The sequence below is a fragment of the Dermacentor andersoni genome, chromosome 6 (assembly GCF_023375885.2).
Source record: "Dermacentor andersoni chromosome 6, qqDerAnde1_hic_scaffold, whole genome shotgun sequence".
In the NCBI taxonomy this organism is placed as follows: domain Eukaryota; kingdom Metazoa; phylum Arthropoda; class Arachnida; order Ixodida; family Ixodidae; genus Dermacentor; species Dermacentor andersoni.
The window spans coordinates 52,871,837-53,016,015 of record NC_092819.1 but is presented as its reverse complement, the minus strand read 5'-3'; the positions used below and the strand labels follow the sequence as shown (position 1 = coordinate 53,016,015).

Sequence of the window (144,179 nt, the reverse complement as noted above, 5' to 3'; positions counted from 1 at the left end):
TCAACATGTCTAGAAACACTTGGTTTGATCAGAATTCTAAGAGCTCTGACTTATATCATATTGATCCATTTATTGAATTCAAATTTTCATTGTCATTAGATAGAACTATGGAAACGCTTATTCATCGATTAAGGATAGGCACTGCCTACACAAAGCATTTCTTACACAGAATTGGCCGAGCGGAAACCCCCGAATGTGATTGTGGATTTGTAGATGAAGATATATATCACCTCCTTCTAGATTGCCCACATCACGACACACCAAGATGCCGACTTAAATCAGCGCTAAGTAAATTAGACCGCAGACCTTTCAGTTTAAGGAAACTCTTGGGCCCTTGGCCAACAACGGCCTTGCAGAAGAGCGCTTTAAAAGCACTAAAGACTTTTCTTGAGGACAGCGGCATCGTTGGACGTTACTAGTGCTTTCATTGTTCTGTTCATTTCAATGTCACTCTATATATGCATCTGTTTGGGAATTATGTAATGTTGACTGTTCTCTTGTGACTGTATGTGCTAATATATTTACACGATGTATATACCACCCGCTGACTAGAAAATGTGTTATTAGGCGACAGTACCGTTTGTACTTTTGAGACTTTCGACTACATAAGTGTGGAGACATTTGCCATGTATACTGTATGCACCATGTGTTCCTTACGTCATAGTCTTCCTGTGGAAACGTTGCGTTATAAGTCCTGGTGCTTGTGTGAAAGGAGTATTTGATATGTAACCGTGAACCCTGAATGATGTATGACGGAACCACCCAGGAGATAAGGAGTAGCCGGCGCCTTAAATTGCGCGCCAACATCTCCTTATATCATATCAATAAAAAAAAAAAAAACGCTGAACTCAAGCTGCTCGGCCAGCCCACTCACTCTGAGCAGCGATCCCTTCGTATCATGGCGCTCCTGAGCCTCCCGCATGTTCCTATGCGAAGGATGGAGAGCACTCTGCGCAGCCACGGGAAGAAGTTGATGGCCGACATCTGTGGCGCCAACGGCGGGATCCCATCGGCGAGCTCGTCCAGCTCGACACGCTCGGGGCTGCCGTATTCGAACCTCCGGCCGTACACCAGCGCCGTGATGACGTTGGACGTGCTGGACATCAACAACGGGGAGATGGCCACGGGCTCGCTCTTGCGAGACGCCAGCTCACGAACCAAGTACGACTGTTCCTCCTGCATGCGGCAGTGGTCACGTCCGCGACGGTTCAGTAAAACAAAAGGTCCTGGTAAAACACGCAGTTCCCTGCTCGCGTCGCTTGCTTTCCTGATATGGTTGTGATATCAGCGTGTGCGTTCTTCGTGAATAGCAACGCGATGCTATCGCGATTTCGCCCGCGTTAGCGCAAGTTCCCCTTCAGTTAAGAACTTCTGCGCCCGCAATGGCAATGTAGCTACTTCGGACGGTTATGCAAAGTTCATGTGTCACGTATCGCACTCACCGATGGTACCGATGGCTCAGGACATTTCAGCGACGAGTGCAAGGTAAACGACGCTCTCTCTCTCTCTCTCACTTTTCTTTCTGATCAATTACTTTACAATCTCAGGCTACAGCACGGTTGCATTGTAGTTGCGCCACTGAATAATGTTCCATGAAGTGGCAGTGGGCTATGAGCACACGTCGACACTCACAACACTGATTCCCGCGTAACTATTCCGGACACTGTCAAATTCCACCATGCCATGTTTTAGGCCAATCGCAAAGGCCATAGCAGCTCCGTGGTCCAATCAGAGCTCACAAGATGGTGAATTCAACAACAGGGCGGAATTTCATTATGTCCACAATAACGCCTCAGAACAGCAGCCCCGGGTGAAATCACGAACAACTTCCTGCAGCTAAATGCCCTGACACTGATGAGCATATTATTAGAGCGAAAGCCGAGGTCAGTAAACGGATTGCCCGAACTAGGTAAATTCCGAAGAAGCGCTTTTAAAGGGATATCAGAAAAGAAACAGAGAATCCCTTGAGAATGATGCGGTGTTCTTTCAAAACGCTTTTTTCTTTATTTTGTGGTTATTTATTTTCGCGGATAAACGTACGCGTTAGTATAGGTCGGTGTGACGTCACGCATTTTAAGGAATTTTTCCCCGCGTTTGGACTGTTGTGGCCAACGCTCTTAAATTCTAACTTTGCTTGGCTCCTGAAACTAGCTAAGTTCGATATACAGCTGTTTTAAAGAAATAGAATGCGGTTAATTTCTACCGATAAAAAAATAATTAGACTCGAGTAGATCCCATCAAAATCTACGGAGCGCCGCCAACCGTCTTTCGTTCTTTTCCTTTTTCTTTTTTTTTTTCTTTCTCGCTGGCTTACTAAGCCTCTTATGACGTTAAGAGTGACTTTTTTGGTCCGTTATATCGGTGTGATACGTTCACTTTTGATCGTCATCGTGCTCGATCCGGATAGAATTTCTTAATCGCGATCGACAATGATCGCTGCTACACGGTCCAAAAATTCGGACCCGTTTGGGTGAACTCAAGCACACCAGCTGTTGTTGGCGGATTCAAAACAGTTATCAACTTTGTATAAACTTGTAACATAAAACTCCTTTCTCATTTTTTTTTCGCAAGAAAATATGATTTCGTTTGTCAATGTGGGTGAGCCTATTATCGCTATTATCGTCTGCTGGTCGTCTGCAACGCAGAAGTACATGGTCGTCAGTCTATACGACCACGATCAAGAGGCCTTTGTCTATGGTTTGGGCACATATATTTATGCGAAGCATACTAGCCGCACAACCACGCTCTTCCTTGCTGCGCCGCGCGCGGCCGCGTAGCTACCATATGACGTCATAACAGCTGCAAAAGCGTAGGCTCAACTCGTGCGCTCGCTTGCGGCCGCGTAGCTACATAGCCGGGTCTCGGCTCGAGCGCTCGCCTGCATGAGTTGTTTCTTCGTCTAGCCGAACCAAAAATGGCCAGGCTTAGCTTGGTTAAGCCAAGAATGCGTTGCATATTGCGCGAGTTGGGGCTGTCGTGACGTCACGTCACGTGGTTGCGCTAAAGGTCAATGGTGGCTGCCCGGCCGCGCCCAATGGCTAAACTGAATGATTGCAATATGCAACGCATAAAAATAGAAGCAACTTAATAACAAACATAGCAAACTTAAAAGAGAATAGACCCACATATGAGACGCGCAGCAATGAACAATGGCTCATACCCTCAATGGTGGCTGCCCGGCCGCGCCCAAGGGCTGAACTGAGTGATTGCAATATGCAACGCATAATATAGCCAAGCAACAGCAGTTCACCAGGCTAAACAGTGGTTCAACAACTAAAATAAAGGCTAGTATGCTTCGCATCCTGGGCTTAACCTTAGCTAAGCCACAGCCATTTTTTTCTTAGTAACAATAACATGACGCCCAGAGGATGTAGGCGAAGAGAAAGCCGTAGCCGTAGCTCACGTGTGCATGCCTCTGGAGAGCCTGCCTGGTACTGATCAGTGTCTTGAACGTCCTCATTGCGAACCGGCGCTGTTCCTTCCAACGCGGCCCGTTGGCAACAGTAATGCCTGCATGAGGAACACGCGGTTGAGTGCTTCGACATCACGCGATCGCAGCATCAAATAGAATCCGAGTACCAAAAAGAAAAAAAGAAAGAAAAAACTCAGTGCACTTCCACACTGTGAAGGATGATCAGCGAAGCTGTGTATGTGGGCCCCTTGATGGCGAACTGCACCTCCACCGCGGGTCGGCCCGGCATTGCGCTATCTTCAGGATAGACCCACGCATGGGGAGTGCTTAACGCCCGCTGCACCTCCGCCGCGGGTCGGCCCGGCATTACACTATCTCCGGGATGGGCCCACGTATGGGGAGTTTTTTGTTCATAAGTACACGAAAATTTCTTTGGACGGTAGAAGTATACAGCTTCACTGCAAAAGAACGACGCGATCTCCTGCCTCTGGTGCACGTTATACTGTACTCGCCCATGATCCTTTTCTTTTTTAATGATTAAGTTGGAATGCTGCTGGTGTCAAGTCTTACTTTTGTCGCATCAACCTCAGCTGCTTTAAATAGAGCTTCAATTTATGGATTGACTGAAGCATCTCCAGCACGGAATGCGAACGCACGACCTCGCAGTCAACAACAGAATGTTTACTATTGTTACGGAAGGATAAAAGAAGAGGAAGGAAGGAGAAGATCGCGAGATGCTGGCTGCTGCGTGTTGTTGCTGGTCAGCCATCTCAACTACTCTGAATCTGCTTGTATATGCATTGTAAAGGCAGTCTTTCTATACTCCTAACATCCCCGTAACATATTTGGTGGGAGGTGTGGGGTATACCACGGCTGGAAGCGGAACTCTGCAGTGGATGTCACATCACTGTCTCCACCATGAATGACGGTGAGCACGCGGGATCAACGTCATTGCCGCCTCCAATGTCACCGTCGCCAGCTACGTCGCTGTCCCCTTCTGTTGTGGTTGTGCAACCCAAGGATCGTGGAACTTTCTGCGAGGTCCACGGCACCGACGTTGAAGAGTGGGTGGCTATGTACGAACGCGTGAGTGGAATCAACTCTACGCTTATGCTAGCAAACCTGTTGTTCTACCTAAGAGGCACGGCAAAGATGTGGTACAAAAACCACGAAGAGGGGCTAACCAGCTGGGACAAATGCGAAGAGAAGTTGGCGGACTTGTTTGGCAAACCAGCCGGCTATAAAATCGCCGCAAAGCAGGAACTAGCCTCCCGTGCCCAATACCTCACGGAGTCCTATGTCTCGTACATCCAAGACGTGCTGGCGCTTTGTCGTAAAGCCTATCACGACATGACATAAGCTAAGAAGGTCGGGCACGTGTTGAAGGGAATTGCTGACGACGCCTTTAATCTGCTCAGGTGCAAACGCTTCTCTACAGTTGATGCTACCATCAAAGAGTGCCGAAAATTCGAAAATCCGACGCGTCCTGCAATCATTCGCCAGAATTCCCAATACTGCCGCAACCTATACGTGTGAAGATCAACCCGCACAGCAGCATGCATCGCCATCAGAGGACGAGGTGCGAATCGTTCGACGTGAACAGGATGCGATGGCACCCGCAGCTTTCTGTTCGCGTAGCCATGACGCTACCACTTTTTCAGTTCCCCTCGTACAAGCCATTGTTCGCCAGGAACGTGGAAACATTGGTGTACACTCTGTCTGTGCTGTCGCCAAGCCCGGAGCGAAGGAACGCCCTTCTACTGTTTTCGCTCCACCCCTACGCTTCTCTCCGCGTTATCGCAACCCGACTGAGTGGAGAACTGCGGACGACCAGCCGATGTGTTTCACCTGTCGCCACATTGGCTACGTCACCCAATACTTTCGCAACTCGTGGCCGTCAACACCTCGCACGCTGACCAACATGCGCCGTTTTGATGAAAATGGCCGCCATGTTTCACCCGCCACCGAGTCTAACAGCACCGACAACTCTTCTAGGAGCACGTGGTACAGTCGCTCACCATCGCCGTGCGGACACCTGTCTTGCTCACCGCAAACACGTCGCCTTTCGTCCCCTGTGACTTTTCGCCACACCCTTTCTGAAAACTAAGAAATGCAGCCCTCGGAGGTGGTGCAGCATTGCCTACTACTGCAGAAAATCCTCTGTCTCTGCCCACAAAGAGAAGTGTAATTGACATTAAAATAGACGGCGTACCTGTACAAGCACTCGTCGACGCAAAAGCCCACGTATATGTGATGAGTGCTAGCCTACGCAGATGTTTGAAAAAGGTTATTGCTTTTTCTCCCTCGTTCGGCAGCTACCTTACCAGAGTCGCTGCCATTCTTGCGGTCTTCCGAAAAGCCGGCCTCCAACTGAACTCCACGAAACGTCAGTTCGGGCGCCTTCAGATTACCGTGTCGGGAACCTCGTTGACGCATCCGGTGTACAACCTGATCCGGAAAAAGTTCGCGCCGTTCGCAATTTCCCTGTGCCACGTTCTGCTTCTGACGTGCGCTGCTTCGTCGGCTTGTATTGTTACTTTCGCCGTTCCATCAAAAACGTCGCCGACGTTGCTCGGCCTTTGACAGATCTTCTGAAGAACACGCCATTCTCATGGGGCCCGGAGCACGCTCACGCGTTCGCGGCTCTCATCGGGTTTCTGACCACCCCTCCCATACTTGCCCACTTTGATCCATCTGCACCGACCGAAGTCTACACTGACGCAAGCATCCACGACATCGGCGCTATTCTCGCCCAACAGCAGAATGGTACCCAGTGCGTGATAGCTTATGCCAGCCACCTGCTGTCCCCTCACGAGAGAAATTACTCACTCACCGAGCGGGAGTGCTTGGCTTTAGTTTGGGCTGTCTCCAATTTCCGGCCATATTTGTACGCCCGCACGTTTTCGCCCGTTACAGACCAGCACGCCCTCTGCTGGCTGTCTTCCCCCCGGGACCCGACAGGGTGGCTTGGTCGCTTGGCTTTGCGGCTCCAGGAATTTTCATTTATTGTCAACTATACAAGTCTGGACGTCTGCACAAGGACACTGACTGCCTCTCTCGTCACCCCGTGGATCTCCCTGATCCTGCTGCGCATGATCCGGTGACCTGCGTCATGGTTTCTACTGACATGACCGACATGCGCGCTGAGCAGGAACGCGACGAATCCTTACAGTCCATCATCGCCGGAGTGCAATCTGGCCGCACCGACGGCACGTGCCGCATGTTCGTGCGGCACGACGGCATCCTCTACCGTCGCAATATCAACCCTGACGGCCATGAATTGCTCCTTGTCCTTCCTCGTCATCTCCGATCCGTCGTACTCGAACAACTTCCCGATGAACGGATTGCGGGACACCTTGGAGTTTTGCGTACATATGACCACGTACGACGCTGGTTCTTCTGGCCAGGTCTCTACAGCTCCGTGCGTCGTTATGTCGCAACTTGTGAATTGTGTCAGCGCCGGAAGGAACCGCCCCTGCCACCTATCGGACGGCTCCATGCAATCGAAGTTCGCTCTGAGTCTTTCTTTCACGTAGGCTTTGACCTGCAGTGCTTGGCCCTTTCCCGGCGACGACTAGAGGTAATAAATGTATCGCCGTCGCTACTGATTACGCGACACGCTACGCGATAACACAGGCGTTGCCGACTTGTTGCGCAACTTACTTCGCAGCTTTTCTCCTCCACGACGTCATTCTCCACCACGGTGCACCTCGACAGTTACTTACAGACCGCGGCCGCTCGTTCTTGTCTCGAGTTGTCGACGACCTCCTGCGCTCTTGTGCCACTGAGCGCAAGCCGTCCACCGCCTACCACCCACAAACGAACGGTCTTAAGGAACGTCTCAACCGAACGCTCACAGAGACGCTGGCGATGTACGTCTCCAACGATCACCGCGACTGGGACGCCACGCTGGCCTACGTGACATTCGCGTATAACTCGTCCCGACATGACACCGCAGAATATTCAACCCTCTTATCTTTTGTATGGTCGCGACCACACATTGCCGTTTAACACCGTCCTCCCATCTGTGCCACGTGTTGCAACTGAGAATCGACGGTCATCGATCACGCCCACATGTCGCGCACCAAGTCGCCCGATCTCGTTTACTAGCCTTGCATTATATACAAAAAGAGCGTTACGACCGGTGCCGTCGCGATGTTTCCATGGGTGCTCCTTTGGTCACCATGTCGTCGGGTCGACCTCTCCCAGAAGCTTCTCTCTCGCTACACAGGGCCTTATGAAGTCCTACGTCAAGTTAACGACATCAATTACGAGATCTCTCCGTTACAGTTTGATCCATCCTCAAGTCCGAAGCCTGTTGACATCGTGCTCGTTTCGCGGCTGAAGCCATACTTCGCTAGCAATTCTTCACCTAACATGCGCCGGGACAGCGCTTCAGCACCCGGGGGGTGCTGTTACGGAAGGATAAGAGAAGAGGACGGAAGATCGCGAGACGCTGGCGGCTGCGTGTTGTTGCTGGTCAGCCATCTTAACTACTCTCGCACTGCTTCTATATATATATTGTAAACACAGCCTTCCTATACTCCCAACATCCCCGTAACAATATATCCATTAAGTCAACCAGCCGAGTGTGACACTGAACTGACGCGCGTGCAAAGTTTGTGCAGTGAGTTGTGTATTCTGCAGACCGTCTACCATTTGTACACACCCACATGGTTTTGTTCTTGAGAATTTCTCGAGGATATGTGCTCATGTACAGTATCTGACAGCGGATGCCTATAGCTCACGGTATGACTTCATCATCATTCATTATCCTTCCTTACTTTCCCCTTTCTCCCCTTTCTCTTTCCGCCCAGTAAAGAAAAGACGAAAGCCTCTCCCGTTCGACGTCCCCTCCTAAACTCGAATTACATCTCTTTCTCTCTCTATATCGCGTCCTGCGCTAATACCTCAACCTTGACCAAAAGGGGCCAGAAAGAGATAGATACTGGAAGCTAGCTTATTCACGGCTAAGCAGTTCCCATCATCAATTTTTCATTTATTTGACAAGAAACTGTTGACTATTAGCGGGGAAATGCGCTGCAAATGAAAAAGCAACACATTGCGGGGCCCTCCAAAGTGGAACTACAGTTGCACACGAACTGTGACAGCAGAATAGAAACATTAATCTCGTACATCTTAGGAAAATATACCCAATGAATAAGGGATAAAAATACAAACACGCATACATGTGAAAAACGCATACGCAATATGAACATAGAAGAGCACTCTACATATATACACGCAAAAAAAAATGCTCTAAACACTATATTCAAACAAAAACGATCGTTCTGCAGTAGATCTAGAAGTAACTGGACTTAATGACGGCTTTATTATTTTTCATATTTATGGTTAATTTCCTTCATATACTCATCGTTGTTTAAGCAACTTCTGATCTGGTGATCTTGTAAATTGTGAGCCACTGTCTGTTCTAGTTTTGTTACTTCTGTAGGTCAGGTGTCTATATATACGTGCACGGTAATCGCTGAAGGTGCTGCGATGTTAGAAGAAATATATAGATCATTATTAAGTCTAAACTTCGCGTTCAAACCACAGCTCTCTCATGGTACATAGTCAGACGTCACAGGTTTCAAAGTACCTTCGTAAGTTTCGGTCGTTTCTGATGAGAAAAAGGTTCCCGAACATTTGGTTCCTTTCATATTCAGTACCTAGTCAGGCGCATACACGTGGGGAAAACGCGTGACGTCACAAGCAGCCAGAGAGAGAACTTCAGTGTGGCGTCATCACCGTTGGTGTTCCAGTAGTGTTATTGATCAATCCGGCATAACTTCATATCGCTTTTCCGCGTCTGAAGAGTTATCTGCCAAGCTGCTCGTACTATCACTAGAAATATCGACTAAGCATCCGTAATGACCCCGAGAGGCTTCTAAGGTACATTATTCTTTGTAAACCGATTCGAGTGATCACGTTTCACAGCACGGAATGTGCTACGGAATTAAACGCTACAGGGAAACGTTAAAGCAGGGCCTGTTAGGAATGGCGAGCTGCAATGCAGGATTGCCACCCAATTACGACTGGGGAACAAGACACGCATCCCCCACTCTCCGTCGCTTCAGCTAGGATGCGTTCGATGAAGCGGGCTTTGTGCTCAAAACCGCCGCCATCCTCTAGCCCCATCGCCGTTGTGACGGAATGAGTTCGGCGGACGAACTATTGTGCCCGAGCTCCCCAGCGCGGACCTGATCTGCTACGCGTGCGCGAGCTGCCGCGGGAAAGCCGTTTTTTGTTGCTTCCCACGCGCCGACCGGGACGCAAGACAACGAGCTTCCCAGAATGGCTCCGAGCTACCCGGAACGGCTCCCCTCTGACGTCGGCTCCGTACATCGGAATGTGTGTGCCTTTGTGTGTGTAAACGGTCCTGCGGGGCGGCGGCTAGTTTTGCGATGAAACACGAACATTCGCCGACTTGTATCGCCGGTGGACCGAGTGTTTAAAAACTGCTGTTGTGCGGGTGCTCGGCACACTTCTCTTGAGCAGTCATGTTAGACTGATGCACTTTTCTCAAGCAGTCATGTTAGACTGATTTAAATACTGTAAATAAACCCATATTCCTCGTTCTCGATGAGAAGCAGTTCTTCCCTTCATCAACGTCCTCAGCGTGGATAAGTTGGACGACGGCATGGGCCAGCTACCTTCGAATTCATGCCGGACTCCAATCTTGACAACGGATCACGAGCGATGGGATTGAGCCCCCAATCCTGACAGGCCCGGGACACACGCAATTGTTTGAGAGTACGGTGTCAAGCCGCTACAAATCTGGGCCCGTATTCACGAAAAGTTTTTTACGATATATGGCAAAGTTCGAAGAACAAAAACCGTCCAACAGTGACCGCTCACATAATATTAGCGCAGTCTGAGACCAATCAGAAAGAAGTTCTTACGAACAAAAAGAAAAGCCTTTGTGAATTAGTACCCTGGTCGCTGGTTTGATCCCACGCCCTCGGGCTTATATAAGTAATGGTGGCGGCGCATTGCCAAAGCAACTACGCCACCACGGGGAGGGTTTCCTCACACGAGTGAAGAGCAGGTGTAGTTTTCCCTGAAAGGTCCACGGATAGTGCGCTAGGAGATGTGAGCACATCGTGCGCGACATTTCTGCGAAAGCCAGGAACTTACGGACTCACAGTGACACGCTTACAGAGCACGGATTGGGACGGTGAGGCGGAGCAATTGCCAGACTAGCCTTGCCTCTGGCAATGCCCCCAATACCACTGCCACGATCAATGTTCAGTGAGTGTTCATCGGATGTTGATGGGTGATTGGCAGATGATGCCGCGATATGCTGTGGATGTACTGCTTGCTGCTCATGAGGCGAGGGTGCTTGATTTGAAAAAAAAAAACGCTATTGATGTTTGTTACATGTTAGTGGGGGACAGTGACACTATACCACAGCCACACTGGCGTGCAAGGTACTATCTTCTACAACCGAGACAAACGTGCTTACTTTGAGATTTCTCGTGAACGTTGAGGGAGAATTCGGGGGCCCGGTAGAGCAGGGCGTCGTTCGAGAGGGCCTCCTTTATGGAGCCGAAGTCGCACAAGAAGACCACGTACCGCAAACCAAGCTGGAGTCTACAGAAAAACCACTTGCCGCTTTGACACACGTTACAGAAAGGGAGCGAAAAAGACAGACACCCAATACAACCAGTCAGAGTATCGTTATAACGAAACTTCATACAGTAAGCTCTCAGTTGTACGAACGTCGGTTTATCGAATATTCCAGTATAACGAACTTTTGGAAAATCCCCGGCAGTTTTCTTATAGATTCTATGCAAAAAATGTTTCACTTAAACGAATTTCGGAACAGTCAATATTTCAGTTTAACGAACTCGCTCAGAGGACCAAGGCGTATTTTTACGATCAGAACCGATGCCCGCCCTCATCATACCGCCGCTCCAGCGGCAATGTAACGTCGCTGGCGCTACAACGCCCCTGGGGCAAAGCGGCGGCGTGGAAAACCAACGGCAACAAGGCATGGCCTCCGAGATCATCCGCACAAGACGAGCAAACATGTAATCTCGGAGGCCATAAACAAAGTAACATCGCTGGCGCTTACAATGCCGCCAAAGCAAAGCGGCGATCTGTCACAACATTAACCACGTGGTGTGTGTTTCTATGTGTATGGTCGTCGTCTCCTTTTGAAGAGGCGAAGAAGAAGAAGAGGTAGCTGCCGAGCCAGTTTCAAGCCCTGTAACTCTAGCTGAGGCTGTTGGGTACATTGGAAAGTTGAGAGACTTTGTGTCTCAACAGCAAGCTGTGCCAGAAGAAGTGTACAAAAACATTGACTCTTTGAGCAGTTTTGCTACTTCCTGTGCTTTAAAAGTACAAGTGCAGAAGAAGGTTACAGATTTTTTTTTCTAAGTGATAAAGGCAGCATTATAACTGTTATGAACCTTGTACTTGTTGATATGCACAAATTCCATTTCACACATTTCTAACACTATGGATGCCATGTCCTTTCCTCCATGAATTGCAGTTCAAACTTTTGACTCTGTATGCCATGCCTTATGTTGGTCTAGTGACTGTTCAGTTTAGTGAACTTTCAGTTAAGTCAACTATTTCTTACGGTCCCTTGAAGTTCACTCAAGTGAAAGTTCACTGTATAACGAAATAAACGATATAACAAACTAAATGAAATTTACCTCGAAGTCCTCATAGAGGTACATAGTGCAGTAAGCGCAATAATAGATATAACGAAGGAATTTGTATCTCCTCCTTCAACTTCGTAGTAGCCAGGTTTTACTTACGGCGTGTTTTGTTACTGTTGTTGTTGCTTTTAGACTGTACAGCATTTTTAAAGATCGCCTGGGGCAGATAGCGTAATCCTAATCTTTGAGCGGTATTACTTAAACTGGCGGACATTACTCGTACCTTAAATAAAAACGTGCAATCGACCAGACTAGTAAAAAAATCCCTGATTATCTTTCCTAATTAATTACTTTGCGGGACACACTACAATTTACGAATTGTAGCAGGAGTTCTCATGGCACTGTAAACACTTCGTGATCCGAGTGTACTCACGAATGTGCTCTCGACGACCCGACGCGGTAGCCCTACAGCTAGATGGCAATGCGCAAATTGTGCTGGCGAGGACGAGGTCGCGGCTTCGGTACAGGTCGCAGTGGCTGCAAATCCGATAGGGGCGGAACGCAAGAACGTTCGCGCACCTGGTACTGCATGCTCATTAAGGAACCCCAGGTGGACAAAATTAATCCGGAGCCTAACCTCCACGGCGTAGTACAGGATCAGCTCGTTTTTTTTTTTTTTTTTGCACTTAGAACCTCAGAAGTTCATTATAATTTTAATTTTTTTGCGCTCTCCATGACCAGAGGTAAAGGTGATCAAGTTGTTCCAATTTTCTTTCGTGTAGGACGATGTTTCGGTTTCCTGTGGTAAATGATCTCTTAGAACTTAAAAAAAAAAGAAGTAGGAAAAGAAGAAACCGTACTTTGGCTACAGGAACATAATATTATATATACTTTTTATTCCCTCTTGATTGAATGACAGTCTACAGAATCGTTTTGAACTTTCCGCGCCTTCAATTTACTTTTCTTCCCCGCTTCAATTTATGCAACAAAATTAGATTTATAAGCTTATTACCTGAACACATATCTAAACTATGCCCGACTCTTTGTCAATCCCCGTGAGTGGGTATGCGCCATACTCATCAAGGTCATCATCATCATCATTATGACCATCATCATCATCAACCTACCCGAACACGTTGCCGTATTTCTGCTTGAGTGTCTCGATGTCGCGATGTCCGTACTCGGTCATGAACGGCAGGTAGCCGAGGAGAGGCAGGCCTCGCGGTCCAGGCGGCAGATCGGGTCGAAACATCATCCGCAGCGAGAACCACAGGTAATGCAGCAGCGGTGCCGCGAGTGCGACGATGAGCGCCGTGATCACGCCCTCCCACATCACCGCCTCCAGCATGATTGAAGCTGGAGCAACTCTTGGCGCAATGATTATAGCTGCAGGTTCGACGAGTCGTCGACTGCAAGGCACAAACCCCGCGAGCTACGCCGCTGCTAACTAGCTGAATTCCTATGTTATTATCAACGAGCTCAGCGGAGTGGGCGGTTTTCAACGCAGTGTAGAGAACAGATGGAAGGATATGTTTGGGAGCGAGAAGGGGGGGGGGGGGGGGCAGCACAGACGTTCTTTTGCGGGCGAGGGTAGAGTGCGGCACTGGATGCCAACGTTAGCCGGGTACGCGACCTGTATACGAGCGGATAGTTATTTCCACAATCGTTAGTAAAACTCGGCTCCGGCGTTCTGTGCGGCTTATAGATTTCCGTTTGTGATTCTCTCACAAAAATCACAGCTGTGTAGATAAGCGTCATGAAAAAGAAAAAAAGAAAGAAAGAGGCTGATCCCTCGAGTTCGCGCAGTGACTGCCCATGTTAGTGACAAGCCTCAATTCTAGCGCACTCCAACCCTTCGCATACGCTCGCTCGTTTCAAACAGATGCATGTACCCTTTCCCTTTGCGGGGGGTGTTCTGCCCGTGTAACGTGCAACGTTTCAACATATACCTCGCAATGACAGCTGCGGAGGTTAGTGATCACGCTCTGACGTGTGGCGTCCCAGATATTGCTGGAGCTTAAAGCCCTCTATGGAACTCGCAGTCGACCAAATACATGGCATATATTCGTGTCACGACGGCGTCTGAGATACAGCGACCGGTGGTAATTGTAACTGGTAATTAGTCGGGGGTAATTGGATATCGCTGGAAGAGGCCTTCGTCCTACAATTGACATAAATAAAACGACGACGACGATGACGACAACCTTGATGATGAAATACGAACATTAGGTTAGAAGAGAGAAGGCAAACCGAGGGCCTCCATTTTTTTTAATATTCGACCATATTAGAGAGTTTTAGAATAGGGGCCCCAATATTTTGGGGCCCCAAAGAGCTTTGCGGGTGTTAGCGTTGGGGCATGCAGGAGTGAAGAGGTTTAGAATAGGGCTTTGCGTTTGCAGATAGCGTCTTGCGCTGACAGCGCCACTACGGCGTCTAAGAAAAATGATTAAAAATAATCAAATAAAATATACCATCTTATGATATGAATAGTAATTTTGACTTGCGTGTATTCGCGTTTAATTACAATTTAGAGGTTATTCTTCAAGCAGCAAACAATTAGTTGTGCTTAGTTTGGAGCAACAAAACCAACTTCACGTGCCTTCACCAGCCAAGCTTAGCCGTGTTAGGCCTACGAGCCATAAATCCACACTCGAATTCGGAATCAGCGGCGTCTAATGAATCAATCTTCATAACACACGCTAGTTGAGACAAAGCGATAACGGCAGTCACTTCTCCTAGCTTGCGAACTTCACGCATTACCGCGAATCGAACCCAGTTTGGTGCTAGGTTAGAGCCGTCGCTTCGATGGGTGGCGCCATGTTTGTTGACGCAAAGCTTTTGGGAACGCTATTTGAGCTCCCGCTAAATCGGGGAAATAGCGTTCCCAACGCAAAACACAAACGCAGTTTGCGTCTCGCGCATGCGCAGTGGCTTCGACGCTATTTCTTTGGGGCCCCAAAACGTTTGGGGCCCCTATTCTAAAACTCTCTATTGACACGTGTACTTATCTTTACCGGGCGACCACGTTTCGCCGCTTAAGAAATGTAATCGCACAGCGCGGCACGCGCCTGCATGTATCCGAAGTTTCTGGAGAGTTATCGATGCTTCTACCCGGCTGTCTGTTGTCGCCGAACCTTGTGTTATCTGATTTCATCGCGTGACGCGAATGGTGCAGAACTTTGTGGAAGGCACGCGGGCCCGAACGACTAGTCTGGAACATTCGACGACTGCTGCATAAAAGCCGACGCGTTTGACCCGCTGATCAGATTTTCGACCATCGCCGACTGTGTTCACCGCTATCGTTGTGCTATTAGTGTAGCCTGTTATTGTGGGCACAGGTGCGCCCAATAAAAGTGAGTTTTGTCTTTCACAGTATTACTACTGTGTTCTTCAACGTCACCACCACGTGACAATATAAAGCCGACATGCAATGGGCTCATTGGCATTCTTTTGGGCTTCGTTGTCTATTGGCTTTATACTAGACAACATCGCTCCGTTAGCGACATTAAAAGATAGCTTTAGATAAAGGGGCCCCAACGCCTTGCGTCCATCTAAAAAAAAAAAACTCTCTTTCATGGGCGATCATGAGTGCGGCACTTGATGCCAAGGTCAGCCACGTGTGCGACCTTCCCAAGCCGAAGGATATTTGTACAGTTAAAACCGGCTCCGGCGTTCTGCTCGGCTAGCTGTTTCCGTTACCCTCTCTCCTTTAAACGCCACAGATGTGTAGCAGTACGTAGTTGAATGAGATGCAAAAAAAAAAAAAAAAAAAACAAGAGACAACAGGCTTGTCTCAGATCTGCGCAAACATTTAGCATACTGCACGTTTTAGTGAAAAGCCCTCCCTTGCCCATTACCTCCCTCGTGTGTTGGCATGTTTCAGATCGCTAATTTCTAAATGTCATCACTGAAGTAGCGGCAACACGACGGAGTCATTTGCATACGTTCGCAGATACGACTATCGGAGACCCAGCAGAACACCCGATTAGTAATGATTTTTTCCCGCGGATGGACCATCTTCTCCTTGCGGACGCTTAGCGAGTATTCCGCGCGTGAATGGCGAATTAGTTACCCGCCGTGGTTGCTCAGTGGCTGTGGTGTTGGGCTGCTGAGCACGAGGTCGCGGGATCGAATCCCAGCCACGGCGGCCGCATTTCGATGGGGGCGAAATGCGAAAACACCCGTGTACTTAGATTTAGGTGCACGTTAAAGAACCCCAGGTGGTCGAAATTTCCGGAGTCCTCCACCACGGCGTGCCTCATAATCAGAAAGTGGTTTTGGCACGTAAAACCCCATAATTATTTAATAGCGAATTAGTTAGGCTTAGAAGAACCCTACCTATTTATGTACACTGTGGCGAGGAGAGCATATATGTCGCCTTGAAGAAGACAAGCCTACTTGTGGCAACGTTGGCTCCCACTTTCACCTCGTTCTCGTTTTCCTCGTCGTCTAGAATTTTTTGTTTCCCCTAAATCACTTAGGTTGACATATAAGAGACTCGTGTGACAGGGAACGCTCCAGCATATCAGGAGGACAAATCGGTGGGCTAGTTGCTGCGGCATTATTTACGCAGTAGCGCAGAAGCACATGGACGACGAAAGGAAAAGACGGGACGCAGCGCTAACAACTGAGTGTTTATTGCAGGAGAGCAGGTGTATATATATCACAGCACGAAAGGAAGGGAGAAGAAAGACACAAAACAAATCAAACCGCCAAGATCAACTGACACAGGCGTTAGAAGCTCCAGAGGTTAGGAATAGGAATTGTGTTTGTTGCCCGTCAGTGTCCTTATCGTAGAGAGAAATGTCGTTTTTGCCGCGTTAGCCGCCTGTGTCAGTTGATCTTACTGGGTTGATTTTTTTATGTTCTCTCTCTCTCTTCTTTTGTACGGTTATATATATATGATCTCGGTTAATAAACACTCAGTTGTTAGTTAGCGCAGTGCCCCGTCTTTTTCTTTCGTCAACCATGTGCTTCTGCTCTACTGCGTAAATAACTACAGCATGTATCTCGCACAATAACTGGGCTCGTTATTAGTTGCGCTTTGGCGCGTGACGTCACAACCTTAGGGCTTGAAGCAAACTCGCACTCGACCAAACAGACGGCATTCGTGACACGACGGCGTCCAAATTACCCCGAAGCCCCCCCCCCCCCCCCTTCTCTTTCAAATGGTTATGCGCACTCTCCCATAGAACACGTGATTCGGCACGAATACACATATGCCATAAAACCTAAGTGCGAAGAAGCTTCAAGCAGAAAACTGTGTCACAATACGGATTTCAGGTCACACGGACGGCAACTGAGGCAAACAAAGTACTGACGCAGCAGGAGGGCACGTACTACCGTGCAGAATATGAGCGGGAACTGGCGAACGCGTGGCAAATAACCTCGAAACCGAGTTAACAGCTGGAACCGCATGGCGCGGCGAGCGCCCGCGTTGCCGCCGACGCGCGAGCACCCGCACGAAAAAAGGGAGCGGCGCTTTCGCGTCGCGTTTTGCGGATTGCCAGACAACTCCCAGCGACATGAATTGTCTCCTTTGTCGCATATATAATATGCCCTTAAACTTACAGAACACTACAGTAAAAATAATCTTAGTGTGATTAGACAGCGACATTTTTTTCCGAAGTGTACTTATCAAGCTTAATTTCAAGCAGCAAAACTGTTTGCGAAACTGCGACTATATATGTACCTTCCGCATGCTGAGGGGCCGCTGCTTGTTTACAACTTCACGTAGAAAATAGAGTGTCGGCCGCTTGCTACCGAGCAGAAGAGGCGATTGCTACTATTAAGGGGGATGCTAAGGGCATCTGCTATACCATCTACGCTGAGGGTATCTGCCATAGCTCGCCAAGCCTGGGCAGGTTTGATGTTCTTGTAATTGCGGTCGCGTACGTCCCACAGGACGAGACGCTTCTTTACTTCAGTTATTAGGGCCTAGTTGAAGGTTGCTTGGTCCATTTTAGGCGAACACGGTGCGCGAACCAACACGATGCACGAACGAAATCACGGTAGCACGTGCTTTCTTTGACGCACGCGCCAGTTCTGCCGAGAAAAAAAAAGAAATGCGCCTGAGAGGTTCCGTCGAGATGCGCCGAGAGCAGGGCCATCTGGTGGCGAAACCAAAAACCAAAATGCCACGTGACAAAATGCCACGTGACTTACCTGAGCTCTGATTGGCGGACACGCCGTGCGGCGCGTTTTTTTCTACTCCGAGCAGCAGCACGCGGCGGCGCGATTTCGTGACGGATCATGCTGGGCACGCGTCAAAATGAATGCGCGCGTCCCACCACCAGCGCGTCAATCGCGCCTGAAATCGCTCCATGCGGTTCCGCCTCGAGGAATAACGCGGTGCGCTCCTCATAGGCTTGCTTGGCGTACAGGGCTTAATAAAAACACCACACGGCACTCCTCCATGGACATTTCTGTAAGCACTCTCAAAACGAGGGAAGCTTTTTACTGCCAAAACAATAATCATGGGCAAACTGGAAGCACAGAATCGTTTACAGACGCTATCTCTTTACCGAATACGTACAGTGAACGCCACTGCGCGCGGTCGCCTCGATGGAGTCTCCCGACCCAGCTTCTTGCGTGAAAGGTAGGCAAACGTTGAGAGCAAACCGCGAAATATGTTCTTATAATGGACTGGTCTGTAGAACCAATGGAGCATAAAAGAAGGAAGCCTCAATGCAGCGATTGCATGGTTTCGCAGCGACCGACCGCGTGTGTGCATGCATGTCCACGCACAATGTATCGCTATCACTGCGAGCGCGTTTTCGCACCGTGCCGTGAGCTTTAGGGCGCAGCATATGAGCATCTGAATGTACACGAGCAACCATTGTTGCATGGACGCTATCAGATCTGTTCAAAAATAACTTCGTTAAAGAGATTTCGACGCCTACGGCGACTGTGATATGTGCCGTCGCGATATTGAATATTCTTTTTTTTTCCCCTAATTTCTTCAACGTTTCAATATTGTTTCTCAAGTTGCGTCGCACTGTATATTTATCGGTCTTCTCAACGTGCGATTTCCCTCTGCTTCTTTTTCGTAATCCAGTAGATTAATTCATAACACAAACATCACCATATCATCATCACCATCACCACATCCCGGAGATAGTGCAATGCCGGGCCGACCCGCGGCGGAAGTTCAGTTCGCCATTACCACATACACAACTTCGCTGGTCATCCTTCTTCACAGAGTGGAAGGGCACTGGGATTTTTTTAATGCACTTCTTACCGCTCCCTTTCCATTCCAGTGAACTTGCCAGTATCTGGCATCTACAAGTTCATAGACAAAAGCATCACGAAATTATTCGAGCAGCAAGCGCCGGCGATCGTCTCAGTGCGCGTTTTCTGCTACACTCACCGAACATCGCATTCCCGGCGCCGTGGCAGAAAGCTTCTCGCGTCTGTGCTTGCTGCATACCCGAGTTGTAGCCGATGGCTGTTTGCCAGTTCTAAGTTACGCGAGCCAAGCTTCACGCAGCTCCTTGTCCTGCGACTACCTGTCAATAAGACTGACACCGGGCTCCGTAGCGTAAGTCCGCCACTGCGGCACCGAGCAGTAGCCTACCATGCTGAACTCCTCCAAAGGCAGCGACTACCTATTATAGTGCTTTCAAATGTTGTCAAGCAGACACCCAAGGCGGGAAAGCTTCACCACTTAATCAGAACCGCAGCGCAGCTGGGACTTTACACTTTCGTTTTCAGCTCGCTCGACGCTTCCGAGGCAGCCGGCGTGACCGTTGTGTCCACGTGGTCCCTCATGCCACGTCACGCCGACGGTGGCGCCAGCTTTTCCAGTGGTGTAGCTCGCCCCCAATACCGCGATAGTACCTGATGTATATCTTATGGAGCGCATCGTATCACGCGTTCCAGACAGACGGACGGATTTCCCAGGGAAGTATCTCGCGAATATTTACGCTTCAAAACAGTGCTGCTATTGGCCGCGCCTCGGTGCACAAAGTTATCAGTAACCGCTATATCAAACAGCTTTATCAGTGTGCCCTGGCGATGCGAAGTTCCGCACTTTGTGTAGAGAGAAGCATGGTGGGAGTGGCAACAGTTATTAGAACAGCGTCCTCCTTTCCACTATGTTTCCGACGGCGGACGCCACGTATCGCACATAGCTGTTTGCGGGTCTATCTGACACGCGCTGCTATGTTCCCGCTCATATTGCTCACGATAGTACATCGTGAAGTGGGGTACAGACCAACTGCCGCTGACGAACCTGTGGTTACGGCTTCGCGGCAGCCGACCAGCCGCCTGTGGTGGAACAGACGTCATGGCTGACGTATTTCACCACAGAGTCCGTAATGGCGAATACAGTTGAAACTCGATTTAACGAAGTGTTGGCCGGCCTCGAATTATTTCCTTAGATCGGGAAGTTCGTAAAATCGAGAAAGGCATTCGTTGGTTCTTCGAAATCAAAACTTGTAACTTAGCAACACACAAAAGCCACGGCGGCAAATGTATTTGCCGTTAATCCAGCCATCTTTTCCATAAACAACGAAATAGCCAAAGCAGCCACCACCCTACCGAGGTGATGTTGAGTCCGCTGTTCCGTGCATGGGCGCGGAGTGTAGCCCCGTCAAAATAAAGCTAGGGCTGTGACTAGTGCGCCTAGATGTTTTAACGCAACAGCTTTAAAACTCACGCTCGACGAAAAACCTCTGTGTCAAAATTAGAAAGAAGTCGCCGTTTTTTTTTAGTCATTTATTTCAGGAAAAGCTTCGTTAAAACCCGTTCGGCCAAGTTTCGTAAATTCGGGGTTGATAGCAACATATGGGTTCAATGTTGTTCAATGCTGTTCAGATTTCTTCATTAGATCGGGAACTTCGTAAAATCGGGTTTCGTTAGATCGAGTTTTAACTGTAGTCAGTTTTTGCATCGTCATTTGTTGGCCAATGTCACTGGGGTGCACGTAACATAACGTTTGCGGCTTCACTGTTCGCTTTCGGCGCTCTGCCAGTGCCAGGTCACGACGGGTCACGAAGGGTCACGACGGGTGACTTCGCTCCCCTTGGCAGGAACCCTTCGCGTCAGGCCATGGTGGTGAAACATAGAAAAAAAAATATCTACTACAGAAGCCAAAGAAAAAAAATGATATAACAAGGCATAAATATTAATACGAGTCGCCGTATATAGGCTTCGCCAACTCGTCCCAGGCGACACTACGGCCTACAACCTTTTTTTTTTCTTTAGCACGGTAAACAAAAGCACTGCTTGATGTTGCCTCAAAAAAGGACGAAAGTGTCGTAATTAAAAAAAAAAGGTAATTGAACACGCGATTCGAACTGAGGACCTACCGGTTTCGAGCGCAATGCTCTGGTGGGACGCCACGGGAAAAAATAATTTATTGCAATATGTAATAAAACAGATTTAAAAATATAGTATGAGCACATCACCCACCCGCCTGTAGTGTAAGGCTGGTTACAATTGCTTGTGGATATTCAAGTGTAGCTGTCAAAGACATTCGAGATATAAAGCACTTCCTCTTCATCCCCTTAGTGTTTCAGCACATGTCTGGGTTTCTCGCGTTGTCAACAAAATGTGCGTTAACCAATCGTGCTTGGGGTTCATGTGTGTCGATTATCCATACACGACCTCCATATAGTATAAAGGGCGAGAAGCATAAAGACATTATACAAGGTACACTATATGATTGGACAGGTAGAAATCGTATGCCATGTACATCTATTGAAAGGTCCTTCTGCGGTGTTATTTGTAGGACAGCCCAATATAAGACAGCATCCCAATAGCCAACAAAAACCAGTTCTACAGTCTCTGGTTTCCTGCATAGATGACAATTTACTCCTCGCGGCACCATCATACCTCGCTGTTCCAGCCCTGCTTTCTCTTTTTTCTTTTTCCGGTAGCGTGTCAGTGTGTGACAAAAAGAAAAACGTTTTGACCTCTGAAGGCACTGACATACTTTGGAGGCGTATCAGGACAGCGGCTTCCTAGTTTTGTCTGATTGACGGGCCGAAAACATGGTCGTCTGCAGAAAGCTTTCCGCGGGGTGGGGGGGTGGGGAAGGGGCAACGTAATTGAGAACTCCTTCCCCCCTTCTTCCTCGATCGGAAAGGTGCTTGCCCGTATGAGTAAGCAAGTAAAGTAACTAAGGCTTTACTGCTTCTTAAAAAAGAGCAGAAGATTTTGGCTCCTAAATCTTGGCTCGTTTCGTCAAAGAAACATCAATTGTCAGCGTCCCCGCCGCCTTTACCCCTGTTTCGATCGCTATTGGAAGCAATTAAACTTTAGTAAAACAGAAGTGACCATGCCAGCAGGTGTTTCGTATATCAGACGATGAAAAGTGATCTGAAAGCACGCATGGAAAACGTTTGATAATTTTGGCGTTGTGCAAGGAGGTATAACGGAATGCATGCCGGCATGTAAGCGTTGTCGCGGCCCAAACGCAAAATTATGTAAAAGGATGGATATTTGGGATAGTTGGTAATGCATTATTATAAAAACGTGGAGCGCTATAAACACATAGGAAGTAGAGAAAAAAAACACGTGTAGTGTTTGTTGCTTCTCTACGTCCTGTGTGTTTACAGTGCTCTAAGTTTTTATAATAATGTAAAATTACGTCCCTGGATTAGGTAACAGAGTTATAGCAGACTGGTGTTATCCGTCCCGGTAAGTATAACCGGTGCATGGATGCCGCCATAACGCGCAGATGCGTCGTGAACGTTATAGTGCGCATGCGCAAAATAGCCGGCTTCATATGCACTCTAAAAACTAGGGAGAGTATCGCAGGAGTGAAGCGGCCGATTTACTCTTCAAAGCGTTGTTCTACTCTCACAAAATGTCGAGTGGAGTGAAATGCAGTGTTCATTCCGTCACCAAGGAGAGAGGGAAATGTGATTTTCACTCTGCCCTTCTGAGAGAGAGTAAAATGCCCGTTCTACTCTTGCGGCAATAGAGAACAAAACGTCTTCAACTGTAGGAGACTGGCCCCGTACATGGCAGTGTATCACTCACGCACGCTGAGCAAAGAAAACACCGTTTTGCTTCTAAGAGAACAGGCAGCCACAGTTCAAAGGAACGCGGAGCGAGTGCTGTACTTTTTCACCCGGAGTAGCTCCACCGCGCGCGCGCTCAACATCGCGGAACAGCAAAGCACCGGAGAAAGGTGATCCGTCCAGCGAGCAGCAACGAAGGCCATCCAAGGGAGATCGTGCGTCAGCCATCTCGCGTCGCCGCGAAAACGCGACAGTCGTTCGCGATTCGTTGGATATAACAACAAATCCTCCACGGTAAGTGGATTCTAACTTAGGTGCACATTCTGCGTATATGACATGCAATCGCCAGTAAGTCCTCGCGGCGCTTCGCCGACGCGATTGACAAAGGAATGGGCAAGCGCGCTGTGTCTCTCGATGTCAATGGAAAAAGCCAGTCGTCACGATAACTGCACGTGATTTTATCACTTGCTGCTCTCCGTAAGAACTTTGAAAATCCCAAACGCTGCCAGAACCATGGTATGTTGAATAAGACGTGAGGCGAGAGGACGCTTAAAATGGTTTGTTCACCAGCCCATGATTCCGAGCCTATGCGGAGCGTGCTTATCATGCGTTTTGTGTGTTTATATTTATTCACTTTGGCACTCTACTGTCTACGGAACGCTGTTGAAATAAGGAATCACGTAACAGAAGGCGTCAATTTGCTGGCGGCACGCTTTCGTTACAAATAAGCCGCGCACCTGACGGCGTCTCGCCCATGGGTAATCTGCGACCACTAAAGCTACGCTTAATTACGGCGTCCAGAGGGCATTGTCCACACGCGACGCGACGTAAATGTTGACAATTCTCGGGTCGTCTTTCCTTTGTGCCACACTCCTGTCATGTATTAAGGCGATAGCGTCAAGGGCCCCGCGTCGCAGAAAATCCGGTGTCGGCGCCGAGCGTCGCTTTCCGAATTCTGAACCACGACAGCGCAGGCCCTCCACGTCGCTCATACCTTGGCTTACATTCTTTACAAAGTTATTTCTAGGAATTTCGAGAATGGCATCCAAGAAACAAATGCCACCAAACAAAACACCGACAGAGCATGCATCTTCTTCTTGCGAGGTGGCCACTTCTCAACCACGTCCCAACGTGGCCGGCGTTAGCGGCGTGCAAAGCGGCGTGAAAAGCAGCAGCTCCGGTAATGCCAGCAGCAGCGGCTGCTGCTGTGGCTGCTGCTGCTGCTGCTCACGGGCAAATTTAAGCGGAAAGGGCGAGCCCGCCATTAACGGAGATCTCTTTGCAAAACAGAATGTGCCGGGGGGGCCGCCGACCGCGCTTCCCCCTCGCCGCGACATTTGCAGCCGTCGCTGGTATCCGGTTTCTATTGACGGCCAGCTGCGACAGGAACGCAGATATAAAGCGAGATATAACAAGGAAGAAGAGGCATGTGCGTACTGCGGTAAAGCGAGGGAGACGATGGAACATGTTTTACTAGAACGTGAAGATATCGGCCCAGCGGTAGATTTAGGAATCACTGGCCTCCTTGAAGCCCTTGGGTTCAACGAGAGCAGGGAGAAAGTAAACATGCCCACAATAGAGATTAGTAAGAGGCGATTCGAGGACTGGTGGAATAAAAGTAGGGAAGCGGCAAACAACGGAGGCGTATAGAAAACAAAGTTCACAATAGGGGTTCAGAAAGTTTGGCTATGGGAATTCATCTTGTTTATTCCCTTTTCTGTTAATTTCATTCTTTTTTAACATAGGTAGAACATTACCATAAAATAACAAGACACACACACGTCCGTCCGTCCGTCCGTCCGTCCGTCCGTCCGTCCGTCCATCCATCCATCCATGCTGCAGCAAAACTCCGGAGACCACTCAGCACATCCTTATGGAATGCGAAGAGATTCACCCAGAGAGAACCGTAGGTAACGTACACTTTCCAGGACCACTTGGATTTGAAGTGGGCGGAAGCATCGTCCGGTCAGCAGTCAGTAAGAAAGAGACGGTTAGAGTATTGGTGGGAAAAAAGCAGGGAAGAGATCGATACAGCCGGGTCTCTTATATTCAGTCATGGTCAGCGGTACAAGGTATATATATATATTCAAAGGGGAAAAAATATTAAGGCGATGTACACAAAAATGCTAGGTAAAGAACATGTATTGGCGACCTGATTAAATCAAGCAGCCTAGGTGACTATTTTTCACCGCCCCATTTCAAAGGGGATGCCACTGAAACATCATCATCATCATAACCACAGAGCGGTAACGGAGGGTTCGCAGGAATTCCAAGCGGCGTCTCGGAGCGCGTATGATTCGAGTACTCTGCAAAACCACTTGCTGCAGCATCTATTAGTCAAGCGCGCATTTGTCGCGCGCGGAAAACTAATTCCTGCGATCGGGGCCTAAGCGATATGGTCAACACCTCCTCGAAAGCGAGGGCCGGACCACTGGGAGGCACCTCGATGATGAAGTGCTGCAGGATGGTGGTAAGAAAGATGAACGTCTCCATGTTGGCGATCATCTCCCCGGGGCAAGAACGCTTGCCTGTAAGCAAGCGACGTTTTCGATAAGAACGTTTTGTTTCTCTGGCTTCAAGAGCACGAGGTATGCAGTTGCATTCTATATTTTTTTGTGTGTGAGTGTCAAGCAATACGATGAACATGAACACCTGATAATGGAGCTTTACCACACCAGAGATGCACTAGCTGATACGTGTGGCGCAGTATACCAGAATACGTATCCGGCAACGGCAGCACTCGTAGCGACACCTGATAACATTGTGATCAACATACCGCGGTGAGAACACTCATGTGCTCCGCACAGCTCTTTGCTTCGAGAGCAAAGATGCAAATTAAGTGTTGATTATGGCGCTGCAAATGCGTATCAGCCAGCCGGTAATCGCTGCGCCGTTGATGACTGTAACGAAAGTTCTGTTTCGGTTTAGCTTGGGTTGACCACAGTGCCACCAGATGTCACGATCTAGCCCAGCTGTTTTCCACTCCCGTGGAAGAGGGGACTCATTCGAGTGTACTAGAATACGGCTTAGAACGCACTGAGGCACCCTACTGTTACTAGGTGACCGGGCTGCTACTAAGTGATGTCACTACTGACGCTTATACTAGGCTAGCCGCCTATTTGTCGGCGCCTCGTTTCGGAGGGTATGCATACAGACATCATTGTTATCGATCATCAACACTCACATTTACTTTTACTACGGCGTATATGTACACGATAGATGCAGTACGTACTAACTATGCCATAACTCAATGTACAGGTGTTTAGCTTGACGCATACTGATTACCTATAGCGTATTAGCGTGATACCGTGCCGGGTAAACCCAGCCCTTATCTCGCTCCTTCGTGCGCGCGTTTATGCTACTCGCCTCATGGGGAAAGGGGGAGGGGGAGGAGAGGACGAATACAAGTTCCTCTTCGAAATGCAATGGTTCGAGCCTGAGGCTTCTCTTGTTCGCCGATATCTATCCTCACTCCCTGTCCTTTACTCATATTCCACCACCTACGTTTCCCTGTGTCCCCTTTGCCTTGCTTTGACATGTAGTGTCTTAGTACTCTCTTTGTAGACGCTGCGGCAACAAAGTACGAAAGACGACATCGCCACGCTCTTACCGTATGAGAAAGGGATCAGCCTCTCAGGCTTGCTGGCTCGGGTCCCTCCTTCGACCAAGAAGCGCTCGGGCCGGAAAACTTCTGGGTCTTGCCAAAAGGACGTGTCGTAGAAGATGGACCTCAGCGAAGGGACCACGACGCTACCTCGTGGTATGACGTAGCCGCTTACTTTCGTGTCCTCGCTGGCGCTGCGGCGATAACGCGGAGAGATCACATGAGGCAACAACAAAAAAGTTGCTAAGCGCTACTGAGACCTAAAGTAGAATGCGTCAAGCCATATCACAGATAGCGCTATGACTTAGAGATTGAAAACGCGACAGAATGAGCTCGCAAGCCCTTTCCATGCACATACTGGAAGGTATTGTAGGTAAATACAGCGCGAACCCAAAGAAATTCACACCACACAAGGATACAGGTACGCTTTTTGTAAGCGCCGGCTACCAACTCATCATGTTGAGCGAAAATAAAAATGTCCATACATGCGTTCGATCCAACCTAGAGAGCGTATGTACTGACACCACTCTGGAAGGTGACTCGGCTGCAGGTTGTCTTGGTAACAGCAACGTTATACCTGCTCCTTATCCTACGTTCGGGTATCTCGATCACATTCCTCACGGAGAGAACAACAACGTAAACGAGTCTGAACGCAAGCGGCGGCGTTCGCAAGTCGGACCAAGAGCAGGAGGACGAGGAGGAGGAGGAGGACTTCGCGAAGAGAAAGACGAAGTCAGCCGGAAGAGCGTCTCTCTGTATAGCCCGGAGCGCAAAGCCGGGACGTCCTTGTTTCGCGAGCTCACCATCGCATGAGGCCGAAAGGGTTGATCGGCTTGTAGCGCGCCATCTCCCAGATGAAGGCCTGCGTGTACGGCATCCTGCTGCGGTCTTCCCACACGACGCGAGAACCTTGACCGCTTTGACCGAGCACGACGTCGATCTCGGCCCGGATGCAGTTCTGCACCTCCGGCTTGGCGGCGCATGTCAGTAGCAGCCACTCAATCGCGGAGCGCACGGTCTCGCTCCCGCCACCGAAGAAGGAGGCCGCGTTGCTCGTAAGCACGTCGCCTGCGACAAAGCGCGTGGTCGACGGCAGAGGGCGTTTAAGAGAGGGAGTAAAGATAAACACCGCATATGTTAAGACTGATAGGCTGAAAGTTGGAAGGAATCATGTTCGTTGAAAAGTGCGCTGCAGATGGCGCACGGGCCAGAGAAACAGGAAGGCGTTCCCGCTGGACAGGCAATATTAGATGGGGCTTGAACTCGATATTCCTCGAATTGCAGTTACTCTACACACTCACGCGTGAAAGTCTTCTTTTCTTTCTCTGGTCGTCTCATCTCGCTGAGAAAGGCATCAACGTAGTCACGAACCACACCGTCCTGATAGGTTTTCTCGTGAAGGCCTATTAGGGTCCTGTAGAGAAAGAAAACAAGGAACCCAAGGAGGGTCCCTAAATAGCAATTCACAGCATCACAGTCTGTGAAACACAATCTTGTCAACTTAAGGAAATTTAAGCAGGCAAGATCAAAGACTCATCGCCTAAAACTGAAACTGAAAGAACATGCAAGTTCAGATCTCCCATGCGTACGGTAACGTTAGCTGGCATACTTGTATATTCTCTAGTCGATCAAGCAGCGCTTAATTCAGGCACATGCTGACCACCTTGCGCTAGCAAGGCGCAGAGCTATGCTCCTTGGTGAAGCCTCTGAGCTAACTTAGTAAATTTTCCGCAGCGCGTATTGTTGTGCCATCTATCAGGCAGTCTGCGAATTATTGCTGTTGCCTCCGAAACATCGGTGACGACCTTTGCGTTTTCTCCCACATCTTATCTTTCTTTTTTGGTCAGTAGACATAGAGAGGGTTTTAGCCAAGATGGTATCAACCAGCGAAAACGCTTAAGAGGAAGCTTCAGCTCGGGCCCAACTCCGACGCGGCCTATTCAAATACATGTAAAATGCAAAAACGGTTTTTTTTTTTTCTGAAATAACCCCTGTACAGATTTTGATAATTTTTGTTGCATTTGAGAGAGAAAGTTAAATTCTAGTGACTGTTGGAAGTGGGATTCCGATTGAAGTCCTGAATTTTGTTAAAAGAATTTTCGAAAATTCGAAAGCTTGAAAAAAAAAGATAAGAGCGAAGTTTACAAATTCATAACTCTGCATCAAAAGCAGATACGGCAGTTCTGTAAACGGCATCCATTAGACCGCTGAAAGCAGACAAATTCGATATGTCGTTTTAAGTCATACGTGAATCTGTTACGTTGTTTACAACGGTTCTGCAAAAGCCGTATTTACATATTACAAAATTTCTTGCAGTTCATGTATAGCATATCAATTTTGTTCGCTTTAGATGCACTATTAGATGCAATTCAGAGAATTGTATTATCGTTTTACGTTTCTGAGTTAGAGTTGTAAACTTCACAGTTTCGTTTTTTGAGAATTTTCAATTTTTGCCAATTTTTAATAAAAAATTGAGGAGCTAAATCAAAAATTCAAAACAAGCTAGCAGTCACTAGAATTTAAGTTTTTCTTTTTAACGCAACAAACCTCGTCAAATATGATGCTGCGGTTGCCGAGAAAAACGAATTCTCCTTTTACATGTATTTAGATAGGAGCGCCCGAGCTAAAGCTTCCTCTTAAGTACAATTTTGCGCGATTACACATCTCGGAGGCACCTGTGACACACAACCAGCTTCAGACAAGGCGCCTCACTGACCAATGCAAACACTAAGCATAACTGGCTATCATAAGTAAAGTTTCGCACGGTTACCCATCTCGGAGGCTCACATGACGTACAAAAGTCTCCAGAGAAGCAATTTCACGAACCAGTACAGAGACGTACAACTTGCCATCGCAAGTATAGAGTGTCTGGTCGACCCGCGTAACCCCGAACTCGAGCTGCTCGGCCTGCCCACTCACTCCGAGAGGCGATCCCTTCGTATCAAAGCGCTCCTGAGCCTCCCGCATGCTCCTATGCGAAGAATGGAGAGCACTCTCCGCAGCCACGGCAAGAAGTTGATGGACGACATCTGTGGCGCCAACGCCATGATCCCATCGGCGAACTCGTCCAGCTCGACACGCTCGGGGCTGCCGTACTCGAACCTCCGGCCGTACACCAGCGCCGTGATGACGTTGGACGTGCTGGACAGCAACAACGAGGAGATGGCCACGGGATCGCCCTTGTGAGACGCCAGCTCGCGAACCAAGTTCGACAGTTCGTCCTGCACGCGGCAGTGGTCACGTCCGCGACGGTTCAGTGAAACAAAAGGTCCTGGTGAAACACGCAGTTAACTTGCTCGCTTGGCTTGCTTTCCCGATATGGTTGTGATATCAGCGTGTGCGTTCTTCGTGAATGGCAACGCGATGCTATCGCGATTTCGCCCGCGTAAGTGCAAGTTCCCCTTCAGTTAAGAAATTCTGCGCCCGCAATGGGAATGTAGCTACTTCCGACGGTTATGCAAAGTTCATGTGTCACGCATTGCACTCACTGATGGCACCGATGGGTCAGGACAGTTAAGCGGCATGAAGAGAGAGAGAGTGCAAGGTAAACGATGCTGTCTCTCTCTCTCTCTCTCTCTCTCTCAATCTTCTTTTTGATTAGTTACTTTACAAACTCAGGCTACAGCACGGTTGCATTGTGGTTGCGCTACTGAATAATGTTCCATGGAGTGGCAGTGGGCTATGAGCACACGTCGATACTCACAACACTGATTTCCGCGTAACTATTCCGGACACTCAAATTCCACCATGCTGATGTTTTGGGCCAATCGCAAAGGCCGTAGCAGCCCTGTGGGCCAATCGGAGCTCACAAGATGGTGAATTCAACAACAGGGCGGAATTTTCTTATCTCCATAATAACTCCTCAGAACAGCACCCCGCCGGCGAAATCACGAATTTCTTGCAGCTAAATGCCCTGACAATGACGAGCATATCATTAGAGCGAAAGCCGAGGTCAGTAAACGGATTGCCCGAACTAGGTAAATCGAAGAAGCGCTTTAAAAGAATATTAGAAAAGAAACAAAGAATCCATTGAGAATGATGCTGTGTTCTTTCAAAACACTTTTTTCTTGATTTTGTGGTAACGCATTCATTATCGGACAAAACAATTTAAAGCCGAAGTTCCTTTTTATTTATTTTGGCGGATAAACCTACGCGTTGGTATAGGTCGGTGTGACGTCAAGCATTTTAAAGAATTTTTCTCCGCCTACCAGTCCCCACGTGGGAGCGACCCGCAGCTCTGCCCTAGGGCAAAGCTTCTCAGGAGCTTGTAATTAAAGTTCTTTGTCTGTCTGTCCGCGTTTGGACTGTTGTGGCCAACGCTATTAAATACTAACTTTAGCTGGCTCCTGAACCTAGCTAAGTTCGATCTACAGCTTTTTTAAACAAATAGAATGCGGTTAATTTCTACCGATAAAAAATTAATTAGGCTCGAGTAGATCCGATCAAAATTTACGGAGTCGCGGTGAACTGGCGCACGAACTTCAAAGCGCCGCCAACCGCCTTTCGTTCTTTTCCTTTTTCTTTTTCTTTTTTTTTTCGTTCTCGCTGACCTACTAAGCCTCTTATGACGTTACGAGTGACTTTTTTGGTCTGTTATACCGGTGTAATACGTTCACTTTTGATCGTCATCGTGCTCGATCCGGATCGAATTTCTTGATCGCGATCCACAATGATCGCTGCTACACGGTCCAAAGATTCAGATCCATTTGGGTGAACTCAAGCACATCAGCTGTCGGTGGTGGATCCAAAATAGTTAACAAATTTGTGTAAACTTGTAACATAAAACTCCATTCTGATTGTTTTGCAAGAAAATGTTATTTCGTTTGTCAATGTGGATGAGCCTGTTATCGCTATTATCGTCTGCTGATCGTCTGCAACTTAGAAATACATGGTCGTCCGCCTATACGATCGCGATCAAGAGGCCTTTGTCTATGGTTTCGGCACATATTTGTTTCTTAGTAACAATAGCATGACGCCCAGAGGAAGTCGGCGGAGAGACAGCAGTAGCAGTAGCTCACGTGTATATGCCTCTCGAGAGTCTGTGTGGTACTGATCAGCGTCTTGAACGTCCTCGCCGTGAACCTGCGCTGTTCCTTCCAACGCCGCCCGTTGGCCAGTGTAATGCCTGCGTAAGGAGCACGCGGTTAAGTGCTTCGCCATTACGCGGTCGCAGCAACAAATAGAATCCGAGTACCAAAAAAAAAAAAGGAAAAAACTCAGCGCACTTCCACTGTGAATAAGGATGACCAGCGAAGCTGTGTATGTGGGCCCCTTAATGGCGAACTGCACCTCCGCCGCGGGTCGGCCCGGCATTGCACTAACTTCGGGATCTGTCCACGTATGGGGAGTTCTTTGTTCACAACAACGACACGAAAATTTCCTTGGACGGTAGAGGTATACAGCTTCGCTGCAAAAGAACGACGCGATCTCCTGCCTCTGGTGCACGTTATACTCTACTCGCCCGTGATCCTTTTCTTTTTTAATGTTTACGTTGGAATGCTGCTGGTGTCAAGTCTTACTTTTGTCGCATCAGCCTCAGCTGCTTTAAATAGAGTTTCAATTTATGGATTGACTGAAGCATCTCCAGCACGGAATCCGAACGCACGACCTCGCACTCAGCAACAGAATGTTTAATATCAGAAAGCGCGCTCAAAATACTTAGAAATCTCATCGCACGCGCCCCGCTTACCGACACCCACATCAACTAGGTTCCAGGCCATCAGGGCATGACAGGAAATGAGGCGGCACACGCCGCTGCCCGCGAGCATACCAGCCGGGCTTAATCTAATAACAGAAACTTTAATCTCGTACATCTAAAGAAAATGTACCCAATGAATAAGCGATAAAAATACAAGCACGCATACACGTGAAAAACGCATACGCAATATGAACATAGAAGAGTACTATACATCTATACACACACACACAAGAAAAAAAAAACTCTAAACACTAGAGTTTATTTAAACAAAAGCGATCGTTATGCAGTAGATGGAGAAATAATTGGACTTAATCACGGCTTTATTATTTTTCATATTTATGGTTAATTTCCTTCATATATTTATCGTTGTTTAAGCAACTTCTGATCTGGTGACCTTGTAAATTGTGAGCCACTGTCTGTCCTAGTTTTGTTACTCCTGTAGGTAAGGTGTCTCTACGTGCACGGTAATCGCTGAAGGTGCTGCGATGATAGAAGGAAGGTATAGATCATTATTAAGAGTAAAGCTTCTCGTTATGAACTTCGCGTTCAAACCGCAGCGCTGTCATGGTACATAGTCAGACGTCACAGGTTTCAAAGTATACCTTCGTAAGTTTCGGTCATTTCTGATCAGGAAAAGGTTCCCGAAGCGCCTTAGCTTGAACATTTGGTTCCTTTTATACTCAGTACCGAGTCAGGCGCATACACGCGGGGAAAACGCGTGACGTCACAAGCAGCCAGAGAGAGAAGTTCAGTGTGGCGTCATCACCGTTGGTGCTCCAGTAGTGTTATTGATCAATCCGGCATAACTTCATATTGCCTTTCCGCGTCTGAAGAGTTATCTGCCAAGCTGCTCGTACCATCACCAGAAATATCGACTAAGCATCCGTATAGTGACCCCGAGCGACTTCTAAGGTGCATTATGTCTTTAAACCCGTTCGAGTGATCGTGTTTCACTTCACGGAATGTCCTACGGAATTAAACGCGACAGTGAAACGTTAAAGCAGGGCCCGGAACACACGCAATTGCTTGAGAGTACGGTGTCAAGCCGCTACAAATCTGGGCCCGTATTCATAAAAAGCTTTTTACGATATATAGTAAAGTTCAAAGAACAAAAACCGTCCAACAGTGACAGCTCACATAACATTAGCGCAGTCTGAGACCACTCAGAAAGAAGTACTTACGAGCAAAAAGAAAAGCCTTTGTGAATTAGTAGGCGGCGCATTGCCAAAGCAACCACGCCATCACGGGGAGGGTTTCTTCACTCGAGTGAAGAGCAGGTGTAGTTTTCCCTGAAAGGTACACCACCAATGTCGCGCACGATGTGCTCACATTTCTGCGAAAGCCATGAATTGACGGACTCACGGTGACAGGCTTTCACGACACGGATTGGGACGCTGAGGCGCAGCAATTGCCAGGCTAACCTTGCCTCTGGCAATGCCCCCAACACCACTGCCACGATCAATGTTCATTAGTTGTTCATCGGATGTTAATGGGGGAATGGCAGATGATGCCGCGATATGCTGTGAATGTACTGCTTCTTGCTCATGAGGCAAGGCTGCCTAATTTGAAGAAACCGCTATCGATGTTCGTTACATGCTAGCGGGTGACAGTGACATTATACCAGAGCCACACTGGCGTGCAAGGTACTATCTTCTACAACCGAGACAAACGTGCTTACTTTGAGATTTTTCGTGGACGTTGAGGGGGAATTCGGGGGCCCGGTAGAGCAGGGAGTCGTTCGAGAGGGCCTCCTTTATGGAGCCGAAGTCGCACAAGAAGACCACGTACCGTAAACCAAGCTGGAGTCTACAGAAAAACCACTTGCCACGTTGTCACACGTTACAGCACAGGAGTGAAAAAGACAGATACCCAATACAACGAGTCAGAGTATCGTTATAACGAAACTTGATATAACGAAATAATCGATATAACAAACTGAATGAAATTTACCTTGAAGTCCTCATAGATGAACATAGTGCAGTAAGCGCAACAATGGATATAACGAAGGAATTTGTATCTCCTCTTTCAACTTCGTAGTAGCAAGATTTTACTTACGGCGTGTTTTGTTACTGTTGTTGTTGCTGCTCCTTTTAGGCTGTACAGCATTTTTAATGATCGCCTGGGGCCGATAGCGTAATCCTAATTTTTGAGCGGTATTACTTAAACTGGCGGACATTACTCGTACCTTAAATCAAAACGTGCAATTGACCAGACTCGTCAAAAAATCCCTGATTATCTTTCCTAATTAATTACTTTGCGGGACACACTAACTTTTACGAATTGTAGCCGGAGTTTTCAAGGCAAAGTAAACCCTCCGTGATCCGAGTGTACTCACGAATGTGCTCTCGACGACCCGACGCGGTAGCCCTACAGCTAGATGGCGATGCGCAAATTGCGCTGGTGAGGACGAGGTCGCGGGTTCGGTCCAAGTGGCGGCGGCTGCAATCCGATAGGGGCGGAACGCAAGAACGCTCGCGCACCCGGTACTGCATGCTCATTAGGGAACCCCAGGTGGACAAAATTAATCCGGAGCCTAACCTCCACGGCGTACAGAATCAGCTTTTTTTTTTTTCGCACATAATACCTCAGAATTTCATTATAATTTTATTTTTTTGCGTTCTCCATTACCAGAGGTAAGAGTGATCAAGTTGTTCCAATTTTCATTCGTGCAGGACGGCGTTTCGGTTTCCTGTGGCTAAATGATCTCTCAGAGCTTAAAAAAAAGTAGAAAAAGAAGAAACCGTACTTTGGCTACAGGAACATAATATTATATATACCTTTTATTCCCTCTTGATTGAATGACAGTCTACAGAATCGTTTTGAACTTTCCGCGCCTCTGTCCGACTCTTTGTCAATCCCCGTGAGTGGGCATGCGCCATACTCATCAAGGTCATCATCATCAATATAATAATAATAATAATAATAATAATAATAATAATAATAATCCTACCCGACACGTTGCTCAAAGGTGATCAAGTTGTTCCAATTTTCTTTCGAGTAGAACGGTGTTTCGGTTTTCTGCTGCTAAATGATCTTTGCGAACTTTAAAAAAAGAAGGAGACGAAGAAGAAGAGAAAGAAAACGCACTTGGGCTATAGGAACATATTATATATACTTTTGTTTTCTCTTGATTGAATGACAGTATATATACGTAATATCGTTTTGAACATTCCTCGCTTCAAATTATGCAACAAAATTATAGATTTATAAATTTATTAGCTGAACACACATGTAAAGTCTGCCCGACTCTTGGCCGACCCCCGTGAGTGGACATGCGCGAAACTCATCAAGGTCACCATCGTCATCATCAACCTACCCGAACACGTTGCCGTATTTCTGCTTGAGCGTCTCGATGTCCCGATGTCCGTACTCGGTCATGAACGGCAGGTAGCCGAGGAGAGGCAGGCCTCGCGGTCCAGGCGGCAGGTCGGGTCGAAACATCCTCCGCACCGAGAACCACAGGTAATGCAGCAGCGGTGCCGCAATTGCGACGATCAGCGCCATGATCGCGCACTCCCACGTCACCGCCTCCGGCATGATTGAAGCTGGAGCAACTCTTGGCGCAGTGATTATAGCTACAGGTTCGACGAGTCGTCGACTGCTAGGTACGAACCCCGCGGGCTACGCCGTTGTTAACTAGCTGAATTGCTACGTTATAATCAACGAGCTCAGTGGAGCAGGCGGTTTTGAGTGCAGTATAGAGAACAGATAGAAGGATGTGTTTGGGAGCGAGGGGGGGAGGACAGGAGAGACGTTCTTTTGCGGGCGAGGGTAGAGTGCGTGCAACGTGCAACGTTTCAACGTATACCTCGCAATCACAGCTGCGGAGGTTAGTGATCACGCTCTGACGTGTGGCGTCCCAGATATTGCATGAGCTTACAGCCCTCGATGAAACTCGCAGTCGACCAAATACATCGCATATATTCGTGTCACGACGGCGTCTGAGATACACCGACCGGTGGTAATTGTAACTGGTAATTAGTCGGGGGCAATTGGATATCGCTGGAAAAGGCCTTCGTCCTACAATTGACATAAATAAAACGACGACGACGATGATGATGACGACAACGTCGATGATGAAATACAAACATTAGGTTAGAAGAGAGAAGGCAAACCGAGGGCCTCCATTTTTTTTTTATATTCGACCATATAAAGCCGACATGCAATGGGCTCATTGGCATTCTTTTGGGCTTCGTTGCCTATTGGCTTTATACTAGACAACATCGCTCCGTTAGCGACATTAAAAGATAGCTTTAGATAAAGGGGCCCCAACGCCTTGCGTCCAACTAATCTAAAAAAAAACACACTCTTTCATGGGCGATCATGAGCGCGGCACTTGATGCCAAGGTCAGCCACGTGACCTTCCCAAGCCGAAGGACATCTGTGCAGTTAAAACCGGCTCCGGCGTTCTGCTCGGCAAGCTGTTCCCGTTACCCTCTCTCCTGTAAGGCCACAGATGTGTAGCAGTACGTAGTTGAATGAAATACAAAAAAAATAATAAAAAGAACAAGAGACAACAGGCATGACTCAGATCTGCGCAAATGTTTAGCATACCGCACGTTTTAGTGAAAAGCCCTCCCTTGCCCATTACCTCCCTCTTGTGTTGGCATGTTTCAGATCGCTAGTTTCTAAATGCCATCACTGAAGTAGCGGCTACACGACGGAGTCATTTGCATACGGTTGCAGATACGACTATCGGCGACCTAGCAGACCACCCGATTAGTAATGATCTTTCCCGCGGATGAACCATCTTCTCCTTGCGGACGCTTAGCGAGTATTCCGCGCGTGAATGGCGAATTAGTTAGGCTTAGAAGAACCCTACCTATTTATGTACACTGTGGCGAGGAGAGCATATATGTCGCCTTGAAGAAGACGAGCCTACTTGTGGCAAAGTTGGCACCCACTTTCACCTCGTTCTCGTTTTCCTCGTCGTCTGGAATTTTCTGTTTCCCCTAAATCACTTAGGTTGACATATAAGAGACGCGTGTGACAGGGAACGCTCCAGCATATCAGGAGGACAAGTCGGTGGGCTAGTTGCTGTGGCATTATTTACGCAGTAGCGCAGAAGCACATGGACGACGAAATGAAAAGACGGGACGCAGCGCTAACAACTGAGTGTTTATTGCAGGAGAGCAGGTGTATATATATCACCGCATGAAAGGAAGGGAGAAGAAAGACACAAAACAAATCAAACCGGCAAGATCAACTGACACAGGCGGTAGAAGCTCCAGAGGTTAGGAATAGGAATTGTTTGTTGCTCGTCAGTCTCCTTATCGTAGAGACTAATGTCGTTTTTGCCGCGTTAGCCGCCTGTGTCAGTTGATCTTGCTGGGTTGATTTTTTTATGTTCTCTCTCTCTCTCTCTCTTCTTTTGTACGGTTATATATATACGATCTCGGTCAATAAACACTCAGTTGTTAGTTAGCGCAGTGCCCCGTCTTTTTCTTTCGTCAACCATGTGCTTCTGCTCTACTGCGTAAATAACTACAGCATATATCTCACACAATAACTGGGCTCGTTATTAGTTGCGCTTTGGCGCGTGACGTCACAACCTTAGGGCTTGAAGCAAACTCGCACTCGACCAAACAGACGGCATTCGTGACACGACGGTGTCCAAATTACCCCGACGCCCCCCCCCCCTTTTTTTTTTCTTTCAAATGGTTATGCGCACTCTCCCATAGAACACGTGATTCGGCACGAATACACATATGCCATAAAACCTGAGTGCGAGAAGCTTCAAGCAGACAAACTATGTCACAATACGGATTTCAGGTCACACGGACGGCAACTGAGGCAAACAAAGTACTGACGCAGCAGGAGGGCACGTACTATCGTGCAGAATATGAGCTGGAACTGGCGAACGCGTGGCAAATAACCTCGAAACCGAGTTAACAGCTGGAACCGCATGGCGCGTTTTCCGCGAGCGAAAGACCTGAGGCGCGGCGAGCGCCCGCGTTGCCGCCGACGCGCGAGCACTCGCACGAAAAAAGGGAGCGGCGCTTTCGCGTCGCCAGACAACTCCCAACGACATGAATTGTCTCCTTTGTCGCACATATAATATGCCCTTAAACTTACAGAACACTACAGTAAAAATAATCTTAGTGTGATTAGACAGAGACATTTTTTCCCGAAGTGTACTTATCAAGCTTAATTTCAAGCAGCAAAACTGTTTGCGAAACTGCAACTATATATGTACCTTCCGCATGCTGAGGGGCCGCTGCTTGTTTACAACTTCACGTAGAAAATAGAGTGTCGGCCGCTTACTACCGAGCAGAAGAGGCGATGCTACTATTAAGGGGGATTTTAAGGGCATCTGCTATACCGTCTACGCTGAGGGTATCTGCTATAGCTCGCCAAGCCTGGTCAGGTTTGATGTTCTTGTAATTGCGATCGCGTACGTCCCACAGGACGCGACGCTTCTTTACTTCAGTTATTATGCCCCAACCACTGGCACGCGCCGAAAGCTTCGGCGCGCGCTGGCAAGCGAATGCGTCGCTTCGCTTCGGCTGGAGGGAAAGGGCGCGCAACCACTGGAGACAAGCTCCGACGCGCGCCGAAGCACGCTCCTCGGCTGCGGCGCACTGTTGCTGGACTATTCCGTCTTCATCCGTCAAAGTCCGGCCTAAAACAGCCTGCTGTAAACTAAGCTTGAAACAATAAGTTAGTGATCTGTATGTGCTTTTAGATATAAAAAACACGTTTGAATAATGAATATACACCTGCCGCAACAGTTTTTTTATTTCTGAAGTAACAATAGTGTACAGACTATCGACATCAGCGCTCGCGCGTCGTCTGTCTGCAAGATCGCTTTCCAAACACCTGCACGACGATGCCATATATCAAAAACTGTTGCACCATTTCATTTTTTGGTAGCTTATTGCACAGCCAATTATGTAAGAATTAGGCGTGCAATGTATAACTGAAAAAAATCTGTGTTGGAAATATTGCCACGTAGTAGTGACGGTAAATAAATAGTGCCGGCTCAATCGCAACGATAGCGGTGAGCATTGTCGGCAATCGTAGAAAATCTCATCTGCGGGTCAAGCGCGTCGGTTTGCATACGGCAGTCGTCGAAAGTTACAGCCTATTCGCTGGTGCCCGCGCGCCTTCCAGAAACTACAACACAATTCGTGTCGCGTATGCAATCAGATTAGCAAGGTTCGTCGACAACAGACAGAACCATCGATAACATTCGCGAAACTTCCGATACGTTCAGGCGCATCGTGCAGCGAGCGATAACGTTACATTTTTTAGCCGGTGAAATACGGTAACCGGACACAGATAAAGCATCCGTGTCAATATAATTATGCTTGTTGGTACATGAAAGAAACGTGAAAAAGTGGGTTCTGAGAAAATCAGCACAAACGAATTGAAACACCTGCAGCACTCACAGAAAAAAAAACTAGAATAGCTAAAATGTATGTAATTCGTATCTTGTCTCCCCCCAATTCTTGATTCTGTCAAATCTAGCCCATGGAGCACCTCTTACTCTAGGTTGTTTTGATGCATCAACACCGCATCCGGAGGCCTTCACATTGAGTGTATTGCTACAAAACATTTTCACAGTGTAAGGGCCATGTTCTATTGTAACTGGTTTCCACATATCAAGTTTGCCTTTCTTTACATTAATGAAATGACATACCGTCAGATAATGCAAGCTTGAGAATTAGAGGGTTTTAATAGGAGTCTTTCGTTGCCCTTTGCCAAGTCGTACTATTGAAGCACTTATTCGAATGTATGGGAGCAGCTCATTTGCATAGTATAAGAAATATATAAACAGGTTATTTTCACAATTTACACACTTCGTCACCACAAAAAGAAAAATTGCAGTTTATTGTTTTCAGCCTGCTATGATGTTTTGACTGAGAAAGATATATTCAATTTTTTCTGCGAGGCACGGAATAATTGCTGTGGCATATTATTTTATTGCACAACACTGCATACAGTAGCCAGCCATTATTAAAACTCGGAAGAAATCAATAGCACAATGCATATGATCAGGCACATAGCATATTATTGCACTTTCTTAATTCATGCCAGAACGACGACCACAGGCATCCTTCTCCAACAAGGTCAGCATCCATCGTAGACTTTCTCTTCTTTTAATCTTTCCGTCCCCCTTTCCCTTTCCCCAGTGTAAGGCAGCCAACTGGGCTCAGTCCTGGTTAACCTTCCTACCTTTGATCTATAATTTTCTCACTCTCTTCTTAATTCATGCCCTTTTTTTAATTGCACGAAAGCTACTGCACTAAAATAGTATACTAGTACATACTTAAAAAGCACAATTTTATACTACGATAATAATCAATCATTCAAATTTTTATTGTAGAGCCCAGGAACAGCTAGAGAGCCTTTGTACTGGTGCACTTAACGAGCACTATGTGAGACAAAATGTAGAGAAAACATGAATGTAGTAGACAAAAAAATGGGAGACAGAGAAACAAATAGGGAAAAACGGAAATGCGGAAAAGTAAAAGGAAGTTAATCCTACGTGATTATCTACAGATACACAATACACAGGAAATGAACTCTGAAGTATGTTTTGGAGTCGAGTCTTATTAGCACAATCTTGTAACAAGCCCAGGCAACGAATGTGGAATGCTACCTGGTATACTGTTGCGGCACAAAGAAATGCATATGATCAAGAAGCTTTAAGGAATGTATAATATCATGGACCACCTTATACAGGAACAAAAGGTGCGATTAATTAAGACTTGAATATAGAGGTGCGAGTTGAAGTATATTTGAGAAGGCTCAACTGTGGTCACCAGAATGGCAAAAGTGGTGCTTGAAGATAGACATAAATTTATTCTGGATGCGTTCAATGAGGTCAGAATTAGATTTGCTCATTGCACCCCCCTCCTAGAGGCATACTCTAGTAGTTGGAGGCACACAGCAGAATTTCAGAAATACAACAGGTGAGTGGAAATCATGCAATATACGGCATGCAATTCCAAGAGCGTGAAGGGCATCTTGTGTAATTATCTATGTGAAGAGAAGCTTAGCATAGCATTTTGTCGAAGTACACACCAAGATCTTTCATTTCATCGACCCTAAGGAGTGGAGCATCATGTAGGGTGTATCAAAATTTCACATGGTGCATTTTGTGCATATAACTTAATGCCATAGTGTTGGAAGCATTTAAGAGTACTTATTGCTTCTGCACCAGTTTGAGAGTGAAAAAATTTCTTTTTGGAAGTCGGTGCAGTGGTGAACACTGTTGACAGTCTGAAATAGTCTGAAAGTCTGAAATGTCGGCACACAAAGTCATGCTGTCCATTTATTAAAATGCTCTTAGCACTAACAGAAAGCGAGGAATCCCATATCGATTCGAACACCTGACGCACTGAAAAGGATAGATATAGGTCGGCAGTTAGTAACTGCACATCTAGCACCTGATTTGTGCATGGGCAATGTCCATGCTACCTTCCGAGTGCTAGAAAAGGTACTAGACTTTAGGGAACTATTGAAGATGCTTGTGAGAACGAGGAACAAGTATGCTTCCATACGTCTTAACCCTTTCAGACACCACTTTAACCCGTTGATTGAAAGTTGCTTTCACCACATCTCTTGCATCCTCAGAGTCGTAGAAAGTGTACAGCTGCAGCAAATATTAAGAATTTTCAATTGTTTAGCAAGTTTTGTCAAGTTTACAAAATTTCGACTCCATGCGAAAACTCACTACAGGAACACACAATATGAAAACATGTACTATTTCGTGTTTTGAAAAGCTTGAAAAGCACTTATCCAGCCACTTGACAATTATGCCTGGTGCACGACATTGTAAAAAACAATGAAAGAAGTGAACCCGCTACATACAACATACTGACACAGAGTAACAACACCCAGCCGTCTACCTTCCCACTCATTTTGTTAAAACATTCTGCACATTATTCAAAATTGCAGCACAGTTCCAATAATAAGTGTTTCAAGATATATGAAACACATTTTAAATACCATTACTTTCATCAGTGCTTTTGCTATTGATGCACACTCCTGCTGTGCCCAATTGTGTAGACAGCGTCTCAAAGGGTTAAGCTCTGTGGAGGAAATACCATCAACACCACAAGAAAGGGAAAGTTTAAGGCACTTCATATACTTGGAAACGAGCTTGTCATTGACTGTTAGCATACACTGCGCCAGACTGAGAAGGAAGGTTACTTGAAGCATATTTCACACCATATAGCAAACAGAAATGTTCTGCAAAGGCATCAGCAGTGTTCGAGACAACACCACTATGTTCATGAAGAAGACGTACATCTTTGGCACTCCTTTTAGAAGAGAGAGCCCACAAAGCTCCAGAAATATTTTGAATTATGTGTCACGCTGGCTTCAACACAATCAATGTGGTCAAAGTGATGATTCTAATAATAATAATAATAATAATAATAATAATAATAATAATAATAATAATAATAATAATAATAATAATAATAATCTTAGTGCTAACTTGGCACACTAGACTAAAAAGAAGGCTGATGCCTGTATGTTAGAGCATCTGATAACCAGACATCCAAAGCAGGAATTTGCAGGATGCAGAACACACTTCCTTCCCCTCCACGTGCACACACACTTGCTCAATAACACAGCATGGCACACACGCACACATTCAACAGGTGCACAACACACAGGAGTGCCAATGAAGTCTGGTTCCAAGGAAGGAGAATCCAAATCGCCAGGGGGGTGGAGAGAAAGCTCTGCATGCCAGATATAATCATGGAGTTGTGGTGTCGGGCCATAGAGGCGTGATGAGGGCTCAGGCTGTGCTGACCACTTGTTCAGACGAACTGAAGAAAGATTAGTGCTGTCCAGAGAGACGTCAAACACCCTGCAGTATAGACTAGTGCAATGTTGCGTTGGTATTGCAGGGTGTGCTACTTGAGGGGTTTGAGGCAATCGTCGAAGGCTGGCATGAGCTTGTGACAACCGCAAAGACGGGAGTAAAGGGTGCGTATTGTCCGGCGCTGAACAAGCTTAAGCTTGTTAGCGTCGCGAGTTTGGTACGGGAACTATACTGATGAGCAGTACTCAAGTCATGACAGAATGATAGAAGTGTAGAGTGCTCGGAAAACCTTAGGTCATCAGGGAAGGGAGACACGGGACACAAACCCAAGAAAGGGCCGGTGCTTACATACAGTGCTGGTGACGTATGCGGAAAAGTTGAGAGAACAGCTAAATGCTACACCCAGAATGGGAAGGGCCCGAACAGTCTTTATAGAAGTGCCTCCAAGGAAGAAGGTTGGACGTGCAGCAGTTTCGTTGTAGCTGATACGCATGGCAGCACTTTTTACGCTGCTACTACAAAGTTTGATATTGTAGGCCCAGTCGTTCGCCTTTACGGAATGTATTTATTGTAAGCACATATGCTGTGCATCGGCATATTGTTGTTGTGGAAGCGTTAACTTGTTAAACACATTCTCCGCAGATGCATTAGTAACTTGGTTTTGAGTAGATCTTTGTCCTGACTACAATTTATAGTATCGCAGCAAGAAACATTTTAGTAGAGGCTGAAGGGATTCCAGCAGTTTAAGCGTACTGACTGCACAAAACACTGATGACACCGTTTCACCTTCCCCACAATGCACTCACACCATCTACACTTTCCATAAGCAAAAAGTGAGATAAAAAATCAATTACAGTTTCATTGACTCAGTACTTGCTGCTTCTGAAGCGGGCATCGAATCGTGGTATACGCTGCTACATGCATAGGTCTTGCATGATGCAGGTCCTGCTATGCACTGCACACAGGGCACACGTTGCAAACAGATAATTTCTTTTTGCAGTGCTCAACTATAACGACACACTGACTCAAACATGACTGCGTTGTCACGTATGCTTCAGTGCGTCAGTGTTCTTGATTGCATCACGAGCGATTTATGCCCAACTAGCCCAAAAGACGGACGCACTAGAAAGAAGTGAGTGAATGAGTACAGTGAACTTGTACTGAACTGGATTCACATGCCGAATAGAAGAGCGCAGTGTCAGCTGAAACAGGCGGCACGGCTGATTATGTAAGTACTTCCAATAGTTCGGCTACTAGTGTATTTTGCTTTCGGAAGTTATCTTTACCACTGGAAACAGCGCAGAGCTTGCCCGTTAAACTTGAGTCAACCGACACCACACGAAACGCGCCGCGGTTGACCAACCCAACTTCCACACGGTTCATTCACCACATCACAGGTCACACGAAGTCAAGAGTGCCATATTTTAAATCACTGCAACACCAAACGGACCTGAAAATTCATTTCCTTCGACAGAGTTTCTCAGGTGAGTTCGTTCACTCGCCAGTTACGAACTCGATGGACGCGCTAGGCCTACGCGTAACGTAAACAACATCGGCGATAGGCGAGTGTTGATTATCCAGACTTCGGAGCTCGTAAACGTGTTTCCATTCGTTTTGAGCACGACAATATGCACATACAACAAGCACAGACGTTGCGGCAATCGTGATTCGGTTGGCTGTTTTAGCAGACGATCGTACCGAGCCCGGCGGAACCCAGTGGGCAGGTTGGATTAGTCGGCGTCGTTCGAAGTCGCTTCGGATCCACGTCGCACTGCCACAACCCACGGTCGTCGGTCGGTTGATCGTGTCGTTGTCGGCCTACTATTACAACACTGTCTTTCAGGAACACTGTCGCGCGCGTCGTGCGTCCAAAACACTCGGACGATCGTTGGTGCCGGCGTCTCCGCACGGTCGGCCATTACAGGCCTAGCAGCCAGAGGCTCCGCAGCCTCCGATTGGTTGACGCCTGCGAGGCGTCGCAGCCTCCCATTGGTGCACGCCGGCGCAGCTTCGCCGCGCGCCGGCAAACTTCTAGCATCGGCAGTAGACATAATCGCTGCGCGACGTTCCGCTTCAGCGAGTTCCCGACCGACGCTTTGACGCATTTGACCCTTCGGCGCGCGCCGAAGCTTTCCAGCGCGTGCCAGTGGTTGGGGCTTTAGGGCCTCGTTGAAGGTTGCTTGGTCCATTTTAGGCGAACACGATGCGCGAACCAACACGATGCACGAACGAAATCACGGTAGCACGTGCTTTCTTTGACGCACGCGCCAGTTCTGTCGAGAAAAAAAAAAAATTGCGCCTGAGAGGTTCCGTCGAGATGCGCAGAGAGCAGGGCCATCTGGTGGCGACACCAAAAACCAAAATGCCACGTGACAAAATGCCACGTGACTTACCTGAGCTCTGATTGGCGGACACGCCGCGCGGCGCGTTTTTTTCTACTCCGAGCAGCAGCACGCGGCGGCGCGATTTCGTGACGGATCATGCTGGGCACGCGTCAAAATGAATGCGCGCGTCCCACCATCCGCGCGTCAATCGCGCCTGAAATCGCGCCATGCGGTTCCGCCTTGAGGAATAACGCGGTGCGCTCCTCATAGGCTTGCTTGGCGTACAGGGCTTAATAAAAACACCACACGGCACTCCTCCATGGACATTTCTGTAAGCACTCTCAAAACGAGGGAAGTTTTTTACTGCCAAAACAATAATCATGGGCAAACTGAAAGCACAGAATCGTTTACAGACGGTATTTCTTTACCGAATACGTACAGTGAACGCCACTGCGCGCGGTCGCCGCGATGGAGTCTCCCGACCCAGCTTCTTGCGTGAAAGGTAGGCAAACGCCGAGAGCAAACCGCGAAATATGTTCTTATAATGGACTGGTCTGTATAACCAATGGAGCATAAAAGAAGGAAGCCTCAATGCAGCGATTGCATGGTTTCGCAGCGACCGACCGCGTGTCTGCATGCATGTCCACGCACAATGTATCGCTATCGCTGGGAGCGCGTTTTCGCACCGTGCCGCGAGCTTTAGGGCGCAGCATATGAGCATCTGAATGTACACGAGCAACCATTGTTGCATGGACGCTATCAGATCTGTTCAAAAATAATTTCGTTAAAGAGATTTCGACGCCTACGGCGACTGTGATATGTGCCGTCGCGATATTGAATATTCTTTTTTTTTTCCCCTAATTTCTTCAACGTTTCAATATTGTTTCTTAAGTTGCGTCGCACTGTATATTTATCGGTCTTCTCAACGTGCGATTTCCCTCTGCTTCTTTTTCGTAATCCAGTAGATTAATTCATAACACAAACATCACCATATCACCATCACCACATCCCGGAGATAGTGCAATGTCGGGCCGACCCGCGGCGGAAGTTCAGTTCGCCATTACCACATACACAACTTCGCTGGTCATCCTTCTTCACAGAGTGGAAGGGCACTGGGATTTTTTTAATGCACTTCTTACCGCTCCCTTTCCATTCCAGTGAACTTGCCATTGTCTCGCATCTACAAGTTCATAGACAAAAGCATCACGAAATTATTCGAGCAGCAAGCGCCGGCGATCGTCTCAGTGCGCGTTTTCTGCTACACTCACCGAACATCGCAGTCCCGGCGCCGTGGCAGAAAGCTTCTCGCGTCTGTGCTTGCTGCATACCCGAGTTGTAGCCGATGGCTGTTTGCCAGTTCTAAGTTTCGCGAGCCAAGCTTCACGCAGCTCCTTGTCCTGCGACTACCTGTCAATAAGACTGACACCGGGCTCCGTAGCGTAAGTCCGGCACTGCGCCACCGAGCAATAGCCTACCATGCTGCACTCCTCCAAAGGCAGCGACTACCTATTATAGTGCTTTCAAATGTTGTCAAGCAGACACCCAAGGCGGGAAAGCTTCACCACTTAATCAGAACGGCAGCGCAGGTGTGACGTTATACGTTCGATTTGAGCTCCCTCGGCGCGGCCGCTGTGTCCACGTGATCCTTCATGTCAAGACACGCCGACGGTGGCGCCAGCTTTTCCAGTGGTGTAGCTCACCCCCAATACCGCGATAGTACCTGATGTATATATTACGGAGCGCATCGTATCACGCGTTCCAGACAGACGGACGGATTTCCCAGGGAAGTATCTCGCGAATATTTACGCTTCAAAACAGTGCTGCTATTGGCCGCGCCTCGGTGCACAAAGTTATCAGTAACCGCAATATCAAACAGCTTTATCAGTGTGCCCTGGCGATGCGAAGTTCCGCACTTTGTGTAGAGAGAAGCATGGTGGGAGTGGCAACAGTTATTAGAACAGCGTCCTCCTTTCCACTATGTTTCCGACGGCGGACGCCACGTATCGCACATAGCTGTTTTCGGGTCTATCTGACACGCGCTGCTATGTTCCCGCTCATATTGCTCACGATAGTACATCGTGAAGTGGGGTACAGACCAACTGCCGCTGACGACCCTGTGGTTACGGCTTCGCGGCAGCCGACCAGCCGCCTGTGGTGGAACAGACGTCATGGCTGACGTATTTCACCACAGAGTCCGTAATGGCGAATACAGTTGAAACTCGATTTAACGAAGTGTTGGCCAGCCTCGAATTATTTCCTTAGATCGGGAAGTTCGTAAAATCGAGAAAGGCATTCGTCGGTTCTTCGAAATCAAAACTTGTAACTTAGCAACACACAAAAGCTACGGCGGCAAATGTATTTGCCGTTAATCCAGCCATCTTTTCCATAAGCAACGAAATAGCCAAAGCAGCCACCACCCTACCGAGGTGATGTTAGAGTCCGCTGTTCCGTGCATGGGCGCGGAGTGTAGCCCCGTCATAATAAAGCTAGGGCTGTGACTAGTGCGCCTAGATGCTTTAACGCAACCGCTTTAAAACTCACGCTCGACGAAAAACCTCTGTGTCAAAATTAGAAAGAAGTCGCCGCTTCTTTTAGTCATTTATTTCAGGAAGAACTTCGTTAAAACCCGTTCGGCCAAGTTTCGGAAATTCGGGGTTGATAGCAACATATGGGTTCAATGTTGTTCAATGCTGTTCAGATTTCTTCATTAGATCGGGAACTTCGTAAAATCGGGTTTCGTTAGATCAAGTTTTAACTGTAGTCAGTTTTTGCATCGTCATTAGTTGGCCAATGTCACTGGGGTGCACGTAACATAACGTTTGCGGCTTCACTGTTCGCTTTCGGCGCTCTGCCAGTGCCAGGTCACGACGGGTCACGAAGGGTCACGACGGGTCACGACGGGTGACTTCGCTCCCCTTGGCAGGAACCCTTCGCGTCAGGCCATGGTGGTGAAACATAGAAAAAAAAATATCTACTGCAGAAGCCAAAGAAAAAAAATGATATAACAACGCATAAATATTAATACGAGTCGCCGTATATAGGCTTCGCCAACTCGTCGCAGGCGACACTACGGCCTACAACCTTTTTTTTCTTTAGCACGGTAAACAAAAGCACTGCTTGATGTTGCCTCAAAAAAGGACGAAAGTGTCGTAATTAAAAAAAAAAAGGTAATTGAACACGCGATTCGAACTGGGGACCTACCGGTCTCGAGCGCAATGCTCTGGTGCGACGCCACGGGAAAAAATAATTTATTGCAATATGTAATAAAACAGATTTAAAAATATAGTATGAACACATCACCCACCCGCCTGTAGTGTAAGGCTGGTTACAATTGCTTGTGGATTTTCAAGTGTAGCTGTCAAAGACATTCGAGATATAAAGCACTTCCTCTTCATCCCCTTAGTGTTTCAGCACATGTCTGGGTTTCTCGCGTTGTCAACAAAATGTGCGTTAACCAATCGTGTTTGGGGCTCATGTGTGTCGATTATCCATACACGACCTCCATATAGTATAAAGGGCGAGAAGCATAAAGACATCATACAAGGTACACTATATGATTATACAGGTAGAAATCGTATGCCATGTACATCTATTGAAAGGTCCTTCTGCGGTGTTATTTGAAGGACAGCCCAATATAAGACAGCATCCCAATAGCCAACAAAAACCAGTTCTACAGTCTCTGGTTTCCTGCATAGATGACAATTTACTCCTCGCGGCACCATCATACCTCGCTGTTCCAGCCCTGCTTTCTCTTTTTTCTTTTTCCGGTAGCCTGTCAGTGTGTGACAAAAAGAAAAACGTTTTGACCTCTGAAGGCACTGACATACTTTGGAGGCGTATCAGGACAGCGGCTTCCTAGTTTTGTCTGATTGACGGGCCGAAAACATGGTCGTCTGCAGAAAGCTTTCCGCGGGGTTGGGGGTGGGGAAGGGGCAACGTAATTGAGAACTCCTTCCCCCCTTCTTCCTCGATCGGAAAGGTGCTTGCCCGTATGAGTAAGCAAGTAAAGTAACTAAGGCTTTACTGCTTCTTAAAAAAGAGCAGAAGATTTTGGCTCCTAAATCTTGGCTCGTTTCGTCAAAGAAACATCAATTGTCAGCGTCCCCGCCACCTTTACCCCTGTTTCGATCGCTATTGGAAGCAATTAAACTTTAGTAAAACAGAAGTGACCATGCCAGCAGGTGTTTCGTATATCAGACGATGAAAAGTGATCTGAAAGCACGCATGGAAAACGTTTGATAATTTTGGCGTTGTGCCAGGAGGTATAACGGAATGCATGCCGGCATGTAAGCGTTGTCGCGGCCCAAACGCAAAAATTATGTAAAAGGATGGATATTTGGGCTAGTTGGTAATGCATTATTATAAAAACTTGGAGCGCTATAAACACATAGGACGTAGAGAAAAAAAAACACGTGTAGTGTTTGTTGCTTCTCTACGTCCTGTGTGTTTACAGTGCTCTAAGTGTTTATAATAATGTAAAATTACGTCCCTGGATTAGGTAACAGAGTTATAGCAGACCGGTGTTATCCGTCCCGGTAAGTATAACCGGTGCATGGATGCCGCCATAATGCGCAGATGCGTCGTGAACGTTATAGTGCGCATGCGCAAAATAGCCGGCTTCATATGCACTCTAAAAACTAGGGAGGGTATCGCAGGAGTGAAGCGGCCGATTTACTCTTCAAAGCGTTGTTCTACTCTCACAAAATGTCGAGTGGAGTGAAATTCAGTGTTCATTCCGTCACCAAGGAGAGAGGGAAATGTGATTTTCACTCTGCCCTTCTGAGAGAGAGTAAAATGCCCGTTCTACTCTTGCGGCAATAGAGAACAAAACGTCTTCAACTGTAGGAGACTGGCCCCGAACATGGCAATGTATCACTCACGCACGCTAAGCAAAGAAAACACCGTTTTGCTTCTAAGAGAACGGGCAGCCACAGTTCAAAGGAACGCGGAGCGAGCGCTGTACTTTTTCACCCGGAGTAGCTCCACCGCGCGCGCGCTCAACATCGCGGAACAGCAAAGCACCGGAGAAAGGTGATCCGTCCAGCGAGCAGCAACGAAGGCCATCCAAGGGAGATCGTGCGTCAGCCATCTCGCGTCACCGCCAAAACGCGACAGTCGTTCGCGATTCGTTGGATATAACAACAAATCCTCCACGGTAAGTGGATTCTAACTTAGGTGCACATTCTGCGTATATGACATGCAATCGCCAGTAAGTCCTCGCGGCGCTTAGCCGACGCGATTGACAAAGGAATGGGCAAGCAACTGCTGTGTCTCCCGATGTCAATAGAAAAAGCCAGTCGTCACGATAACTGCACGTGATTTTATCACTTGCCGCTCTCCGCAAGAACTTTGAAAATCACAAACGCTGCCAGAACCATGGTATGTTGAATAAGACGTGAGGCGAGAGGTCGCTTAATATGGTTTGCTCACCAGCCCATGGTTCCGAGCCTATGCGGAGCGTGCTTAGCATGCGTTTTGTGTGTTTAAATTTATTCACTTTGGCACTCTACTGTCTACGGAACGCTGTTGAAATAAGGAATCACGTAACAGAAGGCGTCAATTTGCTGGCGGCACGCTTTCGTTACAAATAAGCCGCGCACGTACTTGACGGCGTCTCGCCCATGGGTAATCTGCGACCACTAAAGTTACGCTTAATTACGGCGTCCAGAGGGCATTGTCCACATGCGACGCGACGTAAATGTTGACAATTCTCGGGTCGTCTTTCCTTTGTGCCACACTCCTGTCATGTATTAAGGCGATAGCGTCAAGGGCCCCGCGTCGAAGAAAATCCGGTGTCGGCGCCGGGCGTCGCTTTCCGAATTCTGAACCACGACAGCGCAGGCCCTCCACGTCGCTCATACCTTGGCTTACATTCTTTACAAAGTTATTTCTAGGAATTTCGAGAATGGCATCCAAGAAACAAATGCCACCAAACAAAACACCGACAGAGCATGCATCTTCTTCTTGCGAGGTGGCCACTTCTCAACCACGTCCCAACGTGGCCGGCGTTAGCGGCGTGCAAAGCGGCGTGAAAAGCAGCAGCTCCGGTAATGCCAGCAGCAGCGGCTGCTGCTGTGGCTGCTGCTGCTGCTGCTGCTCACGGGCAAATTTAAGCGGAAAGGGCGAGCCCGCCATTAACGGAGATCTCTTTGCAAAACAGAATGTGCCGGGGGGGCCGCCGACCGCGCTTCCCCCTCGCCGCGACATTTGCAGCCGTCGCTGGTATCCGGTTTCTATTGACGGCCAGCTGCGACAGGAACGCAGATATAAAGCGAGATATAACAAGGAAGAAGAGGCATGTGCGTACTGCGGTAAAGCGAGGGAGTCGATGGAACATGTTTTACTAGAACGTGAAGATATCGGCTGTTGTAATCGCACCGCTGGCACGAGTTGTTGGGGTCTCGGTGCTGACGCCCGTTATTGCCAATGGGTCACAAGCCCCAAGGGTAGCGTTGGCCTGGCGGCCTGGGGCACTGGAAGCATCTGAAGGTCCCGGCAAAGCAAGAGAAGACTGGTAACAGAACAACTTGTTTATTCTAACATAGCAAAAGAGCGGCCGGTCAGGTCGACCGAAGTGGAGAGACGGGAGAGCACGTAACTCAACAGTACAAATCGGAGCCTCTCTCCTGGCGTCCGGGGGCAGCTGCTCTTATACTCTCGGCGTCGCGGTCCAAAAGGGAAGGTCACGGGATGAAGGTCACGGGACGGCGGAGCATGAGCCCACGACGGCGCGCACGGTCGAGCCGAGAGACCTGCTGAACCGAGTGTAGTGACGCATCGCCAACCCTCACTTGGGGAGCTCCGCTCCCCGGCTGCCGCGCTTTGACAAGCGTGGGCACACACACACACACGCACACACGAAGACACGTGGCACTGAAACACGCCTGGACACGCTTGGCGGGTAGGCGTTGCGGCGGCGTCGAACGGGCCAAAATGTCCGCCGCTTTGAACAAAGCCCCGGCGTCCGTTGCATCCGCGCCGGCATTACCGCGCGTTGTAGGCGAAACGTAACAGACCGCCCCGCCGGGGGAAGGAGATCCCGATGGTCAGGGGACTGCATCCGCTGTCCGGAGGGATGTCGCTCGATGATGCTCATAACCGAAGTCGGGCGTCCTTTGGCGTTTCTTGAGCGCAGCGCACAGAGAAGGCCTCGTTCTCACGTTCAGGTTCACACAGGACACTGCAATGTGACTTCGGGAGAGTTGACATTTTTGTTCTCGTTTCCGGCAAGCGTTAGAACCACGCCGAAAGTCAACCGCTCAGTCAGCAAGCACGGCACAACCCTCACTAAGCCCTGCCAGGCTCTTTCCCCTTTTATACTGCTGCCTAGTTCCTTACAGTAGTTTAGCAGCACTCAGAACGCGTCCACAAATCGGAAAATTGCACTAGAAAGCACATCATCACTTTGAAACACTACACAAAAGCAATAAGTTAAAAAAAATCCTGCCTCAGGAAGAAAAACATCAGTAACAAGCAATTTTGAGGCTGATTCCCACGTTAGGGGCTTCGACTTAAGCCATCGGCGTTACCGTTGAGACTCCCCTTTTTGTAACGCACCTCAAAGGAATATTGTTGCAAAGCGAGGCTCCAGCGCAGGAGGCGGCCATTTTTGGGAGAGATGGTCTGCAGCCATTGGAGAGGGCAGTGATCCGTTTCAATGATAAACCTCGAGCCGGCTAGGTAACATGACAATTTCTGAACGGCCCACACGATACACGCACACTCTTTCTCGGTGGCGCTATACGCCTGCTCACGACTGGTCAGCTTACGACTAGCATACAGGACGGGGTGTTCTACTTCTCCATTTTCCCGTTGGCACAGTACAACGCCCATGCCTCGCTCACTAGCATCACACTGAACAACGAACCCTTTTGTGTAGTCGGGCGATCGTAGCACAGGCTGGCTTGTTAGGGCGCTCTTTAGGGCGCTAAAAGCTCTTTCCTTCGTCTCATCCCAGACGACTGTTTGCGGCTCTGTCTTTCTTAGAGCATCCGTTAGGGGAGCCGCGATATCAGAGTACCTGGGGATGTACCTCTGATAGTAGCCGGCGACACCTAAGAACGACCGAATATCGGTCTTCGTGCGCGGTTGCGGGAAGTCTCGCACAGCGGCCACCTTTATTTCAGAGGGGCGGCGTCGACCCCGACCAATCACGTGTCCGAGGTAGACAACCTCGGCCTGTGCTAACTGGCACTTGGGAGCCTTGACTGTCAAGCCCGCATCGCGCAGGCGGGTTAGCACTGCCCGCAAGTGCGCCATATGCTCAGGCCAGGATGCGGAGAATATTGTCACGTGGTGGTGACGTTGAATAACACAGTAGCAATACTGTGAACGACAAAACAAACTTTTATTGGGCGAACCTGTGCCCACAAAACAGGCTACACTTATAGCACAACGATAGCGGCGAACACGCTCGGCGATCGTCGAAAATCTGATCAGCGGGTCAAGCGCGTCGGCTTTTATAGACCAGTCATCGAATGTTCCAGACTAAACGTTGGGACCCGCATGCCTTCTACAAAGATCTACACCATTCGTGTCAAGCGATGAAATCAGATAACACAAGGTTCGGCGACAACAGACAGCGGATAGAAGCATCGATAACTTTCCAGAAACTTCGGATACATGCATGCGCGTCCCGCGCTGTGCGATAACATTTGTTAGGCGCCAAAACGTGTCGCCCGATAAAGATAAGTACACGTTTCAATACCCCCCTCTTAAAAAGCATCGACCCGATGCTTCAAACAAGCGAAAGTAATAAACAAAAGCACTCGTAGCAAAGAAAACAACAAAAATAAGGAAGTTCGTCAGCGTCCGTAAAAGGGTTTAAGGCGCACCACGTGGACCACTTCAGATCGTGCGCGGCGCCGCTGTGAATGCGAAATGCCGTCTGGCACGACCTCATAGTCCAGCGCACCAATACGTCGAACGACCTTGTAAGGTCCGAAATAGCGTCGGAGTAGTTTTTCACTGAGTCCTCGTCGGCGTATCGGGGTCCATACCCAAACGCGGTCGCCGGGCTGGTACTCGACGAAGCGTCGTCGGAGGTTGTAGTGTCGGCTGTCAGTCCTCTGCTGGTTCTTGATCCGCAGGTGGGCGAGCTGTCGGGCTTCTTCGGCGCGCTGGAGATAGCTAGCGACGTCAACATTCTCTTCGTCAGTTACGTGCGGCAGCATGGCGTCAAGCGTCGTCGTCGGGTTCCTGCCGTAAACCAGCTTAAACGGCGTGATCTGTGTTGTTTCTTGCACCGCCGTGTTGTACGCAAAGGTTACGTACGGTAGGATCGCGTCCCACGTCTTGTGTTCGACGTCGACGTACATTGCTAGCATGTCGGCGAGGGTCTTGTTCAGGCGCTCCGTGAGACCATTCGTCTGCGGATGGTAGGCAGTTGTCCTCCTGTGGCTTGTCTGGCTGTACTGCAGAATGGCTTGGGTGAGCTCTGCTGTAAAAGCCGTTCCTCTGTCGGTGATGAGGACTTCTGGGGCACCATGTCGCAGCAGGATGTTCTCGACGAAAAATTTCGCCACTTCGGCTGCGCTGCCTTTTGGTAGAGCTTTAGTTTCAGCAAAGCGGGTGAGATAGTCCGTCGCCACGACGATCCACTTATTCCCGGATGTTGATATCGGAAACGGCCCCAACAAATCCATCCCAATCTGCTGGAATGGTCGGCGAGGAGGTTCGATCGGCTGTAGTAATCCTGCTGGCCTTGTCGGTGGTGTCTTGCGTCGTTGACAGTCTCGGCATGTCTTGACGTAACGGGCGACGTCGGCGGTCAGACGCGGCCAGTAATACCTTTCCTGTATTCTCGACAGCGTCCGGGAGAATCCCAGGTGCCCAGCGGTTGGATCGTCGTGTAGGGCGTGCAGTATTTCTGGACGCAGCGCTGACGGTACAAGAAGAAGGTAGCTGGCGCGGACTGGTGAGAAGTTCTTCTTCACGAGCAGGTTGTTTTGTAGCGTGAACGACGACAACCCGCGCTTAAATGCCCTAGGGACAACGTCGGTGTTTCCTTCCAAATACTCGACGAGGCCTTTTAGCTCCGGGTCTGCTCGTTGCTGTTTAGTGAAGTCTTCCGCGCTTATTATCCCAAGGAAGGCGTCGTCGTCCTCGTCGTCTTGCGGTGGGGGATCGATGGGGGCGCGCGATAAGCAGTCGGCGTCGGAGTGTTTTCTTCCGGACTTGTATATTACCGTGACGTCATATTCTTGTAGTCTGAGGCTCCACCGCGCCAACCGTCCTGAAGGGTCCTTTAAGTTAGCTAGCCAACACAATGCATGATGGTCACTCACGACTTTGAATGGCCTGCCATAGAGGTAAGGGCGGAATTTAGCTATAGCCCAAATGATGGCGAGGCATTCCTTTTCAGTCGTAGAATAGTTGCTTTCCGCTTTTGACAGCGACCGGCTAGCATACGATATCACCCTTTCAAGTCCTTCTTTCCTCTGGACTAGGACGGCACCGAGGCCTAGGCTACTGGCGTCAGTGTGGATTTCTGTATCGGCGTCCTCGTCGAAGTGTGCAAGTACCGGCGGCGACTGCATGCGTCGTTTGAGTTCTTGAAATGCCTTGGCCTGCGGCGTTTCCCACTTGAACGCGACATCACATTTGGTTAGATGTGTTAGCGGCTCCGCGATGCGTGAGAAGTCCTTGACAAAGCGCCTATAGTAGGCACACATGCCAAGGAATCTGCGCACTGCCTTCTTGTCGGTTGGCTGCGGGAACTTTGCGATGGCAGCTGTCTTCTGTGGGTCGGGGCGTACTCCTGATTTGCTGATCACGTGGCCTAGGAACAAAAGCTCATCGTAAGCGAAGCGGCACTTTTCCGGTTTCAGAGTGAGCCCTGATGACTTGATGGCTTCTAACACTGTCGCAAGCCGCCTAAGGTGATCGTCGAAATTTCCGGCGAAGACAACGACGTCATCCAGGTAAACAAGGCACGTCTGCCACTTCAGTCCGGCTAACACCGTGTCCATGACGCGCTGAAACGTTGCAGGCGCCGAGCACAGTCCGAATGGCATGACCTTGAACTCGTAGAGGCCGTCTGGCGTGATGAAGGCAGTCTTTTCGCGATCTCTCTCGTCGACTTCTATTTGCCAGTAGCCAGACTTGAGGTCCATCGACGAGAAGTATTTAGCGTTGCAGAGCCGATCCAATGCGTCGTCTATCCGTGGAAGGGGGTACACATCCTTCTTCGTGATCTTGTTCAGTCGACGATAATCGACGCAGAAGCGTAGGGTTCCGTCCTTTTTCTTTACCAGGACTACAGGAGAGGCCCACGGGCTTTTCGACGGCTGGATGATGTCGTCGCGCAGCATTTCGTCGACTTGTTGCCTAATAGCTTCACGTTCTCGCGTCGAAACTCGGTAAGGGCTCTGGCGGAGTGGTCGAGCGCTCTCTTCGGTTATTATGCGATGCTTTGCAACTGGTGTTTGTCGAATCCTCGATGACGTCGAAAAGCAGTCTTTGTATCGTCGGAGAAGACTTCTGATCTGTTGCTGCTTACTCATAGGAAGACTTGGATTCACGTCGAAGTCTGGTTCGGGGACAATGCTCATCGGGGTAGATGCGGCTGAATCCGAGAGGACAAAGGCATTGCTGGTTTCCACAATTTCCTCGATGTATGCGATTGTCGTGCCCTTGTTGATGTGCTTGAACTCTTGGCTGAAGTTGGTTAGCATAACTTCCACTTGCCCTCCGTGGAGTCGAGCGATCCCTCTTGCGACGCAAATTTCACGGTCGAGCAGTAGATGTTGGTCGCCCTCGATGACGCCTTCTACGTCAGCGGGTGTTTCAGTGCCGACGGAAATAATAATGCTGGCGCGCGGCGGGATGCTCACTTGATCTTCGAGCACACTCAAGGCGTGGTGACTACGACAGCTCTCCGGCGGTATCGCTTGATCTTGAGACAGCGTTATCGATTTCGACTTCAGGTCGATGACTGCGCCATGTTGATTCAGGAAGTCCATGCCGAGAATGACGTCTCGTGAACACTGTTGGAGGACAACGAAGGTGGCAGGGTAAGTCCGGTCATGAACGGTAATTCTTGCCGTGCAGATCCCAGTCGGCGTAATCAGGTGTCCTCCAGCGGTGCGAATTTGAGGGCCTTCCCATGCAGTCTTAACTTTCCTCAACTGGGCGGCGATGGGTCCACTCATGACGGAGTAATCGGCTCCTGTGTCTACTAAGGCGGTGACTGCGTGGCCGTCGAGAAGCACCTCGAGGTCGCTGGTTCTTTGTCTTGCGTTACAGTTAGGTCTCGGCGTCGGATCACGGCTGCGTCGTGTTGAACTGAAGCTGGAACGTCGTGTCGTCAAGTCGTCTTTCGTCGGTGTAGTCTTGGCTTCCTGACTTCGTCGGGACGGCGGCGTGTCGTCATTAGGTCGTCGAGATGGTTTCTTCGTCGTCTTCGTCGGCGGCGGAGGATCTTCGTCAGTTCGACGAACAGCAACCGCACCTCCATCGGTTGCTGCTTTTAGTTTTCCGGATATGGGCTCGCAGAGCGGCCCCGGGCTGGGCCGGTGTATGGTCGGCGCTGCGGCGACAGGTAGCGGCCTGGTGACGGCGAACGGGACGGCTGTCGAGGGCTCCACTGAGTAGCGGCGAGGTAATCGGCGATGTCACGTGGGCGCTCGCCAAGCTGTGGACGCGGCGCGTTGACGGCGAACCCTCTCAGTCCCAAGTCGCGGTAAGGGCATCGGCGGTACACATGGCCGGCTTCTCCGCAGTGATAGCAGAGCGGACGGTGGTCGGGGGCTCGCCAAATGTCCGTCTTCCTCGCGTAGCTGCGCTGGGCGACGGGTGGGCGTGCTGGCGGCGGCGGCGGCGGACGACGGAATTGCGTCGTTGCAGGGCCCTGGCGTGGTCGCGGAGGGGGACCCTGACGGCGTGCGACGGCGGCGTAGGTCATCGCTTCTGGCTGGGGCTGCGGTAATTGAGGTTGCACCTCAGGAACCCCAAGCGATCGCTGAACCTCATCTTTCACGATGTCAGCGATCGAAGCTACTTGAGGCTGCGACGAAGGCAGGACCTTGCGCAGTTCTTCGCGCACAATGGCCCTGATGGTCTCTTGAAGGTCGTCCGAACCCAGTCCTTGGATGGCATACTGCGGCGTGTGCCCCTGGCGGTTATATTGCCGGGTGCGCATCTCCAGAGTTTTCTCGATCGTCGATGCCTCTGCAGAAAACTCAGCCACAGTCTTTGGTGGGTTACGAATAAGTCCGGCGAAAAGGTCTTGCTTGACGCCGCGCATCAGGAAGCGAACTTTTTTCTCCTCCGACATTTCCGGGTCGGCGTGCCGGAAAAGACGGGCCATCTCCTCCGTGAAGATCGCGATCGTCTCGTTTGGCAGCTGCACTCTGGTTTCTAGTAGAGCTTGGGCTCGCTCTTTTCGCACGACGCTTGTAAACGTGTGCAAGAAGCCGCTTCGGAAAAGGTCCCACGTCGTTAAGGTGGCTTCCCGATTCTCGAACCACGTCCTGGCGGCGTCTTCCAATGCGAAATAGACATGCCGCAGCTTGTCGTCGCTGTCCCAACTGTTAAACTTAGCGATCCTCTCATACGTTTCGAGCCAGGTTTCCGGGTCCTCGAATGTTGATCCACGGAACGTCGGAGGTTCCCTGGGCTGCTGCAGCACGATGGGGGACGCTGGGGCTGCCATTGGGGTTGCCTTGTCCACAATCTTCTTGGTCTTCTCAGGTAGAAGTCCGTGCTCCGGGGGCAGCTGTTGAAGACGGCGGCTTGCTCGATGTTCCGGGATGGCGCTGGTGTCGTCTTTGCTGTCCGGGCTTGAATTACGGCTTGTCGGGGGCGTTCGGTACATGAACGCACAAGCACCTCCACCAGATGTCACGTGGTGGTGACGTTGAATAACACAGTAGCAATACTGTGAACGACAAAACAAACTTTTATTGGGCGAACCTGTGCCCACAAAACAGGCTACACTTATAGCACAACGATAGCGGCGAACACGCTCGGCGATCGTCGAAAATCTGATCAGCGGGTCAAGCGCGTCGGCTTTTATAGACCAGTCATCGAATGTTCCAGACTAAACGTTGGGACCCGCATGCCTTCTACAAAGATCTACACCATTCGTGTCAAGCGATGAAATCAGATAACACAAGGTTCGGCGACAACAGACAGCGGATAGAAGCATCGATAACTTTCCAGAAACTTCGGATACATGCATGCGCGTCCCGCGCTGTGCGATAACATTTGTTAGGCGCCAAAACGTGTCGCCCGATAAAGATAAGTACACGTTTCAATATCGCTACGTCGTCTAGATACGGTAAAGCGAATTCTTGCTGTCCCCGCAACACTTTATCCATGAGGCTTGAAAAGCAGTATGGCGCGTTCTTCAAACCAAAACTCAAAACTTTAGGACGGAATGTCCCCATTGGTGAAATGAACGCCGCATACCTACTAGCCTCATCTGTAAGTGGAACCTGCCAATAACCCCTGACAAGATCTAGGGTGGAAATAAACTGAGCGCTACTCACTCTCTCAAGGCGCTCCTCGATGTTAGGGATCGGATAAATTTGATCCTTAGTGATGGAATTAAGCCTGCGGTAGTCGACGCAAGGACGAGGTTCCTTGCCCGGTACCTCAACTAAAATCAAAGGGGAGGTATAATCACTCTCACCCGCTTCAATAACACCGAGCTGTAGCATTTTCGTTACCTCAGCCTCCATAATATCGCTCTGGCGGGGTGACACCCGGTACGCCTTGGATCGTACTGGCTCTGGGGAGGTAAGTTCTATGTCATGAGTAAGGACAGAAGTCCTACCAGGCCTCTCAGAGAACAGACCTTGAAACTCTTGTAAGAGCTGGTGTAGTTCGGTTTTCTGCTCAGGCGACAGCGATGCTTTACTTATTAAGTCACTAATGACTTGATCGGTGTCTTTCCTGTTCGTCACTGAGCCTAGTCCCGGAAGCTCGACCGGAAGCTCTTCGGGCACGTTTACCATCATGCACACCACTGCTTCCCGTTGCTTATAGGGTTTGAGCAGATTACAGTGGTAAACTTGCTGTGCTTTCCGCTTTCCTGGCAGACTCACCACGTAGTTAACGTCCGACAGTTTTTGAACAATCCGTGCTGGGCCCTCCCACTGCACGTCGAGTTTGTTCTTTAGCGATGTGCGCAATATCATGACCTCATCGCCCACCTCAAAACGACGGGCCCTGGCTGTCCGATCATAATAAACCTTGGCCCTCTGCTGGGCCTCTGCCATTGCTTCACCTGACAACTCCTGTGCCCTTCTTAAGCGTTCGAGGAGCTTAAGCACGTACTCTACCACGACTGGGTCGTCGCCCCTGCCTTCCCATGATTCTCGAAGCATGCGAAGCGGAGATCGCAGCGAGCGACCGTACACCAGCTCAGCTGGCGAAAACCCCGTAGCCGCATGCGGCGCGGTCCTTAATGCAAACATCACTCCAGGCAGACACAGCTCCCAGTCAGTTTGATGTTCAAAACACAATGCTCTCAACACGCGCTTCATGACGGAGTGGAGCTTCTCCACGGAATTCGACTGGGGGTGGTGCACTGAGCTGTGTAACAGCCTTACCCCGCACCTTTCGAGAAAGGCTGTCGTCAAAGCGCTAGTAAACACTGTGCCCTGATCTGACTGGATTTCTGCAGGAAAACCAACTCGCGCAAATATGGACAGTAGTGCATTGACTATCTCAACTGAGCTGAGTTCTTTAAGCGGCACTGCTTCAGGGAACTTTGTCGCTGGGCAGATCACAGTCAAAATGTGTCGGTACCCCGTGGCTGTTACCGGCAGAGGTCCCACTGTATCAATAACGAGCCGTCTAAAAGGCTCCGTAATGATAGGTACCAACTTCAACGGCGCCCTCGATTTGTCCCCTGGCTTGCCCACCCGCTGACAGGTGTCGCATGTCTTCACAAAGTGGTCTGCGTCCCGAAAACACCCTGGCCAATAGTACTCTTGCAAGAGACGGTGTCCTAGGTGTCCTAGGTGTCCGGACCACGAACCCCCATGCGACAAGCGCAACAGATCCTGACGATAGCATTGAGGCACGATCAGCTGATCGAACTCCACTCCCCTGCGGTCTAGATACTTCCGGTACAGGACCCCACCTCTTTCCACAAAGCGAGCATTTTTTTTTGGCGATACCTTCCTTGATAATGCAGCGTATGTTTTCTAGGCTGCCATCCTTCTTTTGCTCGGCTATCAAAGCCGACCGGCTGACTTTTAGCAACCTGTTAAGTCCGTCTGACGTAGGCGCGATGAGCAAATCTGGAGACAGCTCTTCTAACTTTCCCGTGTCGGGAATTTCCTCTCCAGTATCTGCTGCCTTTAACGCTACAGGCTCAATTTTATTCAGTTCGGGCGTGCTCTGAATACCAGCTTGCTGCGCCTCTGACCCTTTCTCATCGTTCAACAACGTCGGCCCCGCAACTACCGCCTTTGCAGCGAGCTCCCGAACCTTCGATCTGGTTAAGGCCTGAACGCTAGCCTCACCAAACAAAAGCCCCTTCTCGCGCAGGAGGTGATCGGACCTGTTCGAAAATAGGTACGGGTACTGGGGGGGCAGCATAGATGACACTGCGGCCTCCGTCTCAAGTGCTCCGAAAGGTCCTTCAATGAGCACTTTTGCTACCGGCAGACACACGCTATGAGCTTCCACTGCTTGCTTGATCCATGCGCACTCGCCCGTGAACATATCGGGTTCTACGTTGTGGGGTCTTAGGGTCTCACAGGAGTACCGACCACCGCGGGTTCGAGCTTAGCGAGCCACAGGGCCGCGTCAGCCGTCAGCCTCTAGCGCCGCTGCGCGCGAGCTCAGGCCACGAGGGGCTACCGAGCGACGCACGCAAGAACACAGTATTGCCCTAAATTGACGGAAACCGTTTATTGTCTCCAACGGCACCCAACACTGCACGAACGCCCGGTCCCGGGACGGCGGGGAACCAAAGGGGTCCCGCACCAAGGGCGAAAATACAGTTAGGGGCGCCTGTAGCACGTCGCTGCGAGAGCACAGGCTCAAGCTGGGACGCGCCGCTAGGAAAAGTCCCGGCGGCTATGCTACTCGCTCTCGCGATAACCGATGGGTCAACTCGGGAGAGCTCGGGCAATCTCCTTCGGCTTCGGCCTCCGATGAGTGCGGCTCGGCGTGGTACGACCTCGCGCGAGCACTAGGCACCCGTTCTTCGGCTTAGCGTCGGGATAGGAACAACACGAGGTACGCGCTCCCCGCACGGGCAAAGGCACCGTGCGTGAGCTCAGTCCTAGTCACAAAGGTGTCGGCGGACGAGAGGAAGCATGTACGTACCGGGCGCTGTCCCAAGGAGCAAGAGAGTCGCTACCGTCACGGCAGTAGCCACCCGGGGCCGCCCCGTGACGTCACTAGCTCCGCCCTCACCGCGAACCAGCGCAAGTGGAGCGCCACCGCCAAAACTGGTTCGGAGCAAGGACGACGTGGCAAAAAGGATTGCAGACATGGGTGAAATGCGCCCGCGCAATGGCGCGTCGAATTCCCCAAATCCCCACATCCTCCTCTCCTTAATTGCCCCCCTACCAGTCTGGCGAAGAAGCTGGTAGGGGCTAATGCACCAAAGACAACTGAGCCTTTCATGCACTAGCTAATTGCTACCTCAGCCCAGCAAGCACTATTCATACAAAAGAACAACATACAAGGATAACGGAAAAATAATAAAAGATCATACACTCTAAAATACAAGAAAATGACGCCGCGAAGGGGGGAAGAAATATTAACAAAAGAGTCTGCTGCTAGCGCGGGGCAATGTCCAGGGGTGCGAAGAGAACGCGGCGCGTATAGTTCTGTGGCTAGGGCGGTGGCCGAAGTCGCGGGAGCTGCGAGCGTAGGCTTGATTGCAGGCCACGTTAACGCAGGAACGGGCTCACCGTTGTTCCGTCGAAGTTGCCGGCGAGCCCGATGAGTGCCGCTTTCGTGGTGGTGGTGGTCCCGAACTCCAGGTGGACGGGGCAGGACACTGCCAGGTCAGCTGGCCACGCCGCCGTATGCAGGATGGATGAGCAGCCACAGCGGCGGTTGCAGGGCGTTCGGACGGCGTCGGCGACTGCAGAGAGCCGAGCTCCTGGCGTGATGTCATAGGGTCCCGTCCACCATCGGTATCCGCGGCGATCCGATGGAGGTGGTGCGGCAACGAGCAACGGCCTCCACGCACGCACGCACGCACACACACACGCACGCGCACGCTCTCCTCGTGGTACCGCGCATCACTCCTCACGTCCGCCATGCCGCCCGTTGTTCACAACACGCCGCGCCGATCCAGGGTCGAAGCTTCCCTCTCCCCCGCACCAACGAGGCAACGTGACCATTGTCACCCCCGCGCTGCACGACACGCCAATTACACACAACACGATATGACCCCCTTCTTGGCAAAAGAAAAAGGTAAAAAAAACGAAAACGAGATGAGAGGAAAAAAACACAGAAGAAAACAAGTTACAAGTTACAAAAAAAATGAACTATACAACTGCACACTTAAAACATTAACACAATAATTACACTCAGCACGCGTACCCAAAAATAAAAATAAAAATAAAATGCACAATGCTACAACACACTGCTCACAACATTAGCAGAAAGCTGGGCTGGGGCCAGCTTCTTTTCGTGCACTGGCCGAAAAGAAGCTAACCCACTGAGGCTAAGCAATATTACTGAGGGCCTTCGGTGGCGGAAAGAGTCCGCCGTCAGGCGCGATATCACACAGGTGACCGTTTCCTCAGGTTGTACCGGTGCGTGGTCCGAATGCGGTCCTTCGCGCCGGGTGTGCCCTGTTGCTTGCGCGTGGTGCCACTGGGCACCGGCGCGAGCTCGTCGGACCGCGACGCAAAGGCTTTCAGGTCGGCGATATGGGCACGGCTGAGTTTTCCCGAAGGGGAATCCTTCAGCAAGTACGCGAGCGGAGACCAAACTTTCTCTACTCGGTACGGACCAAGCCACTTAGGAGCGAGCGAGGCTGAGAACCCCTTGCTCGCGTCGCTAAGAGCGTGGTTGCGCTTCAGGACTAAATCACCTACCTTAAATGAAAGATGGCGATGCTTCCGGTCGTACTGAGCCTTCTGCTGGGCCCTGGCCGAAGTCAAACTCTGCCTTGCTCTACAGAGAGCCCGACAAAGCCTGTCCCGAAGTGCTGATGCGTACGCAGAACAGTCTGCCGGCGCCTCCTCATCCCCGAGCTGACATTGAATGACACTGGTCACCGGATTTGCCAGCTCCCTTCCAAAATTGAGGAAAGCGGGAGAGAAACCAGTCGAGCGATTCTCGGCGGTTCGGATTGCGAACGCGAGCTCACTCAAGTGGTCTGCCCAATCCTTTTGACTCACGGCAAAGGCCGCCAACATTGGTTTGAGGGTTCTATTGACCCTCTCCGTCAAATTGGACTGGGGATGGTAGGGCGACGTGGTGCAGTGATTAATTCCCAGGGAACGGCACGTAGCACCAAACACCCGAGCAGTGAAATAGGACGCGTTGTCCGTAATTAGTCTTTTCGGAAAGCCGAACCGACAAAAGACTTCCTGTAGCCTCTCCAGCACCGCTCGCGCGGTCACTTTTCGAAGCGGAAACAACTCCACCCACTTCGAAAAATGATCGACGACTACCATCAGGTGTGTGAACCCCTGCTTACTCCTGGGGAAAGGCCCCATAAGATCGCAGGTGGCCACTTGCCACGGACGCTCACTGTCAATTGGTTTCATCAACCCGGGCGGCTTGCCACCCCTTGATTTCACCGTTTGACAGACATGGCAGGAACGGCAATAGCGAAAAATGTCACGCTTTATGCCAGGCCAGGTAACAGTTTGGCTTAGTTTCGCAAAAACTTTGGAGCCACTCAAATGACCGGCCAAGGGTTCGTCATGAGATGATCGCAACAGTGCGCTTCTCAGACTCTTGGGGATAACCACCTTAAACGGGTCCACAGCCTCGTCATCGGTGGCTATGTATTTCAGCAGGAGCCCATCGTGATCCAGCAAATATGAATCCGCGGGGGACCCAGCGACACACGCTGGTTCCGGTCCCCCTGCGCCCGCCGCACTACCAGCAGCGTCTCGGCGCTCCGTCTCCCTGAGACCGTCGCTCACTCCGCGACAAAACGGATCAATTTGCTGGGCCTTCAGTAGCTCTTGCCTGCTGAATGCGATTCCAATTCTCCCAAAGGGGAGTCCGGTCTCGCCCCCACTCAGGACTGCAGCCAACGGCGTCGCGGGTTCGCTTTCGAGAAGCTCCCCCGCTCGCTCGTTTTGCGGCGCGCTGCTTGCCTGGAGAGCGGAATGACAGGTTTGCCCGCTTGCGGACTCACCTCTCTCTGCGCTCGTTTCGCCTCCGACGCTTGCTGGCGCAAAGGTACCGGCAGTGGCTGTAACACCTGGAGGAATGCTCTTGGTGCACAATGGGGCACGGGATAGCGCGTCAGCTACCACGTTGGTGCTCCCCTTTCGATACTGCACTGAAAAGTCATAATGCTGTATCAGGAGAGCCCAGCGCGCCAGCCGGCCCGCAGGCTCACGGAGCCGCATCAGCCAACTGAGCGCACTGTGGTCCGTCTGCACTACGAATTTCGTCCCATCAAGGTAAACATCGAACTTACGTAGTGCAAACACGATAGCGAGGCACTCCTTCTCGGTCACGGAATAATTCCTCTCTGCCGGAATCAAGGAGCGGCTGGCAAAGGCCAACGGCTGCAACACACCATCGTATTCCTGTAGGAGGACTGCTCCTAAACCCAGATCGCTCGCGTCGGTCTGGACAACGAACGGTCTGGTCAGGTCGGGGAGTCTGAGCTGCGCTGTCTCCGCAATGGCGCTAGACAGTTGGCGAAAGGCCTGCTGCTGCTCAGGTCCCCACTGCCACGCGGCCGACTTACCCAAGAGCTTGCTCAAGGGTGCCTGCACTCGGGCACAGGACGGAATGAATGACCGGTAAAAGTTGGCCATTCCCAAAAAGCGGCGAAGGCCACGTACGTCCTTGGGCGCGGGGAAATCGAGGATTGCCCGAAGTTTCTCCAGGTCCGGCTCAATGGAGCCTCCGCCCAGCGTAAACCCCAGTAACTGAACTCGGGTTTGCGCTAGTTGGGCTTTCGCAGGATTCAAAGTCATCCCGGCGGCCCTCACCCTCTCGAGCACATCGGCAACGTGGGCCAAGTGTTCTTCGAAGGTTCGTGAATAAATCACGATGTCGTCGAGGTAGCACATGCAGTATGACCACTTTGCTTCCCCGAGGACGCGGTCCATGAGTCTCTGAAAGGTCGCAGGACCGTTGCATAGACCAAAGGGCATACGAGTAAACTCAAATAACCCTCTGTGGGACGTGAACGCGGTCTTGCACCGGTCACGCTGATCCATCCGGACCTGTAGGTAACCTTTGGAGGCATCCAGCGTAGTAAAGTACCTCGCACTGCCCAGGGTTCCTACGATGGAGTTAATCGTGGGGAGCGGATAGGCATCCTTACGAGTCACTCCGTTCAGACGGCGGTAGTCTACGCACAGGCGATGACTGCCATCTTTCTTAGGCACCAACACAATTGGAGACGCCCAGGCGCTGTACGAGCGGCGGATAATGTCGGCCGATAGCATCTCGTCCAGCAAGCCATCGATCACCTGCCTCTTGGCTAGGCTGACGGGCCGGGGGTTACACTTCAAAGGAAGCGCGTCTCCAGTTTCGATCGCGTGGCTCGCCAAATCGGTACAGCCAGGTTGATCGGTGAAGAGCTCTTCGTGCTGGCATAACAGTGCCGACAAGCGAGCCTTCTGTGTATCATCCAAATGAACCGCACAGGCGGCCAGAGGATGTGGTGCCTCTTCGTGCCGTGTCGCTCGATCCCTATGGGGACTCTGAGTCGACGAGCGCATAGCGCAGGGGCCTGCCCCCGAATTCTGCGCGCGACGCGGTTCGTGCCGTGCCTCTCGTTCCCAAAGGGGAGTCTTAGCAGGCGAGCGCACAGCTCGAGGGCTTGCCCCCGAACTCGGCTCGCGGCACGTTTTCGACGCCCCATCTGCACAGGCAAGATCGGACGCCGGCGGGCTGATGAACGGCTTTAGCAACGTGTACGGTCCGTCGCGATAGCCGCCATTCGCAATGTCCACAACGATTCCGGTTTTAAGGAGAAAGTCCCTTCCGAGAATCACCGGAACACTGAGCCCGGGGAGATGAACGAAACGCGTGCGTCTCATTCGCTCTCCCCACCTGACAGTCAGCCTTGCGGCGCCCGCCGAATGGGCCACGCCTTTCGCAAGATTGAATGTCGTTCGGCAATCCCGCAAGCGCACTGAGTGCTTCTGCAAGTGGGATAACACCTGTTCGCCGAACAACGAAGCGCTTGCGCCCGTGTCCAGCAGCGCAGGAAATTCGCGGCCGACAATGGTCACCGGAATAAAGGGCGCGTGCGCCCCAGCAACACAACCTGCTCGGTACGCCGAGGGGACAAGCAAGGTTTCGGTCACTCGTGCCTTCACGAGCGACCCGCGCTCCCGTTTCCCGACCTCGCAGGAGGCCTGGGCGCGGTGCAGTCCCTTGCTATATGCCCTCGTTGTTGGCAGCGAAAACAGCGCACTCCGCCGCGGTACCTTTCCCGAGGCGGAGCGGCCTCAGCTCCCTGCCGGGGGCGACTCGCTGCATGACCAAAGGGCCTGTTGTCACGAGCGTCCGCATCTGCGATGCGTTGGGTCGAAGAGCGTCCCTGCGCATGCATTTCGGGTAGTGGTGCAGCACAGGCTGCCCGCCTCCCGTACGTGTAGGGATCTAGAGCGCGCGCGCTCAGCCCCCATGCACACCCGCTTGTAGCCGCAAAGGCAGCTTGGCCGGGTTGTTGCCGTTGGGGGAGGGGCACAGGCCCTCCCCACGCGCAGCGTGGCTCAAGGGCCTCGCTGGCGGGCGGCGGTGGGCGATAGGCTCGCGCGGCGAGAATGTCGCCTTGAATGCGCTTTGCCTCGGCAGCCAATTCTTCTAAATCTCGGAACCGGCCGCCGCGCAGGTACGCCGAAAAGGTCGGATGTGCCTGCCTGATCACCCGTTCGACGCATTCCTCGTTCGAAGCTTTGGGCTCGGCGACTAAGAACAGGTCTTGCATCGCGCGTACGTACTCCTGAAGCGACTCGTCAGGAGCTTGTGTACGTAGCTCAAGCTCTCGCCGCATCCTACTCTGGTAGTCAGCGGGTAGGAATTCGCGCAGGAATGCCACGCGGAACTCCTCGAGGGTTGTTGCACGGTATCCGGAAAGCCGGTACCACCTAGCCGCCGTGTCAGTAAGTGCTACGGGAACGACGCGTTCCAGCACCTCCTGATCCTCCAAACGATTTGCCATCTGGTAGCGTACCAAGGAGTCACAATAATCCCTGGCACTGAGCAGGTCACCGTATCCGCTGTAAGTCGGGACTGCCAACCGTACAGCGGGGTGCGCGCATTTCGGTACAGCCGAAAGCGCCTTAACTGCCCCCGAGAGTGACTGAATCATTTCGGCGGCGTTTTGCAACAGCGTCTGTGCGCCTGCTCCAAAGGGAACCGTTGGCGCGTTAGCGGCGCGGTCGAGCAAGGGTGAACAGTCGTCCAGCTCGATTAGCGGCGCGGTTTCCACAGGGATACCGGCCGCGGCGCCGCCAGCCCCAGAGCAAAACGGGCTCCTAGCGGGGTGCGCCTGCTGTCGTTCACAGCCGCCACTTGAGGCAGCTATACGTGAATTGCTTAGGCCGCTTGCAGCCAGCGTCGACAAAACAGGCGCGCGCTCGAAGGTTGCGCCACTGGGCACAACCGAATGCGCTCCAAAGGGAGACGAGTGAGCGAAATTCGTGGCTGCAGCATTGTAGTCCCCACAGGGGGCCGTGGCAGACCACTGGTTTTGGCTGCTCATTTGAGGAGCAGCCAGCGGGCAAACGTCGGAGAGGGCTAAGGCCCCGTTTCCGTGCTGCGCTCCGTAAACTCCACAGGGAGCCGATCGAGAGCGCTGCGACATCGCACTGCCCTGCATTCCGAAGGGAATCGTGGCAGACGAATGTGCTGGTGTGCACTGTTCGGGGAGGGCTCTGGCCCCGTTCCCAAACAACGCTACTGCTCCAATGGGAGCTGGTACGTAGCGCCTCGTGTTGTCGTCCCCACAGGGGGCTGCGACAGGTGAGGGTGCATAAGTTCGCTGCTCAAGGGGAGCACTGGCCCCGTTATCGAGCAACGCGGCGTCTGCTCGCGGTAACAAAGGGCAAAAGTCACCTAACAAATGACAAAGGTCACTAGGCCTAGCAGACATAACGCGGCGAGTACAATATGCAAAGGCGTACTGACTCGGCTAAGCACAGACAAAAGCTTAATGAGCCTTTGAATCCGCGTTGGGCGCCAGTGTGGGGTCTTAGGGTCTCACAGGAGTACCGACCACCGCGGGTTCGAGCTTAGCGAGCCACAGGGCCGCGTCAGCCGTCAGCCTCTAGCGCCGCTGCGCGCGAGCTCAGGCCACGAGGGGCTACCGAGCGACGCACGCAAGAACACAGTATTGCCCTAAATTGACGGAAACCGTTTATTGTCTCCAACGGCACCCAACACTGCACGAACGCCCGGTCCCGGGACGGCGGGGAACCAAAGGGGTCCCGCACCAAGGGCGAAAATACAGTTAGGGGCGCCTGTAGCACGTCGCTGCGAGAGCACAGGCTCAAGCTGGGACGCGCCGCTAGGAAAAGTCCCGGCGGCTATGCTACTCGCTCTCGCGATAACCGATGGGTCAACTCGGGAGAGCTCGGGCAATCTCCTTCGGCTTCGGCCTCCGATGAGTGCGGCTCGGCGTGGTACGACCTCGCGCGAGCACTAGGCACCCGTTCTTCGGCTTAGCGTCGGGATAGGAACAACACGAGGTACGCGCTCCCCGCACGGGCAAAGGCACCGTGCGTGAGCTCAGTCCTAGTCACAAAGGTGTCGGCGGACGAGAGGAAGCATGTACGTACCGGGCGCTGTCCCAAGGAGCAAGAGAGTCGCTACCGTCACGGCAGTAGCCACCCGGGGCCGCCCCGTGACGTCACTAGCTCCGCCCTCACCGCGAACCAGCGCAAGTGGAGCGCCACCGCCAAAACTGGTTCGGAGCAAGGACGACGTGGCAAAAAGGATTGCAGACATGGGTGAAATGCGCCCGCGCAATGGCGCGTCGAATTCCCCAAATCCCCACAACGTAAGAGGGGTGAACTACATCCATTGTAGCTGCGGAATCGCGAAGCACTCGGCACTCTTTCCCGTTCACGAGGAGGTCTCGCATGTAAGGCTCGAGAAGCTTCATGTTCTCGTCAGTGCTGCATATAGACAAAAACACGACTTGTGTTTTTGTTTCTGGACACTGCGCCGAAAAGTGACCCGGCTTCTGGCATGTATAACAAACGCGCGCTTGCCTCGTCTCGAACCGCTTTCTGCGTTCGGCTTCGGTTGCCGCCGTCTCCTTACGTTCGGTCGGACTGCTTTCACTCGCATCCGCACTACGTGTATCCCCCTTTGCTCTCATGGGCGTGAACTTTGGCCTCTCAAACTTGGAGCCAAACTCACCCTTTTGACCGTCCTTAGCTCCACGAGCCCGACGCGTCACAAACTCCTCGGCTAGCTCAGCGGCTCGAGCCACCGTACTAACGTCTGGCCTATCCAAGACCCAGTACCGCACGTTCTCAGGTAACCGACTATAAAACTGTTCTAGCCCGAAACACTGCAGAACTTTCTCGTGGTCACCAAACGCTTTCTCTTCTTTGAGCCACTCCTGCATGTTTGACATAAGCCTGTACGCAAACTCTGTATATGACTCACTTCTGCCTTTCTCATTTTCCCGAAACTTCCGACGGAACGCCTCCGCTGACAGCCGGTACTTTTTTAGCAGACTCGATTTCACTTTGTCGAAATCCTCTGCCTCCTCTCTCTCCAAGCGAGCGACTACGTCGGCCGCCTCGCCGGGTAGCAAAGTGAGCAAGCGCTGTGGCCACGTTTCCCGAGAGAACCCCTGCTTCTCGCACGTTCGCTCAAAGTTAACCAGGAACAAACCAATGTCCTCTCCAAGCTTAAACGGCCGCATCAGGTCAGTCATTTTGAACAATACTCGTTCTCCTGCACCGTGTGCCTGACTTCCATTACGAGCGCGTTCCATCTCTACCTCGAGACGCTTCATTTCCAAAGCGTGTTCGCGCTCTTCTTTTTCTTTCTGTTCTTTTCGTTCACGCTCATCTTTCTCTTTCTGTTCTTTAAGTTCAAGCTCCCTCTCCTCAATGGTCTCAAGGCATTCCGACAGCTCGTCATCCTCAGCTTCTAACTCAAGAATAGCCCTTAGCAGTTCTGGTTTTCTGAGTTTGTCTGAGACATCCAGACCCAACTCTCTCGCAAGCTCTAGCAATTTCGGTTTGCGCAACGACTTCAAATCCATGGCTGCTCTGAATGCTGCTTTCTCTACTGCCTACTATTGTCTTGCCGCAAACTAACCCGGTAGCAACGACAACCACAATTACCAGCTCTGTTTCTAACACTAACAAAAGCCTGGCAAAACTCGGAAGAAGAAAGTCCCGCACTCACCAAACCTTGCAGCCAAGACTTCAGCGCAGTCGTTCCGCTGCAGGCAACCAGTCATCACACAGGGCTCGTTGCGCTGCTCCCGGATGGTCGTTGTGCTGCTCAGCATACAGTCAACCGCATCTCTTCGCTGCTGGCCTCCGTTGTCGCGATCTCACCGCTGGCAACCAGATGTTGTAATCGCACCGCTGGCACGAGTTGTTGGGGTCTCGGTGCTGACGCCCGTTATTGCCAATGGGTCACAAGCCCCAAGGGTAGCGTTGGCCTGGCGGCCTGGGGCACTGGAAGCATCTGAAGGTCCCGGCAAAGCAAGAGAAGACTGGTAACAGAACAACTTGTTTATTCTAACATAGCAAAAGAGCGGCCGGTCAGGTCGACCGAAGTGGAGAGACGGGAGAGCACGTAACTCAACAGTACAAATCGGAGCCTCTCTCCTGGCGTCCGGGGGCAGCTGCTCTTATACTCTCGGCGTCGCGGTCCAAAAGGGAAGGTCACGGGATGAAGGTCACGGGATGAAGGTCACGGGACGGCGGAGCATGAGCCCACGACGGCGCGCACGGTCGAGCCGAGAGACCTGCTGAACCGAGTGTAGTGACGCATCGCCAACCCTCACTTGGGGAGCTCCGCTCCCCGGCTGCCGCGCTTTGACAAGCGTGGGCACACACACACACACGCACACACGAAGACACGTGGCACTGAAACACGCCTGGACACGCTTGGCGGGTAGGCGTTGCGGCGGCGTCGAACGGGCCAAAATGTCCGCCGCTTTGAACAAAGCCCCGGCGTCCGTTGCATCCGCGCCGGCATTACCGCGCGTTGTAGGCGAAACGTAACACGGCCCAGCGGTAGATTTAGGAATCACTGGCCTCCTTGAAGCCCTTGGGTTCAACGAGAGCAGGGAGAAACTAAACATGCCCACAATAGAGATTAGTAAGAGGCGATTCGAGAACTGGTGGAATAAAAGTAGGGAAGCGGCAAACAACGGAGGCGTATAGAAAACAAACTTCACAATAGGGGTTCAGAAAGTTTGGTTATGGGAATTCATCTTGTTTATTCCCTTTTCTGTTAATTTCATTCTTTTTTAACATAGGTAGAACATTACCATAAAATAACAAGACACACACACACACACGTCCGTCCGTCCGTCCGTCCGTCCGTCCATCCATGCTGCAGCAAAACTCCGGAGACCACTCAGCACATCCCTATGGAATGCGAAGAGATTCACCCAGAGAGAACCGTAGGTAACGTACACTTTCCAGGACCACTTGGATTTGAAGTGGGCGGAAGCATCGTCCGGTCAGCAGTCAGTAAGAAAGAGACAGTTAGAGTATTGGTGGGAAAAAAGCAGGGAAGAGATCGATACAGCCGGGTCTCTTATATACAGTCATGGTCAGCGGTACAAGGTATGTATATATATATATATATATATATATATATATATATATATATATATATATATATATATATATATCGATTATCGAAGTGGCGAAGCACTGGTCCGGAAGTAAGATGCCGCTTAAGAGCTTGAAAAGCCGACTCGCAGTCGCTAGTCCACGTGAAAGAGGCACCGGTAACCAGTAGCTTGTGTAGAGGAGCTGCTATTGCTGCGAAGTTGCGTATAAACCTACGAAAATATGACGCCAAGCCGAGGAAACTACGTAGATCTTTCTGTTGCTGGGGGCGAGGAAACTGAAGAACGGCACTAATCTTGTCGGGGTCAGGCTGGATGCCATCTTTTGAGACGACGTGACCCAATACTTTTATTGTTTTGGTTGCAAATTTGCATTTTTTTGTATTGATCTGGAGACCAGCATTCGCAAGGCACTTGAGAACTTCGTCTAATCGTTGAAGATGTTGGCTGAAGTCAGACGAAAAGATGACAATATCGTCCAGATAACAGAGGCATGTCTTCCATTTTAGACCAGGAAGTACGTTGTCTATCATGCGCTCAAATGTGGCAGGAGCATTGCAAAGGCCAAAAGGCATCACGTTAAATTCATAAAGGCCATCCGGTGTAGCGAATGCGGTCTTTTCTTTGTCAGTCTCGTTCATCGGAATTTGCCAATATCCTGATCGAAGATCAATGCTGGAGAAATACTCCGCCCCTTGTAGTGTGTCCAAAGCGTCGTCAATTCGAGGTATTGGATATACGTCCTTGCGTGTGATCTTATTGAGCGCTCGATAATCCACGCAAAAGCGAACTGAGCCATCTTTCTTCTTTACCAGGACCACGGGAGACGCCCATGGGCTAGATGAAGGTCGTATTATCTTCCGCGCAAGCATGTCAGCGACCTGTTGTTCAATGACCTTTCGTTCGGACGGCGATACACGATAGGGGCGTCGTCGTATTATAGCGGAACCTTCGGTTTCGATACGGTGTGTAGCCGCAGGAGTTTGGCTCAACACAGAGGAACAGCTATCGAAACAGGCTTTGTGTTTTGCCAAGACCACCATTAAGGCTTCGGACTGCGCGGCTGTTAGGTCAGAACCAAGAACGGCTGGAGGAGGGAAAGAATCATCCAAACCTGAGGTTGGTGCTGGCGATGAAGAAGGACAAAGCGTGACTAGAGAGATTGGTTGAGTGTCGGCGAGGGTTGCCACAGTCATCCCTTTGGGCAGCATCACAGGATCTGGGGTCGTGTTGCAAGCAGACAGAAGGGCGCGGCCGCGTGAAAACCGGACGAGACAGGTGGCAATGAGAATTCCGCGAGAAGTACAGCGGGAAGAAGGGGCGACTAGGGCGTCTCCGTCGGCGATCTGACTGGACGTTACGGCTACAACGTCTTCGTGACCAGGACGCAGGACGTAGTCTGAAGCGAGGACCAAGTTCACGCATGAAAGTGAAGAGTCCGCAACAGGTTCAAGCTCTGTATCCGTGATGTGGACAACTTCCTCTCTACATGAAATGACGGCTGAAGCAGAATGTAGGAAGTCCCAACCCAGTATAAGTTCATGGATACACGTTGGAAGGATGATAAACTCGATGTGGTGGCGTATGCCGTCGATGAGAACACGAGCAGTACACTGTCCGTCAGGGTGAATGAATGCATTATTAGCGCCACGCAAAATAGGTCCAAGATAAGGCGTTTTTACTTTACGGAGCCGGGAACACAGATCACTCCGAAGAACAGAAACGGCGGCACCGGTATCGATGAGAGCTGATGCGGGAACACCTTCGACAGTCACAGAAAGCATGTTGGCCGGGCGAACAGGAGGAATTTTTGAAGACCGATAAGAAGCAGTTTCCCCTCCAAAAACTGCAACAGTTAGTTTTCCGAGTGCTGGTCGACAAAATGGGAAGTGGGACGAAGTGGTGATGTAGAGCGCCGGTAAGGGGATGGAGAACGACGTCTGGCCGAACGGGAACTATGAGGCAGATTGGGAGCAGCTGGTGGAGACGGAGAACGCTGTTGAGGGAATGAGTGCGGTCCGGGATAGTAGTCGTCTGATCGGCGAGTGCGGTCTCTTTCGTGCTCAGCATAGCCTCGCCTTTCATCCTGCTGGCGCCGGCGGCAGAAGCGAGATATATGGCCGCGTATGCCACAGTGAAAACAAACCGGACGAGGTGGACGCCACTGAGGGTACGATGGCGCAGCAAGTGCTCTGGTTCCCATCGAAGCCAAATGGTCATAGGAAACGCCAGTAGGCACGGAAGTCACGGTAGGGGTGGGTAGCGAAACAACATCCGCGTAGGTAGGGGTGGAGCGCGCTACCGGAGCAAGATGCGTCGTGGGTGTAGTCATCGCTGTCAACTCCTGCTTTACGACCTCGCGCAAGTCGAAGGTGGGGGTTGGTGCGCAGGCAGCAGGGGGACGCTTTAGGTCTTGTAGTTGAAGCTCCTCGCGGATGATGGTGCGGATAAGAGCACGTAGATCTGGAGAATGAGCAACCTGAGGATCGCTGCTGTCATGTGGAAGACGAATAGACTGCAGCTCGTCGAGGCGTTGACACGTTGAAGTGATGTCTTGGACAGAAGCCGGATTTTGCACGATTAAGGCGTTGAACGCGACAGGCCCAATGCCTTTTAAGATGTGGCGAACGCGTTCGGCTTCCGTCATGCTAGGATTCGCACGGCGGCACAGAGCCAAGACATCCTCTATGTATGAGGTGTAAGACTCTTGGGGAAGTTGGCGGCGCGTTCCCAGCTTCTGTTTGGCGACTTCTGCACGGCCAGACGAGGAAGCGAAGATTTGCCGCAGCTTCGAGGTAAACGTGGTCCAATCCGCGATGTCGGTTTCGTGGTTGAAATACCACGTCTTTGCAACACCGGTCAAGTAGAAGGCGACGTGCCTCAATTTCTGGGTGTCGTTCCACTTGTTACAAGAACTCACGCGGTCGTAGTGGTCGATCCAATCGTCTACGTCATCACCGCGGAGTCCCGCAAAGACAGGGGGATCGCGCTGAGGGCTCGTCACAGTCCAAGAGGGCGCCGCAGGTGGGGTCGTCTGTGTGGTAGGGTTTGAGGCGCCGGAAGGGCCGGGGTCGGAAGTGTCCATTGTTGTAGGGGTAGTTGGGTGCAGGCGGCGACCGGAACGGAGCTCCAGGGACGACGGGAACGCGAGAGGACGTCGGGATCTTGACGTACCTCCACCACTTTATAATACCGAGACCGATCAAGTTGTCCAGCGCTGTTTATTCCACCAAAGGCAACGCCCCCAGCTCACGCGCGAAGAAGTCGAAGAACAGTGAAGATGATGATGGCTATGTACAAATGAAAACGACGAAGTACGTTAATAGTGCTTACAATATATATATATATATATATATTCAAAGGGGAAAAAATATTAAGGCGATGTACACAAAAATGCTAGGTAAAGAACATGTATTGGCGACCTGATTAAATCAAGCAGCCTAGGTGACTATTTTTCACCGCCCCATTTCAACGGGGATGCCACTGAAACATCATCATCATCATAACCACAGAGCGGTAACGGAGGGTTCGCAGGAATTCCAAGCGGCGTCTCGGAGCGCGTATGATTCGAGTACTCTGCAAGACCACTTGCTGCAGGATCTATTAGGGGTGCTGTCAAGCGCGCATTTTTCGCGCGCGGAATACCAATTCCTGCGATCGGGGCCTAAGGGATATGGTCAACACCTCGTCGAAAGCAAGGGCCGGACCACTGGGAGGCACCTCGATGATGAAGTGCTGCAGGATGGTGGTAAGAAAGATGAACGTCTCCATGTTGGCGATCATCTCCCCGGGGCAAGAACGCTTGCCTGTAAGCAAGCGACGTTTTCGATAAGAACGTTTTCTTACTCTGGCTTCAAGAGCACGAGGTATGCAGTTGCATTCTATATTTTTTTTGTGTCTGAGTGTCAAGCAATACGATGAACATGAACACCTGATAATGGAGCTTTAGCACACCAGAGACGCACTAGCTGATACGTGTGGCGCAGTATACCAGAATACGTATCCGGCAACGGCAGCACTCGTAGCGACACCTGATAACATTGTGATCAACATACCGCGGTGAGAACACTCATGTGCTCCGCACAGCTCTTTGCTTCGAGAGCAACGATATAAATTAAGTGTTGATTATGGCGCTGCAAATGCGTATCAGTCAGCCGGTAATCGCTGCGCCGTTGGTGACTGTAACGAAAGTTCTGTTTCGGTTTAGCAAAGTGTTGACCACAGTGTCGCCAGATGTCACGATCTAGCCCAGCTGTTTTCCCCTACCGTGCAAGAGGGGACGCATTATAGTGTACTAGTGTACTAGGCACCCTACTGTTACTAGGTGGCCGCGCTGCTACTAAGTGATGTCACTACTGGCGTTCATACTAGGATAGCCGCCTATTTGTCGGCGCCTCGCTTCGGAGGGTATGCATACAGACATCATTGTTATCGATCATCAACACTCACATTTACTTTTACTACGGCGTATATGTACACGCTAGATGGAGTACGTATTAACTATGCCGTAACTCAATGTACAGGTGTTTAGCTTGACGCATGCATATTACCGGTTGCGTATTAGCGTGATACCGTGCTGGGTAAACCCAGCCCTTATCTCGCTCCTTCGTGCGGGCGCTTATCCTACTCGCCTCATGGGGAAAGGGGGAGGGGGAGGAGAGGACGAATACACGTTCCTCTTCGAAATGCAATGGTCCGAGCCTAAGGCTTCTCTTGTTCGCCGATATCTACCCTCGCTTCCTGTCCTTTACTCCTCCTATTCCACCACCTACGTTTCCCTGCGTCACCTTTGCCTTGATTTGACATGTAGTGTCTTAGTACCCTCTTTGTAGACGCTGCGGCAATAAAGTACGAAAGAAGACATCGCCACGCTCTCACCGTATGAGAAAGGGATCAGCCTCTCGGGTTTCCTGGCTCGGGTCCCTCCTTCGACCAAGAAGCGCTCGGGCCGGAAAACTTCTGGGTCTTCCCAGAAGGACGTGTCGTGGAAAATGGACCTCAGCGAAGAGATCACGATGCTTCCTCGCGGAATGACGTAGCCGCTTATTTTCGTGTCCTCGCTGGCACTGCGGTGACAGCGTGGAGAGATCACATCAGGCAACAACAAAAAAGTTGCTAAGTGCTACTGAGACCTAAAGTAGAATGCGTCAAGCCATATCACAGATAGCGCTATGACTTAGAGGTTGAAAACGCGACAGAATAAGCTCGCAAGCCCTTTCCATGCACATACTGGAAGGTATTGTAGGTAAATAAAGCGCGAAACCAAAGAAATTCACACCACACAAGGATACAGGCACGATTTTTTGTAAGCGCAGGCTACCAACTCATCTCGTTGAGCGAAAATAAAAATGTCCATATATACGTTCGATCCAACCTAGAGAGCGTATGTACTGACACCACCCTGGAAAGTGACTCGGCTGTAGGTTGTCTAGGTAACAGCAACGTTATACCTGCTCCTTATCCTACGTTCGGGTATCTCGATCACATTCCTCACGGAGAGAACAACAACGCAAACGAGTCTGAACGCAAGCGGCGGCGTTCGCAAGTCGGACCAAGAGCAGGAGGACGAGGAGGAGGAGGAGGACTTCGCGAAGAGAAAGACGAAGTCAGCCGGTAGAGCGTCTCTCTGTATAGCCCCGCTAAGAACAGCGATGAGCCGGGACGTCCTTGTTTCGCGAGCTCACCATCGCATGAGGCCGAGAGGGTTGACCGGTTCGAAGCGCGCCATCTCCCAGATGAAGGCCTGCGTGTACGGCATCCTGCTGCGGTCTTCCCACAGCACGTGAGAACCTTGACCGCTTTGACCGAGCACGACGTCGATCTCGGCCCGGATGCGATCCTGCATCTCCGGCTTGGCGGCGCACATCAGTAGCAGCCACTCTATCGCGGAGCGCACGGTCTCGCTCCCGCCACCGAAGAAGGCGGACGCGTTGCTCTTAAGCACGTCGCCTGCAACAAAGCGCGTGGTCGACGACAGAGGGCGTTTAAGAGAGGGAGTAAAGATAAACACCGCATATGTTAGGACTGATAGGCTGAATGTTGGACGGAATCATGTCCGTTGAAAAGTGCGCTGCAGATGGCACGCGGGCCAGAGAAACAGGAAGGCGTTCCCGCTGGACAGGGAATATTAGATGGGGCTTGAACTCGATATTCCTCGAATTGCTCTTACTCTACACACTCACGCGTGAAAGTCTTCTTTTCTTGCTCTGGTCGTCTCATCTCGCTGAGAAAGGCATCAACGTAGTCGCGAACCACGCCGTCCTCATAGGTTTTCTCGTGAAGACTTATTAGGGTCCTGTAGAGAGAGAAAACAAGGAATACAAGGGGAGGGTCTCTAAATAGCATTTCACTCTTGTCTTGTCTGTAAATAGCATTTCATTCTTGTCAACTTAAGGAATTTTAAGCAGGCAAGATCAAAGACTCATCGCCTAAGACTGAAAGAAATTGCAAGTTCAGGTCTCCCACGCGTACGGTGACGCTAGTCGGTATACATATATATTCTCTAGCCGATCAAGCAGCACTTAATTCAGGCACATGCTGACCACCTTTGGCTAGCAAGGCGCAGAGCTATGCTCCTTAGGGAAGCCTCTGAGCTAACTTAGTAAATTTTCCGCAGCGCGTATTGTTGTGCCATCTATCAGGCCGTCTGCAAATTATTGCTGTTGCCTCCGAAACATCGGTGACGACCTTCGCGTTTTCTCCCATATTTTATCTTTCTTTTTTGGTCAGTAGACATAGAGAGGGTTTCAGCCAAGATGGTATGAACCAGCGAAAACACTTAAGAGGAAGCTTCAGCTCGGGCCCAACTCCGACGCGGCCTATTCAAATAGATGTAAAATGCAAAAACGTTTTTTTTTTTTTCTGAAATAACCCCTGTACAGATTTTGATGATTTTTGTTGCATTTGAGAGAGAAAGTTAAATTCTAGTGACTGTTGGAAGTGGGACTACGCTTGAAGTCCTGAATTTTGTTAAAAGAATTTTCGAAAATTTGAAAGCTTGAAAAAGAAGGATAAGAGCGAAGTTTACAAATTCGTAACTCTGCATCAAAAACAGATATGGCAGTTCTGTAAACGGCATCCATTAGACCACTGAAAGCGGACAAATTCGATATGTCGTTTTAAATCTTACGTGAATCTGTCACGTTGTTTACAACGGTTCTGCAAAAGCTGTATTTGCATATTACTAAATTTCTTGAAGTTCATGTATAGCATATCAATATTGTTCGCTTTAGATGCACTATTAGATGCAATTCAAAGAATTGTATTATCGTTTTACGTTTCTGAGTTACAGAGTTGTAAACTTCATAGTTTCGTTTTTTGAGAATTCTCAGTTTTTGCCAATTTTTAATAAAAGATTGAGGAGCTAAATCAAAAATTCAAAACCAACAGTCACTAGAATTTAAGATTTTCTTTTTAACGCAACATACCTCGTCAAATATGATGCTGCGGTTGCTGAGAAAAACGAATTCTCCTTTTACATGTATTTAGATAGGAGCGCCCGAGCTAAAGCTTCCTCTTAAGTACAATTTTGCGCGATTACACATCTCGGAGGCACCTGTGACACACAACCAGCTTCAGACAAGGCGCCTCACTGACCAACGCAAACACTAAGCATAACTGGCTATCATAAGTAAAGTTTCGCACGGTTACCCATCTCGGAGGCGCACATGACCTACAAAAGTCTCCGGAAAAGCAATCTTACGAACCAATACAAAGACGTACAACTTGCCATCGCAAGTATAGAATGTCTGGTCGACCCGCGTAACGCCGAACTTGAGCTCTGCTCGGCCAGCCCACTCACTCTGAGAGGCGATCCCTTCGTATCAAAGCGCTCCTGAGCCTCCCGCATGTTCCCATGTGAAGAATGGAGAGCACTCTGCGCAGCCACGGGAAGAAGTTGATGGACGACATCTGTGGCGCCAACGCCATGATCCCATCGGCGAACTCGTCCAGCTCGACACGCTCGGGGCTGCCGTACTCGAACCTCCGGCCGTACACCAGCGCCGTGATGACGTTGGACGTGCTGGACACCAACAACGAGGAGATGGCCACGGGCTCGCCCTTGTGAGACGCCAGCTCGCGAACCAAGTTCGACAGTTCGTCCTGCACGCGGCAGTGGTCACGTCCGCGACGGTTCAGTGAAACAAAAGGTCCTGGTGAAACACTCAGTTAACCTGCTCGCTTGGCTTGCTTTCCCGATATGGTTGTGATATCAGCGTGTGCGTTCTTCGTGAATGGCAACGCGATGCTATCGCGATTTCGCCCGCGTTAGTGCAAGTTCCCCTTCAGTTTAGAAATTCTGCGCCCGCAATGGGAATGTAGCTACTTCCGACGGTTATGCAAAGTTCATGTGTCACGCATTGCACTCACTGATGGTACCGATGGCTTAGGACAGTTAAGCGACATGAAGAGAGAGAGTGCAAGGTAAACGACGTTCTCTCTCTCTCTCTCTCTCAATTTTCTTTTTGATCAGTTACTTTACAAACTCAGGCTACAGCACGGTTGCATTGTGGTTGCACCACTGAATAATGTTCCAAGGACTGGCAGTGGGCTATGAGCACACGTCGACACTCACAACACTGATTTCCGCGTAACTATTCCGGACACTCAAATTCCACCATGCTGATGTTTTGGACCAATCGCAAAGGCCTTAGCAGCCCTGTGGACCAATCGGAGCTCACAAGATGGTGAATTCAACAACAGGGCGGAATTTTCTTATCTCCACAATAACGCCTCAGAACAGCACCCCGCCGGCGAAATCACGAATTTCTTGCAGCTAAATGCCCTGACAATGACGAGCATATCATTAGAGCGAAAGCCGAGGTCAGTAAACGGATTGCCCGAACTAGGTAAATCGAAGAAGCGCTTTTAAAGGGATATTAGAAAAGAAACAAAGAATCCATTGAGAATGATGCTGTGTTCTTTCAAAACACTTTTTCTTGATGTTGTGGTAACGCATTGATTTTCGGACAAAAAGAAATTTAAAGCCGAAGCTCCTTTTTATTTATTTTGACGGATAAACCTACGCGTTGGTATAGGTCGGTGTGACGTCAAGCATTTTAAAGAATCTTTCTCCGCCTACCAGTCCCCACGTGGGAGCGACCCGCAGCTCTGCCCTAGGGCAAAGCTTCTCAGGAGCTTGTAATTAAAGTTCTTTGTCTGTCTGCCCGCGTTTGGACTGGTGTGGCCAACGCTCTTAAATACTAACTTTAGCTGCCTCCTGAACCTAGCTAAGTTCGATCTACAGCTTTTTTGAACAAATAGAATGCGCTTAATTTCTACCGATAAAAAATTTATTAGGCTCGAGTAGATCCGATCAAATTTACGGAGTCGCGGTGAACTGGCGCACGAACTTCAAAGCGCCGCCAACCGTCTTTCGTTCTTCTCCTTTTTCTTTCTTTTTTTTCGTTCTCGCTGGCCTACTAAGCCTCTTATGACGTTAAGAGTGACCTTTTTGGTCTGTCATACCGGTGTGATACGTTCACTTTTGATCGTCATCGTGCTCGATCCGGATCGAATTTCTCGATCGCGATCCACAATGATCGCTGCCACACGGTCCAAAGATTCGGACCCGTTTGGGTGAACTCAAGCGCACCAGCTGTTGTTGGCAGATTCAAAACAGTTATCAAATTTGTATAAACTTGTAACATAAAACTCCTCTCTCATTTTTTTTTTTCGCAAGAAAATATGATTTCGTTTGTCAATGTGGGTGAGCCTATTATCGCTATTATCGTCTGCTGGTCGTCTGCAACGCAGAAGTACATGGTCGTCAGCCTATACGACCACGATCAAGAGGCCTTTGTCTATGGTTTGGGCACATATATTTATGCGAAGCATACTAGCCGCAGAACCACGCTATTCCTTGCTGCGCCGCGCGCGGCCGCGTAGCTACCATATGACGTCATAACAGCTGCAAAAGCGGAGGCTCAACTCGTGCGCTCGCTTGCGGCCGCGTAGCTACGTAGCCGGGTCTCAGCTCGTGCGCTCGCCTGCATGAGTTGTTTCTTCGTCTAGCCGAACCAAAAATGGCCAGGCTTAGCTTGGTTAAGCCAAGAATGCGTTGCATATTGCGCGAGTTGGGGCCCAGCTTGTCCTCCGGCTGTCGTGACGTCACGTCACGTGGTTGCGCTAAAGGTCAATGGTGGCTGCCCGGCCGCGCCCAATGGCTGAACTGAATGATTGCAATATGCAACGCATAAAAATAGAAGCAACTTAATAACAAACATAGCAAACTTAAAAGAGAATAGACCCACATATGAGACGCACAGCAATGAACAATGGCTCATACCCTCAATGGTGGCTGCCCGGCCGCGCCCAAGGGCTGAACTGAGTGATTGCAATATGCAACATATAATATAGCCAAGCAACAGCAGTTCACCAGGCTAAACAGTGGTTCAACAACTAAAATAAAGGCTAGTATGCTTCGCATCCTGGGCTTAACCTTAGCTAAGCCACAGCCATTTTTTCTTAGTAACAATAATATGACGCCCAGAAGATGTCGGCGGAGAGAAAGCCGTTGCCGTAGCTCACGTGTGCATGCCTCTGGAGAGCCTGCCTGGTACTGATCAGTGTCTTGAACGTCCTCATTGCGAACCGGCGCTGTTCCTTCCAACGCGGCCCGTTGGCAACAGTAATGCCTGCATGAGGAACACGCGGTTGAGTGCTTCGACATCACGCGATCGCAGCATCAAATAGAATCCGAGTACCAAAAAGAAATAAAGAAAGAGAAAAAACTCAGTGCACTTCCACACTGTGAAGGATGATCAGCGAAGCTGTGTATGTGGGCCCCTTGATGGCGAACTGCACCTCCACCGCGGGTCGGCCCGGCATTGCGCTATCTTCAGGATAGACCCACGCATGGGGAGTGCTTAACGCCCGCTGCACCTCCGCCGCGGGTCGGCCCGGCATTACACTATCTCCGGGATGGGCCCACGTATGGGGAGTTTTTTGTTCATAAGTACACGAAAATTTCTTTGGACGGTAGAAGTATACAGCTTCACTGCAAAAGAATGACGCGATCTCCTGCCTCCCCGTACAAAAAAAATTATTGAGAAGGCATTGAAATATTGTTGGTCAATGTTGAGTTTTTTATTGAGGAATTATTGAGAGTATGTTGGAGAATTGTTGGGTTGAGTGTTGAGCACTCTTGAATATTGGCCACTGAAATCAAATTGAAACACCATTGGGTACCTCAATGTTGAATAATTGTTAAGTTACCATTGAAAGTCCATTGTGCTTAGACGGCCCGTTGTGTTCGTTTTGTTGAATGGTTGTTGAGTTACCATTGATTCTGCGTTGAACTAACGTTGTGGTAGTTCTGTTGACCTGTTGTTGAGTTAATTGCCACAGCATTGAAAAGCATATTGTTGCACACTTGAGATGCCATTGAGATTTCAGAAGTCGCCATTGAAATATGATTGACGTTTCGTTGGGCTAGTGTATTTTTATTCATATATTGAAATTGCTTCGCTGTTCACACTTGCATGCCCCGGTGCCTGCTCGTAACTTTCCCAAACACAAACAAAATCAAAGGAGAGACTGATCAACTTGAAGTACCTTTATTTACACTAAAGATGCGTGCAGTATTACAGTACATAAGGCACCACTACATCGAACCTGGAGACATAGGCTAGTACCTACAGCACTCTAGCAGTGTAAATACATCTGAAAAAACCTATACATATGAATCAAATCAAAACGATCATTGTGCTCTTCACTTTCGACTTAAGTTTATGACTAGAAGGCAAAGCGACTCAAAAGCCAGGCCTTAAGCATACCCTTGTAACAACCAACTTTGAACACATGAACACTTGGAGCTGCTTGCATGTGAATACACAAAAGACATCTGAATATGTTACATTAAAATGTTGCGCACACTAACACATCACAGGAAGAGCTACGGCTGACTGTGAGAAGGCAAAATAACCAACTTGAAACAAATGACTTCACGTAAATATATACAACCTTTAGCACACGTCTTTCACCACGATTAAAATTTAATGAAGTACCAAAATAGACTTGCCTGAGCTTTGTCTTCGAGATATATATATTTTCATGTTGCCCAATTGTTTTATAAAATAACATCACTCAACTTAGCTATTATTTGACGAGACATAATTTAGAAAGTTGTCGGGCATGATGAACACCTGAATCGTGTTTCTGACAAGCCAGGATTGCTTTCTTCAGAAATAAGCTGCTTTCATTACACAAAAGTTTATCTCCCTGGCACAAGTCAAGAACAAACAGTACACCATTTGATTATGTTAATGTGGGGTACAGAAGAGTTCCTTAGTGGCATTTCCTCAATTTAGTGAGCTCATTTTTAGGTAATCTTTCTGGACCTGCACAAAGCTAATTAAAGCACTTTTTGGGGCCTTTTTTCCTATACCCAGCAACTAAGTGCTACCTCAGTCAATAAAGAGATAAGGAAAGGCTAATACCTTGAACGATAAGAGAAAAAATAAATATTTAGCACAGAAAATTGGTAGTAACACATGGCTAACACAATTCCAAACAGCCAAATAAATGGTCACCTGCACTTTCAGTATCAAGCACCCCAGAAATAGCCATAAAGTATGAGAAAAGGTTCCAATGACTCGACAGCCAGATTGCTGAGACAGTGAAAAACACCAATAAATGCATATACGAAACACCAATTACCTCAATTTCGCAGATAAAATGTTATTAAAATAGCACCAGAATTTTGCTGCATAAAATACATAAAGTTTGCATAAAAATTGGGACAAAGCAGTAACTGAAAGACAGAGGGAGCTACAGCACCCATGTTGAAAAAGATTACAAGGAAAATGATATATATGCATATTTAAGTTTACAATTTTCGCTCCAACATATAGAAAAAGAACGCATGCACTTAGAGCATAAAAAGGTTCATGTGCCTGGAGAATGCAGCGCAGTACAAAGAAGCGTCATGAGAACCGAAAAGTAGATCTTACTACGAATGCTTGCAACCTACAATCAGGTATGTGCCATGTCATGCCTTGAGTGGATGAAATTCATAAATCTTACACACAAAGGAAGTTACCATCACTCTTATTGGCTTCCTCAGGGGACTCCTTGAAATTGAACCAGAAAAATGTACTCAGTGTCAAAAACATTGAGAAGATAAGACCCTATAGCGTTCTTCCTGAAATAAACAGCGCAAATAACTTCATGTATCAATTCTATGGACACTTCGCCAATTCGGTGTGCATTTATATTTCACAACCACCCAAACAGAGACGAGAAGGATGAATTAAGGTAGGAACACACATGAACGCTGACTCAAGTAGAAGCTTATTCGTGATGACGAAGATTTTAAACACACTGGCCAACTTCACAAAGAAAAAGCCATGGATGCACAGCATACACAGCCCGGCACAACAAAAAAGGACCTAAATACGTCCTGTAGAATAAACATGTGCGTCAAAAACTAACAAAAACACGAAAACTGAAAGGTTTCTCCTGTAAGTGATATTAACGAGAAGTACTGCAGCAACTCTTTCCCACTAATGGTCACAGAAATCTTGCTTATGAATATTTCTTCGTGATCAATAAATAATGCTTCCATAAGTCCTCTTGTGTTCTGGTCTTTCTGATGAAACAATCGTTCTTTCTGCTCTATACCGCAACACCAGAGGAGTTCCAGAAGCAATATTTATTGATCACAAACGAAACAATTGCATAACCAAGTTATCTGTTGCCCTTAGTGGGAAAAAGTTGTTCTCAAAAGAGTATTTCTCGTTGGGCAGTATCACTTATCGGACAAATCTTTCGCTTTTTCAATAGATTTGACCGATAGTTCTCGTTTTTCACGCACGTTTATTCTACATGACATGGCTTCATATTTTTTTCTTGTCGCACGTGGCTGTTTCTGCCACGCATGCACGGATTTTTACCTTTGCCAAGTTGACCAGTGTGTTTAATACCTTTGTCATCAAAAGCAAACTTTTAGTAGAGCTTGCGCTCGTGTGTGCTCCTACCTATTTCGTCGTCCGCCTCTGTTCGTGCTGCTGTTTACAGTACCCACGTATCACTTGGTTAGGCTGGTAAACATTCTCACAAACAAAAGTAAATGCCTCCCCTCAGAAGGTAGCCCATCCTTTACTACTAAACGCCAGAGCAAATCGAAAGTAAGCCTTCACAGCGTCCATGCGGCAGCTAGTACACCACAGAGCAACACAAAAGATAGTTGAAAATCCCACTTGATGGAGAGTGGCAACAGAGATGCGAGCTTGCTAGTGAATCAGCCACATATCAACGGGTGTCTCTTGCACGACGCCAAGGTGCTTTTGGCGTAGAACACTTTAGCATCTGGGAATTTACTGCATACGTAACCTGTGAGAAGGGAATGTGGACAGAAAATGATATTGTGCGGATTAAGAATCTGCCACACACTGTACATAACTACGCACGAAATAGAACTACACACTATACTGGCAAGTAAAAATTTGCGACTCTTTACGAGTGCCGTCGAGAAAAGGAAGGAATGGGCTGCTACGGTAAATGTTAGCTAAAACACTCACACCGATGTTTCACAGTGGGGAAAATATTCCCGGCTCTCTCGCAGAACCAAAGACAACGCGACAGTGCATAGCCCATACCAAACAGATATCGAATCTTTGGGCAGAATTCCAGTAGAAGGAATGACCTAAACATACGCCGAGAGCGATGCGAGCGTGAGCGTGCCTGTACGAGTGAGAACATGTACCGCTTCTTTGAAGCTAGCCGCTCCGGCGTGGCTCCGATCATCCCGCGCGATTTGTGTGCAGAACGTCGCGTACACGCCCTTGCGCGTTTTGCGCGGTAGCGTCCGCGCAGTGAGCTAGCTTCATGCACGCGTCATTCTTCACCGCGCAAACGGTGCTCGAGTGCGACGCTTAGCTCGAGGCGACAACGCGCCGATTGGCGCTCCTTTCGCTTCTGGAAACAACGCACATTCGGATCGGTCCAACTCAAAGAGGCAGCAGAGAACGGTGGCATGTTTCTGTTATCGCTTATTAAAATTGTACAGTACGCCTTCAACGGCAACCCGCCGCGCTAGATAAAGATGCTTACTGCCGTAGTTTTGGCGGTGATAGACGATAAGGTGAGCCCGTCGGCGGCTGTGTTCTTTGACCACGTCACCACACCTCCGTTCATTTGCGCTGTGTATCCGTGTACAGTCACCGCGCGGAAGCTGTGACTAATCGGTTGGCCGTTCTCCACAAATCCCAGAGAGGCGAAATATATTTCGCGGTGCGCCGCATCATTAGCCGCAACCTAAATCGAGGCGCGCTAACCGCTACGGCACAAAAGGTGATCACACTAACCGTATGGTATACGATGAGCCACTACGGAAAAAAAAATAATTCTGATGTTCACGTGCTAAACCAACGATCTGATTATGAGGCACGTCGTAGTTGGGAACTCCGTATTAATTTTGACTTCCTGGAAATTTTTACGTGCATACAATGCACAATGCACGAGCGTTTTTGCATTCCGCTCCTTTGGAATGCGGCCGCTGCAGGGATCGTATCCACGACCTCGAGCCCCAAATTGCCACGGAGGCCGCCATAGTTACGAAATGCGTAAGCGTGAAGTGCAACACTGCCTTCCGGTACGAATGTGGTACAAGCGTAGCACAGCTGCACACCTGCTGCACGATTATTTGTCGCGGTTCTCCTAAACTCGTAGTGCCTGCCTAAATACCTTGAAAGGCAGCGCGCCTCTCACGTAACGGAACGCGATAACAAGCGCTTAGACGGCATACGTGAGCCCCCATGAAAGATGACGTGGCCACTGTAGAAAATTATCACTGCGCAGAGAAGCCGATCCTTATGTTCCAATTGTGTTCTCTCATACAAATGAAGGAAACGTTATTAGACAGGAACAAATGAAGCAATGCAATTTTACGCACATGGGGCGCCGCTGCCTCTTCGCCTACCATTGTTTCAAACGAAGTGACGGCGGCAGCGAGAGTTAGTATCGCGCGCATTTGCTCCGGGGCATGCGGTTTGCTTCAAGAAAGTGAACGGTGTGCTTAACATGTCACGCTCGTCAATGTCAAAATAGAAAAGAAGGCTACGTGCCCAAGAAAACGAGATTACTTACCTATCTTCAGAAGTGCGGCTGCGACTGTTTCGGGGTGCCTTCTCTCCAAGAGGCATCATGGCCTCTGCCGCGCAACTCATCAAAACTGTCAGGCTCGCACATCAGTAGAAGACTAGTTGTTGGGTGAGCCAACCACTTCACCGGATAAACGTCCCACTTATCGTCGTTAAAGCATTTCACTAAAATGTGCGTCCTGATGTTCGAAAAGAAAATACTTTCATCAAGCACGAGGCGTGAACCACCGCACAACTGCAACCGAATAACTGAGTCCTAGAGCCGTTCACAGCTTCACATGGCTTCACTATCGTATTCAGTTATAAAAACCTTTCAAACACAAAATAACGGCACTTAAGAACCACTAATTGATTAGCAATAATTTTTCATCAATTAACCTTCGTAAATTTTTAAGAACTACCTAATTTATAGCGTAAATAATAAATACTACGACCAAAAAATGCGACTACGAAACTAGCGGTAAGCATGTGTACTGTTGCAAAAGTGTGCGCAGAACGAAGCTCGGTTGCGCCCGTTTGCGCACACACATACACACCCGAACCTACCTTAACGTTTGTCGCGCCACCTGGAAATAAACATTACTACTAGTTTTGCTATTTTTACAAAAACAATACTTCTAAAATAGTTTGCAGCATCTTTGCAGATGACGAGGTGACAAGTAAGGTACAATAAGAGTTCGTTACCTGTATTTCTTTCATTTCCCTGTGGTGTTCTTAACTGAACATACGAGACCTGCAGGCTTGGAACATGAGAAGACGACAGTTCGGCGAGGCTCAAATAAATCGCGTGCTTCTTGCAAGGCGAGTAACGGGAGCAGCCGCAGATATAGCGATTAGCTGTGATACTGTTGCGGCTGTTGCTGAATCTGAAGCTCTTTGAAGTCAATGGTTATAGCAGCTGCGCGCTGCGATCTCAAAGCGCGTTCATTCTTTGATCTCTAGTACCACGGACATTGGACAAAAAACTATATTTGCTTTACGGACAGAGGGTACGTCCCAGGAAATTCGAAGACCTCACCGTGTATGTTTGTAGCGTGTGCGCGCTTGCATCCTACGGTTCCCACAGTGCGTCCGATGATGATGATGATGATGAATCCTCAACAAATGGCACAAACCCACTGTGGGGGATAGGCCACGAATCGGGTGGTAATATGATTCAATAGATAAAATAAATTGGATAATAAATAACACAGGAAAAAAAAAATAATCCAAGATGCACAATAAAATGTGAATACATGAAATAAAGTATTGATCAATACTGTAGTAAGCCTTGCGGTGATAAGAATGGTTAAAAAAAAAAAAAAAGAAAAAAAAAAGAAGAAAGGTGGATGCACCTAAACTTGAGTAAGGTAAATTATGGATAATAATAGTAAAATTTAAAGTGTGAATTTGTGCCTTTACTTTTTGAATTTTCCAAACTAAAGTAAAGATCAATCAATTCTTGAAACTAAGAACTGTTAACAAGGCATTCTTTTTGTGCCACATAGAAAATCATAAATGGCTAGGCATACGTTCCTGTGGCTATAGCCCAATACTGTTGCTCCAAGAGAGAGAATAGTAGTGCTGTTTAAAGGCAATCCTAAATTGCTCGAAGGTAGCGTCGTCGCCTGTCGGCACCTTTCTTATCGCCGGCCGCGCTGCCGCCGTGTCTACTTTTGGGGAACTCCACATGCGCGTAGTCACCGTGTTTGCAAGTGAATTTCGCATTCTTCTGCTCCCCGAAACGTGCTCATTTCGGATCGTACCAATGGTTATGTCATCTAGTGTATGTTAAAACGACGATGGCATTTGTACACCGGCGAAGAAATAAATCGTTATGAACTTGGGCGGTCATGAATCTAGTCTAACGTTGCAGTTTTTACGTAGCGAAAATGGCTACGAAAGTGGGGCGGTCCCGGAGATAGGCGCTTCAAAGCGCCAGCTGTAGCGACAGCACCAGGAAGTGGCACGCGGCGCACACGCCAAGCATTTCAGAGCTTACTAGCTTTCGAATGAGAGGATTATGCGCGCGCTCGTGGCTTATTGGTTAGAGTACCGGGCTCGACGGCCGACGTTCGATTCCACCCCATCGGTCACACATAATTTTCTATTAATGAAAGCGAGGCGAAAGAAGAACCTACCTGCCGCAAAGTGACAGGAATTAGCTTGGAACGCATCGCAAAACATGTTTGGAATGTCTTCATATGCGATTTCTAATTATTGTATACTGGACTCAACTGCTACACAACAAAAGAACAACTAGAAAAATCAACAAAAATTACCCAATAAATTGTTTATTGAGAACACTCAACGGTAATATTGTTGTGCAAGGATTGAGTGAACTCAATTGCTCTTGAAAATTTGTTGAAGTCCGTTGTTTCAACAATTCCCCAACAATATATCAATGGTTAATCAACACTCATTTTTGTACGGGTCTGGTGCACGTTATACTGTACTCGCCCATGATCCTCTTCTTTTTTAATGTTTAAGTTGGAATGCTGCTGGTGTCAAGTCTTACTTTTGTCGCATCAACCTCAGCTGCTTTAAATAGAGCTTCAATTTATGGATTGACTGAAGCATCTCCAGCACGGAATGCGAACGCACGACCTCGCAGTCAACAACAGAATGTTTACTATTGTTACGGAAGGATAAAAGAAGAGGAAGGAAGGAGAAGATCGCGAGATGCTGGCTGCTGCGTGTTGTTGCTGGTCAGCCATCTCAACTACTCTGAATCTGCTTGTATATGCATTGTAAAGGCAGTCTTTCTATACTCCTAACATCCCCGTAACATATTTGGTGGGAGGTGCGGGGTATACCACGGCTGGAAACGCAACTCTGCAGTGGATGTCACATCACTGTCTCCACCATGAATGACGGTGAGCACGCGGGATCAACGTCATTGCCGCCTCCAATGTCACCGTCGCCAGCTACGTCGCTGTCCCCTTCTGTTGTGGTTGTGCAACCCAAGGATCGTGGAACTTTCTGCGAGGTCGACGGCACCGACGTTGAAGAGTGGGTAGCTATGTACGAACGCGTGAGTGGAATCAACCCTACGCTTATGCTAGCAAACCTGTTGTTCTACCTAAGAGGCACGGCAAAGATGTGGTACAAAAACCACGAAGAGGGGCTAACCAGCTGGGACAAATGCAAAGAAAAGTTGACGGACTTGTTTGGCAAACCAGCCGGCTATAAAATTGCCGCAAAGCAGGAACTAGCCTCCCGTGCCCAATACCTCACGGAGTCCTATGTCTCGTACATCCAAGACGTGCTGGCGCTTTGTCGTAAAGCCTATCACGACATGACATAAGCTAAGAAGGTCGGGCACGTGTTGAAGGGAATTGCTGACGACGCCTTTAATCTGCTCAGGTGCAAACGCTTCTCTACAGTTGATGCTACCATCAAAGAGTGCCGAAAATTCGAAAATCCGACGCGTCCTGCAATCATTCGCCAGAATTCCCAATACTGCCGCAACCTATACGTGTGAAGATCAACCCGCACAGCAGCATGCGTCGCCATCAGAGGACGTGGTGCGAATCGTTCGACGTGAACAGGATGCGATGGCACCTGCAGCTTTCTGTTCGCGTAACCATGACGCTACCACTTTTTCAGTTCCCCTCGTACAAGCCATCGTTCGCCAGGAACGTGGAAACATTGGTGTACACTGTCTGTGCTGTCGCCAACCCCGGAGCGAACGAACGCCCTTCTACTGTTTTCGCTCCACCCCTACGCTTCTCTCTGCGTTATCGCAACCCGACTGAGTGGAGAACTGCGGACGACCAGCCGATGTGTTTCACCTGTCGCCACATTGGCCACGTCACCCAATACTGTCGCAACTCGTGGCCGTCAACACCTCGCACGCTGACCAACATGCGCCGTTTTGATGAAAATGACCGCAATGTTTCACCCGCCGCCGAGTCTAACAGCGCCGACAACTCTTCTATAGGAGCACGTGGTACAGTCGCTCACCATCGCCGTGCGGACACCAGTCTCGCTCACCGCAAACACGTCGCCCATCTTCCCGTTCGCCACAGCCACGTCGCCTTTCGTCCCCTATGACTTTTGGCCACACCCTTTCTGAAAACTAAGAAATGCAGCCCTCGGAGGTGGTGCAGCATTGCCTACTACTGCAGAAAATCCTCTGTCTCTGCCCTCAAAGAGAAGTGTGATTGACACTAAAATAGACGGCGCACCTTTACAAGCACTCGTCGACGCAGGAGCCCACGTATATGTGATAAGTGCTAGCCTACGCAGATGTTTGAAAAAGGCTATTGCTTTTTCTCCCTCGTTCGGCAGCTACCTTACCAGACTCGCTGCCATTCTTGTGGTCTTCCGAAAAGCCGGCCTCCAACTGAACTCCACGAAACGTCAGTTCGGGCGCTTTCAGATTACCGTGTTGGGACACCTCGTTGACGCATCCGGTGTACAACCTGATCCGGTAAAAGTTCGCGCCGTTCGCAGTTTTCCTGTGCCACCTTCTGCTTCTGACGTGCGCTGCTTCGTCGGCTTGTATTGTTACTTTCGCCGTTTCATCAAAAACGTCGCCGACGTTGCTCGGCCTTTGACAGATCTGAAAAAGAACACGCCATTCTCATGGGGTCCGGAGCACGCTCACGCGTTCGCGGCACTCATCGGGTTTCTGACCACCCCTCCCATACTTGCCCACTTTTATCCATCTGCACCGACCGAAGTCTACACTGACGCAAGCGGCCACGACATCGGCGCTATTCTCGCCCAACAGCAGAATGGTACCCAGTGCGTGATAGCTTACGCCTGCAGCCGCCTGCTGACCCCTCACGAGAGACATTACTCACTCACCGAGCGGGAGTGCTTGGCTTCAGTTTGGGCTGTCTCCAATTTCCGGCCATATTTGTACGCCAACACATTTTCGCTCGTTACAGACCACCACGCCCTCTGCTGGCTGCCTTCCCTCTGCGACCCGACAGGACGGCTTGGTCGCTTGGCTTCATTTATTGTCAACTACAAGTCTGGACGTCTGCACAAGGATACTGACTGCCTCTCTCGTCACCCCGTGGATCTCCCTGATCCTGCTGAGCATGATCCGGTGACCTGCGTTATGGTTTTTACTGACATGACCGACGTGCGCGCTGAGCAAGAACGCGACGAATCCTTACAGTCCATTATCACCGGATTGCAATCTGGCCGCACCGACGGCACGTGCCGCAAGTTCGTGCTGCACGACGGCATCCTCTACCGTCGCAATATCAACCCTGACGGCCATGAGTTGCTCCTTGTCCTTCCTCGTCATCTCCGATCCGTCGTCCTCGAACAACTTCCCGATGAACGGACTGCGGGACACTTCGGAGTTTTGCGTACATATGACCACGTACGACGCTGGTTCTTCTGGCCAGGTCTCTACAGCTCCGTGCGTCGTTATGTCGCAACTTGTGAATTGTGTCAGCGCCGGAAGGAACCGCCCCTGCCACCTATCGGACGGCTCCATGCAATTGAAGGTCGCTCTGAGTCTTTCTTTCACGTAGGCTTTGACTTGCAGTGCTTGGCCCTTTTCCGACGACGACTAGAGGGAGTAAGTGTATCGCCGTCGCTACTGATTACGCGACACGCTACGCGATAACACAGGCGTTGCCGACTTGTTGCGCAACTTACGTCGCCGCTTTTCTCCTCTACGACGCTATTCTCCACCACGGTGCACCTCGAGAGTTACTTACACACCGCGGCCACTCGTTCTTGTTTCGAGTTGTCGACGACCTCCTCCGCTCTTGTGCCACGGAGCACAAGCTGTCCACCGCCTACCACCCACAAACGAACGGTCTTACGGAACCTCTCAACCGAACGCTCAGAGATGCTGGCGATGTACGTCACCAACGATCACCGCGACTGGGACGCCACGCCGGCCTATACGTGACATTCGCGTATAACTCGTCCCGACATAACACCGCAGAATATTCACCCCTTTACCTTTTGTATGGTCGCGAGCACACATTGCCGTTTGCCACCATCCTCCCTTCTGTGCCACGTGTTGCAACTGAGTATCGACGGTCATCGATCACGCTCACATGGCGCGCCCGAAGTCGCCCGATCTCGTTCATTAGCCCCGCAGCATACACAAAAAGAGCGTTACGACCGGTGCCGTCGCGATGTTAAGTTAGGCGCAGGTGCTTCCATGGGTGCTCCTTTGGTCACCATGTCGTCGGGTCGACCTCTCCCGGAAGCTTCTCTCTCGCTATACAGGGCCTTATGAAGTCCTACGTCAAGTTAACGACATCAATCATGAGATCTCTCCGTTACCGTGTGATCCATCCTCAAGTCCGAAGCCTGTTGACATCGTGCTCGTTTCATCGCTGAAGCCATACTTCGCTAGCAATTCTTCGCCTAACATGCGCCGGGACAGCGCCTCAGCGCCCGGGGGGTCCTGTTACGGAAGGATAAAAGAAAAGGACGGAAGAAGAAGATCGCGAGACGCTGGCGGCTGCGTGTTGTTGCTGGTCAGCCATCTTAACTACTCTGGCACTGCTTGCTTGTATACATATTGTAAATACAGACTTTCTATGCTCCCAACATGCCCGTAACAATATATCCATTTAGTGAACCCGCCGAGTGTGACACTGAACTGACGCGCGTGCAAAGTTTGTGCAGTGAGTTGTGTATTTCTGCAGACCTTATACCATTTGTACATACCTGCATGGTTTTGTTCTCGAGAATTTCTCGAGGATATGTGCTCATGCACTATATCTGACAGCGGATGCCTGTAGCTCACGGTATGATTTCATCATCATTCATCATCCTTCCTTACTTTCCTCTTTCTCCCCTTTCTCTTTCCGCCCCGTAAAGAAAAGAAAGCCTCTCCCATTCGACGTCCCTGCTCTTAAGTCTTCACTAAACTCTCATTACATCTCTCTCTCTCTCTCTCTCTCTCTCTCTCTTTCGTGTCCTGCGCAAATAACTCAGCCTTGGCCAAAAGGGGCCAGAAAGAGCTACAGGAAACTAGCTTAGTCATGGCTAAGCAGTCTTCCCGTGATCAATTTTTCATTTATTTGACAAGAAACTGTTGACTATTAACGGGAAAATGAGCTGCAAATGAAAAAGCAACACCTGGCGGGGCCCTCCAAATTGGAACTACAGTTGCATACAAACTGTGACAGCAGAACAGAAACGTTAATCTGGTACATCTAAAGGAAATACACACAATGAATAAGGGATAAAAATACAAGCACGCATACATGTGAAAAACGCATACGCAATATGAACATAGAAGAGCGCTCTACATGTATGCACACACAAAAAAACAACTCTAAACACTAGAGTTTATTCAAACGAAAACAGTCGTTATGCAGTAGACTTGAGATGTGAGAAATTAGGCTAGAAGTAAATGGACTTACTCACGGCTTTATTATTTTTCATATTTATGGTTAAGTTCCTTCATATACTTAACGTTGTTTAAGTAACTTCTGATCTGGCGATCTTGTAAATTGTGAGCCACTGTCTGTCCTAGTTTTCTTACTCCTGTAGGTAAGGTGTCTATACGTGCACGGTAATCACTGAGGGTGCTGCGATGTTAGAGGAAAGGTATAGATCATTATTAAGAGTAAAGCTTCTCGTTATGAACTTCGCGTTCAAACCGCAGCGCTGTCATGGTACATAATCAGACGTCACAGGTTTCAAAGTACCTTCGTAAGTTTCGGTCGTTTCTGATGAGGGAAAGGTTCCCGAAGCTCCCTAGGTTGAACATTTGGTTTCTTTAATTTGCAGTAACTAGTCAGGAGCATACGCGCAGGGAAAACGCGTGACGTCACAAGCAGCTACCGAGAGAACTTCAGTGTGGCGTCATCACCGCTGGTGCTCAAGTAGTGTTATTCATCAATCCGGCATAACTTCATATTCCCTTTCCGTGTCTGAAGAGTTATCTGCCCAGCTGCTCGTACTATTAATAGAAATATCGACTAAGCATCCGTAATGACCGCGAGCGACTTCTAAGGTACATTATGTTTTTAAACCGATCCGAGTGATCATGATTCACAGCACGGAATCTAGCGCGGAATGAAACGCGACAGGGAAACTTTAAAGCAGGGCCCCGGACACACGTAATTGTTTGAGAGTACGGTGTCAAGCCGCTACGAATCTGGGCCCGTATTCACAAGAAGTTTTTTACGATATATAGTAAAGTTCGAAGAACAAAAACCGTCCAACAGTGACAGCGAACATAATATTAGCGCAGTCTGAGACCAATCAGAAAGAAGTTCTTACGAACAAAAAGAAAAGCCTTTGTGAATTAGTCCCCTTATCACTGGTTTGATCCCACGCCCCCGGGCTTACATAAGTAATGGTGGCGGCGCATTGCCAAAGCAACTACGCCACCACGGGGAGGGTTTCCTCACTCGAGTGAAGAGCAGGTGTAATTTTCCCTGAAAGGCCCACGGATACATTTCACATTTCATATTTCATATTTTCACATTTCTGCGAAAGCCATTAATTGACGGACTCACAGTGACACGCTTACACGGCACGAATTGGGACGCTGAGGCGGAGCAAGTGCCAGACTAGCCTTGCCTCTGGCAATGCCCCCAACAGCACTGCCACGATCAATGTTCATTAGGTGCTCATCGGATGTTGATGGGTGACACGCAGATGATGCTGCTATATGCTGTGGATGTACTACTTGTTGCTCATGAGGCAAGGGTGCTTCATTTGAAGAAACCGCTATCGATGTTCGTTACACGCTACTGGGTGACAGTGACATTATACCACAGCCACACTGGCGTGCAAGGTACTATCTTCTACAACCGAGACAAACGTGCTTACTTTGAGATTTCTCGTGGACGTTGAAGGGAAATTCATGGGCCCGGTCGAGCAGGGCGTCGTTCCAAAGGGCCTCCTTTATGGAGTCGAAGTCGCACAAGAAGACCACGTACCGTAAACCGAGCTGGAGTCTACAAAAAACCACTTGCCACTTTGTCACACGTTACAGCACAGGAGTGAAAAAGACAGATACCCAATGCAACGATTAAGAGTATCGTTATAACAAAACATGATATAACTAAATAATCGATATAACAAACTGAATGAAATTTACCTTGAAATCCTCATAGAGGTACATAGTGCAGTAAGCGCAATAATGAATATAACGAAGAAATTTGTATCTCCTCCTTCAACTTCGTAGCAGCAAGGTTTTACTTACGGCGTGTTCTGTTACTGTTGTTGTCGTTGTTGCTGCTTTTAGACTGTACAGCATTTTTAAAGATCGCCTGGGGCAGATAGCGTAATAGCGTCATAGCCTAATAGAGTAATAGATAGATAGCGTACCTTAAATCAAAACGTGCAATCGACCAGACTAGTAAAAAAATACCTGATTATCTTCCCTAATTAATTACTTGGCGGGACACACTACAATTTACGAATTGTAGCCGGAGTTTTCAAGGCACGGTAAACCCTCCGTGATCCGAGTGCACTCACGAATGTGCTCTCGACGACCCGACGCGGTAGCCCTACAGCTAGATGGCAATGCGCAAATTGCACTGGCGAGGACGAGGTCGCGGGTTCGGTCAAGGTCGCGGCGGCTGCAATCCGATAGGGGCGGAACGCAAGAACGCTCGCGCACCCTGTACTGCGTCCTCATTAGGGAACCCGAGGTGGACAAAATTAATCCGGAGCCTAACCTCCACGGCGTAGTACAGAATCAGGTCGTGTGTAGGGTAGCAAACTGGACTCAGTCTGGTTTACCTCCCTGCCTTTCCGTCTTCCCTTCTCTCTCTCTCAGGTCGTGTGTTTCTTTTTTTTTTTGCACTTAAAACCTCAGAATTTCATAATTTCAATTTTCTTGCGCTCTCCATGACCAGAGGTAAAGGTGATCAAGTTGTTCCAATTTTCTTTCGTGTAGGACGGTGTTTCGGTTTCCTGCGGCTAAATGATCTCTTAGAACGTAAAAAAAAAGAAGTAGAAAAAGAAGAAACCGTACTTTGGCTACAGGAACATAATATTATATATACTTTTGTTCCCTCTTGACTAAATGACAGTCTACAGAATGGTTTTGAACTTTCAGCGCCTCCTTTCTTTTTCCTTCGCTTCAGTTTATGCAAAATTAGATTTATAAATTTATTACCTGAACACATATCTAAAATCTGCCCGACTCTTTGTCAATCCCCGTGAGTGGGTATGCGCCATACTCATCAAGGTCATCATCACCATCATCATCAACCTACCCGAACACGTTGCCGTATTTCTGCTTGAGCTTCTCTATGTCGCGATGTCCGTGCTCGGTCATGAAGGGCAGGTAGCCGAGGAGAGGCAGGCCTCGCGGTCCAGGCGGCAGATCGGGTCGAAACATTCTCCGCACCGAGAACCACAGGTAATGCAGCAGCGGTGCCGCGAGTGCGACGATCAGCGCCGTGATCGCGCAATCCCACGTCACCGCCTCCGGCATGATTGAAGCTGGAGCAACTCTTGGCGCAGTGATCAGTTAGGCTTGACGAGTTGTCGACTGCGAAGCACGAAGCCCGCGGGCTATGCCGCTGCTAACTAGCTGAATTCCTGTATTGCAAAACACGATCTCGGCGGAGTAGGTGGTTTTGAACGCAGTATAGAGAACAGACAGAAGGATGCGTTTGGGAGCGAGAAGGGGGGGGGGAGGGAAGGGCAGGAGAGACGTTCTTTTGCGGGCGAGGGTAGAGTGCGGCACTTGATGACACAGTTAGCCAGGTACACGACCTGTATACGAGCGGATAGTTCTTGTCGCAAGCTTTAGTAAAGCTGGGCTCCGGCGTTCTGTTCGGCTTATACGTTTACGTTTGCGCCTCGCTCATAAAAGTCACAGCTATGTAGCCAAGCATCATACAAAAGAAGCAAAGAAAGAAAGAGCAGATCACTCGTATTCGCGCAAACATTCAGTTGAATGCCCATGTTAGTCACAAGCCTCGCGCACTCCACCCCCCCCCCCCCCCAACCTCCCTCGTATACGTTCTCGTTTCAAACGGATGCATGCACCCCTCCCCTTTGCGGAGGGTGTTTTGCCCGTGTGACATGCAACGTTTCGGCTGCGGAGGTTACTGATCACGCTCTTTCGTGCGACGTCCCAGATATTGCACGAGCTCGAAGCCCTCGATCAAACTCGCAGTCGACCACATACATGGCATATATTCGTACCACGAACGCGTCCGAGGTACACCGACCGGTGGTAATTGTAACCGCTGGAAGAAGCCTTCGTCCTGCAATTGACACAAATATAACGATGATGATGATGATGATGACATACAAACATTAGGTTGAACGAGAGAGAGGGCAAACCGAGCGTCTCCATTTTTTGCTTTCTTTTTCGACCATATAAAGCCGACATACAATGGGTTCATTGGCATACTTTTGGATTCGTTGTCTATTGGGTTTATACTAGACAACGTCGATCCGTTAGCGACATTAGAAGATAGCTTTAGATTAGGGGGCCCCAACGCCTTGCGTCCCCCTAATCTAAAAAGAACAATTCTATATGGGCGAGCATAAGTGCGGCACTTGATGGCACGGTCAGGCACGTGCGCGACCTTGCCGAAGGATATCTGTGTAGTTAAACCCGGCTCCAGCGTTGTGCTCGGCTAGCTGTTTCCGTTACCCTCTCTCCTGTAAAGGCCACAGATGTGTAGCAGTATGTAGTTGAATGTGATGAAGGGACGTTCTTTTACGGGCGAGGATAGACTGCGGCACTTGATGACACGCTTAGCCAGGTACACGACCTGTATACGAGCGGATAGTTATTTCCGCAAGCGTTAATAGAACTGGGCTCCGGCGTTCTGTACGGCTTATACGTTTCCCTTTGTGATTCTCTCATAAAAGTCACAGCTGTGTAGCCAAGCATTACGAAAAAGAAGGAAAGAGAGAAAAAGCAGATCACTCGGATTCGCGCAAACATTCAGTTGAATGCCCATGTTAGCACAAGCCAATCAGATCGCCAATTCATCGTCAGAGTCAGAGTCAATTCATCGTCACAAGTCAGATCGCCAATTCGATCGCTAACGTGGGCCGATGCCGAAGATGGTGCAATGCCGGGTCGAGCCGCGGCGGAAGTTCAGTTCGCCATTAAGGGGCCCACATACACAGCTTCGCTGGTCGTCCTTCACAGAGTGGAAGGGCACTGAAATTTTTTTAATGCGCTTCTTACCGCTCACTTTCCATTAAAGTGAACTTGCCAGTATCCAGCATGAACAAGTTCACAGACCAAGGCGTCATGACATTAGCCGGGCGGCGAGCGCGGGCGAGCGTCTCAGTACGCGTTTTATGCTACACTCACCGAACATCGCAGTCCCGACGCCGTAGCAGAAATTTTCCTCGCGTCTGTGCTTGCTGCATACCCGAGTTGTAGCCGATGGCTGTTTGCCAGTTCTAAGTTTCGCGAGCCAAGCTTCACGCAGCGCCTTGTCCTGCGGCTACCTGTCAATAAGGCTGACACCGGGCTCCGTTGCGTTAGTCCGGCACTGCGGCACCGAGCAGTAGCCTACCATGCTGCACTCTTCCAAAGGCAGCGACTACCTATTATAGTGCTTTCAAATGTTGTCAAGCAGACACCCAAGGCGGGAAAGCTTCACCACTTAATCAGAACCCCAGCGCAGCTGGGACTTTACACTTTCGTTTTCAGCTCGCTCGACGCTTCCGAGGCAGCCGGCGTGACCGTTGTGTCCACGTGGTCCCTCATGCCACGTCACGCCGAGGGTGGCGCCAGCTTTTCCAGTGGTGGAGCTCGCCGCCAATAACCCCTAGGACCTGATGTATATTTTACGGAGCGTATATATCCTATCACGCGTTCCAGACAGACGGACAGATTTCCCAGGGAAGTACCTCGCGAATATTTACGCTTCAAAATAGTGCTGCTATTGGCCACGCCTCGGTGCACAAAATTGTCAGTAACCGCAATATCAAACAGCTTTATCAGTGTGCCCTGGCGATGCGAAGTTCCACACTTTGTATAAAGAGACGCATGGTGGGAGTGCCAACAGTTATTAGAACAGCGTCCTCCTTTCCACTTTGTTTCCGACGGCTGCCGCCAGGTATCGCACATAGCAGGGTTCTGGGCTATCTGGCACGCGCTGCTGTGTTCCTGCTCATATTGATCACGATAGTACATCGTGAATAGGGGTACAGACCAACTGCCGCTGACGGCCATGTGGTTACGGCTTCGCGGCAGCCGGCCTGCCGCCTGTGGTGGAACATGACGTATTTCACGACAGAGTCCGTAATGGCGAATACAGTTGAAACTCGATGTAACGAAGCGATGGCCGCGCTCGAATTATTTCGTTAGATCGGGAAGTTCGCTAAATCGAGAAAGGAATTTTTTGCTTCTTCAAAATCAAAACTTGTAACGTAGCAACACGTAGAAGCTACTGCGGCATTGTATTGGCCGCTAATCCCGCGATCTGTCGCATAAGTAACGAAACAGCGAAAGCAACCACCACCCCCCGTAAACCGAGGCGGTGTTGAGTCCGTTGTTCCGTGCATGGGCGCGGCGTGCAGCCTCGTCAAAATAAAGCTAGGGCTGTGACTACGACGCCTAGATGTTTTAACGCGACAGCTTTAAAACGTACGCTCAAAGAAAAATCTCTGTGTCAAAATTAGAAGTCGCCGCTTTCTTTAGTCATCTATTTCAGGAAAATTTTCGTTATATCGAGTTCGGCCAAGTTTACGTAAATTCGGGGTTGATAACGACGCATGGGTTCAATGTTGTTCAATGCTGTTCGGATTTCTTCGTTATATCGGGAACTTCGTAAAATCGGATTTCGTTAGATCGAGCTTTAACTGTAGTCAGTTTCTTGCGTCGTCATTGGTTGGCCAATGTCACTGGGGTGCACGTAACATAACGTTTGCCGCGTCACTGTTCGCTTTCGGCGCTCTGCCAGTGCCAGGTCACGACGGGTCACTTCGCTCCCCTTGGCGGGAACCCCTCTCGTCAGGCCTGGTGGTGAAGCATAGGAGAAAAAAAATATCTACTGCAGAAGTAAACGAAGGAAATGATATAACAATGCAGAAATATTAATACGAGTCGCCGTATATAGGCTTCGCCAACTCGTCGCAGACGACTTGCCGGCCTACAACCCTTTTTTCTTCAGCACGGTAAACAAAAGCGCTGCTCGAGGTTGACTCTACAAAGGATGCAAGTGTCGTAATTAAAAAAAAAAGAAGCTAATTGAGCACACCATGCGACGTGAGGACCTACCGGTCTCGAGCGCAATGCTCTGGCGCGACGCCGCGGAAGTATTTTTTTATTGGAAAATGCAATAAAACACAAATTTTAAGAAATACCATGAACACATCACCCATCCGCCTGTAGTGTAAGCTGGTTGCAATTACTTATGGACTTACAAGTGTAGCTGTCAAAGACATTCGATATATAACGCAGTGCCTCTTCATCCCCTCGGTGTTTCAGCACATCACTGGCTTTCTCACGTTGTCCACAAAATGAGTGTTAACCGATTGTGCGTGTGGCTCAGCGTTTCGATTAGCCATGCGTGACATCCATATGCTATAAAGGGCAAGGGACATAAAGACGTCATACAAGGGACGCTGTTTGATTGGACAGGTAGAAATCGTACGCCGTGTACATCTATCTATTGGAAGGTGCTTATGCACTGTTCAGGACCGTCCAATATAAGACAGCACCCCAACAGTAAACGAAAACTAGTTCTACAGTCTCTGGTTTCCTGCATAGATGGCAATTTACTCCTCGAGGCACAATCATACCTCGTTGTTCGAGCCATGTTTTTTTTTTCTTTTTCTGGTAGCGTGTCAGTGTGTGATTAAAAGAAAAACGTTTTGACCTCTGAAGGCACTGACATCATTTGGACGCGCATCAGGACAGCCCCTTCCTAGTTTTGTCTGATAGATGCATATAAAGACGGGCCGGCAACATTGGTGTCTGCAGAAAACTTTTCGGGGTAGGGTGGGGGGGGGGGGGCAACGTAGTTGGGAACTCCTTCCCCCCTCCTTCCTCGGAAACGTGCGTGCCCGCACGAGTAAGCAAGTAAAGTAACTAAGCCTTTACTGCTTCTTAAAAAAGAGCAGAAGATTTTCGCTCCTTAGTCTTGGCGCGTTTCGTCAAAGGAACTAAATTAAATTAAGACGGCAAGCGCGGCGAGTTGGTGATTGAACATGTTCCTATGGGTGGGCAGCGCAACCCGGACGAAGGACGAGAGGACGCTCGTGTTGTGTTCTGCCTCTCGTCCTTCGTCCAGGTTGCGCTGCCCACCCATAGGAACATGTGAAAGGAACATCAATTGTCAGCGTCCCCGCCGCCTTTACCCCTGTTTCGATCGCTATTGGAAGCAATGAAGCTTAATCAATAAAAGAGAAGTGACCATGCCAGCGGGTGTTTCGTATATCAGCCGATGAAAAGTGATCTGAAAGCACGCGTGGAAAACGTTTGATCATTTTGGCGTTGTGCAAGGAGGTGTAAGGGAATGCATGCCGGCATATAAACGTTGTCGTGGCCCAATCGCAAAATTACGTAAAAGGATGGATAGTTAGGCTATTTGGTAATGCATTATTATAAAAACTTGGAGCGCTGTAAACATACAGGACGTAGAGAAGCGCTTTCCCCTCGCCGCGACACCTGCAGCCGTCGTTGGTATCCGGTTTCTATTGACGGCCAGCCGCGACAGCAACGCAGACATTAAGCGAGATATAAGAAGGAAGAAGAAGCATGTGCTTACTGCGGTAAAGCTAGGGAAACGATGGAGCATGTTGCATTAGAATGCGAAGATATAGGCACAGCTGTCGATTTAGGAATTACTGGCCTCCTTGAAGCCCCTGGGTTCAGCGAGAGCAGGGGAAAAGTAAGCATGCCCACAATAGAGATTAGTAAGAGGCGATAGGAGGATTGGTGGAAGAAAAGTAGGGAAACGACAAACAACGGAGGCATACAAAAGCTAAGTTCACAATAGGGGTTAAGAAACTTTGGTTCTGGGAACTCATCGTCTTTTTGTTTCCTTTTCTGTTACTTTTTTTTTTCTTCTTTAACATAGGTAGAACATTAGGCAATAAAATAACAAGAGCTTGGCGGCGCAACCCGCCGCCCCGTTCCAAAGGGGACGCTCGTAACATCCATCCACCCATCCATCCATGTATGCTGCAGCAAAACTCCGGAGACCACTCAGCACATCCTAATGGAATGCGAAGAGATTCACCCAGAGAGAACCACAGGTAACGTACACTTTCCAGAAGCGCTTGGGTTTAAATTGGGCGGAAGCATCATCCGGTCAGCAGTCAAGATAAGCGAGAGACGGTTAGAGTATTGGCGGGAAAAAAGCAGGGAAGATATCGATACGACCGGATCTCTTACAGCCATGGTTAGCGGTACAAGGTATACGTATTTTGAACGGAGAAATAGTATTAAGCAGATGTACACAAAAATGCTAGATAAAGAACATGCATTGCGTAACAGATTAAATCAAGCAGCCTAGGTGACTAATTTTCACCGCCCCAATTCAAAGGGGGTGCCATTAAAACATCATCATCATCATCATCATCATCACCATCACCACAGAAAGGTAACGGAGGGTTCGCAGGAATTCCAAGCGGCGTCTCGGATAGCCTGCGATTCGATTAATTGGATTAGTGTCGGGTGTCCTCATCTCTGATGTAAGTGATCACATGCCTATTTTCCTGTTTTTTACACGCGAGACGAAAGTGTGCCGACAGCGCAAAAGTGACACGCACTCACAGTACAGATTGATAACCAAGAACACGATTGCCGATTTTGCAGCGTCAGTCAGCAAAGCGAAATGGTTCGAAATATAAGCATTGACGGATCCTGTCAAGGCATTCACTCGCTTTCTCAGCATAATCAAAGACCTTCATCGCAAAGCTTTCCCCCTAAGAGAACCCAGAAGAAGCAAGAAATGCAGGAAACCGTGGGTTGACACCGCGCTTCTAAAACGCATAAAGGAACGCGATAGACTATTCGCTACTTTTATCAAGACAAGGCAACCAGAGTACTTAATGAATTACAAAAAGGTCAGGAATAAATTGGGCCGTGACATAAAGCTGGCAAGGGAGGTATTATGAGAATAAGTTCACTCATATTCTTAATGATCAAAAAGAAAAGTTTGGAAAACATTGAATGATCTGTTTCCGAACAGTGCCGTAATCCTGTTTTTGAAGTTATGGATAAAGGCGTATCTTTCACAGGGACTGCACCGGCCGATAAGTTTAATCAGCACTTCTTACAATGTGGCGCGTCTGATGCGTTTTATGCTGATAGCCCAAGTTACATGTCTTATATTCCATGTAGTATGAGCAGACCGCTATTTCTTGCACCAACAGTTGAGGCTGAAATAAGTAGCTTATTTCTAAGGTTAAAGAATTCCACAGCATGTGGTGTGGATGGCATAAAGGCAGAACCAATAAAAGTTGTGGCGCTGCATATTTGTAAGGTAATGTCACACATATGCAATTTAATTTTGTGCACTGGCGCATTCCCCGATGAATTAGATTGCGCGGGTATCGGCATTTCTTAAAGGAAGAGACAGGAATGACGTGAACAACTACAGACCGATTTCAATTCTCCCAATCTTTTCCAAAATAGTAGAGCAGGTCTTTAACGAAAAAATTTTAAATTTCTCTACTCAAAATATCATGACAGAAAAGCAATACGGTTTCCGAAAACACCGATGTACTGAAATCGCGTTGCTGAAGATCAAAGAAAACATAATAAGTAACTTTGGGGACAAGCTGTACACAATAGGAATATTTCGTGTCTTTAAAAAGGCATTCGATTCCATTAAACACGATATCCTGTTACAAAAGTTAAATGAGTACGTCATTAGGGGAACTGCTCTTAAACTAATTAAAGATTACTTAACCAACCGACAACAGTACGCATACATTTGTCATTCCAAATCAGCAATGGGTGTAATCAAATGCGGTGTTCCGCAGGAGTCCATGCTAGGGCCACTTCTCTTTTTATTATACATTAATGACATCACAAACGTGCCTCTAACACTTGACATAATCATGTATGCTGATGACACTAATATCTTCTTTTCTGGTGGAAACTTGCTTACTCTCGAGCAAGTAGCAAATATTTGGCTCAGTAATCTTTCAGACTGGCTAAGAGCGAATAGGTTGGAATTAAACACTAAACAGACAAAATACATTATTTTTCAGCCTCGTAACAAGAGTATTGATGATAGCTTAGTATTACAATTCCGCGATGAAGTCATTATACGTTCTAAGTCCCAGAGGTTCCTTGGTGTTACGCTCGAAGAAAACTTAAACTGGTCCAGTCATGTCGGCAACATTAAAACCAGCCTTTCAAGATCCATCGGTGTTATTAATAAATTAAAGCGTCTATTACCTTCTAGATTAAAAAAAACAATTATACTAAAGCCTAGTGCATTCGCGCCTCCAATATTGTTTATCTGTCTTGTGTACCACGACGAAAACCAACATCCATAGTTTACAAACCTTGCAGAAACGCATGATTCGGGTAATTGAGAATGCGCCCTATAGAAGCCACTCCGCTCCGCTATTCAAGAAGAATTGTATTTTAACATTAGAAAACCTTATTAACAAAAAAAAAACACAGGCATTGCAATATTTACAGAGGTAAGACTCAATGAAAGCGCCTTTTTTAAAGCATACCTCCCGAATGAACATAAATACAACACAAGGCAATTAACTTACAACAAGGGCAAGATCCGTACAAATTACGGCACGCAAAAGCAGGCATTCATAGTTGCAGATTTTCTGAATCATCACCCTGGCTTACTTACTATAATAAATGAATCAGTGTAACTAAGCACTTTCAAAAGAAAAGTGAACATGTATTTGCTGTCGCTTCAGGTATGACTGTTCATCCTTTTGCACACAAATCGCATTCAGTCTTTCTGTTACGTATTTCATGTACTCTTCATTTTTTTGAGTGTGTCCACTTTGTGTACCATGCTTACCCTGTGTGCTTGGGTGTTTTGTGCACTGCGAACGGGTCGGGGAAGGGGACTGACACTTAGTCAGGCATTCGTGCCTTTTTGTCAGCCTCTTTGACAGAGATTCTCTGTATTTTTTCTGTCAAATAAACATTCATTCAAAACCACTTGTTAGAGGATCTATTAGAGGTGTTTTCAACGGCGCATTTGTCGCGCGCGGAAAATTAATTCCTGCGGTCGGGGCCTAAGCGATATCGTCAACACCTCGTCGAAAGCGAGGGCCGGACCACTGCGAGGCATCTCGATGATGAAGTGCTGCAGGATGGTGGTAAGAAATATGAACGTCTCCATGTTGGCGATCATCTCCCCGGGACAAGAACGCTTGCCTGTAAGCAAGCGACGTTTTCGTTAAGGATGTTTTGGTTCTCTGGCATCAAGAGCACGAGATATGCTGTTTCATGCTATCCTTTGCGTCAGTGAATACTATGAACCTGAATACCTGATAATGGAGCTTTAGAATAGCAGAATACGTATCCGGCAACGGCAGCACTCGTAGCGACACCTGATGACGTTATCAACGTAACGCGGTAAGAACACTCATGTGCTCCACACAACTCTTTGCTTATAGAGCAACGATACAAACCTTGTGTTGATTATGGCGCTGCAAATGCGTTTAGGCCAGCCGGTAAGCGTTGTGCTGTTGGTGACTAACAAAAGTTCTGCTTCGGTTTAGCATTGGTTAACCACAGTGTCACCAGGTGTCACCACCTAGCGCCGCTTGTCTCCCATCCCCCCCCCCCCCGGGGGGGGGATGAGAAGGAATACATTGAGGCACCCTACTGCTACTCGGTGACGCCGCTGCTACTAAGTGATGTCACTACTAGCACTGCTATTACGCGAGCCACCTATTTGTCGGCGCCTCGTTTCAAAGACCCATAGCCCATAGACAGACATGCCCATCATCGTCATCATCGTCATCGATCATCACCACTCACATTTAATTTACTGCGGCGCATATGTCCACACTACATGATGTACGTGCCGACTCTGCCGTACTTCATTATGGAGGCGTTTAGCTTGACGCATGCGTATTAGCGGTTGCGCATTAGCGTGACACCGTGCTGGGTAAACCCAGCCCTTATCTCACAACTTCGTGCGTGCGCTTAGGCTACTCGCCTCTGGGGAAGAGGGCAGGGGGAGGAGAGGACGGAGACAAGTCCCTCTTCGAAATTCCATGGTTCGAGCCTAAGGCTTCTCTTGTTCGCCGATACCTACCCTCGCTCCCTGCCCTTTACTCCTATTCCACCACCTACGTTTCCCTGTGTCTCCTTTGCCTTGCTTTGACAAGTAGCGTCTTAGTACTCTCTTTGCAGACGCTGAGGCAATAAAGTATGACAGAAGACATCGCCACGCTCTTACCGTATGAGAAAGGGATCAGCCTCTCAGGCTTGCTGGCTCGGGTCCCTCCTTCGACCAAGAAGCGCTCGGGCCGGAAGACTTCTGGGTCTTCCCAGAAGGACGCGTCGTGGAAGATGGACCTCAGCGAAGGGACCACGACACTGCCTCGTGGAATGACGTAGCCGCTTACTTTCGTGTCCTCGCTGGCGCTGCGGGGATAGCGCGGAGAGATCACATCAAGCAACAACAAAAAAGTTGTTTAGCGTTAGTGAGACCTAAAGTAGAATGCGTCAAGCCGTATCACAGGTATAGCGATATGACTTAGATGTTGAAAACGCGAAAGAATGAGCCCGTAAGCCCTTTCCATGCACGTACTGGAAGGTATTGCAGGTAAATACAGTGCGAATCCAAAGCAATTCACACCACACAAGGATACAGATACAATTTACAAGCGCAGACTACCAACTGATCTCGTAAAGTAAAAAAAAAAAAGATATGTCTACACATACTTTCGATCCAACCTAGAAAGCGTATGTACCGACACCGCTCTGGAAGGTAACTGGGCTGTAGGTTGTCAGGAGCAACGTTATAACTGCTCGTTATCCTATAGGTGCGGATATCTCGACCACATTCCTCACGGAAAGACCCACAACGTAAACAAGTTTGAACGCATGCGGCGGCGTTCCCAAATTGGACCAAGAGCAGGAGCACGAGGAGGAGGAGGAGGAGGAGGAGGAGGAGGCCTTCGCGTGGAGAAAGACGAAGTCGGCCGGAAAAGCGTCTCTCCGTAGCCCCGCTAAGAACAGCACAAACAGGGACGTCCTCGTTTTGCGAGCTCACCATCGCATGAGGCCGAAAGGGTTGACCGGCTTGAAGCGCGCCATCTCCCAGATGAAGGCCTGCGTGTACGGCATCCTGCTCCGGTCTTCCCACACGACGCGAGAGCCCTGACCGCTTCGACCGAGCACGACGTCGATCTCGTCCCGGACGCGTTTCTGCACCTCCGGCTTGGAGGCGCACATCAGTACGAGCCACTCTATCGCCGAACGCACGGTCTCGCTCCCGGCACCGAAGATGGAGGACGCGTTGCTCGTGAGCACGTCGTCTGCAACAAAGCGCGTGGTCGACGACAGAGGGCGCTTAAGAGAGGCAGTAAAGAGAAACATAGCCTGTGTTAAGACTGATAAAGTGTTCGTTCAAAATACTGTTTTCGTTCATTGCGCAGTAATATAGGTTGATTACTCGAAGAAAAGGAAAGGGGGGAGGGGAGATGAAAGTTGTTTTTCAAGTTTAGCGCCGAAACTGGAGCACCCCGTACGTACGTCAGTGTTACGTCACCTATTTTTTTTTCTGCTTGTATTCAGGCCTCCCCGTGGCTCAATAAAGGTTACCGAAACATGCTAAGTTTAGCCTCTGGCCTTTTTTTTTTATCCTTAGACTTCCAATGTATTCCACATTTACAGACAAATTAACGAAGACCTAGCAGATGCCGTCAAAATTTATGACGTTATGGGAAACTGGTGCGTGAACTTCAAGGAAGAGTTGCTACCTGTCTTTCGCTTACAATGTCCCAACTGCGGTAAAGGTGGCTTTGTTTTTTATGGTAAAAGGCCAGTTGATACTACAGGCAGAATTAGTTTTTTCTTTATCCTCACTTCAGAAGGACACTTATTGTGAATAGTGGAGTGAGCTGTTAATAGCAAAATGCGCCTTTGCAATAGCGAAACGGCAACTCTTATCCTGAGATGGGGTAAGCCAGAAAGACTCAAGAACCATGAGGACAGGTCGTGACGCAACTTTGAAGTTCCCGCACCGTCTGACAGTGACGTCACGGGTTTTCGCGATGTCCATGCGGGCCTGGTCAATCGTTCCTTGGTCAGGAAAAGGACTACTGTCAATCTCGAGGAACCCTTTAGGCTCAACTTGGCATGTTTCGAAAACTGAATGTAGACAACGGGTGGAGAAACATTCGTAATATTTCTCCAAGCGCCGAGTGTATGAGGAAAGTCTCACAAAAGTGACATTTGTCATCCTCCATGATAAAGCCTGAAGTCACTTTAATTTTTTTTTTAATTATGGGGTTTTACGTGCCAAAACCACTTTCTGATTATGAGGCACGCCGTAGTGGAGGACTCCGGAAATTTCGACCACCTGGAGTTCTTTAACGTGCACCTAAATCTAAGTACACGGGTGTTTTCGCATTTCGCCCCCATCGAAATGCGGCCGCCGTGGCCGGGATTCGATCCCGCGACCGTGCTCAGCAGCCTAACACCATAGCCACTGAGCAACCACGGCGGGTTGAAGTCACTTAACAAACCGGAACATCTTTTAGGGAAACGGAGAGCTTCGCAATTGGCGTCGAGTTCAATCCCCCTCCGAAGGATTCAACTCGTCATCACCGCCTTCACTCGAAGCGCTGAAACATGACTAAAGCGAATGAATTCTGCAGGAATTCTCGAAGTGGACGCAGATGCACGGAAAAAGAAAGAAACGTTTTATCAGTTTCCTTAGCAGCTTCGTGAAACAATCTGATGGACGCTAACGTTGGCGTGTTGCATCTACTACGCGTTGCTGTAACACATGGTGTAAAGGAGCCCCGAAGGAGGCTGAAGGTTGGACGGGTTCATGTTCGTTGAAAAGCGCGCTCCAGATGGCGCAGCAGCCAAAGACACAGGAAGACGATGCCGCTGGACAGGGAATATTAAATGGGGCTTGAACTCGATATTCATCGAATTGCAGTTACTCTACACACTCACGCGTGAAAGTCTTCTTTCCTTGCTCTGGTCGTCTCATCTCATTGAGAAAACGATCTATGTAGTCACGAACGAGGCCGTCCTGATAGCTTTTCTCGCGAAGGCCTATTAGGTTCCTGCAAAAAAAAACAAAAAAAACAAGGGACCCAAGGAGGGTCCCTAAATAGCAATTCACAGCATACAATGTGTGAGATTCAATCTTGACAACTTAAGGAAACTTAAGCAGACAACAAGAAAGGCTCATCGTCTAAAACTGAAAGAACTTGCAAGTTCAGATCTTCCATGCGTACGGTAACGCCCTTAGCTGGTATACATGTGTATTCTCTAGTCCATCAAGGAGCGCTTAATTCATAAGCACTCACCACTTCTCTCATCATCATCATCCATCCCAATACTTTCACTCCCCTTCCCTCTTCCCCAGTGCAGAGTAGCAGACTAGAGCACACTAGCTCAGGTCGACCTCTCTGTCTTTCCTATCAATAAATTCTATTCATTCATTCATTGGTCATTAGACATACAAAGGGTTTCAGTCAAAATGGCATGAACCAGTGAAAACACTTAAGTACAATTTTGCGCGATTACACATCTCGGAGGCACCTGTGACACACAAGTAGCTTCAGACAAGGCGCCTCACTCACCAATGCAAATACTAAGCATAAGGCTACGTTCACACTTGGGAAAACGCAAGCGGACGGAAATGCCAAAGCGGCCGGATGAACTTTTTCGCGCATGTACAAAACGTTCACATTTGTTTCGCCATTGCAGACCACTTCCGCTTTCACCCACATCTATCTAGTTTGCGTACGTTTGTCCGCCTGGTGGCACTGTGCATCGCACTATTTCAAGACACGTTCATTCATTGACCCATCAGTTACTAAAAACTACCATATCGCGCAACTGCACGTGTCGTTTTTAACTTTCGTCTACCATGGAAGATAAACAAGACACAGTTTCGATAGCTTTAGCTAGTTGCTTTTCCTAAAAATAGACGATGAGCAACAGAAAATGTTAAATTTTACGACCGGATGTTTACATGAGATTGCAGCTTCCGGTAAAGCGGAACGTCGTTCCCATTCGCCTGGGCGAAAAAATCGGTCTGAGACAGATTTTTTCGCCGCCTGGTTTTCCGCCCGTTTCACCGCCTAAGCGGGCGGATTTTGTCAAGTTTTTTTCCGCTTCCGCCTGCTCCAAACGAAGTGTGAACGCAGCCTAAGTGTCTATCACAAGTAAAGTTTCGCACGATTAGCCATCTCGGAGGCTCACGTGACGTACAAAAGTCTCCAGCCAAGCAATCTCACGAACCAATACAAAGACGTAGAACTTGCCGTCGCAAGTACAGAATGTCTGGTAGACCCGCGTAACCCCGAACTCGAGCTACTCGGCCATCCCACTCACTCTGAGAGGCGATCCCTTCGTATCATGGCGCTCCTGAGCCTCCCGCATGCTCCTATGCGAAGGATGGAGAGCACTCCGCGCAGCCACGGGAAGAAGTTGATGGACGAAATCTGTGCCGCCAACGCCGGGATCTCATCGGCGAGCTCGTCCAGCTCGACACGCTCTGGGCTGCCGTACTCGAACCTCCGGCCGTACACCAGCGCCGTGATGACGTTGGACGTGCTGGACAGCAACAACGAGGAGATGGCCACGGGTTCGCCCTTGCGAGACGCCAGCTCACGAACCAAGTTCGACAGTTCATCCTGCATGCATGCGGCAGTGGTCACGTCCGCGACAGTTCAGTAAAACAAAAGGTCCTGGTGAAACACGCACTTCTCTGCTCCATTGGCTTGCTTTCCTGGTATGGTTGTGATAGGAGCGGTACTTTTTTTTTTTCCGCGAATGGCGACGCGCTGCGATCACGATTTTGCCCGCGTTAGCGCAAGTTCCGCTTCGGTTATGATAAGAACTTCTGCGCCCGCAATGGGAATGTAGCTACTTCGGACGGTTATGCAAAGTTCACGTGCCACGTATCCCCGATGGCTAATTGCGCTTAAAGGGCCCCTCACCAGGTCTGGCCAAGCGCAGAGCGTAGATTGCGGAAAGACCTGAAATTTCAAACCAAACGCCGTTTTTCTTTCTCCTCGCAGACGGCGCGCTCCAACGGTGACGGTGGAGACTACGGCGACGGTGACTACGGTTCCAACGGTGACGCTCCAACGACTACGTCACCACTCAGACGGTGACGTAGTCGTGCCCCTGCGCCAACGTAGTCGTGTCCGCAGCGTGACGTCGCTCGTGGCGATACGTGACTTCGAGAATTATTCAAGACAACATCTGTTGTCTGTGCGATATGTTGCTTGAATTGATGAATTGAGGTTTAGAGAAATATTAAAACAGAAACAGAATGTCTGCGCCTTTTTTTTTTATTTTACTTCGCACCAAAGCAAAAGATATATACTTCCGCTTTGTCTGCTTGTTGCCACGGTCGTGCGGTCACGTGGGCCTGTACCGAAACTATGCCATTTTCTACCGTGTTCCAGCACGTGATCATGCTATGCGATCCGCTTGTTCTGCGTCAGTATTCGTGTAGCACTGAATTATACCGCTACTCATGTTTCCTTGTGCACAGCGCGCATAATCGTCCGCTGCGTGAACGAGGCAACATTTCGCGCGCGACGCCGTCGGCGCAAGTGCGTAGAGCCGAAAAAAAAAAACAAGCAAAGAGCGGCACACGATCCTCGAGGTTCGGTATGGGAGAACTTAGGGAAGGAATTTCGCTTGCGTAGGCTATAGACGGGGCGAGTGGAGAGAGCGTCTTGCTTGGCAGTGGAGCCCGCCTGCTGAAATCATGGGTTCGCGGCACTGAAATATTTCTATCTCGGCTATTAATGAGCCGATTTGAAAACTTTTTGCGGCACAACGCTCCCTAGAGGACACGTAACAACTTCCAGCGTATAACCAAAATTTGCTACGGGGCATGGTGAGGGGCCTTTTAAGCGACATGAAGAGAGAGAAAGTGCAAGGTGAACGACGTTCTCTCTCTCTCTCTCTCTCTCTCAATTTTTTTTTCTGACCAGGTACTTGACGAACTCAGGCTGCAACACGGTTGCATTGTGGTTGTGCCACTGATTAATGCTCCATGGAGTGGCACTGGGCTATGAGCACACGTCGCCACTCACGACACAGATTTCTGCGTAACTATTCCGGGCACTGTCAAATTCCACCATGCTGATGTTTTGGGCCAATCAGAAAGGCCATAGCAGCCCTAGAGGCCAATCGGAGCTCACGAGATGGTGAATTCAACAACATGGCGGAATTTTCCTATGTCCACAACAACGCCTCAGAACAGCACCCCCCGGTGAAATCACGGACAACTTCCTGCAGCTAAATGCCCTGACACTGACGAGCCTATTAGATCGAAAGCAGAGGTAACTGAACGGATTGCCCGAACTAGGTAAATCGAAGAAGCGCTTTTAAAGGGATATTAGAAAAGAAACAAAGAATCCTTTGAGAATGATGTGGTGTTCTTTCAAAACGCACATTTCGTTATTTAGTGGCAACACATTGATTTTCGGACAAAAGAAAATTGAAGCCAAAGTTCTATTTTATTTATTTTCGTGGCGAAACCTACGCGTCGGTATAGCTCGGTGTGACGTCACGCATTTTAAAGAATTTTCGTCCGCGTTTGGAACGTCGTGGCAAACTCTTAAATATATTTAAGAGTTTAACAACCAACGTTACTATAGTAACGTTGGTTGTGGCTTAGTAAAGGCTCCTGAAACTTGAGAAGTTCGATCTGCAGCTTTTTTAAGCAAATAGAATGCGATCAATTTCTACCGGTAAGGATTTAATTGCGCTCGAGCAGATCCGATGAAAATCTACGGAATTTCGGCGAACTGGTGCCGGAACTTCAAAGCACCGCCAGCGGTCTTTCGTTCTTTTCCACTTTTTTTTTTTTTTCGTTCTCGCTGGCCTACCAAGCCTCACATGACGGTAAAAATGTCTTTTTGGTCTCTTATACCGGTGTCACACGTTCACTTTTGATCGCCATCGTGCTCGAACCGGATCGAATTTCTTGATCGCGATCGACAATGACCACTGCTGCACGCTCCAAAGATTCGGATCCAGTTGGGTGAGCTCAAGGGCACCAGCTGCCGTTGGTGGGTTCAAAGTACTTATCAGATTTGTATAAGCTTGTAATATATAAACTCCATTCTTTTTTTTTTTTTGCAAGAAAATATGATTTCGTTTGTCATAGTGGGTGAGGGTATTATCGATATTATCGTCTGGTGGTCGTCTGCAACTCTCAGAAATACATGGGCGTCAGCCTATACGATTACGATCAAGAGGCTTTTGTCTATGGTTTCGGCACATTGTTTTTCTTAGTAACAATAACATGACGTCAAGAGGAATTTCGCGCAGGGACAGCCGTAGCCGTATCTCACGTGTATATGCGTCTCGAGAGTCTGCGTGGTACCAGATTGAAGGTCTCTGGTGGTACTGGTCAGTGTCTTGAACGTCCTCATTGTGAACCGGCGCTGTTCCTTCCAACGCGGCCCGTTGGCCAGAATCATGCCTGCAAGAGGAACCCGCGGTTAAGCGCTTCGCCATTACGCGATCTCAGCATAAAATAGAATCCGAGTACCAAAAAGAAAAAAAAAGGAAGAAAAAAAACTCAGTGCCCTTCCACTCTGTGAAGAAGGATGACCAGCGAAGCTGTGTATGTGGGCCCCTTAATTGTGAACTGAGCTTCCGCCACGGTTCTGCCCGGCGTTGCACTATCTTCGGGATCGGCCAACGTATGGGGAGTGGTTAACGCCCCCTTCACCTCCGCCGCGGGTCGGCCCAGCATTGCACCATGTTCGGGATTGGCCCACGTATGGTGGGAGGGGGGGGGGAGGGGTGCTTAACGCCTGCTTCACCTCCGTCGCGGGTCGGCCCGGCATTGCACTATCATGGGAATCGCCCACGTATGAGGGTGCTTAACGCCTGCTTCACCTCCGCCGCGGGTCGGCCCGGCATTGTATTATATCTGGTATCGGCCCACGTATGGGGATTTTTTCGCTTACAACAACGACACGAAATTTCACGGTAGAGGTACACAGCTTCGCTGTAAAAGAACGACGCGATCTCCTATCTCACGGTATGATTTCATCTCATTCGGTATGATTCGGTATGAGCTCACGGTATGCTTTCAGCATCATTCATCATCATTACTTACTTTTCTCTTTCTCCCCTTTCCCTTTCCGCCCAGTACAGGACAGAGGAAAGCCACTCCGTTCAACGTCTCTGCTCTTAAGTCTTCACGAACTCTCATTACATCTCTCTCTCTCTCTCTCTCTCTCTCTCTCTCTCTCGTCATGCGCTAATAACTCAACCTTGGCCAAAAGGGGCCAGGAAGAGCTACGGGAAACGAGCTTAGTCGTGGCTATAAGCAGTCTCCCCATGATCGATTTTTCATTTATTTGACAGGAAACTGTTGCCTATAATAGCGGGAAAAATGCGTTGCAAATGAAAAAGCAACGCCTGGCGCAGTGCCTTCCAAACTGGAACTACAATTGCACACAAACTGTGACAGCAAAATAGAAACGTTAATCTGATACATATAAAGAACATATGCACAAATACACAATGAATAAGGGATAAAAATACAAGCGCGCATACACATGTGAAAAACGCATACGCAATATGAACATAAAGGAGCACTCTACATATATACATTATTACATAAAAATACTCTAAACACTAGAGTTTATTCAAAAAAAAAAAGAACGATCGTTATGCAGTAGATTTGAGATGTCAGAGATTAGGCGAGATGTAATTGACTTGTCGCTTTGTCATTTTTCATATTTATGCTGAATGTCCTTCATATACTGATCGTTGCTTAAGTAACATGTAATCTGGTGATCTTGTGAACTTGTGAGCCACAGTCTGTTTTAGTTTTGTTGTTCCTGTAAGTAAGACGTCTATCCTGACGCGTCGATAACCCCAAGGCGGATGACATCATAACCTTGATTGACAGCACTGGAAATGTTATTCCAACTAATGAATGTGCGTCCGCACTTAATGATGTTTTCATGCACAACTTTTCATCAACTACAGATATTACTCTTCCATCCACGCACGACTACGATTACCAAGTAATGTTTCCCATTATCATTGGACCAGCAGGCGTCGTACCAATTATCTTTAAATCTATCTTCGGCTTCAGGACACGATCTAATAAACGCGAAATTTTTGAAAAGCACTAGCTGTTACTCTTGCATTTTTCTAGCAATGATATTCCAACAGTCGCTAGATAAGGGTTCTTTGCCTTCTGAATGGAAGGTCGGGAAGGTGATCCCACTTCATAAGTCGGGTGACAAGCATTCTCCATATAACTACCGCGCTATCTCGCTCACTGCCACTCCATGTAGAATGTTAGAACATGTACTTGCTGCTAATCTTACTAGCTTTCTTGAAATAAACGAGAAGAAAGGGGGTTAACCGAGGGGCCCGATTTTTATTAGTCATATCATAAGAAGCCAACAAACACTGACACCAAGGACAACATAGGGGAAATTACTTGTGCTTAATAAATGGAATAATGAAACGATAAATTAATGGAAATTAAAGTGGATGAAAAAACAACTTGCCGCAGGTGGGAACCGAATCCACAAGCTTCTTTCTTGAAACTAATTCATTCTTTTTCACCATCGCAACATGGTTTCCGCAAGACATATTAATGTGAAACACAACTAGCTTTATTTACGCATGAGCTAAACGTCATTATTGACCACTTTTCAACTGCTGACTGTATATTTTTAGACTTTTTGAAAGCGTTTGACAAAGTGTGCCATAACCTTCTAATGTTTAAGCTGCATCGAATTAACATTGATCCCAGATTGCTTGCATGGCTTGAGTGCTTTCTTTCTAACCGTTCACAGTTTGTCTTTGCAAATGACTCAAACTCACAAACAGAGTACAGTCCGGCGTACCTCAAGGGTCGGGACTTGGTCCCGACTTTTCTTAATTTACAAAAATGATCTACCTTCTTGTGTTTCCTCTAAAATTCATTTATTCGCCGATGATTGCGTAATATTCAGGGAAATAATATGAGACACTGATATATATCCTCTTCAATCCGACGTTAACGCTATTTCTACTTGGTGCCAATCATGGTCGATGGAATTAAATATAAAAAAATGTAAATTTATGCACGTGCCCAGAACTTCGAACCAGCTTCCTTCTTACTACGTTAATAATCTCCCGTTAGACCGTGTTTCATCCTACAAATATCTTGGTATCTATATTACTAGCAATCACTCGTGGTCCATACACGCTTCTTGCGTAATTAAAAACGCTAACCGCATGCTGTGATACCTAAAACGCAATTTCACTAAGGCACCGTCTTCCCTAAAATTAATGCTATACAAATCACTAGTGCGCTCAAATCTTGAGTACGCCGCAGCAGTTTGGGGTTCCTTTCAGAAAAACCTAATTCACTCATAAGAAATGGTGCAAAATAACTCTGCTCGTTTCGTTTTTTTTTTAATTATAATCGAACTGCCAGCATTTCTGTAATGAAATTAAACCTTGATTTGCCATTTTTAGCCTCTCGCCGTAAAGGCCTAAGACTTTCACTTTTTCATAACATATTTCATCATCCTTCCCTTCGCGATAAACTTATCTCCCCTCCTCAATACATTTCATCAAGGTTAGATCGCAATAACAAAGTTGGAATTTCGTTATGCCAAACCAACGTCATGCCTCATTCATTCCTTCCGCGTACATCTGCTGAGTGGAATCGCCTACCCGCCTCAACCGCTGCTATTGTTGACCATCAGCACTTCATGGCAGTATTAGGTAACATTGTATAAACAGGAGTGTATAATTCATGTTATTGTACTACCAATTGTATCTTATGCCACCATCACTGTCTTGTATTAGCGTAACACTGTATTACTGCATTTTATGCACCGTACTTCATATTTATTAAGCAACACTACGAGAACGCTTAGATAACATTGTATAACCGAGAGCCATCTATTTCTGTACTACTAACCATTTTGCTGCACTGTACTTTTTTTCGGTATTTGGTGTAACCACTCCCCTCTTTAATGCCCCTGGCCCTGAGGGTACACAAAATAAATAAATAAATAAATAAATAAATAAATAAACGTGCACGGTAATCGCTGAAGGTGCTGCGACGTTAGAGGAAAGATATAGATCATTATTAAGGGTAAAGCTTCCCGTTATGAACTTTGCGTTCATGCCGCAGCGCTGTCATGGTATATAGTCAGACGTCACAGGTTTCAAATTATTTTCGCAAGCTTGGGTCATTTCTGATCAGGAAAAGTTCCCGAAGCTCCCTAGGTTGAACATTTGGTTCCTTTAATTTGCAGTAGCTAGTCAGGAGCATACAGGCTGCGAAAATGCATGACGTCACACGCAGCTAGTGAGAGAACTTCAGTGTGGCGTCACCACAGTTGGTGCTCCAGTGGTGTTATTGATCAATATGGCTTAACTTCGTATTCCCTTGCCGCGTCTGAAGAGTTACCTGCCAAGCCGCTCGCACTATCGCTGGAAATATCGACTAAGCATCCGTAATGTTCGCGAGCGACTTCTAAGGTACATTATTCTTCTTAAAGCGATCCGAGTGATGATGTTTCACTGCACGGAATGTGCTACGGAATTAAACGCGACAGGGAAACTTTAAAGCAGAGCCCCGGACACACGCAATCGCTTGAGAGTGCGCTGTCAAGCCGCTACAGATCCGGGCCCGTATTTACAAAACGTTTTTACGCTATAGTAAAGTTCGAAAAACAAAAACCGTCCAACAGTGACACCGAACTTAAAATTAGCGTAGGCTGAGACCAACCAGAAATAACTTCTTACGAACAAAAAAAAAAAAAACCTTTGTGAATTCGTCCCCTGGTCACTGGTTTAGTCCCATGCCCACGGGCTTATATAAGTTAATGCTGGCAGCGCAATGCCAAAAGCAACTGCGCCACCACGGGGGGTTATTTCCAGCACTTTACTTGAAGAGGGTTTCCTCAGTCGAGTGAAGAGCAGGTGTAGTTTTCCCTGAAAGGACTCCACCACCAATGTCGCGCACCATCTGCTCGCATTTCTGCGAGAGCCATGAATTGAGGGACTCACGATCACACGCTTTCATGACACGGAATGGGACGCTGAGGAGGAGCAATTGCCAGTCTAACCGTGCCTCTGGCAATTCCCCCCAACGCCACTGCCACGATCAATGTTCATTGGGTGTTCATCGGATGTCGATGGGTGATTGGCAGATGATGCCGCGATATGCTGTGGATGTACTACTTGTTGCTCATGAGACAAGGGTGCTTTTTGAAGAAACCGTTATCGATGCTCGTTACATTCTAGTGGGTGACAGTGACATTATACCGCAGCCACACTGGCGTGCAAGGTACTATCTGCTACAACCGAGACAAACGTGCTTACTTTGAGATTTCTCGTGGACGTTGAGGGGGAATTCATGGGCCCGGTCGAGCAGGGCGTCGTTCGAGAGGGCCTCCTTTATGGAGCCGAAGTCGCACAAGAAGACCACGTACCGGAAACCGAGCTGGAGTCTACAGAAAAACCACTTGCCACTGTGTCACACGCTACAGCACAGGAGTGAAAAAGGAAGATACTCAATACAACTGGTCAGAGTATCGTTATAACGAAACCTTATATAACGAAATAATGGATAAAACAAAGTAAATGAAATTGACCTTGAAATCCTCCGAGATGTACATAGTGCAGTAAATACAATAATGGATATAACGAAAGAATTCGTATCTCTCGTTCAATTTCGTTATAACAAGGTTTTACTTACGGCGTGTTTTGTTACTGTTGTTGCTTTTAGTCTGTACAGAATTTTAAAAGATCGCCTGGGACAGATAGCATAATTCTAGTTCTCTCGAGCGGCATTACCCAAACTGGCGGACGTTACTCGCACTAAAAAATGGAAACCTACAATCTACTAATTAAAGATAACTAATTCACATTTCTAATTAATTACTTTACGGCACACATTGCAATTTACAAATTGTGGCCGGAATTTTAAAGGCAGTGCGTACCCTCCGTAATCCGAATGTACTCACGAATCTACTCTCGACGACCCGACGCGGAAGCCCTGCAGCTATGGCGAGGACGAGGTCGCGGGTTCGGTCCAGGCCGCGCGGCTGCAATCCGATAGGGGCGGGACGCTCGCGCAACCTGTACTGCTCGCTCATTAAAGGACCCCAGGTGGACAAAATTAATCCGGACGCCCATCTCTACGGCGTACTACAGAATCAGGTACATGATTTTTTTTGCACATAAAACCAAATAATCTAATTATAATTTTAATTTTTCGGAGCTCTCCATGGACAGAATGTGATCAACTTGTTCCAATTTTCTTTCGTGCAGAACGGTGTTTCGGTTTTCTGCTGCTAAATTATCTTTACGAACTTTAAAAAAAAAAAAAGAAGGCGAAGAAGAAGAAAAAGAAAACGTACTTTTGCTATAGGAACATATTATATATACTTTTGTTTTCTCTTGCTTGAATGACAGTATACGTAATATCGTTTTGAACCTTCCTCGCTTCAAATTATGCAACAAAATTATAGATTTATAAATTTAATACGTGAACACACATGTGAAGTCTGCCCCACTCTTGGCCGACCACCGTGAATGGACATGCTCCAAACTCATCAAGGTCACCATCGTCATCAACCTACCCGAACACGTTGCCGTATTTCTCCTTGAGCGTCTCGATGTCCCGATGTCCGTGCTCGGTCATGAAGGGCAGGTAGCCGAGGAGAGGCAGGCCTCGCGGTCCAGGGGGCAGATCGGGTCGAAACATTCTCCGCAGCGAGAACCACAGGTAATGCAGCAGCGGTGCCGCGAGTGCGACGATGAGCGCCGTGATCGCGATCTCCCACGTCACCGCCTCCGGCATGATTGAAGCTGGAGCAACTCTTGGCGCAGCGATTATAGCTACAGGTTCGACGAGTCGTCGACTGCGAGGCACAAACCCCGCTGCTAACCAGCTCAATTCATATGTTTATAATCAACGAGCTCAGCGGAGCAAGCGGTCTTGAACGCAGTATGGAGAACACAGAAGTATACGTTTGGGAGCAAGGGCGGGGGAAGGGGGGAGGGCAGGAGAGACGCTCTTTTGCGGGCGAGGGTAGAGTGCGGCACTTGATGCCAATGTTAGCCGGGTACGCGACCTGTATACGAGCGGATAGTTATTTCCGCAAGCGTTAATAAAACTGGGCTCCGGCGTTCTGTTCGGCTTATACGTTTCCGTTTGCGACTCACTCATTAAAAGTCACAGCTATGTAGCCAAGCATTATGAAAAAGAGCAAAGAAAGAAAGAGCAGATCACTCGTATTCGCGCAAACATTCAGTTGAATGCCCATGTTAGCACAAGCCTCGCGCACTCCCCCCCCCCCTCCCTCCCCAACCCCACTCGTATACGTTCGCTTGTTTCAAACGGATGCATGCACACTTTCTCTTTGCGGAGGGTGTTGTGCCCGTGTGACATGCAACGTTTCATCTGCGGAGGTTACTGATCACGCCCTTTCGTGCGACGTCCCAGATATTGCACGAGCTCGAAGCCCTCGATCAAACTCGCAGTCGACCAAATACATGGCATAGATTCGTACCACGACAGCGTCCGAGATACACCGACCGGTGGTAATTGTAACTTGTAATAAGAAGGAGGGGGGGGGGTGTAATTGGATATCGCTGGAAGAAGCCTTCGTCCTGCAATTGACATAAATAAAACTATGATGATGATGATTATGAAATACAAACATTAGGTTGTACGAGAGAGAGGGGAAACCGAGCGTCTACATTTTCTGCTTCTTTTTTTTTTTTCGACCATATAAAGCCGACATGCAATGGGTTCATTGGCATTCTTTTGGCTCCGTTGTATATTGGGTTTATACTAGACAACGTCGATCCGTTAGCGACATTAGAAGATAGTTTTAGATTAGGGGGCCCCAAAGCCTTGCGTCCCCCTAATCTAAAAAGAACTATTCTATTATGGGCGAGCATGAGTGCGGCACTTGATGCCACAGTCATGCACGCGCGCGACCTTGCCGAAGGATATCTGTAGTTAAACCCGGCTCCAGCGTTCTGCTCGGCAAGCTGTTCCCGTTACCCTCTCTCCTGTAAAGGCCACAGATGTGTAGCAGTATGTAGTTGAATGTGATACAAAAAAAAGAAGATAAGAAACAGGTATATGTCTCAGATCTGCGCAAACATTTAGCATACCGCACGTCTTAGTGAAAAGCCCTCCCTCCCCCATTACCTCCCTCGTGTGTTCGGTTGGTTTCAGATGGCCAATTCGATCGCTAACGTGGGCCGATGCCGAAGATAGTGCAATGCCGGGCCGAGCCACGGCGGAACTTCAGTTCGCCATTAAGGGGCCCACATACACAGCTTCGCTGGTCATCCTTCGCAGAGTGGAAGGGCATTGAATTTTTTTTTTAATGCGCTTCTTACCGCTCACTTCCCATTAAAGGGCCCCTGAAACGGTTCGGACAAATTTTGTAGACGCGTAGCGTACAGCTTAAGTAGAACATTCGCACCACAATTTAAGTGAAGCGTTACGTATTAATGGAGCTACAAGCGATTACAAGTTTCCCTCCTCCCTAGCCATGCTTTTCCTCCTCAACTAGTTCGCCGAGCGAGCGGGGCTAAGGTCCGCCTTCACTGGTTTTGCGTCACGATGCGACGTCACATCGCCCACTTCCGGTTGTTTTGGAGCCCGCCCCCGCCCGCGCGAAACTTCTCCGCTAGCCGCTTGGCCGTCGACCCCAGGCGAGAGCTATCGAAGCAGCGTGCGTTGCGAGCATTCTGTCGTAGCGCCGAACGTGTCTGGTATTACGCTAATCACACACTAGCCGAACGTTTCGGCGGAACAGTGGTGGTGTAAACTCAAGCGTATGAAGGAACTTTAGCGTAGACGTACGTGAGCTGCCTGATCGGTCCCCGCGGTCCAGCCACCCGTTGGCGCAGAGCTTAACCAGCCAAAGAAAAAGCTGATATTGCTCTAACCAAGTGTAAAACATTTTAAACAGAAAAAAAAACGTGTTAACAACGATTGCACTCCTGCGAAAAATTTACATCAGCAGCAAAGAAGAATACATTTTGTTACTGCTACTGTGTGTGGTTGAGCTCTATGCCACCAGATGGCTGCACTGTGCAGACCATTCACATTTGCGCTTCTGTTCATTCTCTGAAACGACACGCAAGGGGACACGGCCAGGTCCTGTCCCTTTGCGCTTGCGTTTACCCTAATACCGGACTCGCGAAACGCTATTGCGTTAGTAATCTTCCGGTGTTAAGTGACGGCCGCAAACGCGCAAATCCTGGCGCCGATTCGATAGCGGCAGTCTGATGAGCTGCAGCCAGTCCGCTCGTCTACTGGCTTGCAGAGGGATACGATGTCGCAGCTTGACATATTGCCAGTCGCTACAGTTGCAGTCCACAACGCAACAAAGTCGAATCATAGCTCTCGCGAAAAGACAGACCGACACTGACGGCGGAGCTCTCGTCAGACGGAGCACGTTGTAACACAAGCAGACGACACTTGCTGTGTGCCGGAAGTACTTAAGTGTACTAAAAATTGTTCTTGTGCATTCCCTTTATGTTACTTTCTCTTTTTAAAAACAAACTAACTAACATTCCAACTATTACGAACATCATTTGTTTACCATGAAGTTGGAAAAATTATCGATCACGCGCCCTGGTCAGCCAATCGGATAGCTCGCCCCACTGACGTCATATGGGTGATTTGCATCATATGGGTAGGGGCGGGTTAAAATTCCGCCGAGCAGTGTGCTGCGATCGGCAGCGACGTGCATTTTTAAAACCTTATAATAAATTACATGCTTTACGCGGAGCACTTAGATGTGTCAATTAATGATCAGAACGACCTACTCTAACCACTCAGTACGTTTGTAGAAAATCGCCAAATCGTTTCAGGGTCCCTTTAAAGTGAACTTGCCAGTATCCAGCATGAACAAGTTCACAGACCAAAGCGTCATGACATTAGCCGGGCGGCGAGGGCGGCGAGGGCGGGCGAGCGTCTCAGTACGCGTTTTATGCTACACTCACCGAACATCGCAGTCCCGACGCCGTAGCAGAAATGTTCCTCGCGTCTGTGCTTGCTGCATACCCGAGTTGTAGCCGACGGCTGTTTGCCGGTTCCAAGTTTCGCGAGCCAAGCTTCACGCAGCTTCTTGTCCTGCGGCTACGTGTCAATAAGTCTGACACCGGGCTCCGTTGCGTACGTCCGGCACTGCGGCACCGAGCAATAATAGCCCACCATGATGCACTCCTCCAAAGGCAGCCACTACCTATTATAGTGCTTTCAAATGCTGTCAAGCAGACACCCTAGGCGGGAAAGCTTCACCACTTAATCAGAACCGCAGCGCAGGTGGGACTTTATACGTTCGATTTGAGCTCGCTCGGCGCGGCCGCTGTGTCCACGTGATCCCTCATGCCACGTCACGCCGACAGTGGCGCCAGCTTTTCCAGTGGTCGAGCTCGCCCCGAATACCGCGATAGGACCTGATGTATACCTTACGGAGCGTATCGTATCACGCGTTCCAGACAGACGGACAGATTTCCCATGGAAGTAGCTCTCGAATATTTACGCTTCAAAACAGTGCTGCTATTGGCCACGCTTCGGTGCACAAAATTGTCAGTAACCGCAATATCAAACAGGTTTGTCAATGTGCGCTGGCGATGCGAAGTTGCGCACTTTGTATAGAGAGAAGCATGGCGGGAGTGCCAACAGTTACTAGAACAGCGTCCTCCTTTCCACTTTGTTTCTGACGGCGGCCGCCACGGATCGCACATAGCAGGCTTCGATGCTATCTGACACGCGCTCCTGTGTTCCCGCTCGAATTGCTCACGATAGTACATCCTGAAGAGGCACACAGGGCAACTGCAGGTGACGGCCCTGTGCTTACGGCTTCGCGGCAGCAGATCCACCGCCTGTGGTGGAACAGACGTCATGGTTGGGAGTCCGCAATGGCGAATACAGTTGAAACTCGATTTAGCGAAGCGATGGCCGCGCTCGAATGATTTCGTTAGATCGGTAAGTTTGTAAAATCGAGAAAGTCATTTGTCGGTTCTTCGAAATAAAAGCTTGTAACGTAGCAACACGCAAAAGCTACCGCGGCATTGTATTCACCCCTAATCCAGCCATCTGTCGCATAAACAACGAAATGGCGAAAGCAACCACCACCGCCCCCCCCCCCCCCCCCTACCGAGGTGGTGTTGAGTCCGCTGTTCCGAGCATGGGCGCGCCGTGCAGCCTCGTCAAAATAAAGCTAGGGCCGTGACTAGGGCGCCTAGATGTTTTAACGCAACATTTTTAGAGTTCAAACTCGAAGAAAACCCCGTCTGTGTCAAAATTAGAAAGAAATCTCCACTTTTTTTAAGTCATCTATTTCAGGAAAACTTTGTTAAATCGAGTTCGGCGAAGTTTCGTAAATTCGGGGTTGATAACAACATTGAACCCTGTGGGTTCAATGTTCTCCTTAGTCCTTGTCCTTAGCACGGTAAACAAAATCGCTGCTCGAGCTTGCCTCCACAAAGAATGTAAGTGTCGTAATTAGAAAGCTAATTGAACATGCGCTTCGAACTGACGACCTACCGGTCTCGAGCGCAATGCTCTGGCGCGACGCCACCGAAACAAAAAGAAAATTTTTTCTTTATTGCAATATGTAATAAAAGACACCTTTAAAGATATAGCATGAACACAACCCACCTGCCTGTATAGTGTAAGACTGGTTGCAATTACTCATGGACTTTTAAGTGTGTCAAAGACATCCGATATATAAAGCAGGTCCTCTTCAACCCCTCGGTGTTTCAGCACATCCCTGGGTTTCTCACGTTGTCAACAAAATGAGTGTTAACTAATCGTGCTTGGGGCTCAGTGTTTCGATTATCCATACGTGACCTCCAAATGCTATAAAGGGCGAGAAGTGTAAAGACATCACACGCTATCTGATTGAGCAGGTAGAAATCGTATCTTTATTTTATTTTCAGATGCTGCAGCCCTATTCAGGGCTATTGCAGGAGTGGAGTACAGTAAACATAAGAAACAAGAACAAAGGCAGTTGAACATAATAGGTAACAGAAAAAACAACAAGGGGAAGCAATCTTATCGCTTTAGTGCTTCTACAAAATCACGCAGTGTCAATTCACGAACAGAACCGGGTAATTGATTCCAGCAGTCGACAACTCTCGGGAAATAACTGCGTTTAAGGAAATAAGTGATCACCGTATGCCGTGTACATTTATCTATTGGAAGGTCCTTCTGCACTGTTCTTTGAAAGACAGCCCAATATAAGACAGCATCCCAACAGTCAATGAAAACCTGTTCCACTGTCTCTGGTTTCCTGCATGGATTACAATTTAGTCCTCGCGGCACAATCATACCTCGTTGTTCGAGCCATGTCTTCTTTTTTTTTTTGGCAGCGTGCCAGTGTGTGACTAAAAGAAAAACGTTTCGACGCCTGAAAGCACCGAGGTGATTTGGACGCGTATCAGGACAGCGCCTTCCTAGTTTTGTCTGACAGATGTATAAAAAGACGGACCGGAAACATGGGCGTCTGCAGAAAGCTTTCCGGGCGTTGGGGGAGGGGGGGGGAGGAGCAACGTATTTAAGAACTCCCCCCCCCCTCTTTCCTCGGAAAGGTGCGTGCCCGCACGAGTAAGCAAGTAACTAAGGCTTTACTGCTTCTTAAGAAAGAACAGAAGATTCTCGCGCCTTAGTCTTAGCGCTTTTCGTGAAAGAAACATCAATTGTCAGCGTCCCCGCCGCCTTTACCCCTGTTTCGATCGCTATTGGAAGCAATAAAGCTGAAGTAATAAAAGAGAAGTGACCATGCCAGCGGGTGTTTCGTATATCAGCCGATGAAAAGTGATCTGAAAGCACGCATGGAAAACCTTTGATCATTTTGGCGTTGTGCAAGGACGTTGTACGTCCTGTGTGTTTATAGCGCTCTAAGTTTCTATAATAATGCAAGATTACGTCCCTGGTTTAGCAAACAGAGAGGTATAGCAGGCCAGTGTTATCGGTCCCGGTATGTGTAACCGGCGCGGCGATGTCACCATAATGCGCAGACGCGTCGTGAACGGCACAGTGCGCATGCGCAATATAACCCACTTCATAGTTGCTGTCATCTCATGCTGTGTCAGCAGAAAAGAAGGGGGCGTGGTAGTTATAGCTACTTCTTTGTTGAAGTCGACCTTTTTTTCTGCATATCTGGATTGGGAGGCCGCCGTTGCCCCCTGCAGACTATAGAACGGCCAACTTCACTGCTTGTCACAGAAAGGTCATCAACAGCCGCTACAGCGACGAAGACTTATCCGTTCGCGTGCGCTTCACGAACCGTCGAGTGCCCATTGATTCTGGCTTGGCGCTCAGCCGGTCAGGCGTGTACACTGTAAAATAATTTACACCCTTAAAAGTGAAAAGGGGTGTGAATGTGTCTATAACTCACACCCTTAAAGTGTGATTTATATAAATCACACCCTAAGTGTGTGTGTTATGGACATATTTACACACTTTTTCACTTTCAAGGGTTAAATTATTTTAGATAACACCCCAAGGGTGTAAGTTATAGACACATTTACACCCTGTTCCCATTTAAGGGTGTAAATTATTTCAAAAAACACCCTAAGTGTGTGAGATAGACACATTTACACCCCTTTTCACTGATAAGGGTGTAAATTATTTTAAATAACACCATAAGGGTGTCATATCATGAGAAGCCAACAAACACTGACACCAAGGACAACACAGGGGAAATTACTTGTGCTTAATAAATGAAATAAAGAAACGATAAATTAACGGAAATTAATGTGGATGAAAAAGCAACTTGCCGCAGGTGGGAACCGAACCCACAACCTTCGCATTTGGCGTGCGATGCGAGATGTGAAGGAAATGCGAATGCGAAATAACACCCTAGGGGTGTTAGTTATAGACACATTTACACACATTTCCACTTTTAAGCGTGTAAATTATTTTAAATAACACCCTAAGGGTGTGGGTTATAGACACATTAACAGCCTTTTCCACTTTTAAGGGTGTAAATTATTTTAAATAACACCCTTACTCTAAGAAAAGTTTGCACCCTTTGGAGTGTGTCTCTGCCACACAACAATAATCGTCATCTGCCTTTATGCGTTTCCTTTCTTGAAAACGCCGCGCCCGCTACTTTGCTGTCAGGAATGCTATGTCATGCTGATAACGCGCATGCCATTCGTTACTGGAAAGTACCAGGCTCGCAGCGTTAAAGAAAGGAAACGCGTCAAGGCAGATGACAATTATCCTTGTGTGGCAGATGTACACCCCAAAGGGTGCAAACTTTTTTTAGAGTGTAAGGGTGTGAGTTATAAACACATTTACACCCTTTCCACTTTTAAGGGTGTAAATTATTTTAGATAACACCCTAAGGGCGTGAGTTATAGACACATTTACACACTTTTTCACTTTTGAGGGTGTAAATCATTTTACAGTGTAGCACCATGGGACCTGGCAAATTATCGGCTGGCATCGCGGCACTATCCGTGCGCCGATCTGAGCCTCAAGCCGGCGCCATTGGGACAATGGCGCCGGCTGCGTACTGTTGTGGGTGGGTGTCGTCGTCCGGTCCAGAGGACACTTTTCGGAGACGCCATTACGCAGTTATCGAGCACGTGTCGAGCGGCAGCACGTCTCTCGCAGCGCACTAAATGTAATCTTTTCCTTTTTTTCTTCTTTAAGCCGTACAATCGGGCAGTCTGACCTCCTCGAAGACTCCACTCCGCCTTCGAAAAGAAAACTCAAACGTCACCCACGCCACACCTTCGGTGGCGCAGCTCTGGCGAGTAGTGCGAAGGAATCATTGTCCCAGCAATGCGAGGATAAGCGATCACCAAAAAAGTTTCGCCGTATAGGAGCCGCACCTCCGAATACCACCTCTATTGGCTCGTTGAATGGCAACGACGAAATCCGTCCGGCAACAGCTTTTACCTGACACTTCCGTGTCTTCGGCTTATAGTGGTGCTTGAAGATATTGAAACACATATTTTTGCACGCTTTTCTTTAGGAATTTCTCGAACTCTTGTAACCATCTACTCGTCGCGATCTCAGGCCACGCCAATTATTCGGCTCCAAGTGAACTCGGCCCTGTATAGCAGGTCTATATATCAGTATAACAAACAATAAAAGTACTAAATGGTAATGCCCTCATGCTGGCATGGGCTATAGACGCCCGAGTGGTGACGGGTCATCGATTGGTTTACAATGAAGATACGTCACTTTGCTGATTTCAGTTATCATGCTTGTTAGTAGCTTGAGCGGAATTGTCATTATCCTTGTCTCTTCCACGATGATCACAATGGCTATAGTAGCTTAGAGTAGAAGTTTCTATCATTCTTTACAGCATGCCATTCCTATGCGTCAAGGGTGTTTCGGTGGCCCAGATACCAGCAAGACACGGTTAGATCCACCTTGCATTTGGGACCGTCACTGTTCGACTGCTCATCTTTTAAATGCTCACAGAAGGCATCGCTAGTTTCAGGTGCGTACGCTCAGAAACGAAATTCGTGGGTTCCGTTAGACCGCATATACGTCGTAAAATGACGAGGAACCCTTTCCCGCGGGAAGCTCCAGCCCTCCTCCCCACACAACGCCCGAGCTATCACCCCACCCACAGGATGTGTTATGTAGAAAGAGATTGGCTTGTCTGCTGGTTTTATATGGTTGTGCCTAACAAAACAAAACAAAAAAGAAAGAAAGAAAGAAAGAAAGAAAGAAAGAAAGAAAGAAAGAAAGAAAGAAAGAAAGAAAGAAAGAAAGCCACAACAGCGCAAGCCATCCACGTGGCTCATACCTTGGCTTACATTCTTTACAAAGTTATTCCTCGGAATTCTACAGCTAATAAAGTTTTTCACTTACTCACTCACTCGGAATTTTGAGAATGACGTCTCAGAAACAAATGTCACGAAGCAAAACATCGACTGCGCATGCCTTTTATGTTCTTTGTGACATGTCCACGTTTCAACCTAGTCCCGACGTGGCCGGCGTTAGCGGCGTGCAAGACCTCAGCAGCAGCAGCAGCAGCAGCAGGGAGTAAGTCGAATAAAAAATTGGCAGTGGCTTAGCTCGGCTATGCCACGATATACGTAGCGAAAAAAGCTAAGGCATAGTAGCATGGTTAGCCTTGGTTAATCTTGATTGCAAGTCCAGGTTAGTCTGGTTGTCTAGCTATGTTGTGGCGTTTAGCCAGTCGTTCGGCGCGCTGTTCGTCTGTTTCCTGGGCGAATCGTTTCCTCTTCATCTCGTTCCGATATCGATTCCAAGCCTCCTCCTGCTTATCAGAATTGTCGCCGGCCATACTGCCGCCTCAACGGTGGTTGCGGCGCATGCGAGCTCTCCTTTGCAATCCGCCGACATGTTATCAGGCATGCGACGCAGCTGGCGAAGCGAGCGGATGCGAGCGCAACGACGAGGAACGCGGTGTGACGTCATACCAAACGGCGGCGGGGGGGGGGGGGGGCGGCACTGCGCAGCGGCGGAACACCTGTGACTCGGTGCTACTATTTGCGCATGCGCAACTAGGGAGCGAACGAGAGAGAGAAATATCCGCGGCGAGGCACGCGTTGTGACGTCATGTGACTCCTCAGAGCACCGCCACGGCGAAATCGCAAGTTCGCTGCCAGTAAAGCTTTCGCTTCAAAAGGCAAAAAAAGCTTCGCTTTAACAATGAGACCCTCGATTCCCTTTAACGTAGGGAGCTCCGTCTATATTTGTGCAAGGCACGATGTTCTTTTGCTGCAATGTACGCCCACTCGATCGCCCATATGTCACGCCGTTTGAGGAACGGGTGCGAAAAAGGTCGTGGCACAACTGTCGGGCATTGTTAGCGCGCTCACGAGCAAATTGAAGCGGAAATGGCGCGCCCGCCGTTAACGGAGATCTATTTGTAAAACAGAGAGCGCCGCGGGGCGCCGATCGCGCTTCCCCCTCGCCGCGACCCCTGCAGCCGTCGTTGGTATCCGGTTCCTATCGACGGCCAGCTGCGACAGCAACGCAGAGATAAAGCGAGAACACGCACTTATAAATCGAGATAGAAGAAGGAAGAAGAAGCATGTGCTTGCTGCGGTAAAGCTAGGGAAACGATGGAGCATGTTGTATTAGAATGTGAAGATATGGGTCCAGCGGTCGATTTAGTAATCACTGGCCTCCTTGAAGCCCTTGGGTGCAGCGAGAGCAGGTGGAAAGTAAACATGCCCACTATAGAGATTAGTAAGCGGCATTTGGAGGATTGGTGGAAGAAAAGCAGGGAAATGACAAACAACGGAGGCATACAAAAAGGAAGTTCGCGATAGGGGTTCAGAAACTTTGGTTATGGGAATTCACCGTTTTCTTTTTGTTTCCTTTTCTTTTTCTTTTTCTTCTAGGTAGGTAGGTAGGTAGGACATTAGGCAATAAAATAACAAGAGCTTGGCGGCGCAACCCACCGCCCCGTTCGAAAGGCGACGTTCATAACATCCATCTACCCATCCATCCATCCATGCATACTGCAGCTAAACTCTGGAGACCACTCAGCACATCCTAATGGAATGCGAAGAGATTCACCCAGAGAGAACCGTAGGTAACGTACACTTTCCAGAAGCGCTAGGGTTTAAATTGGGCGGAAGCATCATCCGGTCAGCAGTCAAGATAAGCGACAGACGGTTAGAGTATTGTTGAAAAAAAAAAAGCAGGGAAGAGATTGATACGGCCGGGTCTCTTACAGTCATGGCTAGCGGTACAAGGTAGATTGTGAATGAAAAAAAAATATTAAGGGAGATGTACACAAATACGCTAGATAAAGAACATGTATTGCATAACTGATTAAATCAAGCAGCCTAGGTGACTATTTTTCACCGCCCCATTTCCAAGGGGATGCCATTAAAACATCATCATCATCATAACCACAGAGCGGTAACGGAGGGTTCGCAGGAATTCCAAGCGGCGTCTCGGAGCGCGTATGATTCACGTACTCTGCAAAACCACTTGTTAGAGGAGCTTTAAAGGTGTTTTCAACCGCGCATTTGTCGCGCGCGGAAAACTAATTCCTGCGATCGGGGCCTAAGCGATATGGTCAACACTTCGTCGAAAGCAAGGGTCGGACCACTGGGAGGCACCTCGATGATGAAGTGCTGCAGGATGGTGGTAAGAAAGATGAACGTCTCCATGTTGGCGATCGTCTCCCCGGGACAAGAACGCTTGCCTGTAAGGAAGCGACGTTTTCAATAAGAATATTTTGTTTCTCTGGCTTCAAGAGTGCGAGATATGCTGTTGCATTCCATTTTTTTGCGTCAAGCAATACGATGAACCTGACTACCTGATAATGGAGCTTTAGCATACCGGAGACGCACTAGCGGATACGTGTGCAGTAGTATATACCAGAATACATATCCGGCAACGGCAGCACTCGTAGCGACACCTGACCACGTTGCGACCAACATAACGCGGTAAGAACACTCATGTGCTACGCACAACACTTTGCCTTAGAGAGCAACGATACAAATTAGTGTTGATTATGGCGCTGCAAAGCGTTTAGGCATTGTGCAGTTGGCTACTGTAACAAAAGTTCACCTTCAGTTTAGCATTGATTGAGCACAGTGTCACCAGATGCCACCACCTAGAGCTGCGGTTCTCCACCCCGGTAGGAGAGGGAACGTATTGAGACACCCTAACGTTGCTAGTTGACGGCGCTGCTCCTTATTGATGTAACTACTAGCGCTGTTACTAGGCTAGCCACCTATTTGTCGACGCCTCGTTTCAAAGGTATGCCAATAGACATCATCGTCATTTATCATCATCACTCACGTTTGCTTTTACTGAGACGTATATGTCCACGCTACATGCAGTACGTATCAGCTATGCCATACCTGGACATGGAGGTGCTCAGCTTGACGCATGCATATTACCGGTTGCGTATTAGCTTGATACCGTGCTGGGTAAACCCAGCCCTTATCTCACTCCATCGTGAGCGCGCTTAGGTTACTCGCCTCATGGGCAAGGCGGGGAGGGGGAGGAGAGGAGGAAGACATGTTCCTCTTGGAAATGCAATGGTTCGAGCCTGAGGCTTCTTGTGTTCGCCGATATCTACCTTCGCTCCCTCTCCTTTACTCCTATTCCACCACGAGCATCTACCTGTGTCTCCTTTGCCTTGTTTTGATCTGTAGCGTCATGGTACTGTCTTTTGAAACGCTGCGGCAATAAAGTACGAAGGAAGACCACACTCTCACCGCATGAGAAGGCGATCAGTCTCTCAGGTTTGCTGGCTCGAGTCCCTCCTTCGACCAAGAAGCGCTCAGGCCGGAAAACTTCTGGGTCTTTCCAGAAGGATGTGTCGTAGAAGATGGACCTCAGCGATGGGACCACGACGCTGCCTCGTGGAATGGCGTAGCCGCTTACTTTCGTGTCCTCGCTGGCACTGCGGCGATAGCGCGGAGAGATCACATCAGGCAACAACAAAAAAGTTGTTTAGCGTTACTGAGACCTAAAGTAGAATGCGTCAAGCTATATCACAGGTAGCGCTACGACTTAGATGTTGTAAACGCGACAGAATGAGCTCGCAAGCCCTTTCCATGCACATACTGGAAGGTATTATAGGTAATTACGGCGTAAATCCAAAAAGATACACACCGCACAAGGACACGGATACAATTTGTAAGCGCAGTTATGATCTCGTTAAGTGAAAAAAAAAAACTCATATACACTTTTGATCCAACCTACCGAGCATATGTACTGACATCAATCTGTAAGGTAACTGGGCTGTAGGTTGTCTTGGTGGCAGTAACCTTACACCTGTTCGTTATCCTACGTACGGTGTTACGTTTCAACACCGCAAAGGCGTTAATTGGACGTTTGCCACGTGTCAAACAAACACCCCTGCGATCCGGACGTCAACGCAGCGTGGACGCCGATTGTTGAAGGATCCCACGAAAGGCACTCACTTCACGATTACCTGGAAGCCTGAGCAAAGGATCAAAAGGAGGGGGACAACGACGACGAACAGGGGGTCGCCGTTTGCTTTCTTTCCACAGATTCCAAACCAGTCTCTCCGGAGGCGGAGATACTGCGGGTTGTTGCGACCATGCATGGTCGCAACAACCGCATGGGCGTGGTATCGCAACGGAGTCAACGATTATGATTTGCTGCTGGACAGTCTTCAGATTCCCTAGTCGACTCGCCTAGGGAAGACGACGGTATTAAAGCGGAGACTCTTCGAGAGTGAGGTGAGATGGTCCTGATGTGAACTTGGGCGTTTAACTTGCTCCTGCACGAAGTGAGTTTCAGTAACTAAAGCCGTGTAACTAAGCAAATAAAACCCTTTTTCTTTCATTTTCTGCAATCTGACGTAGCAGTCGATGGACTTTGTGGATTCCTTGCCCTGAATGCCGCCCTAGCCGCAACAGCAGGTATCTCGACCACATTCTTCACGGAGAGACCCACAACGTAAACGAGTCTGAACGCATGCGGCGGCGTTCTCAAATTGGACCAATAGCAGGAGGACGAGGAGGAGGAGGTCTTGACGAAGAGAAAGACGAAGTCAGCCGGAAGAGCGTCTCTCCCCAGCCCCACTAAGAACAGCGCAAAGCAGGGACGTCCTCGTTTTGCGAGCTCACCATCGCATGAGGCCGAAAGGGTTGATCGGCTCGCAGCGCGTCATCTCCCAGATGAAGGCCTGGGTGTACGGCATCCTGCTGCGATCTTCCCACAGCACGCGAGAACCTTGACCGCGTTGACCGAGCACGACGTCGATCTCGGCCCGGATGCGATTCTGCATCTCCGGCTTGGCAGCGCACATCAGTAGCAGCCACTCTATCGCGGAGCGCACTGTCTCGCTCCCGGCACCGAAGAAGGATGACGCGTTGCACGTAAGCACTTCGTCTGCAACAAAGCCCGTGGTAGAGGACAGAGGGCGTTTAAAAGAGGCGTTCATAATAGGGGTTCGGAAAGTTTCGTTATGGGAATTCATTGTGTGCTTTTTTTTTTCACAGCGAAGCTGTGTACCTCTACCCTCCAAGGAAATTTTCGTGTCGTAAGAAATAAACTCCCATACGTGGGCCAATCCAGGAGACAGCGTAATGCCGGGCCGACCCGCGGCGGAGGTGAAGCACGCGTCAAGCCCTCCCCATACGTGGGCCGATCTCGAAGTTAGTGCAATACCGTCCCGACCCGCGCCGGAGGTGAAGCAAGCTTTAAGCATTCTCCATACGTGCGCCGGTACCGAAGATGGTGTAATACCGTCCCGACTCGCGGCGGAGGTTAAGCAGGCGTTAAACACTCCCCATGCGCGGGCTAATACCGAAGACAGTGCAATGGCTGCCCGACCCGCGGCGGAGCTTTAGCGGGCGTTAAGCACTCCCCATACGTGGGCCGATCCCGACGAGAGTGCAATGCCGGCCCAACCCGTGGCCGAGGTGAAGCAGGCGTTAAACACTACCCTGGGCCGATCCCGAAGAGAGTGCAATGCCGGCCCAACCCGCGGCCGAGGTGAAGCAGGCGTTAAACACTACCCATACGTGGGCCAATTCCGAATATAGTGCAAGGCCGCCCCGACTCGCGGCGGAGGTGACGCAAGCGTTAAGCACTCCCCATACATGGGCCGATCCGGAGGATAGTGCAATGCCGGGCCGAAACGCGACGGAGGTGCAGCAAGCGTTAAACACTCTCCATACGTGGGCCGATCGACGAGGATAGTGCAATGCCGACCCGACCTGCGGCGGAGGTGAAGCAGGCGTTAAACACTCCCCATACGTGGGCCGATCCCGAAGATGCTGCAACGCCGTGCCGACCCGCGGCGTAAGTTCAGTTCGTCATTAAGGGGCTCACATACACAGCTTCGCTGGTCATCTTTCTTCACAGAGTGGGAGGGCACCGAGTTTTCTTTTTCCTTTTTTTTTTTGTTCTTTTTAACATAGGTAGGACATTAGGCAATATAATAACAAGAGCTTGGTGGCGCAACCCACCGCGCGGTTCCAAAGGGGACGCTCATAACGTCCATCCATTCAGAGAGAAACACTGAATTTGTTAAGAGTGATAAAGCGTCCTTTCAAAAGACTATTTGGCACGCCATACTATTTTGGTTCATTTCGCGCTAATAGTTTGACTACTGGAAGCGAAAAGCGGAGATCAATGTACCTTTTCTTTTTAAGTTTCGCACCGAAGCCCGAGCACCGAGTACGTCAGTGTTACGTCACGGATGTAAAAGCGTTTTCTTTCTTTTTTTTTTTTTGTATTCAGACCGCCTCGCGGCTCATAAAAGGTTATCGAAACATGCTAAGTTTAGTCTCTGGCATTTCCTTTCTTTTTAGAATTACAATGTATTCCACATTTACAGACAAAATATTAACGAAATCCTAGCAGATGCCGTCAAAATTCATGACGTCACGGGAAACTGTTGCGTGAACTTCAAGGCAGCATCGCTACCTGTCCTTCGCTCTTGCGTCTTTTCTGGCTTACAATGACCCTATTGCGGGAAAAGCGGCTTTCTTTTTTATTGTAAAAGGCCAGTTGACTACTATAGGCAGACTTACTTTTTTCTTTACCATTGCTTAAGAGATAAACTTACTGTGAATAGTGGAGTGAGCTGTTATTAGTAAAATGCGCTTTTGGATTGCGAAACATCCAGAAAGAAACTCAAGAACCAAGGACAGGTCGTGACGTAACTTTTGAAGTTCCCGCACCAGCTGACAGTGACGTCACGGGTTTTGGCGACGTCAGTACGGATCTGGTCAATTGTTCCTTGGTCAGGAAGGGGACTGCAGTCAATCACGAGGAACCAATTAGCTTCAGCTTGACATGTTTCGCAAAATGAATGTAGACAATGGGTGGAGAAATATTCGTAATATTTCTCCAACCACCGAGTGCATATGGAAAGGTTCACAAATGTGAAATTTGTCATCCACAATGCATAACAAAGCCCGTAGCCACTAAAGCGAATGAATTCTGCAAGAATTCTCGAAGGTGATAAAGACGCACGGAAAACGAAGGAAACGTTGTATCAGTTTCCTGGGCAGCTTCGTGCAACATTCTGATGGACGCTGACCTCGGCGTGTTGAATCTACTACACGTTGCTCAAACACATGGTGTAGAGACGCCCCGAAGGAGGCTGAAGGTTGGACGGGTTCATGTTCGTTGAAAAGTGCGCTGCAGATGGCGCAGGGGCCAAAGACACAGGAAGACGATGCCGCTGGACAGGGAATATGAAATGGGGCTTGAACTCGATATTAATCGAATTGCAGTTACTCTGGACACTCACGCGTGAAAGTCTTCTTTTCTTGCTCTGGTCGTCTCATCTCACTGAGAAAACCATCAATGTAGTCACGAACCAAGCCGTCCTGATAGGTTTTCTCGTGATGGCCTATTAGGGTCCTGTAGTGAGAGAAAACAAGGAACACAAGGAGGGTCTCTAAATAGCATTTCACTGCATCACAAAGTGTGAAACCCAATCTTGTCAACTTGAGGAATTTTAAGCGGGCAAGATCAAAGACTCATGGCCTAAAACTGAAACTGAAAGAACTTGTAAGTTCAGATCACCCACGCGTACGGTGATGCTAGCTGGCATACATGTATATTCTCTAGTCAATCAAGGAGCGCTTAATTCAGGCACATGCTGACCACCTTGCGCTAGCAAGGCGCAGAGCTATGCTCCTTGCTTGCTCCCATCTTGCTCTTATCTTCCGCAGCGAATATTGTGGTGCCATCTATCAGACAGTCTGCGAATTATTTTCGTTGCCTCCGAAATATCGGTGACGACCTTCGCGTTTTCTCCCACAGCTTATCTTTCTTTTTTGGTCAATAGACTTACAAGGGTTTCAGTCAAGATGGCATGAACCAGTGAAAACACTTAAGAAGCACAATTTTGCGCGATTACACATCTCGGAGGCACCTGTGACACACAAGCAGCTTCAGACAAGGCGCCTCACTAACCAATGCAAATACTAAGCCTAACTGGCAATCACAAGTAAAGTTTCGCACGATAACCCATCTCGGAGGCGCACATGACCTACAAAAGTCTCCAGACAAGCAATCTTACGAACCAATACAAAGACGTACAACTTGCCATCGCAAGTATACAATGTCTGGTCGACCCGCGTAACCCCGCACTCGAGCTACTCGGCCAGCCCACTCACTCTGAGAGGCGATCCCTTCGTATCATGGCGCTCCTGAGCCGCCCGCATGCTCCTATGCGAAGGATGGAGAGCACTCTGCGCAGCCACGGGAAGAAGTTGATGGACGAAATCTGTGTCGCCAACGTCGGGATCCCATCGGCGAGCTCGTCCAGCTCGACACGCTCGGGGCTGCCGTACTCGAACCTCCGTCCGTACACCAGCGCCGTGATGACGTTGGACGTGCTGGACACCAACAACGAGGAGATGACCACGGGTTCGCCCTTGCGAGACGCCAGCTCACGAACGAAGTGCGACAGTTCGTCCTGCATGCGGCAGTGGTCACGTCCGCGACGGTTCAGTGAAACAAAAGGTCCTGGTGAAACACGCAGTTAACTTGCTCGCGTGGCTTGCTTTCCTGATACGGTTATGATATCAGCGTGTGCGTTCTTCGTGATGGCAACGCGATGCGATCGCGATTTCACCCGCGTTAGCGCAAGTTCCGCTTAAGTTGCGATAAGCAGTTCTGCGCCCGCAATTGGAATGCAGGTACTTCGGACGGTTATGCAAAGTTCATGTGCCACGTATCGTAGTCGCCGATGGCTCGCAACACTTCAGCGACACGAAGAGGGAGAGAGTGCAAGGTAAACGACGTTCCCTCTCTCTCTCTCTCTCTATCAGGTACTCTACGAACTCGGGCTGCAACACGATTGCATTGTGGTTGTGCCTGTTTGTGACGTAATTGCAGCGTGGTTGTTGGTCAATAAAACGAGGCAAAAGATCTGTTGTGTTGGAAGTGTAATTCATATATGTTCTGGCACACTCAAATATGGATAAGAGTGCGTGCGTGCAAACACATAAAGAACCCACGGCGCAACACGCCCCAGTTCACAATGGCAAGGTCTGGCGTAGCGCGTGTGCGCGATTAAAAAAACAAAAACGCGCCGCGAACAGGCAAGAAGAAAGGAAAAGTAAAGGTGAGCGGGGCATGGGGAAGGAACGAAAGTGAGCGGAGCGGGTCGTCATAGTAAAAACAAAGAAAAAACAAAGGGCGCTAGGCTGAGGAGGTGTCACGCGCAGACGCCGTTCCTGTTGCCATGACAACGTAAGCAATCGTGTGCGCCGCCATTTTACCAAAGTATCGCCCTCCTGCTGGGGCCGTAACTGAAGGGGACCTTGGCGCTAGCGTCGAGAGTCTGCTTAAGAACAGCCAATGGCAGCCATGCGAAGATTCACCCCTGGGGCTGTGGGCTATGAGCATACGTCGACACTCGCGACACTGATTTCCGCGTAACTAATTCTGGACACTGTCAAATTCCACCGTGCTGACGTTTTGAGCCAATCAGAAAGGCCTTAGCAGTCCTGTGGGTCAATAGGAGTTCACAAGATGATGAATTTAACAATGTGGTGGAATTTTCTATTGTCGACAATAACGCCTCAGAACAGCACCCCCCCCCCCCCCCCGCCCGCCCCCCGGTGAAATCACGGACACCTTCCTGCAGCTAAATACCCTGACAGTGACGAGCCAATTATTAGAGCTAATGTCGCGGTCATTAAATGGATTGCGCGAGCTAGGTAAATCGTATTGAATCCAAGTGCTTTTAAAGGGTACTAGAAACGAAACACAGAATCCCTTGAGAATGATACGGCGCTCTTTCAAAACACTGTTTCCTTTATTTCGTAGTAACACATAGATTAGTAGTCGAAAAATTGAAAGCCAAAGTTCGCATTTTATTTATTTTCAGTGTGACATCACGCATTTTAAATATCTTTTTTACGCGTTTGGGCCGTTGTGGCTTAGTAAAGGCTTTTCAAACTTGCAAAGTTCAATCTAGAGCACTTTTTTTTTTCAAAAAGAATGTGGTTCACCTCTACCAATAAAAAAAATTAACTAGGCTCGAGCAGATATTCGATCAATATATATGGCGCCGCGGTGAGCTGGTGCGTGAACTTCAGCGCGCCGCCAACCGTCTTTCGTCTTTATTTGTATTTCTTTATGCGTTCTCGTTCGCCTATACCAAGCCTCTTATCACGGTAAGAGTGACTTTTTTAGTGTGTTACACCAGCGTGACACGTTCACATTTGATCACCATCGTGCTCGAACCAGATGGAATTTCTTGATCGCGATCTACAATGATCGCTGCTACTCGGTCCAAAGATTCGTGTCCAGTTGGGTGAGCTCAAGCGCACCAGTTGTCACTGGTGTGTTCAAAGTACTTATCAAATTTCTATAAATTTCTAATATAAAACTCTTATTTTTTTGCAAGAAAATATGATTTCGTTTGTCATTGTGGGTGAGGCTATCATCGTCTGCTGGTCGTCTGCGACTCTCACAAATAGATGGCCGTCAGCCTATGCGATCACGATTAAGAGGCATTTGTTTATGGTATCGGCAATTTTTTTTTTCTTAGTGACAACGACATGACGCTAAGAGAAAGTCGGCGGAGGGACAGCCGTAACCACAGCTCACGTGTATATGCGTCTCGAGAGTCTGCGTGGCACCAGATTGAAGGACTCTGGTGGTACTGGTCAGTGTCTTGAACGTCCTCATTGTGAACCGGCGCTGTTCCTTCCAACGCGGCCCGTTGGCCAGAATCATGCCTGCACGAAGAACGCGCGGTTAAGTGCTTCGCCGTTACGCGATCGCAGCATAACATGGAATCCGAATACCAAAGAAATGAAAGAAAGAAAGAAAAAGAGAGGAACGACACGATCTCCTTTCTTGCACGTTGTACTGTACTCGCCCACGATTCTTTTTTTTTTTTATGTTCAATTTGGAGAATGTTCCTGGTGTCAAGTCTTACTTTTGTTTCATCAACCTCGGCTGTTTTAAAACAGAGCTTTAATTTATGGAATGACTGAGGCATCTATAGCACGGAATCGAAAGCACGCCCTTCTGCTCAGCAACAGAACGTATAATATATCTACTAAGTCAACCCGCCGAGTGTGACACTGAAGTGACGCGCCTGCAAAACTTATGCAGTGCGTTGTGTATTTCTGCACACGTTATACCATTTGTGCATACATGGTTCTGCTCTTGAAAACTTCACGAGGATATGTGCGCATGTACTGCACCTGACAGCGGATGCCTATCCATCATTGATCATCGTTCTTTACTTTTTTCTTTCTCTCCCTTTCCCTTTCAGCCCAGTACAGGGCAGAGGAAAGCATCTCCGTTCGACGTCCCTGCTATTAAGTATTCACTAAACTATCATTACATCTCTCTCTCTCTCTCTCTCTTTCTCTTTTTCGTATCCTGCGATAATAACTCAACGTTGGCCAAAAGGAGCCAGAAAGAGCGACGGGAAACTAGCATTTAGTCATGGCTATGAGTCTTCCAAGGATCGATTTTCATTTGTTTGACAGGAAAGCGTTGCCTATTAACGGGAAAATTAAGGACAATTTTGAATTAGTTTGAATGCAATTGAAAATTTCATTCGAGTGTGCACCTTCCACATTTAAGGCCGGTCTCTGGAAGCGGCTTTGGGTCCCTGCCACCAGCCACTCGGGGGTTCGGGTGAATGGAGGTGAGCAGGCACCATGTAGTCCGAAGCCGCTACCGCTCTGGTAACCGGGACTACGTACATCATGGTGGGCAGCTTTTGCGTAGGTATCCGCCTCCTCGTTACCGGCTACACCGACATG

The 144,179-nt window shown here is 48.9% G+C and overlaps 5 protein-coding genes across 5 annotated transcripts in view; all 5 read right to left on the bottom strand.

Annotated features, from left to right (window-relative positions):
* The window catches only part of LOC126523058 (vitamin D 25-hydroxylase-like), a 13,006-nt gene extending 8,999 nt beyond the window's left edge, over positions 1-4,007 (bottom strand). The window contains exons 1-2 of the mRNA XM_055066681.2: positions 3,404-4,007; positions 875-1,176 (exon numbers count right to left, since the gene is read on the bottom strand). Of these exons, the coding sequence (XP_054922656.2) occupies positions 875-1,176; positions 3,404-3,460 (359 nt within the window). The 5' untranslated portion in view covers positions 3,461-4,007. The remainder of the gene's footprint in view (positions 1-874; positions 1,177-3,403) is intronic.
* A 20,679-nt stretch (positions 4,008-24,686) lies between these two features.
* On the bottom strand, positions 24,687-35,900 carry LOC129382539 (cytochrome P450 2J4-like). Its single transcript, XM_055066683.2, has 8 exons — positions 35,610-35,900; positions 33,972-34,099; positions 31,614-31,720; positions 29,515-29,816; positions 27,897-28,009; positions 27,399-27,663; positions 26,602-26,789; positions 24,687-25,519 (listed from the first exon to the last, which is right to left on the bottom strand). Exons 1-8 carry the CDS (start codon positions 35,828-35,830, stop codon positions 25,329-25,331), a joined length of 1,515 nt encoding a protein of 504 aa, XP_054922658.2. The 5' UTR covers positions 35,831-35,900; the 3' UTR covers positions 24,687-25,328.
* A 40,759-nt stretch (positions 35,901-76,659) lies between these two features.
* LOC126522903 (cytochrome P450 2J4-like) lies at positions 76,660-100,129 on the bottom strand. Its single transcript, XM_050171749.3, has 8 exons — positions 99,577-100,129; positions 98,180-98,307; positions 83,850-83,956; positions 81,121-81,422; positions 79,502-79,614; positions 79,004-79,268; positions 78,198-78,385; positions 76,660-77,125 (listed from the first exon to the last, which is right to left on the bottom strand). Exons 1-8 carry the CDS (start codon positions 99,795-99,797, stop codon positions 76,935-76,937), a joined length of 1,515 nt encoding a protein of 504 aa, XP_050027706.2. The 5' UTR covers positions 99,798-100,129; the 3' UTR covers positions 76,660-76,934.
* Positions 100,130-108,303: 8,174 nt separating this feature from the next.
* Positions 108,304-114,183, bottom strand: LOC126523059 (vitamin D 25-hydroxylase-like). The gene is made up of 5 exons (XM_055066684.2): positions 113,820-114,183; positions 112,428-112,540; positions 110,512-110,776; positions 109,693-109,880; positions 108,304-108,659 (listed from the first exon to the last, which is right to left on the bottom strand). Exons 1-5 carry the CDS (start codon positions 114,125-114,127, stop codon positions 108,469-108,471), a joined length of 1,065 nt encoding a protein of 354 aa, XP_054922659.2. The 5' UTR covers positions 114,128-114,183; the 3' UTR covers positions 108,304-108,468.
* Positions 114,184-133,750: 19,567 nt separating this feature from the next.
* LOC129382540 (cytochrome P450 2J4-like) overlaps positions 133,751-144,179 on the bottom strand; it is a 13,857-nt gene continuing 3,428 nt past the window's right edge. The window contains exons 3-8 of the mRNA XM_072288924.1: positions 140,559-140,910; positions 139,672-139,797; positions 139,472-139,572; positions 137,046-137,745; positions 135,663-135,850; positions 133,751-134,638 (exon numbers count right to left, since the gene is read on the bottom strand). Of these exons, the coding sequence (XP_072145025.1) occupies positions 134,448-134,638; positions 135,663-135,850; positions 137,046-137,745; positions 139,472-139,572; positions 139,672-139,797; positions 140,559-140,910 (1,658 nt within the window). The 3' untranslated portion in view covers positions 133,751-134,447. The remainder of the gene's footprint in view (positions 134,639-135,662; positions 135,851-137,045; positions 137,746-139,471; positions 139,573-139,671; positions 139,798-140,558; positions 140,911-144,179) is intronic.

Excerpts from the sequence above, each read along its gene's own strand:
- LOC129382539 (XM_055066683.2), bottom strand. The coding sequence starts at position 35,830 with ATGCCGGAGGCGGTGACGTGGGAGTGCGCGATCATGGCGCTGATCGTC. Across the intron at positions 29,817-31,613 it reads CTCTCGAGAGGCATATACAC|GACGAACTGTCGAACTTGGT; the intron begins GTGAGCTACTGC and ends TGCCGCGTGCAG. Across the intron at positions 26,790-27,398 it reads CCTTTCGGCCTCATGCGATG|CGCCAGCGAGGACACGAAAG; the intron begins GTGAGCTCGCGA and ends TTATCGCCGCAG.
- LOC126522903 (XM_050171749.3), bottom strand. The coding sequence starts at position 99,797 with ATGCCGGAGGCGGTGACGTGGGATTGCGCGATCACGGCGCTGATCGTC. Across the intron at positions 98,308-99,576 it reads AAATACGGCAACGTGTTCGG|ACTCCAGCTCGGTTTACGGT; the intron begins GTAGGTTGATGA and ends GGTTTTTTGTAG. Across the intron at positions 78,386-79,003 it reads CCTCTCGGCCTCATGCGATG|TGCCAGCGAGGACACGAAAA; the intron begins GTGAGCTCGCGA and ends CTGTCACCGCAG.
- LOC126523059 (XM_055066684.2), bottom strand. The coding sequence starts at position 114,127 with ATGCAGGATGAACTGTCGAACTTGGTTCGTGAGCTGGCGTCTCGCAAG. Across the intron at positions 112,541-113,819 it reads CGAAGGGATCGCCTCTCAGA|GAACCTAATAGGCCTTCGCG; the intron begins GTGAGTGGGATG and ends TTTTTTTTGCAG. Across the intron at positions 108,660-109,692 it reads GCTGATCCCTTTCTCATACG|GCAAGCGTTCTTGTCCCGGG; the intron begins GTAAGAGCGTGG and ends GCTTGCTTACAG.